Here is a 144,179-nt window from a genome sequence, read left to right on the forward strand (position 1 = left end):
GTGGATAAAGCTAAAGTTGATGCAATTAACAAAAATGCCATGTCCTAAGGACATCAAAGGTGTTCATAGTTTCCTTGGTCATGCTGGTTTCCATAGGAGGTTTATTAAAGACTTCTCTAAAATTTCTAGGCCTCTTACAAATCTTTTACAAAAGGATATCCCATTTGTTTTTTATGATGATTGTGTAGAAGCCTTGGAAACACTTAAGAAAGCCTTAATTTCTGCACCTATTGTACAACCACCTGATTGGAACTTGCCTTTTGAAATTATGTGTGATGCTAGTGATTATGTTGTTGGTGCTATTCTAGGACAAAGAGTTGATAAGAAATTGAATGTTATCCACTATGCTAGCAAAACTCTAGACAGTGCCCAAAGAAATTATGCTACTACTGAGAAATAATTTTTAGTAGTTGTGTTTGCTTGTGACAAATTCAGATCCTACATTGTTGATTCGAAAGTAATTGTTCACACCGATTATGCTGCTATAAAATATCCTATGGAAAAGAAACATGCTAAACCTAGACTAATTAGGTGGGTTCTCTTGCTACAAGAATTTGACTTTCATATTACTGATAGGAAGGGAGCTGAGAACCCCGTAGTTGATAACTCGTCTAGGTTAGAAAATATTCTTGATGACCCACTACCTATTGATGATAGCTTTCTTGATGAACAACTAGTTGTAATAAATGCTTCTTATAATACTCCTTGGTATGATGACTACGCTAATTACATTGTTGCTAAATTTATACAACCTAGTTTCACATACCAAAAATAGAAAAAAATATTCTATGATTTAAGACATTACTTCTGGGATGACCCACATCTTTATAAAGAAGGAGTAGATGGTATTGTCAGACGTTGTGTACCTGAGCATGAACAGGAACAAATCCTACGAAAATGTCACTCCGAAGCCTATGGAGGACATCACACGGGAGATAGAACTGCTCACAAGGTATTACAATCCGATTTTTATTGGCCTACTCTTTTCAAGGATGCCCGTAAATTTGTCTTGTCTTGTGATGAATGCCAAAGAATAGGTAATATCAATAAGCGTCAAGAAATACCTATGAATTATTCACTTGTTATTGAACCATTTGATGTTTAGGGTTTTGATTATATGGTACCTTTTCCTTCCTCTAATGGGTATACACATATTTTGGTTGATATTGATTATGTCACTAAATGGGTAGAAGCTATTCTAACTAGTAGTGCTGATCATAACACCTCCATTAAAATGCTTAAAGAAGTTATTTTCCCAAGGTTTGGAGTCCCTAGATATTTAATGACTGGTGGTGGTTCACACTTTAGTCATGGTGATTTCCGTAAAATGCTTGCTAAATATGATGTTAACCATATAATTGCATTGCCCTATCATCCTCAATCTAGTGGTTTCCTCAGGTTGTTTTGATGAGGTGAGGGACGAGTGTGGCTGGTTTGAAGATGACAGGTTTTAAAAAAATTGGAGCTGTTTCTTTTACATTTTGTAGCGTGCCACGGCATCCGGTGCACCTAAGCGTCTGAAAAAAAATTGAGTTTGGGTCGGTGGCACACCCAACGGCAAGATGCCTGTGCATTGCAGGGAACATCAAGATGCATTTTTTTACAAAACACCTGTTGTGATTGACCCTTGTAGGAGTAATCCCATGTGTAAAAACTAATGACATCTCAAGAATTTTATCAGAAAATGGTATCTTTGGAACAAGTTTTCTCTACTACTGCTCCTTGCAGTGAGCGGTATGCAATGCATGTGTCAGCATACGTAACATCTTGTCCATGGAAGTTGAACCACAACGACCATCACGTTTCTACCATTGCCACACGTGATTCCCACGACGCCGCTCCAACCCACGGCACGACGTCCCCCGACGTGCGCTTCATCCCTCTTGGCCCCACCGCTCCTTTGCCTTTGTGCGCATGACATGCAGGCCAGCTGAACTGTGGCGACCATCAAGTTTCTACCATAGCCACACCCGATTGGACGCGGGTTGCCTGCTCCACTCATGTGCTCCGGTCCGTACTCCCGCACCATCGAAGTTTCGTCCAGCGGCTGTGACACATTTCGTCCCGAGCATCAATCCTCAGCTAGAGTACTTCTGTATTACATGTAGTACCTGTCGGTGTGGCCATCTACGCCTCGTAATGCCCCGACGCCCAGCTGTGGCACCCTCGCCATGACCATGCCACCACCGGCCGGTTCATCTCGAACGAGTGAGTCGCGAACCACGCCACCACATGTGGGCCAACCACATTTAAGGTCCACATGTCATTAACTCATAGGCCGGTGCACTAACCACTTAAGCTCGGTCCTGTGGGCCCCGAGAGCGAAATGTAACTCCTATGGCAGGCCATGTGGTGCTCCCGCAGTACGAACTCGTGCCAAACCCGGAATTTGCTTCTTGCTACTACCAATGTGTCGGCCCATGCGTTGCAATGGATCCAAAGTATATCTATTTAGTGGAGTGCACTCTAAACACATTATCTATTTATTTTTCTCTAGCCTTTCCTAGCCAGGCAACCAAGCCACATAAGCTTCATGGGTGCTCCCACATCATATTATTCATACTACATTGACTGAAAAAAGATAAATAACCCAAAACAAGATCTTCCCATTTTTTGTTCCTACGATGTTGTGCCGTGCATGTACCTAGTTGTATAGTGGTAGTACAAACTTCGTACTAGTAGGAGTAGTAGTATGGAATGCTCCTACTCTATCAACGAGCCCCATCCGACACCAAATTTCTTGGCTTTCGTGCTACAGCTAGATCTTCCCCTCCTCGTTTCTGTTTTCCAACGCGGCGGGCGGGGTGCGGTTTGCCAATACTCGGTTCGCTCAACTGCGGTCCCACATGAAAGTGAAAATTCTAGGCAAGACGCCTTCCCTAGCTATGTGGCGTGCCGGACGGGCCGTGGAGTACTCCCGATTCCCGGGCGTGTGGGGGTGCGACACAAACACGGCATGCCTTTTCCTTTTACTAGCAATGTGCCCGTGCGTTGCAACAGATCCAAAGTAGTAGAATCATAGTACTTGTTCACAAACTTGAAAAAAAACACTTTTGTTTTGATATACATATATACCATTAAAAATATATTACGTTTCACTCAAAATATTTTAGCTCAGGCTGTTTTGATGAGGTGACACTGGTACACGTCGGTGCTATACAAACAGTTTTAACCCCTTTTCGTGATGGTGTTCGGAACCATCACCTAGTGAGTGTGGGCGATAGGAGGGTCCTTCCCACACGACCCAAAAACCATCGGGGATATGCCCTCGTGGCACACACGCTCAGCAAAATCAGGTCGTGTGCGACCGACAAGCACTCCAATATAGAAATACGTACAGTAGTGCTAAAAATATACAATTATACATGCGAAATCATTTCCGGTTGTAAGTACATCCCACACAGTCAGTCACCGCTAAACGTTTCCGTTCGTATATACATCCCACACAGTCACTCCAAGGAAAACGTTTGCGCAAGGTGGCATAACGCAACAGTTTTCAAGAGAATGTCGTGTGTGATTGTTCATTGATCCAACACGGTTTATTCCTAGAAACTGTGTGCGCTGCCTGAGGTCATCGCCCATGGTGTTTTCTCAATGACCATTTGCAATAGGAAAACCCAATTAGCAAGCTAATTAGCCAATTAGCGGGCTAATTGCCCTATTATTAATAATCCATTTACTAATCTAATTGACATTCATATTAAGCACATAATATATTCCATTTCCATATTAGGGAAGCTGGATTTCATAATTGAAATACATAGGAGTACAACATGATATGGCTTCAGCACTCAACTACCCCATACACAACTGCACCAGCAACAAGTTTCACATTCATCATCTAGAACCTTTCAAAATTAGCATCATAGACGGTACATAGAGAGATGCATCTCATCTGGAAAACTTCTGAAGCGGAAGGCGAATATTGAGCCTTCATTCATGTTGAAGGTCTTTGCAACTTTAGGCCAGTGCCTGTGGATGATTGACCGTCCATCCTTCGACCTCTTCAGGAACACTTCAATATTGAACCATGGGTGTTGTATGAAAACTTTCCTCGCCTCCTGAGCACAGAGGTGGTTTGATATGTAATCATCAGTCAACCCTAAAAACAAGGATGTGCATAAATATCTTCTCTATATTGGAAATGGGGCAAAGGAATAAAAAAGGCAAGGTATAATAGTTAGTACCATTTTGTAAACCTCAGTGCTTCCCATTGTTTCCCTACAACACATATAAGGCAGTTAGTCATCAGTTTAAGTAAGGGTTCACATGCTATCAGTAAAATATGTTGATCATAAATAAGCACTTTGCAGATTCATCAGATTAATTCAAGCCACATGGAAAACCCATTTATCCAAACCAAGCATGATTAAGAACTAGGAAATATAGCACTTGTATATGTTTCTCATGTATTAAGTGTAGCCAAATTCGATTTATTCCTCACATGGTATACAATAACAGAATGCAGCCACAACAATTGAACATCGCATTGCAGAATTGAACCAAGTAGTTAACTAAACACCACAACAAATGAACCAAATGTTAAATGAGCACCACATTGCACAATATAAAACTCCTAATAGAAGATCAATCAGTTAACCAAACCAAGCATGCTTAACAACTTGGAAATATACCAATTGTATTTGTTTCTCATGTATTTAGTACAGCCAAATTCGATTTATTTCTCACATGGTATACAATAACAGAATGCAGCCACAACAATTGAACATCACATTGCATAATTGAACCAAGTAGTTAACTAAACACCACAACAAATGAACCAAACATTAACTGAGCACCACATTGCACAATATAACATAGTCCTAATAGAATATCAGACAGTTAACCAAACATTAACTAAGCACCACATTGCACAATATAACATAGTCCTAATAGAATATCAGACAGTTAACCAAACTAAGCATGCTTAACAACTTGGAAATATTGTACCCTGAAGAATTGAACATCACATTTGCAGAATTAAACCAAGCAGTTAACTGAACACCACATTGCATGACATATAGAACATATACACTATAGCATAAGATTGCATGGTAAAAGTAGATAGCACAATTCACTAGAATTTGTTAAGGAAAGGCAGTAGCTAGCAAACTGCCCATAGGTCCTTATAGTGAGCTAATAAGACAAGCTACTCCTCATTGTTGGAGATATCAATGACGATTGGCTCCTTGGACATGGAAGAGGGCAAGGCCTCCGCATCGTGGGTGCCCTCGTTGTAGTGGTGAGTTGCCTAAGCCGCTCCGGGCACCAACCTACTGGCTCTCGAGATGAGGTAAGCACGTGCACGTTGAGAAAACACCTCGTAGTCTTCGTCGAAGGCACCAACGGTGGCCTCGCTAAAACGCCATGAACTATCATTTAAAGCAGCCAACCATGTCATGGCGTCGGCGCGCAAGGTGTCAACAGTGGCCTCGACGGCGAGGTGCTCCTCCAAGATCCGGGGGTCGGCACGAATGGTAGCCATTGTGACCTCATCCGCGCGTGCGGCCGCGATTTGCTTCTCCACTGCCAAATGCTCCTTGAGATCCTGGCTATATGGCTTAGGCCGGCGCTTATTTGGTGGAGGGGTCGGTGATTTGGGTGGAAGGTGTCACGCTCACGCCGGCAGTTGGGGCATGTGGGATGTGGAAGGAGGAGGAGGATGGGGGTCGGGTGTGGATTACCTGCCTGGATAGGCGAGGCCGAGCAGCGTGAAGGAGGGCCGGAGGGGAGGAGGTGGCGCTGCAAGCAAGGAGTGAAGGTTTCAAATTGGAAAGGAAGGTGGAAGCATGGGAAATGTGGCTTTTGGTAAGGGGGAGGGGCGGGGAGGTAGATATTTCTGCGAAAGCCGAAAATTTGGAATCACTTCAGCGAAAAAACTGGCGCGCAAAGTGTCATCAGAAATGGTCCCTTATTCAGAGTGGGCTGTGGACTGTAGCTGTCGCACCTTCTCGCGTAAGCCGTATGCGTACTATACTCCGATGGTGCTCCAAGATATTTTCTGCTGCATCTCACACAGTTGCTTATAATAAACTGTGTGGGATCTACTTGATTTTTTGTCTTGATTTGAATTACATAATGGGGTCATAGTGGCCATGTATGGTGTTTGAACCACTAGACCTTAGATCTGCAATGAACATGCAACTATATGTGTGTCATAAAAGAATTGGAATTATTCAGGGTTCGTTTGGACATTTTTATGCATTAAGTGAGTTTTCAATGCATTTATGAGCTAATTCAAATTTGAACTACATGCACATGCGCTAGTGGATATAAATTGGTTGAAAAATAAGATCTTTGTCCTTGGGTGCATGCTTAGGTCCCATGCAAGAAATGTGAATGAATGTCAAACACCCCGCCATCGTCACTCGGCCGCAAACATTGATATACCTGGTTTTTAAATTCTAGTAAATCCAAAACTCGTAAGAAAATCATGAAACTTGGCATGCTATCATGGAGCGGCATCAACATGCCGTGGTAAATTCTTTGTCCCATTTGAGGCAGGTTTGGGTATATGCTTCTCACAAACCAGAGCTTCTCACAATAACAATGATGGTTTTCGTAGGGAATGCCCCACCTTTGGGACGAAATGATATCCATTGCCTCTTATTGCTTTGAAAAATCTTCTCATGTCAACATAGAACAACATGAGTGTTGTGTTACTTTTTATGATTTTTCGGGGTTCGTTTGGACATTTTTAGGCATCAAGTAAGTTTTCAATGCAATTATGTGCATAATTCAACTTTGAAGTACATGCACATGCTCCAGTGCATATAAATTTGTTGAAAAATAAGATCTTTGTCCTTGGGTGCATGCTTAGGTCCCATGCAAGAAATGTGAATGAATGTCAAACACCCTGTCACCGTTACTCGGCCGCAAACATTGAGATACCTGGTTTTTAAATTCTAGTAAATCCAAAACTTGTCTGAAATTCATGAAACTTGGCATGCTATCATGGAGCGGCATCAACATGTCGTGGTAAATTTTTGTCCCATTTGGGGAAGGTTTGGGTATATGCATCTCACAAACCAGAGCTTCTCACAATAAGCATGATGGTTTCGGTAGGGAACGCCCCACCTTTGGGGACGAAACGATATCCATTGCCTCTTATTGCTTTCAATTTTTTTTCTCGTGTCAACATAGAACAAAAGGAGTGTTGTGTTATTTTTTTGTGATTTTTCGGGGTTCGTTTGGACATTTTTATGCATTTAGTGAGTTTTCAATGCATTTATGTGCATAATTAAAGTTTGAACTACATGCACATGCTCTAGTGCATATAAATTGGTTGAAAAATCAAATCTTTGTCCTTGGGTGCATGCCTAGGTCCCATGCAAGAAATGTGAATGAATGTCAAACACCCTGCGACCGTCACTCGGTCGGAAACATTGAGATACCTGGTTTTTAAATTCTAGTAAATCCAGAACTCGTCTGAAATTCATGAAACTTGGCATGCTATCATGGAGCAGCATCAACATGCCATGGTAAATTTTTTGTCCCATTTGGGGCAGGTTTGGGTATATGCTTTTCACAAACCAGAGGTTCTCACAACAAGCATGATGGTTTCGGTAGGGAACTCCCCACCTTTGTGGACGAAACTATATCCATTGCCTCCTATTGCTTTCAAAATTTTCTCATGTCAAAATAGAACAATAGTAGTGTTGTTTTTTTTGTGATTTTCTGGGGTTCATTTGGACATTTTTATGCATTAAGTGAGTTTTCAACGCATTTATGTGCATAATTAAAATTTGAACTACATGCACTTGCTCCAGTGCATATATACTGGTTAAAAGAATCAAATCTTTGCCCTTGGGTGCATGCTTAGGTCCCATGCAAGAAATGGGAATGAATGTCAAACACCCTGCCACTGTCACTCGGCCGCAAACATTGAGATACCTAGTTTTTAAATTCTAGTAAATCCAAAACTCGTCTGAAATTCATGAAACTTGGAATGCTATCATGGAGCGGCATCAACATGTTGTGGTAAATTTTTTGTCCCATTTGTGGCAGGTTTGGGTATATGCTTCTCACAAACCAGAGCTTCTCACAACAAGCATGATGGTTTCGGTAGGGAACGCCCCACCTTTGGGGACAAAACGATATCCATTGCCTCTTATTGCTTTCAAAAATTTTCTCGTGTCAACATAGAACAACAGGAGTGTTGTGTTATTTTTTGTGATTTTTCGGAGTTCGTTTGGACATTTTACGCATTAAGTGAGTTTTCAATGCATTTATGTGCATAATTCAAATTTGAACTACATGCACATGCTCTAGTGCATATAAATTGGTTTAAAAATCAAATCTTTATCCTTGGGTGCATGCTTAGGTACCATGCAAGAAATGGGAATGAAAATCAAATACCCTGCCACCGTCACTCGGCCGAAAACATTGAGATACCAGGTTTTTAAATTCTAGTAAATCTAAAGCTAATCTGAAATTCATGAAACTTGGCATGCTACCATGGAGTGGCACCCGACATGCTCTGGTATTTTTTGTGTCCATTTTGAGGGAAGGCGCACTTGAATAACAACCAACAAAGGCATTTTGAAAAAATAGCTGCCTCTTTAATATCTTAAACATTTGTATAATTCAAACCGTGTGCGTTATGTTAACCATTCACGTGACGCCACGTGTCTTGGTTTTAATGGCTCTTGATCGCAATCGTTTTAAATAGAACACCCTTATGCAAAGTGGGAGTAGGATTTGTGCATATCGTGAACACAAACAGTTCTTTTGGATGACCCGTGTGAACCACTTACAAAAATTTTGGTAAGATTTGCATCTATCATATTGGGTATATTGCCATTTTTTAAACTAGAAAGATTGACATTTGTTGATCTAGTAACATTGCCATTTTCCAACCTTGTAACACTGCGATTTGTCAAAATATGAAGCTAAAAATAACTAGCAGTATCTACTTTTTGCAAATAAAATTCAGTAATTAAGAATATATGGAGGCGAGGAGGCGTGTTCAGTCGGGCGTGCAGCGAGCGGCGCAATACTATTCAATTTGATAGCGGGCGGCGCAGTTCCCGATACAACTTTAGTGCAGACGAGGGAGAGGGTAGCGGTTCCTGAAATGTTGAACGGCCAATGATGCATCCTCCTTCAATTAGCATCGTGTGAATGCATGAGCGAAGTAATGTGAGGAGGACCGGGAAAAGAGGCAGCATGATGTGAATGCAACGCAGTTTGCACTCATATAAAGGCGGCCCTCCATTCCAATGCATCTACCACATCGTACGCACCTAAGCATTTGCCTAAGCACCTACACTAATAAGCGCAAAAGTGCTCACTCAAGACCCATGGTGGCGATGCGCGCGAGTGGCCAGCGGCTGTGCCAGATGGTCCACGACGCCGGCCTGCGGCATGGTACCGTGGATCGTCTCCACAATGTTGGTGACCGGCTGGTGGATGGCCGCTGTCGACGCCAACCATGAATCTCAGTACGACTAGCTGATCGTTTGCACCACCAACAGGTTCACCGTCGTCAAGAAGCTCGCGAACGACATCGCCGTACTCCTCCAGCCCGCGCGCCCAGGCTCCTCATTGCCTACCACCCTAATCGGCCTCCATGGTCTGAACCTCTTTCAAGCACTGGTGGCCCTGCGACTGCCTACCGACGCCACGAAGAATGTCCACCTGGAGGCCGCGCTCGCCGTGAGGCGCCTCGCCTTGCAAGAAACCGTCGACCTACACATCCATGTGTACGAGCGAATCATGTACATAGGTATCTACAAGGCCAGTAAGGACGCTACGATGTTGGCCTTCTTCAACCGGCTGGAAGCCTTGGATGCCATTGCTGAGAAGCACCTTGACCTCGCCATAAAAGTCGCCGCTCCTTAGCCACCGGTCGGTGACCCGACGAACTGAGTTGAGGAGGATGAGGTCGTACGTTGCTGGATGCATCTTTCTTCTTGCCTCCTGTAACCACCACTACGATCACATCATCGTGGCCTTAATTCTTATTGTGCTATTGCATTCTCGTTCTAGTCAATACAGACATGTGAGATCCCTTTGCTTAATTATATGCATCACTGTAACTAGTACTCTATCCATCAATTCATAAGTTGTGCTGCAAGTATTTGGGGCCGGCGCACGATCAACGCACGTTCGTGTACATGCGGTTGCGCCGGGCGCGGCGCGACGATGCAGTTACCCGCTGCAAAAACTGCCATCCGGGGGATGTGGCATTGACCATTGGGCGGCAATAGTCGGTCATCAGGGTGCCCAATAAAGGATGCAAAGAGGGATCCTATAGCAGCAAGGACCAGCTTCCCTACCGATAGCTCATCTAACAGAACTCCCAAGTTAAGTGTGCTGAGGCTAGATTAGCCATCAGATGGGTGACCGGATGGGAGGAACTCCCAAGTTAAGTGTGCTGAGCCTAGAGTAGTGATCAATTGGGTGACTGATAACCCACAAGTATAGGGGATCGCAACAGCTTTTGAGGGTAGAGTATTCAACCCAAATTTATTGATTCGACACAAGGGGAGCCAAAGAATATTCTCAAGTATTAGCAGCTGAGTTGTCAATTCAACCACACCTGGAAACTTAGTATCTGCAGCAAAGTGTTTAGTAGGAAAGTAGCGGCAACAAAAGTAAAGACAACAGAAGTAATATTTTTGGTATTTTGTAGTGATTGTAATAGTAGCAGCGGGAAAGTAAATAAGCGTAAACCAGTATATGGAAAACTTGTAGGCACCGGATCAGTGATGGATAATTATGCCGGATGCGGTTCATCATGTATCAGTCATAACATAGGGTGACACAGAACTAGCTCCAATTCGTTAATGTAATATAGGCATGTATTCCGTATATAGTCATACGTGCTTATGGAAAAGAACTTGCATGACATCTTTTTGTCGAACCCTCCTGTGGCAGTGGGGTCCTATTGGAAACTTAGGGATATTAAGGCCTCCTTTTAATAGAGAACCGGAACAAAGCACTAGCACATAGTGTATACAGGAACTCCTCAAACTATGGTCATCACCGGGAGTGGTCCCGATTATTGTCACTTCGGGGTTGCCGGATCATAACACATAGTAGGCTTGCGAGATAGGATCAAGAACTCACATATATTCATGAAAACATAATAGGTTCAGATCTGAAATCATGGCACTCGGCCCCTAGTGACAAGCATTAAGCATAGCAAAGTCATAGCAACATCAATCTCAGAACATAATGGATACTAGGGATCAAACCCTAACAAAACTAACTCGATTACATGATAAATCTCATCCAACCCATCACCATCCAGCAAGCCTATGATGGAATTACTCACGCACGGCGGTGAGCATCATGAAATTGGTGATGGAGGATGGTTGATGATGACGACGGCGACGAATCCCCCTCTCCGGAGCCTCGAACGGACTCCAGATCAGCCCTCCCGAGAGGTTTTAGGGCTTGGTGGCGGCTCCGTATCGTAAAACGCGATGATTTGTTCTCTCTGATTTTTTTCTCTCCGAAAGCGAATATATAGAGTTGGAGTTGGCGTCGGAGGGTTTCCAGGGGGCCCATGAGGTAGGGGGGCGCGCCCTGGGGGGGGGGGAGGGGGCGCCCCCCACCCTCGTGAGAAGGGTGTGGGCCCCCTGGTCTTCATCTTTGGTGAGGATTTTTTTATTGTTTTTTCTAAGATGTTCCGTGGAGTTTCAGGTCATTCCGAGAATATTTGTTTTCTGCACATAAAACAACACCATGGCAATTCTGCTAAAAACAACGTCAGTCCAGGTTAGTTCCATTCAAATCATACAAGTTAGAGTCCAAAACAAGGGCAAAAGTGTTTGGAAAAGTAGATACAATGGGGACGTATCAACTCCCCCAAGCTTAAACCCTTGCTTGTCCTCAAGCAATTCAGTTGACAAACTGAAAGAAAGAAAGAAAAACTTTTACAAACTCTGTTTGCTCTTGTTGTTGTAACTATGTCAAGCCAACATTCAAGTTTTCAGCATAGATCATAACTAACCACATTTGCAATAATTCTCAGGTCTCATAATTACTCATATCAATAGCATAATCAACTAGCAAGCCATAATAGTAAATCTCGGATGACAACACTTTCTCAAAACAATCATAATATGATATAACAAGATGGTATCTCGCTAGCCCTTTCTGAGACCGCAAAACATAAATGCAGAGCACCTTTAAAGATCAAGGACTGACTAGACATTGTAATTCATGGTAAAAGAGATCCAATCATAGTCACACCCAACATAAATTAATAGTGATGAATGCAAATGACAGCTGTGCTCTCCAGCTAGTGCTTTTTAATAAGAGGGTGATGACTCAACATAAAAGTAAATGGATAGGCCCTTCGCAGAGGGAAGCAGGGATTTGTAGAGGTGCTAGAGCTCGGTTTTGAAATAGAGATAAATTGTATTTTGAGCGGTATACTTTCATTGTTAACGTAGCAACTAAGAGATGGCGATATCTTCCATGCTAAACACATTATAGGCGGTTCCCAAACAGAATGGTAAAGTTTATACTCCCCCTCCACCAAAAAGCATCAATCCATGGCTTGCTCGAAACAACGAGTGCCTCCAACATACATCAGGTCCCAGGGGGAGTTTTGTTTGCAATTAATTTTGATTTAGTTTGCATAAAGCATGGGACTGGGCATCCCAGTGACCAGCCATTTTCTCGTGAGTGAGGAGCGGAGTCCACTCCTCTTGAGAATAACCCACCTAAAACGGAAGATAAGGTCATCCTTGGTTGATACATGAGCTATTCGAGCATACAAAGCAGAATGTTTGTTTGAAGGTTTAGAGTTTGGCACATACAAATTTACTTGGAACGGCAGGTAGATACCGCATATAGGAAGGTATAGTGGACTCATCTGGAATACCTTTGGGGTTTAAGGGATTGGATGCACAAGAAGTATTCCCGCTTAGTACAAGTGAAGGCTAGCAAAAGACTAGGAAGCGACCAACTAGAGAGCGACAACAGCCATGTACATGCATTAAAATTAATAAACATTGGATGCAAGCATGAGTAGGATATAATCCATCATGAACATAAATATCGTGAAGGCTATGTTGATTTGTTTCAGCTACATGCGTGAACATGTGCCAAGTCAAGTCACTTAAATCATTCAAAGGAGGATACCACCCCATCATACCACATCATAACCATCTCAATAGCATGTTGGCACACAAGGTAAATCATTATAACTCATAGCTAATCAAGCATGGTACAAGCAACTACGATCTCTAATTGTCATTGCAAACATGTTTATTCATAATAAGCTGAATCAAGAATGAGGGACTCATCATATTTACAAAGACAAAAGAGGTCGAGTTCATACCAGCTTTTCTCATCTCAGTCAGTCCATCATATATCATCATAATTGCCTTTCACTTGCACGACCGAACGGTGTGAATAATAATAAGAGTGTACGTGCATTGGACTAAGCTGGAATCTGCGAGCATTAAATAAACAGGAGAAGACAAGGCAATATGGGCTCCGGGTTAAATCATCAATAATGCATATAAGAGCCACTTCAACAATTTAATCATGGTCTTCTCCTACTGACCCCCAAAGAAAAGAAAAGAAATAAAACTATTTACACGGGAAAGCTCCCAACAAGCAAAAGAAGAACGAAAAATATTTTTGGGTTTTCTTTTTAATTATTACTACTACAGCAGAAAAATAGACTACTACTAATTTTTTGGTTTTTCTTAAGGTTTAACAAACACACAAGAGGAAAGCATAAAAAGGAAAAATAAACTAGCATGGATGATAAAATGAAAAAGTATGAGCACCGACATCTAGCAATGAGTGTGTGTGAACATAAATGTAATGTCGGTGGAAATACGTACTCCCCCAAGCTTAGGCTTTTGGCCTAAGTTGGTCTATGGCCATGGCTGGCCTGGCTGATATCCATAATAATAGTTGGGGTCGTACTGCGATGAGGAAGAGTTGGGATCATACTGTTGTGCAGCGTTTATCGCCTGCTGAGCTGCAGCGTGGAGTCGAGCTGCCTCAGCTCTCCTCTCGTACTCTTCTGCCCCCTCTCTGGTAATAACATATCTTCTTTTTGTCTGTGAATCAAAGAAGGCAGGAGCAGGGAGAGTAATACGGAAAACACGTCGTTTATCAAAAATTAAACGATATAAGAGAGGTGATTCAGGCCTCTCGACAAACTGGTGCAAAGCCATAGAGTTATAATCTAAATATGCAGGAGGCAACTCCGTATCACCCTCACGAATGTCTATTTCAAGAAAATGAGCTAAGCGGGTTGCATAGATTCCTCCAAAGGAATCTCCATTATGTCTATTATGATGCAACCTACGAGCTACAATGGCTCCCATATGATAAGATTGGTCTCCTAACACAGCACTCCTAAGAATGCCAAGATCAGGGACACTCATGTGACATGCTTCATCCTTAGCATTTATGCATCTACCGATGAAGAGAGCAAAATAATGTATAGCAGGAAAGTGAATGCTCCCTATGGTAGCCTGCGTTATATCTCTAGATTCCCCCATAGTTATACTAGCAAGAAAGTTTCTAAATTCAGATTTAGGGAGATCCCTAACACTACCCCATGATGAAAGTTTGCAAGCAGAAGTGAAATCCTCTAAGTCCATGGTATAAGATTTGTCATAGAGATCAAACATGATTGAAGGATAATTACGCGAAGATGAATACTCAAACCTCCTCAAAAATGAACTTGTGAGATCATGATACTGGGGGCATTTGTTAACCTCAAAATCCTCAAGACCGGCATTGCGCAAATATGCTTTGAATTCTTCTTTAATTCCCACACGGTCCATAAAATTTTCTGACGACCATTTGCAAGGCCGTATTGGAGCGTCTCTTGGTGGATCCTCGTCAGCATCGCGCATAGCAATCCTGGGTCCTTGCTTCTTAGAGGAACCACCTTGAACATCTTCCTAAGCATATTGTTTTTTTCTGAAAAATTCTGAAATTTTTAGTAACTTCAAACAAAAGTGAACCAGCTTCAATAATATTGATAGCAACTACTCCTACAAGTGCCTAGAGCCTATATCAAGCATTAGAACTACTTGGAACCATATAAATTTGACATGCAAGCTCAAGAACATGGTCACCTATGCAACACAAATTTGCAAAGAATAAATCACTAGAACAAAAACTAATTGGACCAATGGAGGAGTCACATACCAAGGAACAATCTCCCCAAGCAGTTTTGCGAGAGGTGCTTTGAGCAAGGAGATCGAAAATCACAGCAAAAGTGGCTGGAACTCGTGCTTGAGTTGGTTTTTCGGGTTTGTGTGAGACAGAGGAAGAAGATGGGTGCTGGGATAAGTGGAGGAGGGCCACCATGGGCCCACGAGGCAGGGGGCGCGCCCTAGAGGGGGGGGGGGCGCCCACCACCCTCGTGACCAGGTGGCAGCTCCTCTCGCGGTAATTTTTGCACAATAAATCATCAAATATTCCCGAAAAAATCGTATTAAATTTGCATGTCATTCTGAGGACTTTTATTTTTGGGATATTTTTATTTTGCACGGATAAGCCAGGAAACAGACAGAAAAATACTATTTTTACTTTATTTCTACTAATTAACAGAAAATAAAGAGAGGGTACAGAAGTTTGTGCTTCTAGTTTCATCCATCTCATGCTCATCAAAAAGAATCCACTAACAAGGTTGATCAAGTCTTGTTAACAAACTCATTTCGATAATCATGAAACCGGAGAAATTTCGAATAACACTAAGTTACCTCAACGGGGATATGCACATCCCCAATAATAAGTATATCATATTTCTTCTTGACAGTAGGAAGAGGAAATTCAAAACCTCCAATTATAATCGATGGAATTTTTCCAATGGAGTTGATACTATGAACTTGAGGTTATTTCCTCGGAAAGTGTACCGTATGCTCATTACCATTAACATGAAAAGTGACATTGCCTTTGTTGCAATCAATAACAGCCCATGTAGTATTAAGAAAAGGTCTTCCAAGAATAATAGACATACTATCATCCTCGGGAATATCAAGTATAACAAAGTCCATTAAAATAGTAACGTTTGCAACCACAACAGGCACATCCTCACAAATACCGACAGGTATAGCAGTTGATTTATCAGCCATTTGCAAAGATATTTTGGTAGGTGTCAGCTTATCCAAGATCACATAAAGCAGTTTTAATATAATTTCTTTTGATGGAGCAAGGTATAGTAGGTACTCCGGGATCTCCATGTTTGTTCGGTATTCCACCCTTAGAAGTATAATTAGCAAGCATGGTGGAAAGCTCAGCTTCCGGTATCTTTCTTTTATTAGTAATGATTTCCTTCATATATTGAGCATAAGGATTTGTTTTGAGCACATCAGTTAATCGCATACGCAAAAAGATAGGCCTAATCATTTCAGCAAAGCGCTCAAAATCCTCATCATCCTTTTTCTTGGATGGTTTTGGAGGAAAAGGCATGGGTTTCTGAACCCAAGGTTCCCTTTCTTTACCATGTTTCCTAGCAACAAAATCTTTCTTATCATAACGTTGATTCTTTGATTGTGGGTTATCAAGATCAATAGCAGGTTCAATTTCTACAGCATTATCATTACTAGGTTGAGCATCATCATGAACATCATCATTAATATTTTCATTAGGTTCATGTTCATTACCAGATTGTGTTTCAGCATCAGACATAGATATATCATTTGGATTATCAGGTTGTTCAACAATAGGTTCACTAGAAGTTTGAACAGTTCTATCATTTTTCTTTTTCTTCTTTTTAGAAGAACTAGGAACATCAATATTATTTCTTTGAGAATCTTGCTCGATTCTCTTGGCCTTCAAGATACAAAGGTTCCTGAGTCATTCTACCAGTTCTAGTAGCCACTCTAACAGCATAATCATTTTTCTTACTATTCATTTCATCAAGCACTTCTTTTTGAGCTTTAAGCACTTGTTCTACTTGCGTGGTAACCATAGAAGCATGTTTGCTAACAAGTTTAAGTTCACCTTTAATATTAGCCATATAATCACCCAAGCGTCTAATCATATAAGCATTTTCTTTTAATTGTCTACCAAAGTAAGCATTGAAGTCGTCTTGCTTAAACATAAAGTTATCAAACTCATCCAAGCACTGACTAGCAATTTTAGTAAGAGGAACTTCAGATTTATCATATCTATAGAGAGAATTTACCTTTACTACCTATGTCGGGATATCGGGGTCAGGAGGTTCTTCAATAAATAAAGAATTGAGATCATAAGTTTCTTCAACAGGCGGTATATTAAGACTATGTATTTCTTCAATAGGAGGTAAATTCTTAACGTCTTCAGCTTTCATACCTTTCTCTTTCATAGATTTCTTTGCCTCTTGCATATCTTCGGGACTGAGAAATAGAACACCTCTCTTCTTCGGAGTTGGTTTAGGAATAGACTCAGTAATTGGAGCAGGAGCTGGCTCAGGAGGTGCCCAATTATTTTCATTTGTCAACATATTATTCAATAGAATTTTAGCTTCATCCGGTGTTCTTTCCCTGAAAATAGAACCAGCACAACTATCCAGATAATCTCTGGAAGCATCGGTTAGTCCATTATAAAAGATATCAAGTATTTCAGGTTTCTTAAGAGGATGATCAGGCAAAGCATTAAGTAACTTGAGAAGCCTCCCCCAAGCTTGTGGGAGACTCTCTTCTTTAATTTGCACAATTTGTATATTTCCCTCAAAGCAGCTTGTTTCTTATAAGCAGGGAAATATTTAGCAGAGAAGTAATAAATATATCCTGGGGACTACGCACACAACTAGGATCAAGAGAATTAAACCATATCTTAGCATCCCTTTAATGAGAACGGAAATATTTTGAGTATATAAAAGTAACACGATCTCTCATCATTAGTAAACAGGGCAGCTATATCATTTAACTTAGTAAGATGTGCCACAACAGTTTCAGATTCATAGCCATAAAACGGATCAGATTCAACCAAAGTAATTCTATCAGGATCAACAGAGAATTCATAATCCTTATCAGGAACACAAATAGGTGAAGTAGCAAAAGCAGGGTCGGGTTTCATTTTATCTCTAAGTGATTCTTTGTTCCATTTAATTAATAACCTCTTAAGCTCATATCTATCTTTGCAAGCTAAAATAGCGGCAGAAGATTCCATATCAAAAAGACAGGCCTCAGGAATAACATGCATATTTTCATCATCACTATCATCATTGTATTCAGATTCAATAATTTCTTTTTCTCTAGCCCTAGCAATTTGTTCATCAAGAAATTCACCAAGGGGCACAGTAATATCAGGCACAGAAGCAGTTTCATCATAAGTATCATGCATAGAAGAAGTGGCATCATCAACAACATGCGACATATCAGAACGAATAGCAGAAGCAGGTGTAGGTGTCGCTAGCTTACTGATAACAGAAGGTGAATCAAGTGCAGAGCTAGATGGCAGTTCCTTACCTCCCCTCGTAGTTGAGGGATAGATCTTGGTTTTTGGATCTCTTAATTTCTTCATAGTGTCCAGCAGATATAAATCCCAAGTGACTCAAAGAATAGAGCTATGCTCCCCGGCAACGGCGCCAGAAATTAGTCTTGATAACCGACAAGTATAGGGGATCGCAACAGCTTTCGAGGGTAGAGTATTCAACCCAAATTTATTGATTCGACACAAGGGGAGCCAAAGAATATTCTCAAGTATTAGCAGCTGAGTTGTCAATTCAACCACACCTAGAAACTTAGTATCAGCAGCAAAGTGTTTAGTAGCAAAGTAATATGATAATGGTGGTAGCGGCAACAAAAGTAAAGACATCAGAAGTAATATTTTTGGTATTTTGTAGTGATTGTAACAGTAGCAGCGGGAAAGTAAATAAGCGTAAACCAGTATATGGAAAACTCGTAGGCACCGGATCAGTGATGGATAATTATGCCGGATGCGGTTCATCATGTATCAGTCATAACATAGGGTGACACAGAACTAGCTCCAATTCGTTAATGTAATGTAGGCATGTATTCCATTTATAGTCATACGTGCTTATGGAAAAGAACTTGCATGACATCTTTTGTCCTACCCTCCCGTGGCAGCGGGGTCCTATTGAAAACTTAGGGATATTAAGGCCTCCTTTTAATAGAGAACCGGAACAAAGCATTAGCACATAGTGAATACATGAACTCCTCAAACTATGGTCATCACCGGGAGTGGTCTCGATTATTGTCACTCCGGGGTTGCCGGATCATAACACATAGTAGGTGACTATAGACTTGCAAGATAGGATCAAGAACTCACATATATTCATGAAAACATAATAGGTTCAGATCTGAAATCATGGCACTCGGGCCCTAGTGACAAGCATTAAGCATAACAAAGTCATAGCAACATCAATCTCAGAACATAATGGATACTAGGGATCAAACCCTAACAAAACTAACTCGATTACATGATAAATATCATCCAACCCATCACCGTCCAGCAAGCCTACGATGGAATTACTCACGCACGGCGGTGAGCATCATGAAATTGTTGATGGAGGATGGTTGATGATGACGACAGCGACGAATCCCCCTCTCCGGAGCCCGGAACGGACTCCAGATCAGCCCTCCCGAGAGGTTTTAGGGCTTGGCGGCGGCTCCGTATCGTAAAACGCGATGATTTCTTCTCTTTGATTTTTCTCTCTCCGAAAGCGAATATATAGAGTTGGAGTCGACGTCGGAGGGTTTCCAGGGGGCCCACGAGGTAGGGGGGCGCGCCCTAGGGGGGGGGCCACCCTCGTGAGAAGGGTGTGGCCCCCCTGGTCTTCATCTTTGGCGAGGATTTTTTATTGTTTTTTCTAAGATGTTCCGTGGAGTTTCAGGTCATTCTGAGAATATTTGTTTTCTGCACATAAAACAACACCATGGCAATTCTGCTGAAAACAGTGTCAGTCCGGGTTAGTTCCATTCAAATCATACAAGTTAGAGTCCAAAACAAGGGCAAAAGTGTTTGGAAAAGTAGATACGACGGAGACGTATCAGTGACCGGATGGGAGTGGCCTCGATGTTAAATTAGTTGATGTGATGGGTCACTGTAAACGTTTAATTGTGTTGAATGTATATAGTGCTGCATCATATTAGTTGAATTAACCTCGAGGTCCTTGTTTTGCAATTTTTTACATATTTTGTTTTCTGTACACATGTTGATTGGCTTGAAGAAGGTCTATCTCGTTACTTTTTGATAATTGTTTTTGAACACATGTTGATTGGCTTGAATGAAGGTCTATCCCGTTACTTTATGACATGTTTCCAAAACATGGACCTCAAGGCTAATTCAACTAATAGGATGGAGCATTATATACATTCAACGCAATTAAATGTTTTCCAAAAAAGTGATATGATTTATGAGAAACTTATAAGTCATGTATGTCAAATTAACCTCTGTGCACTTGTTCTTGAATTAACCTCAGGGCCTTTTTGCCGCGTACCACACGCATCTTGTTAAGTTGAACCGTTTATGTTCTCTTTCCTAATAAAAAATAGTTCATTCGACTGAACCGTATGCCATATATCACACACACCTTGATGTGGCTGACCGTTTCTGTTGCTTTCCCTAATAGCAAACAGTTCATCGGAGCGAACCGTATGCCGTATATCGCACACACATTGATATGGCTGCGCGTTTCTATTGTTCTGTCTAATCACAAACAGTTCGTGTGGATCAACCATATGCCCTACTTCGCACACGCAACTAAAATCTGAACCATGTTTGATGCATCCGTCATCGCAAACGATTTGCACCTTTTTACGGTTTTACACCACCGTTTGCGATTATGGCATCACACACAGTTTCGTTGAAGGGTCTCTGATCGTAGTGTCGCATTAGCAGCATCCTGCAGTAGTGTGAGGGAGGGATGTGGTTGCTTTCAAGATAATAAGGGATTTTCTACAAATTGGAGCAGAGAAGTGGGCTATTGTTGCAAAAATGCCACAACTTACCTCACAACCGTTAGATGCAGATCTAATGGTCAGAAACGACGGATGGCACACACACCACCATCACCAACTAAGTCTTTTATAGGAGTAGGAGTAGAGAAACATGTATAAATTGTAACATTTGGTTCTGCTCCTTGGCACGATCGATAGATAGAAATAACGATTGGAAATGCTAGGGAGGGGCTTTTTCCGCCAGATAAGCAGGGTAGTAGCTAGGTTGGCGCATCGTCGGTTTGGTCACATGTGGTCTGACATGTTCTAGTGTTTCTAGCAAGATGTCCGTGCGTTGCACGAAGTTGATGAAAAAGGTAAGCACAACTTATAAATTGACGGATGTAGTACTAGTTACAGTGATGCATATAATTAAGCAAAGGGATCGCACATGTATGTATTGACTGGAACGAGAATGCAATAGCACAATAAGAATTAAGGCCATGATGATGGGATCGTAGTGGTGGTTACATGAGGTAAGAAGAAAGATGCATCCATCAACGTACGACCTACTCCTCCTCAACTCAGTGCGCCGGGCCACCGACTAGCGGCTAAGGAGCAGCCACTTTGTGGCGAGGTCAAGGTGCTTCTTAGCAAAGGCATCCAAGGCTTCCAGCCGGTTGAGGAAGGCCAACTTCATAGCGTCCTCACTAGCCTTGTAGATACCTATGTACACGATTTGCTCGTACATGTGGATGTGTAGGTCAATGAATTCTTGCAAGGCGAGGCACCTCGCGGCGAGCGCGACCTCCATGTGGACATTCTTCTTGGCGTCGGTGGAAGTCACAGGGCCACTAGTGCTTGAAACAGGTTCCGTCCATCGAGGCCGATTAGGGTGGCAGGCAATGAGGAGCCTGGGTGCGCGGGCTGGAGGAGTACGGCGATGTCGTCCGCGAGCTTCTTGACGACGGTGAACTTGTTGGTGGTGGCAACGTTCATCTGGTCCAACTGAGAGTCGTAGCTGGCATCAACGATGGCCATCCACCAGCCGCTCGCCAACACCGTTTGGAGACGATCCTCGGCGCCATGTCGCAGGACGGCGTCACAGACCATCGAGCACAACCGCCGGCCGCTCGCACGCATCGCTGCCATGGGTCTGGAGTGAGCACTTTTGCGCTTACTATAGGTACTTAGGCAAATGCTTAGGTGCGTACTAATAACCCACAAGTATAGAGGATCGCAACAGTATTCGAGGGTAGAGTATTCAACCCAAATTTACTGATTCGACTCAAGGGGAGCCAAAGAATATTCTCAAGTATTAATAGTTGAGTTGTCAATTCAACCGCACCTGAAAGACTTAATATCTGCAGCAAAGTATTTAGTAGCAAAGTAATATGATAGTAATGGTAACAATGGCTGTCGGTGTCAAAACCGGCGGATCTCGGGTAGGGGGTCCTGAACTATGTGTCTAAGGCGGATGGTAACAGGAAGCAGGGGACACGATGTTTTACCCAGGTTCGGGCCCTCTTGATGGAGTTAAAACCCTATGTCCTGCTTGATTTATTCTTGATGATATGAGTATTACAAGAGTTGATCTACCATGAGATCGGAGTGGCTAAACCCTAGAAGCTAGCCTATGGTATGATTGTATGTTGTCCTATGGACTAAAACCCTCCGGTTTATATAGACACTGGAGGGGGCTAGGGTTACACAAGGTCGGTTACAAAGGAAGAGATATACATATCCGTATTGCCAAGCTTGCCTTCCACGCCAAGTAGAGTCCCATCCGGACACGGGACGAAGTCTTCAATCTGGTATCTTCATAGTCCAACAGTCCGGCCAAAGGATATACTCCGGATATCCGAAGACCCCCTAATCCAGGACTCCTTCAGTAGCCCCTGAACCAGGCTTCAATGATGATGAGTCCGGCACGCAATGTTGTCTTCGACATTACAAGGCGGGTTCCTCCTCCGAATACACCACAGGAGAATTTGAATACAAGGATAGTGTCCGACCCTACAAAATAAGTTCCACGTACCACCGTAGAGAGAATAATATTTCCATAAATCCGATCTGCTGACAGGTTTTGGCAGCATGACATTATGCCATGGCCCGGTAATTATTCGAACCATTTTTCCTTAACCAGCCCCGCACATAACGCGAGGCAATTTCTTTACACGTCTTGTCAAATCAGAGATCGTGTTCCCCATATTATGAGATTCTCATTAATACGGACGTGGGTAACCCATCCGTGCCTAGGACTCCTAGATTTTAGGCAAGTCCCAAACGGCCACGAGAAGGACGCTTGATATTCACCCTCTTTATAAAGGGGCAAGGCTTTTACTTTTTCCCTCCCGTGCTCAATCGAATCCTTCCTCTGCCTCGAGTTCTAACACCAAAAGCCCAGGTCAGGTGCTTCGGATCTTCAGTCATGTACGGATCCAGCCTTCAAGGCCGATGGATACCTTCCTCCGTCACGGAGGAGGACATCAAGAAGTTGAGGGAAGCCAGATATCTGACCACTGAAATATCGCATAGGCTGCCCGCCCGAGGTCAGGTCGTCCCTACTCCCGAACCCAACGAGAGCGTTGTGTTCATCTCCCACTTCCTCCGAGGACTAGGCCTTGCTCTGGATCCCTTCGTCATGGGTCTTATGTTCTATTACGGGCTGGATTTTCATGATCTGGCCCCGGACTCCCTTCTTCACATCTCGTCATTTATTGTCGTTTGTGAGGCCTTCCTCCGCATTACTCCTCACTTCGGCTTGTGGCTCAAGACCTTCGATGTGAAGCCGAAGATGGTCGAGGGATAGTATGCAGCATGCGGAGGCGCTTTAATAAGCAAAATTGCTGATGCTCCATGGCCAAAGGGTTCCTTTCCAGAGGCATTCGGATTATGGCAACGGGAGTGGTTCTATGTCACAGCTCCGCGAAGTGCCAAGTGGGTGGCTGCCCCCACCTTTCGCTCGGGCCCTCCACCACAACTGATGTCATGGATCAGCAGGGGACTGAGCTGGGGTCTAGCCAAGGACGTGCCCATATTGCAGAGCCGCATCCGGGATCTCTTCGAGGGAGACTGTAGTTTGGTTATGGTAATGCAAGTCATGCTGGTTCGTCGAGTCCAGCCTTGCAAACGCCGGCCCCTCCGCCTATGGGAATTCAACCTAGAAGGACCGCGCGCCATTCAGAATTTCCTCGGCCTAACGCACGAGGACTTCGGACCTCCAATAGTGTCCGGATACTACCGAGGACGTGGGCCTGAGCAGCAATCGCACCGCGGCCCAAGTAAGTAATCCCATGGCCGAACACATTGTCCTTTTTATTTATCATGACATCATTCTGAAGAATCGGTCTTTGACCAGGACTGGATAACAAAGGCGAAGATGATCCGGTGTTCGGCCCCCCTTCCTGAAGGCTTGGACAATCCGGTGCTGGAAAAGATGCTGGAGCTAGCACCTTGCCTGGTGCCCACAAAGGAAGATGAAGGGGGGGGGGATAAAGAGGGCAAAAGAGGGCCTCCACCGCTACCCATTCCAACCGAGGGAATGAGCGCCTCCGTGAAGGAGGATAACCCAGGGGAAGAATCTGACATTCGCTCGCCCCGGGGAAGGAAGAGGACTACCTCCGAAGATCCGGAAACCAAGGTTTCCAAGCGAGAGAAGAAATCTCTACCAGATGGCCCCGCCTCGGAGGGTGCTTTAGCCGTACAAGGCCTGCGTGGGGATCAGCCCTCTAACGAGCTGTAAGTAATCAAAAAGTACTTAATAGTGAAGATATCCTACCTTACTTCTGAGGAAAATAACCGAAGCATTTATCTTGCAGTTCGGATCTTAGCCCTTCTCAGCTGAGCTCGTCTTCAGGGGATCTTCTTCCGGAGATGATGGAGAGCGAAATGCCTCCCCCGGACTCCCCAGCTCAAGAAGCGGGCGACCTTGAAGTGTCGTCACAGAGAGTTTCTCCTGATCCGGTTAGGCCAGAAGGTAATCCTATGGCCACCCGAAGTCCCCAATATCTGGCTCTTGAAGAGAGCAATCAAAAGAGTTCGACACCATCTGGTATGCGGTCGGATGTACGGAGGGATCTGCTGGAGAGGGCGGTTATCTCAGAAGAGCACCGCACCTTGATGGGTACGGTGATTGAAAGGATTTCGTCCGCCGAAAGCGGGTTGCATGAAGCCTTTATGAGTCTACTAACGGGTTTTGAGGTATGTGAAATGATGTATATTTTTTTTTTGAAAGTACCGCACATTTGTAGATGTGCCCTGTGTAGATAGTAGCCCCTGAGACTCTGGTTGTCGCTGAAAACGGCGGCAAACAGAGGATCATAGTCCCAGTCATAACCAGACTGCCTTTACGTGTAGGTGGTGGAGGCTCCAGTGGCTAGCCGGACTGATAGGGTTGCCGAACTAAAGCAGCAACTGGATGCGGCCGATGCCGACATTGTTCTTGTTAACAAACGGCTTGACGAGGCGCAGGGTAGGTGAATTTTCTGGTGAACTCACATAGCAAGAGCAGCATGATGCCAGTATCTTTAATATGTTGTGACTGCAGATGGGGCTGCCACCGTGGAGACCCTTTGGGCGGAGCTTGCCCTAGCCAAGGAGCAAGTGAGGAGTAGTAATGCGGCTGCTTTAAAGGCGGCCGAAGAGTTAAGAGCCGAAAAGGTCGCGCATTGCGAGAGCAAAGAGAAAATGGCCGAGATGGCTGTAGAGTTAAAAGAAACCGCCAACCGTTGCTAGCTTCTTGAAGAGGAAAACCTGGCGAAGGCGATGGACCTGGAAAAGGCCACAACGGCGACCAAAGACACCCGCTCTGCGATGAGAGCGAAGAAGGAGGAGTTGCGTCAAGCTGGGGATATCGCGGCTGGGAAACTCTTCCTACTGCGGAGAAAGTTTGGAGATTCTTAGTATGCCCCTCTGGACCGGCTATGGAGTTCGGCGGACGCATATATGGACTTGGCGGCGAGTGCTGTCGATGCGGCCGAACACTTCCGAGATCAAACAAATCGTGAAGTGGACAAGCTATTCTGGTCACAATTTAATGTTCCAGAGCGTCCGCTTCCATTGGCTGATCGGCTTGCCGAATGGGCCAAACTGAATTGGATCACCTGTGGCCGGAAAGGCCAAAGCCAAACAACTATTTTAGTTTAGTGCAGCAGTTCCTTGGTGCGGTGCCGCGCATTAATGCGATGAAGAGGTCAGCGTGCATAGAAGGCTCGCGGATGGCCCTTGCCCGTGTCAAAACATACTGGGCGGAGATGGATGTCACCGCTGTCGCGGCGCAGGGTTCGGCCATAGGCCGAGTGGCTGCCGAGCACTATTTTGAAGAAGTTCTTGAAGGCGCTCATTCGATAGAGGCCCAGTGCTCGAGGAATATTATGTTTGAATGACATGTATTCCCATTGTAAAAACAATGCTTTATTAAGTTTATCAAGGCTGTATTTATACTTTTGCCCGAAAGTATTATGATGCCTCCTGTGCGGCTGTTTATGTATATATGTATATAACCTGAAAGATTGCAGTCGTCGGCTTCAGCCCCCACGCATATAATGCGGGGGTGTTCGCAGAAGACACATTTTCACACTTAACCCAATGTCTTGGTCCATTAAGGAGGTGATAGCGCAGCGAACGAGGCGACCGGACTATAATGCTTTAACACTTTCACTTAGCCAGAGGAGTTTGACAGTGGGGCTACTATATAGCCCCTGGTGGCTCCGCACTCATCCGAATTCGGGGTGCATACATGCCTGGTCGGGAAGCGGCCCTTCGTTAAGGTGGAGGAATCTTAAAGATTCCGATAGGTCATCGAGTGGTTGACCAGCCTCACGCTATATCATGACAGTCAGTTTTCGGCTTTCTCTACTGAGGTGCTCGTCCGGATGAACCAGGGCACAATCACAGTAGTTCTCCTGGTGCCGCCTTAGCCGATAGAGCGGAACGTAAGGCAGCAAAACACAGGAGCCGGGCAAACCCAACATTTGACCAAAGACATGATTAGGAGCTGATGCATATAAGGCCAAACTCGCGACGCCGAACACTCCCTAAGGTATTCGGTCTTTATGGTGTAAACCGGGCCTAAACAGTGCCCTTTGTAATAAGCCCCTAGTGTCCAGGTATGTGCATCACTCTGACGTGGCCACATGCCAAGACGCCAGCATCCTTCTCAATTGTACTGAGAATCCGAGGGATGTGAAGAGACAGTAAAAAAGGTTTACGCAGGGTCTTAATCTAAAAAGAATCCTTGGAACGGGTCCCTGCTGCACGTCTGCGCCTGTGTCTCCATTGTGCCGTATTCTGGACGGGTGTAGCACGATGGTCATCTGAAAAAGAGAGGAACTTTAATTTAAAAAGTTGCCGTGCAAAAGGTAAATTATACTAAATAAACAATATATAGTTCAGAATGAGTAAGATTGAGCCGAATTGCCCCTTGTTTGCGCACGTTGAGCCCCTTGTATTGTACTAGGGGTATGGCCATCAAACTTGTATTAATTACGTATAGCTGCGCTGGACTCGTCTAACCGCGTCCGTGGTTTTAACGACCTGTCAAATGCTTTAGTTGGTGAGGCCGTTTAGTGTGCAGCTGCCAAGGCGGCCGTGCTGTCTTCGGCGCGCAAGGAGCACTTAATATTTCCACTGACTATAATGATGCCGTGTGGACCGGGCATCTTAAGCACGAGGGAAGTGTAATGCGGAATTGCATTAAAGCAAGCGAAGCTTCGCGTCCGAGTAGTGCTTGATAGCCACATTGGAACGGAGCAATTTGGAAGGTTAAATTTTTGCTACAGAAGTTATCGGGGAAGCCGAACATAACCTCTAGTAACAGGGAGCCCGTGCAATGAGTCTCTGGGCCTGGCGTTACTCCTTTAAAGGAAGTATTGCTATGGCTAATTTTTGCTGGGTCTATCCCCATCTTGCGTACTGTGTCCTGATATATCAAGTTTAAACTGCTGCTGCCGTCCATCAGAACTTGTGTGAAGTGATGTCCATCAATTATTGGGTCTAATACCAAGGCAGCCCATCCTGCCCACCGGACACTTGCTGAGTAATCCCGATGATCAAAAGTGATCGGTTGGGACGACCAGTGGCAGAACTCCGCGGAGATAGGCCCTGGGGCATATTTATCTAGGGGTGCCGATTGTTTCTCCCCTTTATCACATGTAACACGTTTACTGTTTTGACTTCTGGTGGGAATTTCTTCTGTTCCCCAGTGCTTTGCTTGCAAGGTTCGTCCTCGTCTTCGCTTGGTGACTCATGACCCTTGTGTTCGGCGTTGAGCTTGCCGGACTGCTTGAAGAGCCAACATTCTCTGTGGGTATGATTGGCAGGTTTACCGGGGGTGTTATGGATCTGACATGTTTAGTCCAGAATTTTGTTTGGGCTGGACAGTTCGCCTCTATTGCCTTTGGAGGGCGACTTTTGCTAACCCGGCCGAGAGCTTCTGAATCCGGCCTTTACCACCGTGCTCTTCGGGCTGTCTTCTTTATTCCGGCGCTTATTTTTGCTGCGTCGTGATTTCCCGTTTCCATCCCGGACTTCGGATGTACTTGGGTCGCTGGTGCTGCATCGAGCTAACCAGCTGTCCTCGCCTGCGCAAAAGCGGGTCATGAGGCTTGTTAATGCTGCCATTGTTCTTGGCTTTTCTTGGCCGAGGTGTCTGGCAAGCCATTCGTCGCGAACTCTATGATTGAAAGCTGCTAAGGCTTCAGCGTCCGGACAGTCGACTATTTGGTTCTTTTTAGTAAGAAACCTGTTCCAAAGCTTTCGGGCTGACTCTCCGGGCTGTTGGGTTATATGACTCAAATCGTCTGCATCCGGTGGTCGGACATAAGTCCCTTGAAAATTTGCCCGAAAAGCGTCTTCAAGATCTTCCCAGCTTCCAATGGAGTTTCTGGGGAGGCTTTTAAGCCAGTGCCGAGCTGGCCCTTTGAGCTTGAGGGGTAAGTATTTGATGGCGTGGAGATCGTCTCCTCTAGCCATATGGATATGGAGGATGTAGTCCTCAATCCAGACCCCAGGGTCTGTTCTTCCGTCGTACGCCTCTATGTTTACGGGTTTGAATCCCTCTGGAAATTCATGGTCCAGCACCTCGTCGGTCAAACATAGGGGGTGTGCGGCACCCCTGTATTTGGGTGTGCCGTGGTGTTCGGATGTTTGTTGTGTTGCAGTGTATGTTGGAGCGCGCTTGCATGGTCCATAGATGGATCTGGTTGCGCCGTCCTTTTGATGCAAGCCCTTACGCGGATCGCGTAATGGTTTATGTGCGACGTCATTTTCCACTTTATGTTGGCTATGAGGTCGTCTATCCGACCGGATGGCCATTTTATTTTGTAATTGCGGGGGATCTAAGGCCTCCTCAGCGAATTCGGGTAGTAACTTTCGCTTCGGATAGCTCTTGGTGTGGCGATTACTGCCGTACTTCGCTGCAGTGTCGAGTACTTCACTCCATCTGATTTTGAGTGTGTCTTGTGCAGCCCTGAGCCTTTGCTTCTGCTTTTTCAAACTCCTCGCAGTGGCAACCAACCTTTGATGTGCATTCTATTGCTCCGGGTGCCTGTCCGGTGTGATGTTGTCCTGACTGTTATCTTCGACGGGGTTGGGTGATGGTTCGCCCTGCTCTATCACTGGGTCTATATGATTGTTGTTTCTCCCGAGGCGGGATTTAGAGCAGCGTTTACGCCGCCGCTTTGACTGCTTCTCGAGGTAACAACCCTTCACTGCGTCCTTCCATTCCTCGTCGTCTTTTTCTTTGGGTGTGTCCACCATGTATACATCATATGATGAAGTGGGCGTCTAGTGCCCTGTGGGCAGTGGTTCCTGTTCGTCTCCTGCACCGTCGTCCATACCGTCGATGTCTTCGGAGTCGAGGTCCGGCATGTCGGTTAAGTCGTCGACAGTGGCTATTAAGTGGGTGGTGGGTGGGCGGTGAGCTTCTTCGTCATCCGCATCCCGATCCTGCCGAACGTAGTTCGGCCAGGATTCTCCTGACAAGGAGAGAGACCTTAATGAGTTCAGTATGTCGCCAAGGGGCGAGTGCTGAAAGATATCCGCGGAGGTAAACTCCATGGTCGGCACCGAGCCGGATTCGATAGGCACGGGCGCAGGCGGTTCGGAGTCCGTGGCCAGAGAAGGATCTGGTAGTTCGGCAACACGGCTCTCGTGGAAGGTAAGGTCGACCCTCGGCTCGATCGCCGCTGAGAGTACGGCCTCCATGGCGGGGTCTATCCACCCGTCCATGGATGGCGTGATTAGCTCCGAATTGAGGGTCGGAGCGGTCGCCGGTGCGATATCCTGAGCACTGTTCGACGGTAGAGCTAAATCATGCTCATCGAGACTGTGCAGCGCACTTGGTAGGGGCTCGAATCCGTCGAAGATCAAGTCTCCGCGGATATCGGCCGTGTAGTTTAGGCTTCCAAGCCTGACCTGGTGGCCAGGGACGTAACTTTCGATCTGCTCTAGATGGCCAAGTGAGTTGGCCCGCAGTGCGAAGCCGCCGAATACGAAGATCTGTCCGAGGAGAAAAGCCTCACCCCGGCCCGCATCACTATCGATGGTTAAAGGAGCCATCAAGCCTAATGGCGATGACATAGAGGAACTCTCAATGAAAGCACCAATGTCGGTGTCAAAACCGGCGGATCTCGGGTAGAGGGCCCGAACCTGGGTAAAACATCGTGTCCCCAACTTCCTGTTACCATCTTCCTTAGACGCATAGTTCGGGACCCCCTACCCGAGAACCGCCGGTTTTGACACCGACAGTGGCAAAAGTAACGGTAGCAGTTTTGGTTTTATAGTGATTGTAACAGTAGCAACAGAAAAGTAAATAAGTGAAGAACACTATATGAAAAGCTCGTAGGCATTGGATCGGTGATGGAGAATTACGTTAGATGCAATTCCTCATGTAAAAGTTATAACCTAGGGTGACACAGAACTAGCTCTAGGTCATCAATGTAATGTAGGCATGTCTTCCGAATATAGTCATATGTGCTTAAGGAAAAGAACTTGCATCACATCTTTTGTCCTACCCTCCCGTGGCAGCGGGATCCTAATGGAAACTAAGGGATATTAAGGCCTCCTTTTAATAGAGTACCGGACCAAAGCATTAGCACTTAGTGAATACATGAACTCCTCAAACTACGGTCATCACCGGTAAGTATCCCGATTCTTGTCACTTCAGGGTTAACGGATCATAACATATAATAGGTGACTATAGACTTGCAAGATAGGATCAAGAACTCAAATATATTCATGAAAACATAATAGGTTTAGATCTGAAATCATGGCACTCGGTCCCTAGTGACAAGCATTAAGCATAGCAAAATCATAGCAACATCAATCTCAAAACATAGTGGATACTAGGGATCAAACCCTAACAAAACTAACTCGATTACATGGTAAATCTCATCCAACCCATCACCGTCTAGCAAGCCTACGATGGAATTACTCACGCATGACGGGGAGCATCATGAAATTGGTGATGGAGGAAGGTTGATGATGACGATGGCGACGGATTCCCCTCTCCGGAGCCCCGAACGGACTCCAGATCAGCCCTCCCGAGAGATTTTAGGGCTTGGCGGCGGCTCCGTATCGTAAAATGTGATGAATCCTTCTCTCTGATTTTTTTCTCCCCGAACACGAATATATGGAGTTGGATTTGAGGTCGGTGGAGCACCAGGGTGCCCATGAGGCAGGGGGCGCGCCTAGGGGGGTAGGTGCGCCCCCACCCTCGTGGATAGGGTGTGGGCCCCCTGGCCTTGATTCTTTCACCAGTATTTTTAATATATTCCAAAAATAATCTCCGTTGATTTTCAGGTCATTCCGAGAACTTTTATTTCTGCACAAATATAACACAATGGCAATTCTGCTGAAAATAGCGTCAGTCCGGGTTAGTTCCATTCAAATCATGCAAGTTAGAGTGCAAAACAACGGCAAAAGTGTTTGGAAAAGTAGATACGACGGAGACGTATCAACTCCCCCAAGCTTAAAACTTTGCTTGTCCTCAAGCAATTCAGTTGATAAACTGAAAGTGATAAAGAAAAACTTTTACAAACTTTGTTTGCTCTTGTTGTTGCAAATATGTAAAGCCAACATTCAAGTTTTCAGCAAAGATTATGAACTAACCATATTCACAATAACATTTAGGTCTCACATTTACTCACATCAATGGCATAATCAACTAGCGAGCAATAATAATAAATCTCGGATGAAAACACTTTCTCAAAACAATCATAATATGATATAACAAGATGGTATCGCGCTAGCCCTTTCTGAGACTGCAAAACATAAATGCAGAGCACCTCTGAAGATTAAGGACTGACTAGAAATTGTAATTCATGGTAAAAGAGATCTAGTCATAGTCATACTTAATATAAATTAATAGTAATGAATGCAAATGATAGGGGTGCTCTCCAACTGGTGCTTTTTAATAATAGATGATGACTCAGCATAGAAGTAAATAGATAGGTCCTTCGCAGAGGGAAGCAGGGATTTGTAGAGGTGCCAGAGCTCGGTTTTGAAATAGAGATAAATAATATTTTGAGCGGTATACTTTCATTGTCAACATAACAACTGAGAGATTTCGATATCTTCCATGCTAATAACATTATAGGCGGTTCCCAAGAAGAATGGTAAAGTTTATACTCCCCCACCACCAACAAGCATCAATCCATGGCTTGCCTGAAACGACGGGTGCCTCCAACTAACAACAATCCTGGGGGAGTTTTGTTTGCAATTAATTTGATTTGATTTGCTTAAAGCATGAGACTGGGCATCCCGGTGACCAGCCATTTTCTCGTGAGTGAGGAGCAGAGTCCACTCCTCTTGAGAATAACCCGCCTAGCATGGAAGATACAGAAAACCCTAGTTGATACATGAGCTATTCGAGAATAGAAAACATAATTTCATTTGAAGGTTTAGAGTTTGGCACATACAAATTTACTTGGAAAGATAGGTAGATACCGCATATAGGTAAGTATGGTGGACTCATATGGAATAACTTTGGGACTTATGGAAGTGGATGCACAAGCAGTATTCCCACTTAGTACAAGTGAAGGCTAGAAAGAAACTGGGAAGTGACCAGCTAGAGAGCGACAACAGTCATGAACATGCATTAAAATTAATCAACGTTGAGTGCAAGCATGAGTTGGATACAATTCACCATGAAAGTAAATATCATGGAGGCTATGTTGATTTTGTTTCAACTACATGCGTGAACATGTGCCAAGTCAAGCCACTCAAATCATTCAAAGGAGGATACCACCCTATCATACCACATCACAACCATTTTAATAGCATGTTGGAACGCAAGGTAAACCATTATAAACTCCTAGCTAATTAAGCATGGCATAAGCAACTATAATCTCTAATTTTAATTGCAAACATGTTTCTTTCATAATAGGCTGAATCAGGAATGATGAACTAATCATATTTACAAAAACAAGAGAGGTCGAGTTCATACCAGTTTCTCTCATATCAATCAGTCCATCATATATCGTCATTATTGCCTTTCACTTGCACGACCGAACGGTGTGAATAATAATAATAGTGCATGTGCATTGGACTAAGCTGGAATCTACAAGCATTCAATATACAGGAGAAGACAAGGTAATATGGCTCTTGGTTAAATTAACGATAATGCATATGAGAGCCATTTAACATTTTCATCATGGTCTTCTCCTCTCAACCCCCAAAGAACAAGAAAATAAATAAAACTATTTACACGGGAAAGCTCCCAACAAGTAAAAGAAGAACGAGAAATCTTTTTGGGTTTTCTTTTAATTACTACTACAGGCATGGAAAGTAAACTAGCTAAAAGCTACAACTAATTTTTTGGTTTTTCTTAAGGTTATTTAAACACACAAGAAGAAGGCGAGAAAAAGGAAAATAAACTAGCATGGATAATACAATGAAAAAGTATGAGTACCGACAATTAGAATGAGTGTGTGAAAATAAATGTAATGTCGGTAAGAAATACGTACTCCCCCAAGATTAGGCTTTTGGCCTAAGTTGGTCTATGCCCATGGATCAAAGTTGTAGCTGGGGTCATACTGAGGAGGATCCTCCGGGTGCCACTGGTTGGCGATGTCCCCCGATCCCACTGATAAACAGACTGCCGGTGAGGATTAGGTTGTGGCTCCGGCTCTAGCTCTGGAGCTGGTGTCTGGCCCCGGTATGCATGGATGGCCTCCGGCAAAACGAGATACTTGCCTGAAAATATGTTAAACAAAGAGGGAGCAGGCAAGGTAATAAACTCACAATAATTTTTGTGAAATATCAATTTATATTTGAGTGTCTTCTTCTTATCCTTAACAATAAACTCATGTGCTACCATACTCTTATAATCTAGAAAAATAGGGGGTAACAACTTTTCCTCTTTCCCATAATGCCTAATAGGTACGTTAAAGTGTGCAGCAAGGCGCGAGGCGAAGATGCCTCCTAAGATGGGACCCTTCATGCGGTTCAGATTTAACCACTTGGCAACAATTGCGCCTAAACTAAAAGTGTTATCATGAAACAATACATGGCATAGAATAACAATACCAGGGGCACTAAGGTTCCCATAGTTTCCACGACCAATTAAGAATCTACTAGCAAATATTGAGAAGTAACGTAGAACAGGAAAATGTATGCTAGTAATTCTTGCATCGGAAACCTTTCTCGTTTCCCCTACAGCAATCATGTCAATAAGTCCCTCCACATCATTACGATGTGGTTCCTCTAGGCTGCCCTCAAAGGGTATCAAGCAGACCCGATAGAAATCAAATAATGCCATCTCCTTATGCTCATCATATAAATAAAATTCCACTGAAGGTGGTGATCTCCTAGCATGGAAATGAAAATTTTGCATGAAAATATTTGTGAGGAGAAGATACTGTTCATGTTGGTCATGGAGGAAACCGGTGGGGCCTGCATTCTCAGCCAAGTGATAATAGTCTTCATAAATCCCAGCTTCTCTTAAGAACTCATCACAAGGCCATTCAAACGGCCGAACCTCTGCGGTGCGAGGAAGATTATATTTGGGTCTCTTATCTTCTTCACTTTGCTTATCCTTAGAACTCCGGCTCGAAGAGCCCCTCAATAATCTCTTCATCATTTTCTGAAATTTTCTGAAATTTTTAGTAACTCAAAATAAAAGTGAACCAAACTCAACAATATTGATAGCAACTACTCCTACAAGTGCCTAGAGGCAATATCATGCATTAAAACTACTTGGGACCATATAAATTTGACATGCAAGCTCAAGAATAGGGTCACGTAGGTAGCCAAAATTTGCAATGAATAAAGCACTAGAACAAAAACTAATTGGACCATTAGAGGAGTCACATACCGAAGAACAATCCCCCAAAGCAGTTTCGTGAATGGAGCTTTGAGCAAGGAGATCGAAAATGGCAGCAAGATGAACTAGAACTCATGCTTGAGCTGGTTGGTGATTTTTTTTGGGAGGAAGAAGGAGTGTGTGGTGGCTGGAATAAGTGGAGGGGGGCCACCAGGGGCCCACGAGGCAGGGGGCGCCTAGGGGGGTAGGCGCGCCCTCCACCCTCGTGGATAGGTGGCAGCTCCCCCTGCTGTGTTCTCAGTGCCCAAAATTCTTAAATATTCTAGAAAAAATCATATTTCATTTTCGGGGCATTTGGAGAACTTTTATTTTTGCGGTATTTTTTTATTGCATGGATAATTCAGGAAACAGACATAAAATACTATTTTTTGCTTTATTAATCTAAATAATAGAAAGTAAAAAGAGGGTACAAAGAGTTGTATTTTCTAAATTCATCCATCTCATGTTCATCAAAATGAATCCATTAACAAGGTTGATCAAGTCTTGTTAGCAAACTCTTTCTGAATAACATGAAACCAGAGAATTTTCTAATAACACTATGTTACCTCAACAGGGATATGCATGTCCCCAACAATAAGAATATCATATTTCTTCTTGACAGTAGGAAGAGGAAATTCAAAACTTCCAATAGTAATTGTTGAAAATTTTCCAATAAAATTGATACTGTGGACTTGAGGTTGTTTCCTCGGAAAGTGTACCGTATGCTCATTACCATTAACATGAAAAGTGACATTGCCTTTGTTGCAGTCAATAACAGCCCCTGCAGTATTCAAAAAGGGTCTTCCAAGAATAATAGACATACTATCGTCCTCGGGAATATCAAGAATAACAAAGTCCGTTAAAATAGTAACATTTGCAACCACAACAGGCACATCCTCACAAATACCGACAGGTATAGCAGTTGATTTATCAGCCATTTGCGAAGATATTTCAGTAGGTGCCAACTTATTCAAGTCAAGTCTACGATATAAAGAGAGAGGCATAACACTAACACCAGCTCCAAGATCACATAAAGCATTTCTAACATAGTTTCTTTTAGTGGAGCATGGTATAGTTGGTACGCCGGGATCTCCTAGTTTCTTAGGTATTCCACCTTTAAAAGTATAATTAACAAGCATGGTGGAAATTTCAGCTTTCTGTATCTTTCTCTTATTAGTAACAATATCTTTCATGTACTTAGCATAAGGATTCATTTTAAGCATATCAGTCAAACGCGTACGCAAAATGATAGGTCTAATCATTTCAGCAAAGCGCTCAAAATCCTCATCATCCTTTTTCTTGGATGGTTTAGGAGGAAATGGCATGGGTTTCTGAACCCATGGTTCTCTTTCTTTACCGTGCTTCCTAGCAACGAAGTCTCTCTTATCATAACGTTGATTCTTTGATTGTGGGTTATCAAGATCAACAACAGGTTCAATTTCTAAATCATTATTATTGCTAGGTTGAGCATCAACATGAACATCATCATTAACATTATCACTAGGTTCATGTTCATTACCAGATTGTGTCTCAGCATCAGAAATAGAAATATCATTGGGATTCTAAGGTGTGTCAATAGCAAGTTCACTAGAAGCAGGCAAAGTCCTATCATTTTTCTTTTTCTTCCTCTTAGAAGGAGTAGGTGCATCTACATTAGTTCTCTGAGAATCTTGCTCAATTCTCTTAGGATGGCCCCCATGATACAATGGTTCCTGAGTCATTTTGCCTCCTCTAGTCATAACTCTAACAACATTATCATTCTTCTTATTATTTAATTCATTGAGCAAATCATTCTGAGCTTTAAGTACTTGTTCTACTTGAGTGGTAACCATGGAAGCATGTTTACTGATGAGTTTAAGTTCACCTTTAACTCTAGACATATAATCACTCAAGTGTTCAATCATATAAGCATTACGTTTCAATTGTCTACCAATATAAGAATTGAAATTTTCTTGTTTAACAATAAAATTATCAAACTCATCTAAGCATTGTCTAGCAGACTTATAACAAGGGATATCACCTTCATCAAACCTATAGAGAGAATTTACCTTTACTACCTATGTCAGGTTATCAAGACCATGTATTTCTTCAACAGGCGACAAATTAAGACCATGTATTTCTTCAATAGGTGGTAAATTCTTAACATCTTCAGCTTTAATACCTTTTTCTTTCATAGATTTCTTTGGCTCTTGCATATCTTCAGGACTGAGAAATAGAATACCCCTTTTTTCGGAGTTGGCTTAGGAGTTGGTTCAGGAAGTTTCCAATTATTTTCATTAGTCAACATATTATTCAACAACAATTCAGCTTGATCAACTGTTCTTTCCTTGAAAACACATCCAGTACAACTATCCAGGTGGTCACTGGAAGCATCGGTTAGTCCATTATAAAAGATATCAAGTATTTCATTTTTCTTAAGAGGATGATCAGGCAAAGCATTAAGTAATCGGAGAAGCCTCCCCCAAGCTTGTGGGAGACTCTCTTCTTCAATTTGCACAAAATTATATATTTCTCTCAACGCAGCTTGTTTCTTATGAGCATGGAAATATTTAGCAGAGAAGTAATAAATCATATCCTGGGGACTACGCACACAACCAGGATCAAGAGAATTAAACCATGTTTTAGCATCACCCTTTAATGAGAACGGAAATAATTTAAGGATATAATAATAGCGAGTTTTCTCATCATTAGTGAATAGGGTGGCTATATCATTCAATTTAGTAAGATGTGCCACAATAGTTTCAGATTCATAGCCATAGAAAGGATCAGACTCAACCAAAGTAATTAACTCAGGATTGACAGAGAAATCATAATCCTTATCAGTAATAAAGATAGGTGAAGTAGCAAAAGCATGGTCATATTTCATTCTAGCATTCAAAGATTTTTCTTTCAGCTTAGCTAATAATTTCTTAAGATCATTCCTATCATTTCAAGAAAGAAAGTCTCTAGAAGTTTCTTCATCCATAACATAACCCTCAGGCACAACAGGCTATTCATATCTACAGCAAAGTATTTAGTAGCAAAGTAATATGATAGTAATGGTAACAGTGGAAAAAGTAACTGTAGCAGTTTTGGTTTTATAGTGATTGTAACAGTAGCAACGGAAAAGTAAATAAGTGAAGAACATTATATGAAAAGCTCGTAGGCATTGGATCGGTGATGGAGAATTATGTCGGATGCAATTCCTCATGTAAAAGTTATAACCTAGGGTGACACAGAACTAGATCCAGTTCATCAATGTAATGTAGGCATGTATTCCGGATATAGTCATACGTGCTTATGGAAAAGAACTTGCATGACATCTTTTGTCCTACCCTCCCGTGGCAGCGGAGTCCTAATGGAAACTAAGGGATATTAAGGCCTCCTTTTAATAGAGTACCAGACCAAAGCATTAGCACTTAGTGAATACATGAACTCCTCAAACTACGGTCATCACCGGTAAGTATCCCGATTATTGTCACTTCGGGGTTAACGGATCATAACACATAATAGGTGACTATAGACTTGCAAGATAGGATCAAGAACTCAAATATATTCATGAAAACATAATAGGTTCAGATATGAAATCATGGCACTCGGGCCCTAGTGACAAGCATTAAGCATAGCAAAGTCATAGCAACATCAATCTCAGAATATAGTGGATACTAGGGATCAAACCCTAACAAAACTAACTCGATTACATGGTAAATCTCATCCAACCCATCACCGTCCAACAAGCCTACGATGGAATTACTCACGCACGGTGGTGAACATCATGAAATTGGTGATGGAGGAAGGTTGATGATGACGATGGCATCGGATTCCCCTCTCCGGAGCCCCGAACGGACTCGAGATCAGCCCTCCCGAGAGAGTTTAGGGCTTGGCGGCGGCTCCATATCGTAAAACATGATGAATCCTTCTCTCTGATTTTTTTCTCCCCGAACATGAATATATGGAGTTGGAGTTGAGGTTAGTGGAGCACTAGGGGGCCACGAGGCAGGGGGGCGCCCCCCCACCCTCGTGGACAGGGTGTGGGCCCCCTGGCCTTGATTCTTTCGCAAGTATTTTTTATATATTCCAAAAATAATCTCCGTTGATTTTCAGGTCATTCCGAGAACTTTTATTTTTGCACAAAAATAACACCATGGCAATTCTGCTGAAAACAACGTCAGTCCGGGTTAGTTACATTCAAATCATGCAAGTTAGAGTCCAAAACAAGGGCAAAAGTGTTTGGAAAAGTAGATACGATGGAGACGTATCACGTACAATGTGGTAGATGCATTGGAATGGAAGGGCACCTTTATATGAGTGCATACCGCGTTTGCATTCACATCGTGCTACCTCTTTTTCCGGTCCTCCTCCCATTACTTCCCTCATGCATTCACGATGCTAATTGAAGGAGGATGCATCATTGGCCATTCAACATTTTGTGAACCGCTACTCTCTCCTCTGTAACATCCCAAATTTTCAATTTGGAATGTTATACACTAGATCATCATGCATAGCATATTTTCTTGCATTTTGGTCGATCCTAGAAATTTCACGCAACTCAAGGACCCTCGGAGAGAGTTGGAGATTTCATTATTTTCATATTTGAGTTTTCTCAAATTTTGAAAAGAGGATCATTTGATTTATTTTATTTCATCTTCAATTATTTTTACAATATCAAAAAAAATGATGAGAGAGGGAATAATATGACTTTCCCAAATTTAGGAAAAATGAAGATTTAATAAATAGATCAATTTTGGTTTTGCCGGAGTTTTGTTTGCGTTTTATTTGGATAGGAAAAAAATGCGCGTTTTCAAAAAATTGCATTCTAGGTCCGGAGTAAAGTTCATTTTGTTCGGCTCATTTTTAGGAGTCGGGGAAAATTTACTTTAGGTTTTTCGGAGTTCGTTTAGATAGTTTTTCTTTTGTTTTTCTGCGCGCGAAACCGAAAAAAAAATCTTGCAGCGCCCTGGGCCAAGGCCCAGCTAGCAGCCGGTCAGCCAGGCCATCGCTAGCGCCGCGCGCGCCAGGCGCCAGGAGGCCGCCGCCGCTGCCTCTTTTGGAGTCCTAGTAGGACTTTAGTCCTACTCCGTTTCCTCTTTTTCTTTCCTATTCCTATTCTATTTCTTGTCCCCTACCCCAAGAAACCCCCTCCCCTCACCTATATAAATACCAACACCCCCACCAAAACATCAAATCAAAACCCCAAGCCCCTCTCCTCCTTAGCCGCGCCTCACCCCGCGCCCCTCACCCGCCGCCGCCGCCCTATAGCCGCGCCGCCCCGCGCCTAAGCCGCCGCCGCCGCCCCTCACCCACGCCGCCGCCCTTGTGCATCGCCGCTGCCGCCCAACGCCGCCGTTCGCCGGAGCCCCTCGCCAAGGTTGCCCCACGCCGCGTCTCTTTTTCTTCCCTAGTCCGGTTTTTCCTAAAAGAACCGTTCCGTTTTCTCTCCGATTCTTTTCTTTTTCTTCCGGTTTTTGTTTCGGTTTTCTTCCGAAACCCTAGATCGGTTTTCCGTTTCTTTTTCGGTTTCTTTTCCGAAAACCCTAGATCGGTTTTCATTCTTCTTTCGGACCGTTCGTCTCAACGAACGTGATCACCGATTATTCCCTGGTTAACGACGCCCGTTCATTTAATCGTTCTTCTTTTCTTTTCGTCGGATTTATTCCGCGATCGTGATCTCAGATCCGATCTTCGTTCTAGTCTTTCTTCTCGCTCGTTTATCGGAATCAGGTGATTCAAGCGCCTGGAGTTTCATTTCGAAACCGCCGTTCCGTCTAATCAACTTAAACAAGTTTTTGCCCCGGTAAAATTTGACCTAGTTTCAACTTGCTAGAACCGAGTTGTTTTCTTCCGCCGTTTGTTTTCCGTTTTTTTGTTCGGTTCGTTCTTTCTTTGCAACCAGAGTTCTTAAGTTGAACTTTCTAGTTCGTTCTCTTGTTCGAGTTTTACCTGTGCATTAGATGAGTACTTATTGTGTGCTTGTTGTTTGTCTGCGATAGATCACCCGGATTGCGCCGCTTGTTACTTCGAAACCCTAGGTCTCACGGATCATCAGCAAGGCAAGTAACACTTTGATCATACCTTTTCTACAACCCAGTTTTATTGCATTAGATAAATCCTCACACATTGCATGATTAGGATCTAATTAAACTGTTGGATGGGAAGTAGATGAGGTAGTACCTATCACCTGTATTATTATGAAACCTTTGGGAGTTACTTCTACGTTTGCTTATTATGCCATGCTATGCTAGTAGACGTGGATTGGGTGAGTGATATCCATGACAGATGTGAGTTGATAATTTTAATGGTTTATCTAAGGTGGCAACTTAAACACACATCTGGGTGGATTGAGGCACCTGATGTCTATCAGGACTTGCCTGTTTTATTTTGGACTGCCACCCAGGCTCAAAGGGATCATAAGATCATTCATGCTAGAAACTTCCGTGTGCAGCCACATGCTACTATGGGCTCTGGCATAGTTGACTAAGTTGTGCGAACTCTTACAAGGTGGACTAGCAGATGTAGGGGTTTTAGGTGGTACGGTCTACCCCACATGTAAGGTGCTAGCGCTTCTGGAAAAACTATGTCTCGGTCATCCGTTTCTCAAACACCATGTAGTGCGAGAAAACAAACGGAGGCAATCGAGTCATGTGGGGAAAAGTGCGCAAACCTCTGCAGAGTGTACAAACTAATCATGATTAGCCGTGTCCCCGGTTATGGACAACTTGAGTATCTAGTACTTGAATATCATGTGAATCTCATCATGTTACTTCTAATTAATGTTGTTGGGTTTTAATTGTTCACTTAATATGGATCGGAATGCTGTCAACCATTCTCGATGTTTAACAACGACCATGATAGTTAAATAAATTTATTCCTTTGCAGTAGGGAAAAACTGGCTTTACACAAAACTGTAACCATAGAGCTTTCCACCAGCCATATATGCATATAATATAGCTGTTTCATTCCATTACTCTCTATGTGTTACATTGCCAGCATATTCCATGTGCTGACCAGTTTTCGGGCTGCAACTTCTCATGTTGTAGACTTTTCAGACGACGAGTAAGGTGCTTTTTAGGTCGTGGTTCTATACTCAGTGATGCCGTTGGAGTTGATGGACCCACTTATCTTCCGAGTCTTCCGCTGTTATCGTTATTAGATGGCCTTAAGCCATATTTATTGTAATAAGTTCTCTTTGAGACAACGATGTAATAAGTGTGTGATTGCCACTCTGCTATAAATCCTTCGATGTACTGTGTGGTGTCAGCATTACTGATCCAGGGATGACACCTGAGCACAGAGCACTTGATCCATTCGGGTCGGGTCGCTACAGAGATGGTATCAGAGCACACGCTGACTGTAGGACACGACCACTAAGTTAAAGCCATAGATCACCATTCTCTTCTCATTTTCTAAATCCTCATCTTTTCTACTCTTTTAGGATGACGAACGCGAAGGTTAAGTACGCCCAACCGGATGAAGGCACACCATTTGGATTTCACCTGAAGGAAGTCACCAAGTACCTGAACATTGGATTACCAAGCTTCACGGGAACCTTCAACGCCACTCTGCCTGAAGAGGAGCGCTGGAAGATTCGAGCTCACGTTCCGGGAAGGACATTCGCACCAATCACAAAGCCCATAGATAGTGTTTTCTATGCACCAACCTGGAGTCTAGGAAGGAGCATGGCAGCTCATATCACCATAGGACGCATTGGAGAAGTTTACCAAGAAGACCTCAAGGACACTATCTACCAGATTTGTGGACGCCGAGATGAACAATGGGAGTTAGTCAGCACCAAGAAGGATAGATCCATTGCATCTTTCATCCAGGAGTTAAACCAGCACATTCGACGCCACGAGAACCAGATGTGCAATGATATGATAGAGTTGAAGAATGCAAAGGCAAGGATCATCGAGCTAGAAGGAGAACTGAAGTCTACATGTAAGGACTACATGGGCGAGATCATAGCTCTAGCGAGGCACAATGGCGATCTTAAGCAGGAGATTGAAGAACTCAAGAGGAAGTTAGCATCCACGGAGGAAGACGAGTATGTTGCATGTCCGGACAACTACATCATCATCGATGACACCGATTCGGATCCAAGTGAACCCAACTTTGAAGACGAAGCTGGAGCAGATATTATGGAGTCTTCCACCGGTTCAAATTTCTAGATGATCACCAGATAGTAGTAGCATCCCCCCCTGTACACATTATAGTTCGAGCACTTTTGCGATAGTTTTAGACCGATTGTAAGCCCTTGTTTGATTGAATGAAGTGATTTTGTGTGCATTTGCTCATGTGAGTTGGGGTAGTGTTTTCCCTTTAGACCTCACTCTATTCTTAAATCTCGTCTCTTCTAAACCCTCAGATGCCTCCAACCCAAGCTCTTAGGACACCAATGCTAGTAAGCTCGCCAGGAGCAGAGTACATGGCCAGACAAGGATGTTTCCAAGTGCCATTAAGTATAGGAAGGCATGTTTTCCCAACAGATTTAATTATTCTGGAATCTCAAGGATTGGATGTGATATTAGGCATGGATTGGTTGTTGATGTATGGAGGAAACATCGATTGCGCCAGTAAGACAATTTTGCTTACCACACCAGAAGGAAGAAGGATCAAGTATGTATCCCGGCATGTGCCAAACAGGACACAAGTGAACTGCTTAACAGGAGTTGTGCAAGAGGAAGTACCAGTGGTGAAGGATTTTCCTGATGTATTTCCTGAGGAATTACCAGGCATGCCACCGGATAGAGACATTGAGTTTTTGATTGAGTTATTGCCAGGTACAGGCCCAATATCGAAGCGACCATACCGTATGCCAGCAAAGGATTTGGTGGAAATTAAGAATCAGATTAAGGAGTTATTGGATAAAGGTTACATTCGCCCAAGTTCTTTGCCTTGGGGATCACCCGTACTTCTAGTGGAAAAAAAGGATGGATCATTAAGGATGGTTGTAGATTATCGGGGATTGAATGAAGTAACCATCAAAAATAAGTACCCACTGCCAATGATCAATGATCTGTTTGATCGATTGCAAGGAGCTAAAGTGTTTTCCAAGATCGATTTGCGAACAGGGTACCATCAATTGAAGATTCGAGAGCAGGACATACCTAAGACAGCGTTCACCACCAGATATGGACTGTATGAGTATACCGTTATGTCATTTGGATTGACTAACGCACCTGCCTATTTTATGAACCTGATGAACAAAGTGTTTATGGAGTTTTTGGATAAGTTCATCGTAGTGTTCATTGATGACATCCTGGTTTATTCAAAGGATGAGGAGGAGCATAAGGAACATTTGCGTTTAGTTTTGGAGAAACTAAGGGAACATCAGTTATATGCCAAATTCAGCAAATGTGAGTTTTGGTTGAAGGAAGTTGGATTCCTCGGACACGTTATATCTGGAGAAGGTATAGCAGTTGACCCCACAAAGGTTGAGACCGTAACCGAATGGGAAGCACCAACAACAGTTGGAGAGATCCAGAGTTTTCTTGGACTCGCAGGATACTACCGGAGGTTTATTGAGAACTTCTCAAAGATTGTGAAGCCTATGACGGAGTTGCTGAAGAAGGATACTAAGTTCAAATGGACCGAGGATTGTGAGGCAAGTTTCCAGGAATTGAAGAAACGTTTGGTTACCTCAGCAGTATTGATTTTGCCAGATCAGACCAAGGATTATGAGGTGTATTGCGACGCTTCACGTCGAGGACTTGGAGCAGTGCTTATGCAGGAAGGGAGAGTTGTTTCGTATGCTTCACGACAACTGAAGCCTCATGAGTTGAATTATGCCACACATGATTTGGAGTTAGCAGCCGTAGTGCATGCATTGAAAACGTGGAGACATTTCCTCATTGGAAATCATTGTGAGGTGTACACGGATCACAAGAGTTTGAAGTACATTTTCACGCAGAAGGAGTTGAACCTCAGACAAAGGAGATGGTTGGAGCTCATCAAGGATTATGACATGAGATTGCATTACCATCCCGGAAAAGCTAATGTAGTAGCTGACGCATTGAGCCGTAAGAGCCATGTCAAACCCTAGTGACGGGGAAAATACCCAAGGAGTTAGCAGAAAACCTTCGTGAGCTATGTTTGGAAATAGTTCCGAGAGGCTATGTAGCAGCATTGGAGATTCAGTCAACATTGATGGATAAAATTAGAGAAGCTCAGAAATCTGACAAGGAGATTGCTTCTATAAAAGAGAAATTGAGCGAAGAAAAAGCAAAGGGATTTCGTGAGGATGAGCACGATACCCTATGGTTTGAGGACCGTGTTTATGTGCCAATGACCCGGAGATCAGGAAGTTGATTTTGCAAGAGGCACATGATTCACCGTATTCGATTCACCCAGGGAATACCAAGATGTATTTGGATTTGAAGGAAACATTCTGGTGGACCGGAATGAAGAAGGATATTGCAGCATATGTAGCAGTTTGTGACGTATGTCAGAGAGTAAAGGCAGAGCATCAGAAGCCAGCAGGATTGTTACAACCATTGCCGATACCCGAATGGAAGTGGGATAAGATAGGCATGGATTTTATCACAGGACTACCCAGGACGAAAGCAGGCTATGACTCGATATGGGTAGTAGTTGATCGTTTGACGAAGGTAGCACATTTTATTCCAGTTAAGACCACTTACACCAGTGCTAAGTTGGCGAAGATATACATGACTAGGATCATTTGTTTGCATGGAGTTCCGAGGAGTATCGTATCAGATAGAGGAACCCAATTTACCTCAAAGTTTTGGAATCAGTTGCATGAAACTTTAGGAACCAGACTAGAGTTCAGCACAGCTTTTCACCCGCAGACAGATGGACAGACCGAGAGAGTCAATCAGATTTTGGAAGATATGCTGAGAGCTTGTGCACTAGATTATGGATCTAGTTGGGACGATAACTTGCCGTATGCGGAGTTTTCTTATAACAACAGTTACCAAACCAGTTTGAAGATGGCACCTTTCGAAGCTTTATACGGAAGGAGGTGCAGGACACCGTTGTCATGGGACGAAGTTGGAGACCGTCAATTCTTTGGACCAGATTTGATTAAGGAGTCTGAACGGAAAGTTAAGTTGATTCGCGATAGGCTCAAGGTAGCCCAGTCCAGGCAGAAGAGCTACGCAGATTCTAAACGCAAGGAGACAGTTTACGAAACCGGAGACAGAGTTTATCTCCGAGTATCCCCACTTCGAGGAGTTAAGCGCTTTGGAGTTAAGGGAAAGTTAGCACCGCGTTTCGTTGGACCGTATAAGATCTTGCAACGTATGGGAGAAGTCGCTTATAAGTTGGAATTACCAGAGGGACTGTCAGGAGTTCATGATGTATTCCATGTTTCTCAGCTGAAGAAATGTCATGCCGAGATGGAGGAGGTACCGCTAAGAGATACCGTGCCACTCGAAGCGATTCAGTTGAAGGACGACTTAACGTATGAGGAGAAGCCAGTCAAGATTCTCGATTATGCCAGCAGAGTTACCCGCAGCAAGGTTATCAAGTTTTGCAAAGTTCAGTGGAACCACCACTCAGAGGATGAAGCCACCTGGGAAAGAGAAGAAGATTTGCTCAAGGACCACCCTCACCTATTTTCTAGCCAACCCGAATCTCGAGGGCGAGATTCATCTTAAGGGGGGTAGGTTTGTAACATCCCAAATTTTCAATTTGGAATGTTATACACTAGATCATCATGCATAGCATATTTTCTTGCATTTTGGTCGATCCTAGAAATTTCACGCAACTCAAGGACCCTCGGAGAGAGTTGGAGATTTCGTTATTTTCATATTTGAGTTTTCTCAAATTTTGAAAAGATGATCATTTGATTTATTTTATTTCATCTTCAATTATTTTTCCAATATCAAAAAAAATATGATGAGAGAGGGAATAATATTACTATTCCCAAATTTAGGAAAAATGAAGATTTAATAAATAGATCAATTTTGGTTTTGCCGGAGTTTTGTTTGCGTTTTATTTGGATAGGAACAAATGCGCGTTTTCAAAAAATTGCATTCTAGGTCCGGAGTAAAGTTCATTTTGTTCGGCTCATTTTTAGGAGTCGGGGAAAATTTACTTTAGATTTTTCGGAGTTCGTTTAGATTTTTTTCTTTTGTTTTTCTGCGCGCGAAACCGAAAAAAAAATCTTGCAGCGCCCTGGGCCAAGGCCCAGCCAGCAGCTGGCCGGCCAGGCCATCGCTAGCGCCGCGCGGGCCAGGCGCCAGGAGGCCGCCGCCGCTGCCTCTTTTGGAGTCCTAGTAGGACTTTAGTCCTACTCCGTTTCCTCTTTTTCTTTCCTATTCCTACTCTATTTCTTGTCCCCTACCCCAAGAAACCCCCTCCCCTCACCTATATAAATACCAACACCCCCCTCCAAAACATCAAATCAAAACCCCAAGCCCCTCTCCTCCTTAGTTGCGCCTCACCCCGCGCCCCTCACCTGCCGCCGCTGCCCTATAGCCGCGCCGCCCCGCGCCTAAGCCACCGCCGCCGCCCCTCATCCACGCCGCCGCCCTTGTGCATCGCCGCCGCCGCCCAACGCCGCCGTTCGCCGGAGCCCCTCGCCAAGGTTGCCCCGCGCCGCGTCTCTTTTTCTTCCTCGGTCCGGTTTTTCCTAAAAGAACCGTTCCGTTTTCTCTCCAATTCTTTTCTTTTTCTTCCGGTTTTTGTTTCGGTTTTCTTCCGAAACCCTAGATCGGTTTTCCGTTTTTTTCGGTTTCTTTTCCGAAAACCCTAGATCGGTTTTCGTTCTTCTTTCGGACCGTTCGTCTTAACGAACGTGATCACCGATTATTCCCCGGTTAACGATGCCCGTTCGTTTAATCGTTCTTCTTTTCTTTTCGTCGGATTTATTCCGCGATCGTGATCTCAGATCCGATCTTCATTCTAGTCTTTCTTCTCGCTCGTTTATCGGAATCAGGTGATTCAAGCGCCTGGAGTTTCGTTTTGAAACCGCTGTTCCGTCTAATCAACTTAAACAAGTTTTTGCCCCGGTAAAATTTGACCTAGTTTCAACTTGCTAGAACCGAGTTGTTTTCTTCCGCCGTTTGTTTTCCGTTTCTTTGTTCGGTTCGTTCTTTCTTTGCAACCGGAGTTCTTAAGTTGAACTTTCTAGTTCGTTCTCTTGTTTGAGTTTTACCCGTGCATTAGATGAGTACTTATTGTATGCTTGTTTTTTGTTTGTGTTAGATCACCCGGATTGCGCCGCTTGTTACTTCGAAACCCTAGGTCTCGCGGATCATCAGCAAGGCAAGTAACACTTTGATCATACCTTTTCTACAACCCAGTTTTATTGCATTAGATAAATCCTCACACATTGCATGATTAGGATCTAATTAAACTGTGGGATGGGAAGTAGATGAGGTAGTACCTATCACCTGTATTATTATGAAACCTTTGGGAGTTACTTCTACGTTTGCTTATTATGCCATGCTATGCTAGTAGACGTGGATTGGGTGAGTGATATCCATGACAGATGTGAGTTGATAATTTTAATGGTTTATCTAAGGTGGCAACTTAAACACACATCTGGGTGGATTGAGGCACCTGATGTCTATCAGGACTTGCCTGTTTTATTTTGGACCGCCACCCAGGCTCAAAGGGATCATAAGATCATTCATGCTAGAAACTTCCGTGTGCAGCCACATGCTACTATGGGCTCTGGCATAGTTGACTAAGTTGTGCGAACTCTTATGGGGTGGACTAGCAGATGTAGGGGTTGTAGGTGGTACGGTCTACCCCACATGTAAGGTGCTAGCGCTTCTGAAAGACTATGTCTCGGTCATCCGTTTCTCAAACACCATGTAGTGCGAGAAAATAAACGGAGGCGATCGAGTCATGTGGGGAAAAGTGCGCAAACCTCTGCAGAGTGTACAAACTAATCATGATTAGCCGTGTCCCCGGTTATGGACAACTTGAGTATCTAGTACTTGAATATCATGTGAATCTCATCATGTTACTTCTAATTAATGTTGTTTTGTTTTAATTGTTCACTTAATTGGGATCGGAATGCTGTCAACCATTCTCGATGTTTAACAACCACCATGATAGTTAAATAAATTTATTCCTTTGTAGTAGGGAAAAACTGGCTTTACGCAAAACTGTAACCATAGAGCTTTCCACCAGCCATATATGCATATAGTATAGTTGTTTCATTCCATTACTCTCTATGTGTTACATTGCCAGCATATTCCATGTGCTGACCATTTTTTGGGCTGCAACTTCTCATGTTGCAGACTTTTCAGACGACGAGTAAGGTGCTTTTAGGTCGTGGTTCTATACTCAGTGATGCCGTTGGAGTTGATGGACCCACTTATCTTCCGAGTCTTCCGCTGTTATCGTTATTAGATGGCCTTAAGCCATATTTATTGTAATAAGTTCTCTTTGAGACAACGATGTAATAAGTGTGTGATTGCCACTCTGCTATAAATCCTTCGATGTACTGTGTGGTGTCAGCATTACTGATCCAGGGATGACAGCTGAGCACAGAGCACTTGATCCATTCTGGTTGGGTCGCTACATCCTCATTTGCATTCAAGCCGTATCCGGAACTACGCTGCCCGCTGTCAAATCGAATAGTACTGTGTTGCCCGCTATACGTCCGACTGAACACACCTCCTCGCCTCCATCAAACGCCTCCGTTAAACCCGCATGCAAAACGAGAAACCTACTCTGGCCACAAGACCGTTCACGAGTGGGCTAGAATTAAACACAACGCCAGTCGAGCTCCTCCTGTCTACCCCCCCAGTTTAAATGAGGCCAGACGCCATCCAAGCTCCTACTGTCCGCCATCTATTTAAACGAGGCTAGACAAACTATGGGCAAGAATTGCACCCCTCCACCGCTCCACCATCTCCTCCTTCTCCATTTTCTCCACTCTTCCGATGGCTTTCGAGGAGCCGTTCTCCGACATACTACCCGGCTGGGTGGACCGTTGAGCCCTCCGGATATGGGCGAGACCGCTCGGTGCTTCACCAACCTCGCTTGGCCTGACGGAGCCAGTTGCCACCCCAAGCCAGCACGTGGTTTAGCAACTCGCCGCTCCAGTTCAGCTCGATGAGGAGTGGCGAGTTGCTCTATGCTGGCATGGCGGCGAGCATGGCGGCACGGGTGTCGTCGCTACCGCATCGTTCCACACTACCAGTGTCTACGGTGGCCGCGCCTCCCGTGTCTGTGGGCTGATGTCTACTACACAACCTTCTTCTTGTAGATGTTGTTGGGCCTCCAAGTGCAGAGGTTTGTAGGACAGTACCAAATTTCCCTCAAGTGGATGACCTAAGGTTTATCAATCCGTAGGAGGCAGAGGATGAAGATGGTCCCTCTCAAGCAACCCTGCAACCAAATAACAAAGAGTCTCTTGTGTCCCCAACACACCCAATACAATGGTAAATTGTATAGGTGCACTAGTTCGGTGAAGAGATGGTGATACAAGTGGTATATGGATAGTAGATAATGGTTTTTGTAATCTGAAAATATAAAAACAGCAAGGTAACTAATGATAAAAGTGAGCACAAATGGTATTGCAATGTGTTGAAACAAGGCCTAGGGTTCATACTTTCACTCGCTTCAAGTTCTCTCAACAATAATAACATAATTGGATCACATAACTATCCCTCAACATGCAACAAAGAGTCACTCCAAAGTCACTAACAGCGAAGAACAAACGAAGAGATTATTGTAGGGTACGAAACCACCTCAAAGTTATTCTTTCGGATCGATCTATTCAAGAGTTCGTACTAGAATAACACCTTAAGACACAAATCAACCAAAACCCTAATGTCACCTAGATACTCCAATGTCACCTCAAGTATCCGTGGGTATGATTATACGATATGCATCACACAATCTCAGATTCTTCTATTCAACCAGCACATAGAACCTCAAAGAGTGCCCCAAAGTTTCTACCGGAGAGTCAAGACGAAAACGTGTGCCAACCCCTATGCATAGATTCCCAAGGTCATGGAACCCGCAAGTTGATCACCAAAACATACATCAAGTGAATAAATAGAATACCCCATTGTCACCACGGGTATCCCACGCAAGACATACATCAAGTGTTCTCAAATCCTTAAAGACTCAATCCGATAAGATAACTTCAAAGGGAAAACTCAATCCATTACAAGAGAGTAGAGGGGGAGAAACATCATAAGATCCAACTATAATCGCAAAGCTCACGATACATCAAGATCGTATCACCTCAAGAACACGAGAGAGAGATCAAACACATAGCTACTGGTACATACCCCCAGCCCCGAGGGAGAACTACTCCCTCGTCATGGAGAGCACCAGGATGATGAAGATGGCCACCGGAGAGGGTTTGCACCCTCCGGCAGGGTGCCGGAACGGGTCTAGATTGGTTTTCGATTGCTACGGAGGCTTCTGGCGGCAGAACTCACGATCTATTGTGCTCTCCGAAGTTTTTAGGGTATATGGGTATATATGGGAGGAAGAAGTACGTCGATGGACCTCCGGGCTGTCCACGAGGCAGGGGGCGCGCACCCTCGTGGGCAGCCCAGGACTCTCCTGGTCCATCTCCGATATTCCGTGGGCATCTTCTGGTCCAAAAATAAGTTCCGTGAAGTTTGAGGTCAATTGGACTCTGTTTGATTTTCCTTTTCTGCGATACTCTAAAACAAGGAAAAAACAAAAACTGGCACTGGGCTCTAGGTTAATAGGTTAGTCCCAAAAATCATATAAAATAGCATATAAATGCATATAAAACATCCAAGGTTGATAATATAATAGCATGGAACAATAAAAAATTATAGTTACGTTGGAGACGTATCAGCATCCCCAAGCTTAATTCCTGCTCGTCCTCGAGTAGGTAAATGATAAAAACAGAATTTTGGATGTGGAATGCTAACTAACATATTTATCCATGTAGTTCTCTTTATTGTGGCAAGAATAGTCAGATCCATAAGATTCAAGACAAAATTTTAATATTGACATAAAAATAATAATACTTCAAGCATACTAACCAAGTAATCATGTCTTCTCAAAATAACATGGCCAAAGAAAGCTATCCCTACAAAATCATATAGTCTGGCTATGCTCTATCTTCACCACACAAAATATTTAAATCATGCACAACCCCTATGACAAGCCAAGCAATTGTTTCATACTTTTGATGTTCTCAAACTTTTTCAATCTTCATGCAATACATGAGCGTGAGCCATGGACATAGCACTAAAGGTGGAATCGAATGGTGGTTGTGGAGAAGACAAAAAGGAGAAGATAGTCTCACATCAACTAGGCGTATCAACGGGCTATGGAGATGCTCATCAATAGATATCAATGTGAGTGAGTAGGGATTGCCATGCAACATATGCACTAGAGCTATAAGTGTATGAAAGCTCAACAAAAGAAACTAGTGGGTGTGCATCCAACTCGCTTGCTCACGAAGACCTAGGGCATTTTGAGGAAGCCCATCATTGGAATATACAAGCCAAGTTCTATAATGAAATATTCCCACTAGTATATGAAAGTGACAACATAGGAGACTCTCTATCATGAGGATCATGGTGCTACTTTGAAGCACAAGTGTGGTAAAAGGATAGTAGCATTGCCCCTTCTCTGTTTTTCTCTCATTTTTTTATTTGGGCCTTCTCTCTTTTTTATGGCCTCTTTTTTTATTTGGGCTTCTTTGGCCTCTTTTTATTTATTTTTTATTTTTCATGCGGAGTCTCATCCCGACTTGTGGGGGAATCATAGTCTCCATCATCCTTTCCTCACTGGGACAATGCTCTAATAATGATGATCATCACACTTTTATTTACTTACAACTCAAGAATTACAACTTGATACTTAGAACGAGATATGACCTATATGAATGCCTCCGGCGGTGTACCGGGATGTGCAATGACTCATGAGTGACATGTATGAAAGAATTATGAACGGTGGCTTTGCCACAAATACGATGTCAACTACATGATCATGCAAAGCAATATGAAAATGATGGAGCGTGTCATAATAACAGAACGGTGGAAAGTTGCATGGAAATATATCTCGTAATGGCTATGGAAATGCCATAATAGGTAGGTATGGTGGCTGTTTTGAGGAAGGTATATGGTGGGTGTATGATACCAACGAAAAGTGCGCGGTATTAGAGAGGCTAGCAATGGTGGAAGGGTGAGAGTGCATATAATCCATGGACTCAATGATATGTCCATTTTGCATCATGCTTTTATATCGATATTTATTGCATTATGGGCTGTTATTTTACTTTATGTCACAATACTTATGGCTATTCTCTCTTATTTTACAAGGTTTACATGAAGAGGGAGAATGCCGGCAGCTGGAATTCTGGGCGGGAAAAGGAGCAAATATTAGAGACCTATTCTGCGCAACTCCAAAAGTCCTGAAACTCCACAGAACGTCTTAAAATAAATAAAGAAAAATCCTCGCCAAAGATGAAGGACAGGGGGCCCACATAACTTTGGTCATTGTTGCAATTAATAGGAAGTAATAAGGAAAGAGAGGTTTTCACATATAGATATATTATCATTTACATCTTTTATGATTGGGAGCACTCATTAAAATATGACATGTTAAAGAGTAGATGTTGGACAAGGAAGACAACGTAATGAGTTATGTCTTTCTTATATCTGAGATAAAGTATGATGTCATGGATCCTCTAACTTGTTGAGCTTGCCTTTCCCCCTCATGCTAGCCAAATTCTCAGCACCAAGTAGAAATACTACTTGTGCTTCCAAAATCCCTAAACCAGTTTTGCCCTGAGAGTCCACCATATCTACCTATGGATTGAGTAAGATACTTCAAGTAAGTTGTCATCGGTGCAAAGCAATAAAAATTGCTCTAAATATGTATGATTGATTGGTGTGGGGGAAATAAGCTTTATACGATCTTGTGATGTGGAAGTAATAAAAGCGACAGACTGCATAATAAAGGTTCATATCACAAGGGGCAATATAAAGTGACGTTCTTTCGCATTGAGATTTTATGCATCCAACCATAAAAGAGCATGGCAACCTCTGCTTCCCTCTGCGAAGGGCCTATCCTTTATTATTATCTTCTACCTTATGCAAGAGTCATGGTGATCTTCACCTTTTCTTTTTCATTTTATCCTTTGGCAAGCTCAGCATGTTGGAAAGAACATGATATATATATCTAATTGGATGTAGGGGAGCATGAACCATTATTGTTGATATTACCCTTGAGGTAAAAGGTTGTGGGGCAAAACTATAAGCCCCTATCTTTCTCTGTGTCCGATTAAAACTCTATAACCACAAGTATTGCGTGAGTGTTAGCAATTATGGAGGACTAAATGATAGTTGAGTATGTGGACTTTCTTTTTAGCTCTGACATAGACTCTTTCCGATGTTATGATAAATTACAATTGCTTCAATGACTGAGATTATAGATTGTCGGAGCCCAATAAGGTTTATGATTTATATTTTTGCATTGTGAATAGATCATCACTTGAACATAAGTAATCATATGACAATATCTATATATGTTGCTGTTATGAGAATAATCATGATGCCTTCATGTCCGTATTTTTTTATCGACGCCTCTACCTCTAAACATGAGGACATATTTATTGTTATCGGCTTTTCGCTTGAGGACAAGCGAGCTCTAAGCTTGGGGGAGTTGATACGTCCATTTTGCATCATGCTTTTATATCGATATTTATTGCATTATGGGCTGTCATTTCAATTTATGTCACAATACTTATGGCTATTCTCTCTTATTTTACAAGGTTTACATGAAGAGGGAGAATGAACACATCTGGAATTCTGGGCTGGAAAAGGAGCAAATATTAGAGACCTATTCTGCGCAACTCCAAAACTCCTGAAACTCCACGGAACGTCTTAAAATAAATAAAGAAAAATCCTCGCCAAAGATGAAGGCCAGGGGGCCCACACCCTGCTCACGAGGGTGGGGGGCGTGCCCCCCTAGGGCATGCCCCCTACCTCATGGGCCCCCTGGTGGTTCTCTGACATCCATCTTCTCCTATATGAAGTCTTTCGATGAGAAAAAAAATAGAGAGGAGCTTTTCGGGACGAGACTCCGCCGCCAAGAGGCGGAAGCTTGGCGGATCCAATCTAGAGCTCCGGCAGAGCTGTTCTGCCGGGGATACTTCCCTCCGGGAGGGGGAAATCATCACCATCGTCATCACCAATGCTCCTCTCATCGGGAGAGGGCAATCTCCATCAACATCTTCACCAGCACCATCTCATCTCCAAACCCTAGTTCATCTCTTGTATCCAATTCTTGTTTCAAAGTCCGGGATTGGTGCTAGTAGGTTGCTAGTAGTGTTGATTACTCCTTGTAGTTGATGCTAGTTGGTTTATTTGGTGGAAGATCATATGTTCAGATCCTATATGCATATTATTACCTCTCTGATTATGAACATGAATATGCTTTGTGAGTAATTATGTTTGTTCCTGAGGACAAGGGAGAAGTCTTGCTATTAGTAGTCATGTGAATTTGGTATTCGTTTGATATTTTGATAAGATGTATGTTGTCTAGCCTCTAGTGGTGTTATGTGAACGTCGACTACATAACACTTCACCATTATTTGGGCCTAGAGGAAGGCATTGGGAAGTAATAAGTAGATGATGGGTTGCTAGAGTGACAGAAGCTTAAACCCTAGTTTACGCGTTGCTTCGTAAGGGGCTAATTTGGATCCACATGTTTCATGCTATGGTTAGGTTTACCTTAATACTTTTTTTGTAGTTGCGGATGCTTGCAATAGAGGTTAATCATAAGTGGGATGCTTGTTCAAGTAAGAACAACACCCAAGCACCGGTCCACCCACATATCAAATTATCAAAGTATCGAACACGAATCATATGAACGTGATGAAAACTAGCTTGACGATATTCCCATGTGTCCTCGGGAGCGCTTTTCCTACTATAAGAGTTTGTTCTGGCTTGTCCTTTGCTAGAAAAAGGATTGGGCCACCTTGCTGCACTATATTTACTTTTGTTACTTGTTGCTCGTTACAATTTATCTTATCACAAAACTATCTGTTACCACTTATTTCAGTACTTGCAGAGAATACCTTGCTGAAAACCGCTTATCATTTCCTTCTACTCCTCGTTGGGTTCGACACTCTTACTTATCGAAAGGACTATGATAGATCCCCTATTCTTGTGGGTCATCACTCAACATTAGTCATAAAGAACTCACATACTTATTGCAAAAATCTATTAGTTATCGAAACAAAGTACTACACGCATGCTCTTAGGGGGATATATTGGTAGGAAAAGACCATCGCTTGTCCCCGACCGCCACTCATAAGGAAGACAATCAATAAATAAATCATGCTCTGACTTCATCACATAATGGTTCACCATACGTGCATGCTACGGGAATCACAAACTTTAACACAAGTATCTCTCAAATTCAGAACTACTCAACTAGCATGACTCTAATATCACCATCTTCATATCTCAAAACAATTATCAAGTATCAAACTTCTCATAGTATTCAATACTCTATATGAAAGTTTTTATTATATCCCTCTTGGACGCCCATCATATTAGGACTAAATTCATAACCAAAGCAAATTAACATGCTGTTTAGGACTCTAGAAATAATATAAGTGAAGGATGAGAGTTCATCTATTTCTATAAAATAAAACCACCACCGTGCTCTAAAAAGATATAAGTGAAGCACTAGAGCAAATGACAAACTACTCCAAAAGATATAAGTGAAGATCAATGAGTAGTTGAATAATTATGCAACTATGTGAAGACTCTCTAACATTTAACAATTTAAGATCTTGGTATTTTATTCAAACATCAAGCAAAACTAAATAAAATAAAATGACGCTCCAAGCAAAACACATATCATGTGGTAAATAAAAATATAGCTCCAAGTAAAGTTACCGATGAACGAAGACGAAAGAGGGGATGCCTTCCGTGGCATCCCCAAGCTTAGGCTTTTGGTTGTCCTTGAATATTACCTTGGGGTGCCTTGTGCATCCCCAAGCTTAGGCTCTTTCCACTCCTTATTCCATAGTCCATCGAATCTTCACCCAAAACTTGAAAACTTCACAACACAAAACTTAAAAGAAAACTCTCGTAAGATCCGTTAGTATAAGAAAGCAAATCACCATCATAAGGTACTGTAATGAACTAATTCTAAATTCATATTGGTGTAATATATACTGTATTCCAACTTCTCTATGGTTCATACCCTCCGATACTACTCATAGATTCATCAAAATAAGCAAACAAGACGATGAAAACAGAATCTGTCAAAAATAGAACAGTCTGTAGTAATCTGTAGGTTTTGACCACTTCTGGAACTCATAAAATTCTCAAATAAATTTCTGGACATGAGGAATTTATCTATTAGTCATCTGCAAAAAGTAATTAACTAAATATCACTTTCCAAATAAAAATGGCAGCAATTCTCGTGAGCACTAAAGTTTCTATTTTTTTACAACATGATCGCAAAGACTTTCCCCAAGTCTTCCCAAAGGTTCTATTTGGCACAAACACTAATTAAAAGCATAAAACTAGATATAAATAGAGGCTAGATGAATTATTTATTACTAAACAGGAAAAAAAGCAAGGGACAAAAATAAAATTGGGTTGCCTCCCAACAAGCGCTATCGTTTAATGCCCCTAGCTCGGCATGATGATTTCAACGATGCTGACATAAAAGATAAGAATTGTGACATAAAGAGAGCGTCATGAAGAATATGACTAGCACATTTAAGTCTAACCCACTTCCTATGCATAGGGATTTTGTGTGCAAACAACTTGTGGGAACAAGAATCAACTTGCATAGGAAGGCAAAACAAGTATAACTTCAACACTTTAAGCACATAGAGAGGAAACTTGATATTATTGCAATTCCTACAAGCATATATTCCTCCCTCATAATAATTTTCAGTAGCATCATGAATGAATTGAACAATATAACCAGCACCTAAATCATTCTTTTCATGATCTACAAGCATAGAAATTTTATTACTGTCCACATAAGCAAAATTCTTCTCGTTCCGAATAATGGGAGTAAACTCAACAAAATAATTATCATGTGAGGCATAATCCAATTGAAAACTAAAATCATGATGACAAGTTTCATGGATACCATTATTCTTTATAGCATACAAGTCATCACAATAATCATCATAGATAGCAACTTTGTTCTCATAATCAATTGGAACCTCTTCCGAAATAGTGGATTCATCACAAAATAACGTCATGACCTCTCCAAATCCACTTTCATCAATATAATCATCATAAATAGAAGGCATGCTTTCATCATAATAAATTTGCTCATCAAAACTTGGGGGACAAAAAATATCATCTTCATCAAACATAGCTTCCCCAAGCTTGTGGCTTTGCATATCATTAGCATCATGGATATTCAAGGAATTCATACTAACAACATTGCAATCATGCTCATAATTCAAATATTTAGTGCCAAACATTTTAATGCATTTTCTTCTAACACTTTGGCACAATTTTCCTTTCCATCATACTCACGAAAGATATTAAAAAGATGAAGCGTATGAGGTAAACTCAATTCCATATTTTTTGTAGTTTTCTTTTATAAATTAAATTAGTGCTAAAACAAGAAACAAAAAGATTCGATTGAAAGTTCTAAAGATATACCTTCAAGCACTCACCTCCCCGGCAACGGCGCCAGAAAAGAGCTTAGTTGACGGGGTGTTAGTGCCGCTTACCTAGCCTCCCGGCAACAGTGCTAGAAAAGAGCTTGATGTCTACTACACAACCTTCTTCTTGTAGACGTTGTTGGGCCTCCAAGTGCAGAGGTTTGTAGGACAGTAGCAAATTTCCCTCAAGTGGATGACCTAAGGTTTATCAATCTGTAGGAGGCGTAGGATGAAGATGGTCTCTCTCAAGCAACCCTACAACCAAATAACAAAGAGTCTCCTGTGTCCCCAACACACCCAATACAATGGTAAGTTGTCTAGGTGCACTAGTTCGGCGAAGATATGGTGATACAAGTGGTATATGGATTGTAGATAATGGTTTTTGTAATCTGAAAATATAAAAACAGCAAGGTAACTAATGATAAAAGTGAGCACAAACGGTATTGCAATGCGTTGAAACAAGGCCTAGGGTTCATACTTTCACTAGTGCAAGTTCTCTCAACAATAATAACATAATTGGATCACATAACTATGCCTCAACATGCAACAAAGAGTCACTCCAAAGTCACTAATAGTGGAGAACAAGCAAAGAGATTATTGTAGGGTACGAAACCACCTCAAAGTTATTCTTTCGGATCGATCTATTCAAGAGTTCGTACTAGAATAACACCTTAAGACACAAATCAACCAAAACCCTAATGTCACCTAGATACTCCAATGTCACCTCAAGTATCCGCGGGTATGATTAGACGATATGCATCACACAATTTCAGATTCATCTATTCAACCAACACATAGAACCTCAAAGAGTTCCCCAAAGTTTCTACCAAAGAGTCAAGACGAAAACATGTGCCAACCCCTATGCATAGATTCCCAAGGTTACGGAACCCGCAAGTTGATCACCAAAACATACATCAAGTGGATCAATAGAATGCTCCATTGTCACCACGGGTATCCCACGCAAGACATACATCAAGTGTTCTCAAATCCTTAAAGACTCAATCCGATAAGATAACTTCAAAGGGAAAACTCAATCCATTACAAGAGAGTAGAGGGGGAGAAACATCATCAGATCCAACTATAATAGCAAAGCTCACGATACATCAAGACCGTATCACCTCAAGAACATGAGAGAGAGAGATCAAACACATAGCTACTGGTACATACCCCCAGCCCCGAGGGAGAACTACTCCCTCCTCGTCATGGAGAGCACCAGAATGATGAAGATGGCCACCGGAGAGGGATTGCCCCCTTCGGCAGGGTGCCGGAATGGGTCTAGATTGGTTTTTGGTGGCTACAGAGGCTTCTGGTGGCGGAACTCCCGATCTATTGTGCTCCCCGAAGTTTTTAGGGTATATGGGTATATATGGGAGGAAGAAGTACGTCGGTGGACCTCCGGGCTGTCCACGAGGCACGGGGGCGCACCCAGGGGGGTTGGGCGCGCCCCCCACCCTCGTGGGCAGCCCGGGACTCTCCCGGTCCATCTCCGATACTCCGTGGGCTTCTTCTGGTCCAAAGATAAGTTCCGTGAAGTTCCAGGTCAATTGGACTCCGTTTGATTTTCCTTTTCTGTGGTACTCTAAAACAAGGAAAAAACGGAAACTGGAACTGGGCTCTAGGTTAATAGGTTAGTCCCAAAAATCATTAAAAATACCATATAAATGCATATAAAACATCCAAGGTTGATAATATAATAGCATGGAACAATAAAAAATTATAGATACGTTGGAGACGTATCATGGGCGCGCCTCCCGTGCTTGCGGCAACACCATGAAGGAAGAGACAAAAGCCGGGTGGATGGAGAGCGAGGAGTCAGAGGCCAACTTCTCTGTGTCTGCCGCCATCATCGAGGATAAGTAGACCACGGGAGGCTGCCGCCACTTGGGTCCCATGAAGGCCACCACCGAGGCGACGACTGCATATTCAGGTGGTTTCTTTGCTGCTTCGTCTCTTCCGAGGACCTTCGTCGACCCCGTAAGTGTCTGCCAGACATGAGGAAGACAAAGGGATCCGCAGGCGGCCATTTAGATTAGGTATTGTATTAATTATACCACGAGAGCCGGATTAGCACCGCTTAGTTCATGTAAATGTAATGAAATCCATAATGTTTATATGAAGATCTGGCTTTTTTATACGAAATCCTTCATGCTTATATATATATATATGAAATCAGCCCGTGTTTGCATGAATTTCCTCTGGTTGGTTAGAGTTGTGAAAATGTATGCTGCTAGCGTTTGATGTCGTCCTCTGTGGAAGGAAGCGGGAGGAAATTTGCCGACTGCCGTTGGAGATGCTCTTATGGTGGAAATAATAGAGTCACATCCAATCCATTTGAGTTAATTGCGTGTATGATTCTCCCTCTATAAAAAGTTAATTGCATGTACCGTGTACATGTAACTTGCAGGATGGCTACAGCTTCGTACAAAAAGTTAAAAAGAAACAAGTCCATCCTTAATCTTATATTCTAATTACTCTATGGGTTCCACTGTTAGTACAGTAGCGAAAGAAGTGTATATTAAATAGTATATAATATAAAAAATCTAAAGTTAAAGACAAAATTCAAACTCAGGTCATCGCGTTGCGAGCATCCGACGCTAACCAGTCTAGCACATTTTTGTTGTGGACCATGCTAGAGATATATCTCCTTGTCTACTCTTATACTCCCTCCATTCCTAAATATTTGTCTTTTTCATATTTCAAATGGACTACCACATATGGATGTATATGTAGACATATTTTGGAGTGTAGATTCAGTCATTTTGCTCCGTATGTAGTCACTTGTTGAAATCTCTAAAAAGAGAAATATTTAGGAACGGAGGGAGTAGAAAACAAAGTTGGTGATGATGGTGTGTGTGCCATCCTGCAATATAAGCCATCGGATTTATATCTAACAGATAGGAAGGAAAGTATGGCAATTTTGCAAAAAGATACCCACAACGCTCTCCATGTTTGCAAATAAGGCCTTCCCTCGTTAATCCTTTTCTCTCACTAGATAAACTACTCATACAAATGCATCTTGATGTTCGGTGCAACGTAAGGGCATCTAGCTAGTTTCTTTTAAAATAATTACTGCGATAATTGGGTTGAAGTGTTATATTTTATATCTGCTCCGGATGATTTCAGATTCACTAGTAGTAACAAAGATAAGGTTGCCTTGTTAATTAACAGAAAACAAGGTGAAAACTATCACATGAGGTCGGTAAAAATGAGGCACACTGGGTTCAGCATCATCGCCACTACATTTGTGCACGTGAGAAGTCTACATATCGAGAGGGCTACGGAGAGAAAGACGTATCGAGTGTGTCTGAGCGAGGCACAGAGACACAATGTTTGAGATAGAAACCAATTGATAGATTAAGATCACATCGAGTTGTCACCCTTCTGCTGTCATTGTTGTGGGGTGGGGAGGGGGAGGGAGAGAAAGACATATCGAGGGTGTGCGCGGTAGGCAGAGAGGCACAACTAGCGAGTGTGTGTGTTTGAGAGACACTTGTGCGCGTCGGTGCTAAACAAATGGTTTTTAACCCCTTTCCGTGACGGCAGTTGGAACCACCGCTAAGTGAGTGTGTGCGATAGGGTGTCCTTTCCACACGACCCAGAAATCGGCGAGGATAGGCCTTCCTGGGACCCAAGGTGGGGCCATGTGCGACCGGGCAAGGCATCGAAACCCAATCATTTCCGTAGGTATGTACACCCCACACGGTGAATCCCATAAATCATTTCCGTAGGTATGTACATCCCACACGGTGAATCCCAGAAAATCATTTCCGTTCGTATGTATATCACACACGGTCAATTCAAGGAATACGTTTATGTTCTTATGTACATCCCACACAGTCAATCCAGGGAAAACGTTTCCGTTCGAACGTAAATCCCACACAGTTTTATGTGTAGGCTCGTGTGTGAAAGGTGTAACTACCACACACGGTCTTCCTTGGTTAACTGTTTGCTTTTATCAACTATATCACACACAATTTGATGAAGAAAACTGTGTGGCATTGGGCTATCCGTCGCAAGTGCTTTTACTGCTAGAACCGTCTGCAAAGGTCCATGACACATTTAGCAGGTTTATTAGTTTACAATTAATAATTCCAGTATTACGCAAATTCACATTTCATATCGAACAACTGTTTTCCAATTTCATATCAGGCACATAAATATATTATAACATCACAGTACGATAGCTACATGAAAACAACACAGTACAACATATAGCTAGTTCAACTTCATAAGAACAATATATTCATTTCCCTAATCGAGATCATCCAGGCTCATCTTATCCACCTCTGCTTTCAGTTTAGTAAGAACCCATGTTGCACGGGCCAACTGAGAAAGTGCCTCCTCCTTCGCCAACACCATCTTAGCTAAGTCTGATTTAAAAAAATCTGAGCTCATTCTCCACCTTCAACTTTTACCCCGCATCTTGAAATATGCTTCAGCATTGACAAGACTTTCTGTAAGCCTACGTGTGTTCACTTCCTCATACATGCTCCAGAGCTTCATTAGGCACATCTTCAAAGACTCTGGCCACTCTTGATCAACCCACTCCAAGTAAGAACACTTCCATTCATCCTATAATATTTAAAACTAGATCAGAAATGGGTTTATAGCAACACAAAAAATCACCAATGCTTATTTCGAAAAACTGAAGAAACATGTTAATTATGACATATCTTCTCAAAAATATCAACGTGCAAATGAAATAACTGGTACTAAGACAACAACCAAATTCTGGAACATTCGAAGCTATAATTAACTACAACGACGCTACAAGTTCTTACTCATGTACAATAAATAACAAATTGAACATTTTATGAGGAAGGTAAATATAACTACAACAACATAGCGACAATGTTTGGATGATTGCAAATTGATAGTAACATGTGTGTACATGCTCAAATTTAGTAACATAGAACTAATAGCACTAAGGCCGTCCACTATGTATGCCAAAACTGGTGTAAAGACAACTGTTTCTATATCTCGCACCGGTGCCCTGAACTGGTGAGCCGATGCAGCGGAAAAAAATCAGGGACCCGGAGTCCGGAGCATGTAGTTGTTCTGATGCCCAGTTTCGTGCCATAAAGATTTAGTATTTTACTGCTTAGCTGCTCGGATGTGTGGACCAAAGTTGGCTGCACAAACTGCTGAAGCAGTGCCAAATAATTTTCTAATGGCATCGCTGATGAGATGGCAACAATTTAAGATACTAGGTACAAACTATGACACTGTCTTAGGATGTGTTTGGTTGAAGGTGTGGTATGAATGGGTTGGGACCGTGACAATGTCTGAATCACATTTAACAAATGATTTGTAACAACGGAAGAGGGTCAAACCTTCTCTGCACATGCCAGAAACTTCCTCTCGGTGTCCACAGAATCAAACACAAGTAGCTTCATGCATGGAGATTGATGTTGACAACGAGCAGATAGATCTTCAGCCACCCCGCTCCATTCGTTGCCACTGATGGTCTTAGGGAGCTACAAGAGGAAGAAACGACTCAAATCGACCTCTGGGTAAAAATCCTTCATTCCAAGTCATAGCCCGAGAGAGAGAGAGAGAGAGAGAGGGAAGAGAGGCATACCCCGGTGGTGAAGGAGTAGTCACCGGAGGAGGAACCGCTAGAGATGTCTTTGAAGAAGACCATGGCGACCCCGGCGGTAGGATGCGAGACGGCGAGAGCTAGGAAGCGGATATAGCTTAGCAAGGAAGGAAGGAAGGAGGAAATAGGGGAAATGTGACTTGTGGTCGGGGAGAAAAGGGGGTGGGGAAGGGGGGAAAGGGGGGCGGGGGTAGATATTTTGGCGGTAGGCCAAAATTTTGGAAATGTGGAGGGAAACTTTGTGTGGCACCCTGGCTCAGAGCGACCGGTTTACCCTGCTTTGCCAGCCCAGCGACCATGTATTCTGGCAACACACAACATCTTGGTACAGAAAAACAATCGCTTTATTGATGCTAGTGGCTCAGAGTTTATATTACAATAGATGTCAAGGCCGAGCAACACGCACGGTGCGGCTGAACAATATGTACATTATTTTGTGAACATAAAGGGGCCTTGATCATAACAACTACGTGGCACCGGAACAACGTCATAGCGGAAAATCCATATCACAGGGACACCGATGTGGACACGATCTAGACTCGAGCAGTGCTCCTTTCCAAATGCGACTTTCCTGAAATCTGGCATGACACGCCAGGTCAGTACATTGAATGTACTTGCAAGCTCACAACACGCATAATCATAATGACAAACAATATCATGATATTTAACCAATTAATAATGCTGTGCTAGTGCTCCTGGGATAAACATCCCTCGGTATCGACTTACCAATCATGATTGTTCTCGGATCACAAACAAACCACCATCGCGGTCTTAACTAAAGTAACCCGTGATCCTTACGGCGATCACCACCAAAGTAACTCGTGATCCTTACGGCGATCACCACCAAACCACAATCGTGGTCTTGAACATCTCGATGGCCTTTCAGCCATCATCTTCAGTGCAATGATCATAACTTAGTGTGCATGTTTATTAAACGTTGACTCATGGTGGGACCTACTATGAGTTGTCCGTAACCGTGGACTCGACTATCGATAGATTATACACTCTGCAGAGGTAGCACACTGTACCCACACCTCGGAACCCATGGCCTCGCACTCCCACACGGCATTCCGACGAAACCCTTCCATTGCCATGACACTCTCCCGGCCACTCCGACCCAATCCCCAATGGGCTAGTCCTGGGTGGCCCCGTGTCTACCAAAGACACATCGACCACCGTCGTGGCCAAAACTTCCCTCACGGGGACCGGTACCAAAAATCTAAAATAGGGGCACACAAGGTTATGCTTGCTTACCGTGCTAGGGTAACCACGCCCATAACCTTCCCTAGTTGGAGGCACCGACCAGAGGCATGTCAGTGGACCAAATCAAGGCCTTCCCACAAAGGCAAATGTGGTTGCACTGGGAAAATCTCGATTCAGCGGCACCATGACCCACTCAACGATATATTTAGGTTGAGTTATATTCAGGTTCAACTTAAAAGGAGAATGACCGGTGTCATAGCATGCCATGAAATGCAATACTACACATGCATCACATAATACGAAAATGACTGATGTCAACCATATTCACACTAAACATAAGCATCAACAACTTATATTACTTTCCTGGTCTTACTTTAACCATATATTTTGCAGCAAGCCATATTATTTTCTCATGCAAGAAAATACTCCGATTAATTCCTCACATGCATAGCAAAGTTTCTACGATCATCATCGCAAGCAAATCCTAATTTCTTTACCAATCAAGTTAGGTACAAACATTCTGTAAATTAGGTAAATTGTCTAAGCAAGGACTTAACAGGATATTTTCTAGCAAATTTAACCATTTTTATTTATGTAAAAAATAACTTCAATCCATTATCCACATGCATAACAACTCATTTTATCATTACCACAATTATATCTTAGCTTCTTTACCAACTAAGCTAGTTTCAAGGTTCTGTAAATCAAGCATAATACCAACACACAATTAACAGAATATAAATAACATAATAGTTATTTAAATGCATGGATTAATCCTATCATTCAAGTAAGAAAATCATCAATATTGAAAATGGAACCACGACAATGTTGTTGTGGCTTGCCTTAGTGCAGATGAGGTTCACAAGCCTTCTGGTGATCCTCAAGACAAGCCTCACCCTCTGAAAATAATTTTAAACACAAGAAGAAAATATCAAGAACTCTTCTAAAAATCACTAGAAATTCTAAACAGCTCAAAAAAATCTCATTTTTGGTGAGCTGTTAGATTTCTTTGCAAAGAACAATATGCAAAAAGAATCAATTCATTTGGACTTATGGTTGAAAAGTTATGGCTGTTTGAAGCTCTCTGGAATTGAATTAAGTTTGAATTTAAATAAACAGACTAGGGGGTGACGTCGAAGGCGTAAAGCCTCAGGGCGCCACCACTCGAACCACTTCGTGCGCGTACAGAGTGGCTGACTAGCGGGCCCCGCTAGTCAGGTGAGAAGGAGGGGAAGAAGGAAACAGAGGGACTCGTAGCTCCGCCGGAGCTCTCGCCGACGACGAGGACTCCTTGGCCAAAACGAGAGGGAGGGATGAAGAGAGGGGACGGTGGCGCACCTGCCCGTACCCATAGCGTGGCTAGGGGTGGTCGGACGGTGTCGAAGTCAACCTCGCAAGCGGAGGCAGAACGCGGTGGTCGCCGGAGATGAAGAAGACGGTGAGCAGAGGCAACTCTAGGGGCTCCAGGTGGATGGGATGGCTTCACCGGAGAGAGGCGGAGGCCCTGGAAGTGTTGCCCTGGCCTGGGATGGGCTGGAGCTATCGCGGCGACCAGAGGAGATCGCCGGCAAGCTCGAGCACAAGGACGGCAGCCCGTGGCCTACCCGGCTGGGCTATGGCTTCCTACTCGCTTGTGGGTTGTGTGGGAATGGTGGATGGTGCTCAAGGAGGCTGGGGGCAACTCCATTTATAGGCAAGCAGAGAGGGGGGTTCGGGCTCCACCGATGGACACTTGTCCACGGCGCCCGGCGACGAGCGGCGTCAGTCAGAGGGGGAGAAGGCGACGCAGCTCACGCGGGAACTGTGGGCGAGCGGGGACGAGCACATGAGCGAGGGAATGACGACAAGCACAGTGCGCACCATACTGCTGGGTTGGTCGGACCGCGCCCGTGCTCTCTACGGCGAGCTCCAGCGTCAGCGAGCGCCAGGGAGGAGTTAAGGACACTGAGACGAAGATGGTGGCGAAGTTTGGCGCGCTACGACAGGTCGGGGAAGCGAGCACGCGCGAACAGAGCGTTCGGCGGCACTCAGAGCGCGTTGACACGCATGGCAGCACCCCTGGACGAACGCGGTCACCGCATGGACTATGACATCAGGCCGAGCTAAGCCTAAACTTCATGTCTGGCGTGTTGTTCGTGGTAGATTGAGAGGTTACCACACTTTGGTTTGGATCCAGGTGCAGTAGAGAAGTTTTTACATGCCAGGTAAGTTTCTGGTCAGTAACTTTGAGAGGTTCCCGAGGTCAAATGGCTGGGATTTGGAGGCTGTTCTTTGGAGGTTATCCATGAGTTACTAAGTGAAGATGCACAAGAAAAACTAGGCACAATGGAGCAAGTAAAATGGTAGTTGCTGTAGAAACCACCATTTCTGTCCAGAACAGAAAATATTTTTTGTAGCAAAAATATTCCAAAAAGTGAGGAAATATTTTTGCTCAGGAAGGTGCTCTAGGGTTCAAAGAATATTTGTGAATTATCTCATATTTTTCTGAGCCATAAAAATTAGGGTTGCTTTGGAGCATAGTGATCTAGCTAGGGTTTTTGAGAGAGAAATGAATATTTTTCATTTAAGAAAAATATTCCAAAGATTATTTTGGGGTGGATCAGAAGGGGAATGATGATAAGGGAGGAAAATGAAGCACTTGGGTGAAAGCCAAGGGTACCCAAGTGTTTAAGTCCATATGAAAAGATTCAAAAACTCCAAGTTTCAAATTGAATCCAAAAGAAAATCAAGCAAATGAGAGAGGGCAAAACCAGGCTGTCACAAACCTCCCCCACTTAGAATGAATCTCGTCCTCAGGATTCAGTTTCTTGGGAAAACCACTCTGGATAATGAGTCCTTAGGAATTCTTCCCGCTCCCAAGTTGATTCTGACTCTGTGTGATGCTCCCACTGAACTTTATAAAATTTTCTTACTTTACTGCGAGTGACCCTTTCCATCTGATCCAAAATTTTGAACGGTCTCTCTTCATAAGTTAAATCATTTGCCAATTCTACCTCAGCCATAGCGTTCCTTTTCTCAGGCAGCGATATGCATCGTCTCAATTGTGAAACATGAAACATGTTGTGCACGTGTGCCAATTTAGCGGGTAGTTCCAATTGATATGCAATAGTACCCACTCGAGACATAACCGGGAATGGACCAATAAATCTGGGTGCCAACTTTCCACGGGTCTGAAATCTCTTGACTCCTTTCATAGGAGTGACTCGGAGGTATACGTGATCTCCGGGTTCAAAACTGACTTGCCGGTGCTTTGCATCATAATAACTTTTATGTCGAGATTTGGCCAATTGCAATCTGTCTCTGATTTCCTTAACTTGTTTCTCAGCTTCCATCATGAGATCTGTTCCAAAGATACGGCTATCTCCAGTCTGAGACCAATTTAAAGGAGTGCGGCACTTACAGCCATACAGAGCTTCATATGGTGACATCTTTAGACTGGTCTGGAAGCTGTTGTTATAGGAAAACTTGGCATATGGCAAGCAGTCTCCCATTTAGGTCCTTGAGCTAAAGCACAGGCTCGCAACATATCTTCGAGTATTTGATTTACCCGCTCTGTCTGTCCATCGGTCTGAGGATGATAAGCAGTACCATATTTCAGCGCTGTCCCCAAGGCTTGATGGAGACGGGACCAAAAAGCGGAGGTGAACAGGGAACCTCGGCCGGAAGTGATAGTTTGGGGTACTCCATGCAGACTGACGATTTTGGATACATACAACTATGCAAGTTGATCTGCTCGATATCTGGTGCTGATCGGAATGAAGTGAGCAACCTTGGTTAAGGTGTCCACTATGACCCAGATTGCATCATTTCCTCACTGAGTCTTAGGCAATCCCGTAATAAAATCCATACAAACATCATCCCATGTCCATTGCGAAACCGGCAGCGGTTGGAGGAGTCCGGCTGGCTTCTGATGCTCTGCCTTTACCTTGTTGCATATGTCGCAACATGCCTCAAAATAGGCAATATGTTTCTTCAGGCCCTCCCACCGAAATATTTGTCTAAGGTCCCCATACATTTTTGTACCTCCCGGGTGAATGGAATATGAGGATTCGTGTGCTTCTGACATGATTTTCTTTGTTAAGTCCAGCTGATTGGGTATACAAATCCATCCACGGAATCGGAGGGTGCTGAATTTGTCCTTGGAGAAATTTTGGGTCTGCACTGCCATCGGGCTCTTGGCACGCTTCTGTAGTTTGATGTCAGCTGTCTGGCCCTTGCGGATCTCTTCCTCAAGTGTGGGGGTAACTTCCAAAGTATTAGCGAGGCCAGCATCCACTATGACCAGGTTGAACTGAGCGATCTCCTCTTGGAGTTTGAGAGGCAAGGATTTCAATATGGCATTTAAGCTGACAGGCTTTTGACTAAGGGCATCGGCAACCACGTTGGCTTTACCCGGGTGATAATTTATTCCAAGATCATAATCCTTGACCAACTCTAGCCATCTTCGTTGACGGAGATTTAAATATGGCTAAGTAAATATGTATTTAAGGCTCTTGTGATCAGTAAAAATTTGGCACCTTTTTCCAATGAGGTAGTGTCTCCAAATATTTAGTGCATGAACCACCGCAGCCAATTCCAAATCATGAGTAGGACAATTTCCCTCATGAGGTCGTAGCTGTCGCGATGCATATGCTACTACCTTGCTGTCTTGCATAAATACGCAACCAAGGCCTTGCCTGGAGGCATCACAATACACATCAAAGCTACGATAAATGTCTGGGAGAGTCAACACATGTGCGGTTGTCAGCCGTATATTTAGCTCATTGAAACTTTTCTCACAGTCCTCCGTCCATTCAAACTTATTATCCTTTTTGAGTAGCTACGTCATGGGTTTAGCAATGTTGGAAAACCCTTCTATGAAACGACGGTAATATCCAGCTAATCCGAGAAAACTCTGGATCTGTGTCACTGTCATAGGTGGCAGCCAGTCGAGCACATCCTTTACTTTGCTCGGGTCCACGGCTATACCTTCGGCGGATAGTACATGTCCGAGAAACCCAACTTGCTTGAGCCAAAACTCACATTTACTGAATTTGGCGTAAAGCTGATGGTCGCGGAGTCGTTGTAGCACTGCTCGAAGGTGATCCTTGTGCTCGTCTTCACCCTTGGAGTAAATGAGGATGCCATCGATGAAGACTACCATGAATTTGTCGAGGAAGTCCATGAATACTTTGTTCATCATATGCATGAAGAAAAGCAGGGGCATTGGTGAGACCAAAGGACATCACGGTATTCATAAAGACGGTACCGAGTAGTGAATGCGGTCTTAGGAATATCTTCCTTTTTAATCTTGAGCTGATGCTATCCGGTCCGTAAATCGATCTTAGAGAATACTTTAGCCCCACTGAGATGATCAAACAAATCATCAATCCTTGGCAGTGGGTATTTATTTTTGATGGTGACCTCATTCAGCTGGCGGTAATCTACGCACATGCGGAGACTGCCATCCTTTTTGTCCACAAAAATAGCGGGTGATCCCCATGGTGAAGAGATGGGACGCATATATCCTTTTTGGAGCAGTTCATCAAGCTGTTCCATTAGCTCCACTAATTCTGATGAGGGCATTCGGTAATACTTCTTGCATAACGGTGCAGTTCCGGGCACAAGATCTATTACAAATTCCAGTTCTCGGTCCGGTGGCATGCCTGGCAGTTCTTCTGGAAATACATGAGGGTAGTCGCTGACCACAGGAATTAGTTCCAACTCAGCCACAGTGGTGAAAACCAATTCTTGCTTGGGTATTTTCTTGCGAGCATAGAATTTGGTAGTCTGCCCGTTCATACTGGTCTAAGTGACTTCTCGTGTTGTGCAGTTTATACAAACTTGATATTGGGTCAACCAATTCATACCCAATATAATATCCAACTTTTTAGACTCAATAATTATCAGAGAGGTTGGAAAGTAGACCGTTGATATTGATTTCCAGATCGCGGCAGACCATGTTGCTCTTGATTAGAGATCCTGGGGTTTGTACCAGCATAATTTTGCCCAAAAGTGTACAAGGAAATTTGTTTTGGGCAGCAAAACTCCGAGAAATAAAAGAATGGGAAGCCCGAGAGTCAAATAAAATTTTGGCAGGTATGTCATTAACAGAAAACATACCAATGACGACTTTGGGGTTTTCTTGTGCTTCGTCGGCTAAGAGGTGATGCACGTACCCAATAATGTTTTGCTGGGTCGAGCATGACTCTATAAAGTTGACTTGTGGTCTGAATGGGGCATTCACCTTGTTGTTCTTGGGGCACTGTTTGGCATAATGCCCATTCTGCCCACAATTGAAGCACGAAATATTGCGCTGACGCTCCTCACGTATTGGGTTGGTCACGACATTCTTAACTTGAGTGGTGGTCTTGTTAACATTCTTTTGCCAATTGGGCTTGTATTGCACCTGAGTCTGTTGCCAGGTTCGAGCGTTTTGCACTGGTTGCCCATCCTTCTTTGGCTCAAACTTACGCTTGTTGTTGTTGTTGTTGGCAGGCCTATTATCTGATACAAGCTTGTGCTCCCGTTCAGCAATGAAAGCCTTGTTCACCAGAGTTTGGAAATCTGAGAAATCAAACATACTGAGAGTACACCAGAGTTGCGGATTTAAGCCTCCATGAAATCTGTCAATCTTCCTTTCCTCGGTGGCCGCGTCATAAAGGGAGTAACGGGCCAGATGATTAATTTTTTGCAAATATCCCCCCACAGACTGGTTTCCTTGGACGAGTGCAAGAAATTCACGCTGCTGAACCTTCATAACTCCAGTAGGGATATGGTAATTCCGGAACTGATCCTTAAATTTTTCCCAGGTGATTTCTTCATTAGCAGGTCTCGGAGTAATGGGCCACGGGTAGGCCAACCCGAGTCCCAGAACCTTTCAAGACATCGGGGCAGGCTGCGCCCCTCAAGACCCCAGGACAAAGAGCCGCCTCCTGAGGAGTCGACGGCAGGGCGGCCGACTGCCTGCTCATGGCCGAGTCCCCGGGACGACTTCCAAAGAAGACAGCTTTGGGGAGTCGGCTACGACTCCAACAAACCCCATGACCTCATCAAAGGGGACGAGGCAGGGGCGTGGCTGCAGTGAAGCCCACCCCCGACCCTCACCAAGGGCAAGCATGGCCACATCACGCCGTACCCCGGAAGATCTCAGTGCGGCGTGGCACTGTTGCCATGCCGGTCCTGACATCAGCGCCGCAGGGCCGAATCCTGCACCCACGACGGCTTGTCTGTACGGCCTGGAGGCAGCAGGCCCCACCAGTCAGTGAGATCTCGGGGGACGGCAGGAGAACCACCAGTCGGACTCGTCGGGAGTCGGCCCGGGGGAGTCGGCCGAGCCCTCCCCCGGGGCCCATGCGCCATTAATCAAGACGTGATGGGGAGTGGCAACAGTGATCGCCCGCCAGGCGGTGGGGCTGTTGCCATGACCTCATGATCAAGCCCGCGTCATCAGAAGCACGGCTACAGTAATCAGCAGCCGGCAAGACCCGCCCGCGGCGGACGCGGCCTGTCGGCTCCGTACCAGGCCAGTCGGCGGGCCCCAGCAGTCGGCAGAGAAGACGAAGGCCAAAGGCACTGACGGCTGGGCCCGCGTCCAGCCGGATTACCATTGTACCCCTCGGGGGTAGGCCTATATAAACCCCCCAGGGCACCCATGCAAAGGGTGGGAACCCATTAGCTCTAGACCAGAAAACAGCCTTGCCCTCTCCTACCACCAGAAAACAGCTCAAGGAGCAACCATGTAAACACTTTGCCATAGTGATCATGCGGAGACCCCGCAGAGCAGCAGTAGGGGTATTATCTCCCCGGAGAGCCCCGAAGCTGGGTAAGATTCACCGGCGTGCATGTCTCCGCCTCATCCCGTTTCCAGGCACCGGCGACGTTCTACTCGCCCCCACCATGATAAGCCATCCATTGGCATATGTCGCACCAAACCCCCGACATTTGGCGCCCACCGTGGGGCATGGTGCACCGCCATCCGGAGATCTACTCTGGACGGGAACCCTTTTCCTCCCTGGCGAGCGTAGCCAGCCAGGCATGCCAGACAGAGTTTGCGCCGACGCGCTAAGCGGCGTCGAGATCGCCTGCGTGGTCAGCTCCTTGGCTGAACTTGTCCGCGAGGTCCGCCTCTCCGACGAACCTGCATCCAACGCAGGCACGGGCGGCCCCGAGAACCTCCTCGCGGGCCTCCTCGATCAACTGCACGTTTCCGACGAGCCTGCCGTAGACTTGGAGTCCGTAGGCTCCACCGACCCGATGTTGGTTGACTCCGACACCGCGTCGCTCGACGCGTTCCCCACCAATGTGGTGGTCTACGACGAACCTCTCCCCCACGCAGAGAGCAACGGAAGCACCGTCACCGAGGTGCTAGTCATCAGTCATGATGAGCTCCCCGATGGAGGAGCGCACGACCCGCTCGGCGCGGCGCTGCAAGACCTAACTGCGCCCATTCCGGAAGATGCTGACGCAGAGACGTTGGAGGCGTGCCGCCTTCAGCTCGTTGAAGGCGCGAAGAAGCTGGCCAGCATGAGGCGCTTGTCAGAAGCCTACCAGCGGGAGATGGATCGCGCCATCGGCGGCTCGCCGGCCCCGGTGGGGCCCAGCCGCCTTGGCGCGGTCCGATAGCGCGGCGTAGCCATCGCCAACCTGTTTGGGGCAAGCTGCCCTGTGTACGCTACACCAGCGGAGAACATCCGAGCCGCCCAGGCAGCGGCGGACGAGCTGGACAATTTCGAGGGCGAAGAACGCCGCCTTATGATGGAGCGAGTCCAACGGCTTCTCAACGCGGCCACCGTGCAGAATGAGGCCGGCTGCCGCGCGGAGGCGCCTCAACGGCCCGTCGACGACCTTCACCGAGATCAAGGCGCGACGTCTCGGACGCCGACTGGCGGCGCCCGAGGAAGAAGAGACATGGAGCCGACTGTCAGCCATAGTCGGACTCGCATTACCATAGAGCGCGACCGAGACGGCCGCCCAAGAGCAGTGGAACGACGGGACGACTGTCCGCCTCCCCCTCCCCGCAAGGAGAGGCGAGTCTCCCCGCCGCCTGTTGACCATCCGACTCTCGGTGACCTCCTTGGCCGCCGAGAGGGAGTTGGAGAGAACGACGCCCGCCACCGGATCGACCGACTCCACCGATCCTTAGCGCTGGAAGAAGAAGACAAGTTGGGTCCACCTTGTTTCGGGCCCCGCATTCGGGACGAAACTTTCCCAGAGGGTTCACGCTCCCAAGAGACATGCCCAAGTATACCGGCTCCGTGAAGCTGGAAGACTGGCTAGTCGACTACTCCACGGCTGTCAGCATAGCAAATGGCAACAAGCGTGTCGCCGTAAAGTACGTTCCGCTCATGCTCTAGGGCATGACCCGGACATGGCTGAACAGCCTAAAGCCCCGCAGCATCAACAGCTGGGTCGACTTCACCGAAGCGTTCGTCCGCAACTTCACCAGCACGTACAAGCGTCCTCCCAAGCCTCGTCAGCTCTCCTTGTGCGTGCAAGGCCCCAACGAGTCGACTCGCGATTACCTCACGCGTAGGGCCGAGCTCCGGAACTCCTGTGAGGGCGTGCACGAGGTGCAGGCCATCGAGTACTTCAAGGCCGGGTGCAGAGAAGGCATCCTCCTCAAGCACAAGCTCCTTTGCAACAAGGCAGAAACCCTCGACGAGCTGCTGATCATAGCGGACAAGTACACCACAGCCGATTCCTCCATGAAGGCAGAAATTCAAATCAGCACAACTCGCAAAGTGGCTCCTCAAGCTCCAAGAACTCCGGCGGCAGATGCCGGCCGGCGACAACAGTAGGGAGACAACAAGCGCAAGGCCCCGCAGCCGGCTTCCAGCAGCTAGCAGGTCACGACCGTTGAAGCCCAGCAGCCAGATGAGCAGCCCCCGCCCAAGCGACAGAAAGGCGGCAAGCCAAACTGGTTGCCTGCCTTCTCCTATGAGCAGACCTTGGATGGACCTTGCAAGTTCCACAGCGGCGCAAAGTCGTCGAATCACACCACCCGGAAGTGCCACTGGCTCACCAGGATCGCTAAGGGAGACGGCCTCGTGCCTCCCCCGCCTTCTGGGCAGCCGCCTCCGCCTCCGCCCCAGCAGCTAGCTATCAGGCCCGTCGGCGCGGTACAAGACGAATACCCTGAAGAGTATGGAGCCTATGTGGTGTTCACCAGTGTGGCTGATGATCGACGCAGCAGGCGGCTGCAGTGACAAGAGGTGAACGCAGTAGCGTCGGAGACGCCAGAGTTCATGCACTGGTCTGAGAAGCCCATCAGCTGGAGCAGGGCTGACCACCCAGAAGTGATGTCGAGTCCGGGCTCCTATGCATTGGTCCTGGACGCCACCTTTGCTACGGACAGACGAGCCACGCGTTTCTCGCGAGTTCTGATAGACGGGGGCAGCAACATCAATATCCTGTACAAGGACACCATGGAGAAGTTAGGAATCAAGCAAATACAGCTTCAGAATAGCCGAACTATGTTCCACGGCATTGTTCCTGGGCTTTCCTGCTCGCCAATCGGCAAGATCCTGATGGACGTCCTCTTTGGGGACAAAGATCACTTCCGTAGAGATCCCGTTTGGTTTGAGGTGGTGGATCTTGAGAGCCCATACCATGCGCTGCTTGGCCGACTTGCCTTGGCCAAGTTCATGGCGGTCCCTCAAGATGAAGATGCCCAGTTCCAGGGGAATTCTGACTGTGGCTGGCGACTACCGAAAGTCGTCTGCTTGCGTAGCAGAGAGCAGTCGGCTGGCCGAGTCCCTGGTAATCGCGGCTGAGAAGCGGCTCCTTGAGCGAGTTGTGGCGATGGCCGGCAAGCAGCCTGAGGTGTCGCCCAACCCAAAAGAGTCGGAGGCTGAGGGTTCGTTCAAGCCGGCCAAAGAGACAAAGAAGATACCCTTGGACCCGGAGCACCCAGAGAGGTACGCCGTCGTAGGTGCAAACCTCGACAGCAAATAGGAAGGCGAGCTCGTCGATTTCCTTCGTGAGAATCGGGACATCTTCGCATGGTCCCCCAAAGACATGCCAGGTGTACCGACAGAATTCGCCGAGCACAAGTTACATGTCCGATCTGATGCAAAGCCAGCCAGACAGCCCCTGCGCCGCTTATCAGAAGAGAAGAGAAGAGTTGTCGGAGAAGAGATAGCCCGACTCCTAGCAGCCGGCTTCATTATGGAAGTGTTCTTTCCAGAATGGCTAGCAAATCCGGTCCTAGTACTAAAGAAGAACAAGCAGTGACGAATGTGTATTGACTACACGAGCCTCAACAAGGCTGCCCCAAGGACCCATTTGCTTTACCAAGAATCGATCAGGTGATAGACTCCACAGCCGGATGCGAGCTGTTGAGTTTTTTGGATGCATACTCAGGATATCACTAGATCAACATAAACCCGGCTGACAGACTAAAAACTGCTTTCATCACACCGTTTGGAGCCTTCTGCTACCTCACCATGATGTTTGGCTTAAGGAACACCGGCGCCACCTTTCAGCATTGCATGCAGAAGTGCCTCCTCAAGCAGCTCGGCAGGAACACCCACGTTTACATGGACGACGTGGTGGTGAAGACGGAAAAGCGTGGAACACTACTGGAAGACCTCAAGAAGACTTTTGAGAACCTGCGCCGGTTCCAGATCAAACTCAACCCCGAGAAGTGCGTCTTCGGAGTACCAGCCGGCCAGCTCCTAGGTTTCCTGGTCTTTGTACGCGGCATAGAATGCAACCCAATAAAAATCAAGGCCATTGAGAGAATGGAGGTACCCAGCGGACTGCTGGATGTGTAGAAGTTCACCTGCTGCTTAGCATCCATCAGCCGATTCATTAGTCGGCTGGGCGAGAAAGCTCTCCCCTTATACCAACTCATGAAGAAGACCACTTTTTTCGAGTGGAACCATAAGGCGGACGAAGCTTTTCACCAGTTGAAGAAGATGCTGACTACTCCACCCGTCCTGGCGGCTCCGACTCCCAAGGAACCTATGCTCCTGTACATCGCCGCCACCAGCCGAGTAGTCAGCATGGTCATTGTAGTGGAGCGCAAGGAGGAAGGCAAGGTGCTACCTGTCCAGAGACCGGTATATTACCTGAGCGAGGTACTGTCGACCTCCAAGCAGAACTACCCCCACTACCAGAAGATGTGCTATGGCGTACACTTTGCTGCCAAGAAATTGAAGCCTTACTTTCAAGAGCATCCAATCACGGTGGTCTGCACAGCCCCACTTGCCGAGATCATCGGTAGCCGAGATGCTTCTGGTCGAGTGGCCAAGTGGGCCAAGTGGGCCATAGAGCTGGCTCCGTACACCATCCACTACCAGCCCCGCACCGCTATCAAGTCACAAGCACTGGCTGACTTCCTCGTCGACTGGGCCGAGACCCAGTACCTACCTCCAGCACCTGATTCCACCCATTGGCGGATGCATTTCAACGGCTCCAAGATGTGCACTGGCTTGGGAGCCGGCATCGTCCTCACCTCTCCCAAAGGCGACAAGCTCCAATATGCACTGCAAATCCACTTTGCCGCCTCCAATAACGTCGCCGAGTACGAGGCGCTCATTCACGGGCTCCGACTTGCCAAAGAGCTTGGCATCCGCCGGATCTTGTGTTATGGCGACTCGGACTTAGTGGTCCAGCAATCATCTGGCGACTGGGACGCGAAAGATGCAAACATGGTGAGCTGCCGTTTCCTCGTGCAGCAACTCAGCGGGTATTTCGAAGGGTGCGAGTTCCTCCATGTGCTGAGAAATGACAACAACCAAGCACATGCATTGGCACGAATCGGCTCTACCCACCAAGCAATACCATTTGGTGTCGCCCTTCAACGCCTCCTTAAGCCGTTTGTCAAGCCTTCACCAGAATCAGACTCCATTTTTGTGCCGGCTCCTCCCGAAGACGTCGGATCTGACTCCAGAGCTCCGGCAGTCGGAACGAGGATTTTGGCGGAAGACCCCAAAGCTGCCACAGCCAAACCCGGCCCGGGGACTACGATGGCGGACTCGAAGACTCCAGAACCCGGCCCAAGGACCGCACCAGTCGGCCTGGGGACTTCATCAACCCAGCAAGCGACTGTTGACTCCAACCCGCCACCTCCCAGCCCAACCGCCCTCGTCCAAGTCGCAGTTCTGGCAGTCGAAGAAATAGCAGCACCCTCATGGGCCCAGCCCATCCTCAAATTCCTGGTGAACAAAGAGCTACCGACTGATGAAACTTCAGCTCGGCAAATACAACGCCGGGCGGCAGCCTACACCATAGTCAACAGAGAGCTGGTCAGGCGCAGCGTCGCTGGTGTCTACCAGCACTGCGTAGAGCCAGAGCAAGGCCAAGCAATTCTCAAAGACATCCATCAAGGCGAGTGCGTCCACCATGCGGCTTCAAGAGCACTCGTCGCCAAAGCCTTTCGATCAAGTATCATTTTATTGATGTGAAGTCTCTTCATTCCTTTTTCCGCCAATGTTCTTATCCAGTGATTCTCATGAAGATCCTAATGGAGCTTCAAGCTCATCATTCTTCGTTCTTTTCCTTCTCTGGTGGTTTCAAGTCAAGCTTTGTTGATCATCCTTTCCTCGTTTCAATACCTTCTCATGCCGGTGCACCTCATTATCATCCACTTCTCGCTATTAAATTCTTCCGGAGTGCTCAAGATATCTTGAAGATTCATGTGTTCACTCTGCTTTCATTCAAGCTTTTTTTTCGAGGATGTTATCTCATTCAAGCCTTTTAATTCAACCGGTGCAATCTATCTTTTCAAGTAATCGTTTAACGGTGTATCTTTTGAGTGGGCCCTAACCCACATGTCTTTTCCCATGATCTTACCTGACTCTTCTTATTTTCCCGAAGCTATGCTCAAATTTCTTTTTGAAGTTTGACGTAAGAATGATCTATCATCAGTCAAGTGCTTTTCTCCAAGATCGGTTAAATTCTTTCATCGTTGGCTCAACCTCTTCGCTTTTGATTCTTCCAGAGTGTCTAAATAATTCGTGGTGGTACTTCTCATCGTCATTCTCAGAATTTGAAGACCGAAGAAGAGTTTTACCTCCATATCTTATCCGTTCTCTCAGAGATTCGTGGTTCTAGTTCGAGGCCATCCTCTCATAATTGTTTTCGATCATCAAATTTTTTTCACCCATCCGGTGTAATTCAGGAGTCTTTTTCAATTTGATTCTCTGGAGGCCATCATCTCATAATTAGTCATTCTCAGCTTTCCGCTCTCATTCTCTAAATCTTACTGGTGCATCATTCATATTTCTCTAATCGGTTCGTGTTCTATTCGTTTCACTTGTATCTAAATTCTCTCAAACATCTTCGTTGTTTTGCTAATTCTTCCCGGTGCTTCGATATCTTTCCTTTGATCGTTCCCAATTCTTACGGTGGTTCGTTCAAGAGTTCTCTTCCTTGGTTATCATATCATTTTTTTTCGTTGATCCCAAATCCTTCTGGTGGTTCGTTAAAGACCTTCCCAAGTTTGCGCTATATCTCTCTTAATCCTTTCTACGAGAATAAGTAGTGTGCCGAATCCATTGATTGTCATCAATTTAAATTGGTGAAGGATAAGCATAATGTAATTCTTATTCTTGTTTCATCGACTAAATTCAATTCCTTATTCCGGAGCCTCATCAAAATTCTCGGTTTCAATTGTTTCATCTTCTCTTCCCGCAATTCCAAGCTCTCTCAATTACATCACCACGGAGATTCATCTAAATCATTGCAAGGCTTCAACCTTATTCTTTTCATCCTCCATTTCGTTTGATCATTCTTTTATTACCGGAGTTCCTCATGGTGGTTCATCAAGGATTCTTTTCATTCTTCAATTGTTTTTCAAGATATCTCTCGAAGCGATGATCCGCCAAAATATACTTCAAGCATTCTTCATTTTGCAATCCGGAGTGCAATTCCTTTCTTCTGCATCATTGGAGGTGGTATTACGTCATTCTTGATAATTTGAGTTCATGTCTCATGATTCACATGTTGTTAAGAATGAGGTATTTAAAACCCATCAATCGCGTCATGGGAGTTATCTTGGGTTATAGTTCACCTAAAGCCTTCCCTAAGGATTGTTGCTATTATGGTGCTCATAAATGACTCAAGTTTATTTATCCTCCCGGTGAAATAGCTTCTCGTCTCCTTGTAATATAAATCCAATCAAATCTTTTCCGTGAGTGCCAGGTTGTCACCTCATAATTTGAGATGTACTCCATAAGACCATATCAAGCTTATTCTTTTCGTTATTGGCTTTCCAATAACTCCATTCGAACCTTCTCCTAAGGATGCCTTCTCAAGCTCTTTTGTGGCAGAAGTTGGCATTTTCTTCTCAATTCTTCTATTTCAATTATCTATCTTCTATTCTTCCGTTCCGGAGGCATTGTGATGTTGCTCTCCTCAGCCCATCTTCTCGGATTGTCAGGACCATGTTTTGATCATGCTTATCTTTTTAACCGGAGTATTGTGTCCCTTTGCTCAAGCTCTTTCATTTTATCAAGTTTTTCATCTCTTTTAAACTAGAGTGCTGTCCGAGATCTTTCTTACCCATTGTGCCATTCTTTCAATAGTTCCGAGGCAGTGTATTGTTGTTTTCACCAAGTATCCCCTAATCTTGCCAAATTCATGTTCAGTTCCTTCCATTTTCACTCAAAGTGCTGCCCAAATTATACCATTCTTTTCCCCTCTATCTTGTTTTAACCGGAGTGTCATACGAATTTGTTCTTCCTTGTTCCTCTTCCCTACAGGAGTGCTTTCAACTTTGTTCTACTTCGTTGCATTCTTACTTTCAAGTTGTTCAACTTTTGAAGGTTCTTTGGTTTCACTCTCTTGTCAAAGGAGCAACTTAGTTTTACCTCTTCTCTTCCTCTTCTTTTCCCTCCGGTGCCATCCTAGATCTCGGGACGAGATCCTCTCGTAGTGGTGGAGTGTTGTAACGCCCCAAGACCGGAGCTGCAGATGCCTTCCAGGGTTTCCGGGTTTCGTTGTGTGTTTTGTTTCGTCTGTTGCATTCATCTTTGCATCGTGTGCATTGCATCATGTCATCATGCCATCATGTCATTTCTTTTCTTAACTCAACTAAATAAACCGTATGGATCTTCGATCCATTTAAACCGAGGGAATTCACATGGTGATTCTCTTTACAACATATCCTCTCGATATTTAGAGAGCTATAGTAATTATTCCATTTATTTGGAATTAACCATAACACACTTGCAAATATCCCATGCCTTTATTATCTCAATTCTTGGTCTCCAAACTTTGCCCATAAATTCTTTCGTCATTTTCCGGAGCTCCAACAAAAATCCGAACATTTTTTGGACCTTCCTAACCCTCACTTCCTTTTCACACCATTTGATTTTAAATCTAATGAGTTTGAATTTAAAACTTTAAAAATGCCCACTCCATTTTTCTTGGAACATGCGCATTTTTTGCTAGTCCGGGAATATTATCCACATGCCCAAATTCTTACTCTAACCTTCTCTTCTCTCTTTTCCTTTCTTTTTTCTGTTATTTAAAAGAAAGGAAATAGCAGAGAGAGGAGAGAGACCAGCAGGCCGGCCTCTAGGGTCCATCCCTAGGCCAACCAGCCGCCGGCCTCCCTAGGTCAACTCCTGGGCCGGCTCCAAGGCCAAAGCCCGCCTAAGCATCCTAACCCTAGCCCGCACCATCGCTCCGCCTCACTCTCCCCTCGTTCGTCTTGTCCCTCCCGAGCGCTGTCACGCAGGGAGAGGGCAGCGCCAACCCCTCTCCCGATCCACCTCTCTCCCCCCCGTTTCCCTCGCGCCTCTTGATGCCGTCTAGGCCAGGGCTCCCTCGCCACCGGAGCAGAGCTGCTCCTCATGCCAGGAGCCCTGCGCGCCCGACGCTGCCCCTGCCGGCGACCTTCTCCATGGCGCCACCGCCGGCGAGCCCTGCCAGTTCCTTCGGGCTCACCGCCCTCTCCTTCACCTCCTCGCGCCCGCGCCTCCTCCTCCCTCTGTTCGGCTTCAAGCTCGCCGCCTCCCTGCCACGGCGTCCGTGTTGTATCGTCGCGCCAGCGACCACGACCAACATCGTGCCTCTGCCGTCGCCGTACCACGTTCCTGCTCCGACGCCATCTGCCTCCCCCTCGCTGTTTCGCCAGCCATGGCCGCCTTTGCACCCGCACGTCGCCCTTGGCAAGCTCTCCCGCCCTTCTCCTTTTTCGGGTTCGTTTCCAGCGCCGCTCGACCCTGCTCCGCTTCCTGCACGTGACCCTGCGGCCTCGAGCTCCTGTGGTCTTCTGTGTTGGGGTTTGCTCCCGAGCTCCACCGTCAAACCCCGCTCCTGCCTCCATCGAAGGTCGACACGTCAAGCTCGACCCTGAATAGGGAATAACGCCAAGTACCAGGATGACGGGGACCGTCAAGTTCGTCCACCGCCGTCAAGTGAACGAGACTGGCAAGTTCGAAGACCCCAAGTACCTCTTCGAAATGACCGAGTACCACTACCGTCGACACTCGAAGACCTTGTGGACGTCAAGTTCCGTGTCGTTGACCCTGAACCTCTATGAAAACGTGTACGACTACTTCCGTGGCCGAAGACCCGTGTACAACTACCATCGCCGAAGACGTCAAGTGAACGTCTACCCACATCGTGTATTTGACCAAGTTCGATGACGACCTCCGAGAAACTCGGATTCACCAAGTTCCACTACCGTCGCCTTCGGAAACCTCAGATGCGACAAGTACCTCTTTAAAACGAACGTGTTCCACTACCGGCGAGTACCAATTGTACCACTACTTCTTCTACCATCGCGGAACGACTACTTCCCTCGACGAACTCAAACCGTCACGTTTGCACGCTTTGTAGGTATAACCCGAGACGACGCCCGTGAACGAATGTTGTGTGATGTATGAGATGCTTGTGTTTGCACCGTGTCCTAATTGTCACTCGTTTCCATGCCACTAACCCGTGGGAACCCGGTAGTCGGGAGCACCCCACCATCTCTAGCATGTTTCGCACATCCGCACGCTTCCTTTTGCACCGGTATCTCCATGAGCTACCGGAACCGATATGTTGCCGTGGCATCATTTTCAGATTCGTTGCCGTGGCACCCCTTTATTCCACCACGGTGACAAATGCTTCATAACATGCTCATGTCAACATTTTCATAAAATTGCTTAAAAACTTGCATATGTCATTCGCATCATAATAACAACATTTAAAATGGTTATATTTGTTGTTTCCATCAATTTGCTAAATGCATATGGGGATTTACCGGATTTGTTGTTTGTTATATCCAGCCCCATTTAAATTGTTTAGATGGTATAGTTTTGTTATGTTTCACCTCTTGCCATGCTAACAACATTTAATATTGTTGGGTACATAAATGAGGTTCGAACTAAATAATTGATGTGGTGTTCCGTCAATATGCAACCCGTTGCATATTGTGCTCCACTTAATTTGTAGGATTGCTTGTGCACTTTGCCATGCCATGCCTCATTAAACTGGACATGCATCATACTTGGTTGTGCATCATGCTATGTTGATGTGGTGGTTGTTTACTATGTTGTGTGTTTCTTTCCGGTGTTGCTTCGTCGGGTTGGTTCCGGTAACGTCGCGTTTGTGAGGAACCGTTCGACTATGTCCGTTTGTCTTCTTCATGGACTCGTTCTTCTTCCTTGCGGGATTTCGGCAAGATGATCATACCCTCGAAATCACTTCTATCTTTGCTTGCTAGATGCTCGCTCTTTTGCTATGCCTATGCTGCGATACCTACCACGTGCTTATCATGCCTCCCATATTGCTGAACCAAGCCTCTAACCCACCTTGTCCTAGCAAACCATTGATTGGCTATGTTACCGCTTCGCTCAGCCCCTCTTATAGCGTTGTTAGTTCCAGGTGAAGATTGAAGTTTGTTCCTTGTTGGAACATGGAGATGTTGTTCCTTGTTGGAACATGTTTACTTGTTGGGATATCACTATATATCTTATTTAATTAATGCATCTATATACTTGGTAAAGGGTGGAAGGCTCGGCCTTATGCCTGGTGTTTTTTTCCACTCTTGCCGCCCTAGTTTCCGTCATATCGGTGTTATGTTCCCGGATTTTGCGTTCCTTACGCGGTTGGGTAATAATGGGAACCCCTTGACAGTTCGCCTTGAATTAAAACTTCTCCAGCGATGCCCAACATTGGTTTTACCATTCGCCACCTAGCCTTTTCTTTCCCTTGGGTCGGCCAGCCCAAGGGTCATCTTTATTTTACCCCCCCACCCCCGGGCCAGTGCTCCTCTGAGTGTTGGTCCAAACTAGAGTCCTGTGCAGCACCCCCTCGGGGAAACTCGAGGTTTGGTTTTAGTTGTATGGAGCGCTCATCTGAGTGTGCCCTGAGAAAGAGATATGTGCAGCTCCTATCGGGATTTGTCGGCACATTCGGGCGGTGTTGCTGGTTTAGTTTTACCCTGTCGAAATGTCTTGTTGTACCGGGATACCGAGTCTGATCGGAACGTCTCGGGAGGAGGTCTATTCCTTCGTTGACCGTGAGAGCTTGTCATGGGCTAAGTTGGGACACCCCTGCAGGGATTTGAACTTTTGAAAGTCGTGCCCGCGGTTATGGGCAGATGGGAATTTGTTAATGTCCAGTTGTAGAAAACCTAAAGTCGACCTTAATTAAAATGAATCAACCGCGTGTGTAACCGTGATGGTCTCTTTCCGGCGGAGTCCGAGAAGCGAACACGGTTGTTGGAGTTATGCTTGACGTAGGTCGCTATAGGATCACTTCGTGATCATACTTTTATCGACCGTGCTTTGCCTTCTCTTCTCGCTCTCATTTGCGTATGTTAGCCACCATATATGCTAGTTGCTTGCTGCAGCTCCACCTCATACCTTTACCTTACCCATAAGCTTAAATAGTCTTGATCGCGACGGTGCGAGATTGCTGAGTCCCCGTGGCTCACAGATACTTCCAAAACCAGCTTGCAGGTGCCGATGAGTCCGTGCAGATGACGCAACCAAGTTCAGGAGGAGCTCGATGAAGATCTTGTCCTTTGTGTGGTTTCGTTCTAGCTGATCAGTAGTGGAGCCTAGTTGGGGTTGATTGGGGACCTTTGTCGCATTTGGGGTTCTTCTTTTATTTTGGTTCCTTAGTCGGACCATGAGTGTATTTGGATGTTGTAATTGTTTATTCATGCTTTGTGTGAAGTGGCGATTGTAAGCCAACTATGTATCTTTTCCCCTATTGTATTACATGTGTTGTTTGTGAAGATTACCTCACTTGCGACATTGCTTTCAATGCAGTTATGCCTCTAAGTCGTGCTTCGACACATGGGAGATATAGCCGCATCGAGGGCGTTACATAACTCTTGATCCTTACGGCGATCACCACCAAACCACCATTGTGGTCTTGAACATCTCGATGGCCTTTCAGCCATCATCTTCAGTGCAATGATCATAACTTAGTGTGCATGTTTATTAAACATTGACTCATGGTGGGACCTACTATGAGTTGTCCGTAACCATGGACTCGGCTATCGATAGATTATACACTCTGCAAAGGTAGCACATTGTACCCACACCTCGGAACCCATGGCCTCGTACTCCCATTTGGGTGGACCAACGACATTCCGACGAAACCCTTCCATTGCCATGACACTCTACCGGCCACTCCGACCCAATCCCCAATGGGCTAGTCCTGGGTGGCCCCATGTCTACCAAAGACACACCGACCACCGTCGTGGCCAAAACTTCCCTCATGGGGACCGGTACCAAAAATCTCAAACAGGGGCACACAAGGTTATGCCTGCTTACCGGGCCAGGGTAAGCACGCCCATAACCTTCCCTAGTTGGAGGCACCGACCAGAGGCATGTCAATGGACCAAATCAAGGCCTTCCCACAAAGGCAAATGTGGTTGCACAGGGAAAATCTTGATTCATTGGCACCATGACCCACTCAACGATATATTTAGGTTGAGTTATATTCAGGTTCAACTTAAAAGGAGAATGACCGGTGTCATAGCATGCCATGAAATGCAATAATACACATGCATCACATAATACGAAAATGACTGATGTCAACCATATTCACACTAAACATAAACATCAACAACTTATATTACTTTCCTGGTCTTACTTTAACCATATATTTTGCAGCAAGCCATATTATTTTCTCATGTAAGAAAATACTCCGATTAATTCCGCACATGCATAGCAAAGTTTCTACTATCATCATCGCAAGCAAATCCTAATTTCTTTACCAATCAAGTTAGGTTCAAACATTCTGTAAATTAAGTAAATTGGCTAAGCAAGCACTTAACATGATATGTTCTAGCAAATTTAACCATTTTTATTTATGTAAAAAAATAACTTTAAGCTATTATCCACATGCATAAGAACTCATTTTATCATTACCACAATTATATCTTAGCTTCTTTACCAACTAAGCTAGCTTCAAGGTTCTGTAAATCAAGCATAATACCAACACAAAATTAATAGAATATAAATAACATAATAGTTATTTAAATCCATGGATTAATCCTATCATTCAAGTAAGAAAATCATCAATATTGAAAATGGCACCATGAAAATGTTGTTGTGGCTTGCCTTAGTGCAGATGAGGTTCACAAGCCTTCTGGTGATCCTCAAGACAAGCCTCACCCTCTGAAAATAATTTTAAACACAAGAAGAAAATATCAACAACTCTTCTAAAAATCACCAGAAATTCTAAACATCTCAGAAAAATCTCATTTTTGGTGAGGAGTTAGATTTCTTTGCAAAAGACAATATGCAAAAAGAATCAATTCATTTGGACTTATGGTTGAAAAGTTATGGCTGTTTGAAGCTCTCTGGAATTGAATTAAGTTTGAATTTAAATAAACAGACTAGGGGGGTGACGTCGAAGGTGTAAAGCCTCAGGGCGCCACCACTCGTACTGCTTCGTGCGCGTACAGAGTGGCTGACTAGCGGGCCCCGCTAGTCAGGTGAGAAGGAGGGGAAGAAGGAAATAGAGGGAGTCGCAGCTCCGCCGGAGCTCTCGCCGGCGACAAGGACTCCTTGGCCAAAATGAGAGGTGAGGGAGTCCTGGATTAGGGGGTCTCCGGACAGCCGGACTATATCCTTTGTCCGGACTATTGGACTATGAAGATACAAGATTAAAGACTTCATCCCGTGTCCGGATGGGACTTCCCTTGGCATGGAAGGCAATCTTGGCAATACAGATATGTAGATCTCCTCCCTTGTAACCGACTCTGTGTAACCCTAGCCCCCTCCAGTGTCTATATAAACCAGAGGGTTTAGTCCGTAGGACAACAGACAATCATACCATAGGCTAGCTTCTAGGGTTTAGCCTCTATGATCTCGTGGTAGATCAACTCTTGTAATACTTATATCATCAAGAACAATCAAGCAGGACGTAGGGTATTACCTCCATCAAGAGGGCCCGAACCTAGGCAAACATCGTGTCCCCTGCCTCCTATTACCATCCGCCTTAGACACACAGTTCGGGACCCCCTACCCGAGATCCGCCAGTTTTGATACCAACAAGAGGGAGGGATGAAGAGAGGGGATGGTGGCGCACCTGAACGTACCCGTAGCGTGGCTAGAGGTGGTCGGACGGCGTGAGAATCAACCTCGCAAGCGGAGGCAGAACGCGGTGGTCGCCGGAAATGAAGAAGACGGCGAGCAGATGCAACTCCAGGGGCTCTAGGTGGATGAGATGGTTTCACCGGAGAGAGGCGGAGGCCCTGGAAGTGTTGCCCTGGCCTGGGATGGGCTGGAGCTACTGCGGTGACCAGAGGGGATCGTCGGCGAGCTCGAGATCGCGGACGGCGGCCCATGGCCTGCCCGGCCAGGCTACGGCTTCCTACTCACTTGTGGGTTCTGTGGTAGTGGTGGATGGTGCTCAAGGAGGCTGGGGGCGGCTCCATTTATCAACGAGCGCAGAGGTTACTTGCTCCATTGTGCCTGGTTTTTCTTATGCATCTTCACCTTAGTAACTCATGGCTTAGGAAGGTGCTCTAGGGTTCAAATAATATTTGTGAATTATCTCATATTTTTCTGAGCCATAAAAATTAGGGTTGCTTTGGAGCATAGTGATCTAGCTAGGGTTTTTGAGAGAGAAATGAATATTTTTCATTTAAGAAAAATATTCTAAAGATTATTTTGGGGTGGATGTCAGGACCCCGACTCAATGTCACATCGATCTAGCATGTAACACCTCATATCACTTTGTGGCCTCACGCACGGTATTCCCACAAGTGTCGCCTTACCTTGGCCCGGGACCGTTTGCGCCTTTTGGCACACGTATATGACGGTGTCGCTAGCATCCATATGATAAGGAGCCCGGGCTGACATGGCTAGTCGTAAACCCAAAGTGGCACAGACTTACAGGGACAGGCATCCATGACCCAGCATCGAACGTGTCGGTCATCAGCGAGTGAATCCAGGCTGTAGCACTGGGCTAGCAGGACTCCGGTGAACCGGGCTGTAGCGGGCTAACAGGACTCCGGTATTCATCGCGTGACATTTCCCCGAAGGGACAGACACAGGAACGAAGAAGGACACATGCCGGCCAGCCTAAGTGTTCCGGAGCAGTAGCGAGCTACCATGGCTCGGTGGAAACACTAGGAGACATTTCCCGGTAAGAGAGGCTACTAAAGATAAACAACTAGATGGTCAGATCCCACACATACCAAGCATTTCAATAGCATACACACAATATGCTCGATATGTGCAAATACAACATGGCATCACAACATGACTCTACGACTCAAGTAATTTATTCAATAGGCTCCGAGGAGCGAGATATTACAAACATGGGTCTCATGACCCAACAATCAGAGCATACAAGTCAAAGCACAAGCGGAAGCTATCATGTCTGAGTACAGACATCTATAAATGAAAAAGGCTGAGAAGCCTGACTATCTACCAGATCCTGCCGAGGGCACAAGATCGTAGCTGAGGTAACAAGCTAAACGTCGAAGTCCACGCGAAACTACTAGTGAGACCGAAGTCTCTCTGCAAAAACATAAAATAGGCAAACGTGAGTACAAATGTACCCAGCAAGACTTACATCAGAACTATCTACATATGCATCATTATCAACAAAGGGGATGGTGGGGTTTAACTGCAGCAAGCCAGCTTTGACTCGGTGGCTATCCTAAACTACGACTGCAAGTAACTCTTTTGAGGTGGCGCACACGAGTCCACATATTCACCATATCAATACACCACTATGGAACCGCTCCCGTCTCCCTACGAGAACGCCATCCATAGCACTCACGCTTATCTTGCGTATTTTAGAGTATCCACTTTCACTTGTCTATGAACTGATATAAGCAACCCAGAAGTCCTTTACCGCGGACACGGCTATTCGAATAGATGATGTTAACCCTGCAGGGGTGTACTTCTTCATACATGTTTCCACCACTTAGCGTCTGCACACGACATGTGCTCGGCAGACTTCAAGCGAAAGCCGACGTGGGTGTAGACCACGACCTACCTAAACACCTAAGTCTCTAGTCCAGGTTTATCGCCTATTCGGGTTCCATCCATGAGGAGATCCGGCCGGAGTTTCGCTCACAGCCCCAAACGATGTGAACAGGGTTCCGTGACACCAAACGGGCGCCCGGTATACCCGGCCACGTGCCTACCGCATCACAGCCCACCCCTACGGTCAGCGCTGTCCACGGCCTCCAGCATACTACAAACACCAGAAACTACTTGCAACTCCTGGACAGAGGACAAGGGTGAATAAGAAGTCGAGCGGGGTCATATTTCAGGGCCCAATGTATGGTAGTAGCTGAATCATGGATCACAAACACAGAACTCAGTTCCTGAGGACGGCTTCAATGAGACAACCCACCATGTACTCCTACATGGCCTCTCACCGACACCTTTTACCAAATCGTGTTCACACACTTAGCTCACACACAGTAGGACATGTTCACCCGCCTCTGATTCATCCCCGATGAATCAGACCTGACTCAACTCTAAGCAGTAGCAGGCATGACAAACAAGCATGAATGAGTAGGCACATCAGGGCTCAAACAACTCCTACTCATGCTAGTGGGGTTCATCTATTTACTGTGGCAATGACAGGTCATGCAAAGGATGAAGGGGTTCAGCTACCGCAGCAAGTAACAAATATGTCGTTGTTGTCCTAATGCAGTAAAAGAGAGCAGGAGCGAGAGAGTGGGATTTTATCGGAATGAACAAGGGGGTTTTGCTTGCCTGGCACTTCTGAAGATAACATTGAGTCTTCATCAGTGTCAACGATCACATCATCGGTATCACGTCTATCGAGAGGGGACAAATACCGGCAACACAGAAAGGAACACAATCAATGCAATGCACAATATGATGCATGCTCATGACATGGCAAAATGGATGTGTTTTGAGCTAATGCAACTAGCAACAGATTAAATGAAGTTGGTTTGAATATAAGATTCAAATTCAAACTCCATATGTGATTATTCAAATGCCATTTAATTGATTTGTGCTAAACAGCAGCTATAAGTTGTTCTAACATGCATGAAAATGGTACAGATGGATTCCTTGAATTTTTCTGATAATTTTTCATATATAATTTATTTAATTTGGAGTTACGGTTAATTTTCTATGATTTTTTGAAGTTTTAGGCATTTTCTGGAATTTCCTGAATATTTAGAATTAAAATAATTCCAGAAAATGAATTATGGCGTCAGCACCACGTCACTGTGACGTCAGCAGTCAACTGGGCTGGCTCGGTCAAACCTGACGTGTGGGGGCCACACGTCAGTGACACAGTGCAGGCTGGAGTTACAGACATGTGGGGCCGGTCAAAGGCCACGTCAGCGAGGTCAACGCCGACGCGTGGGGCCACTGCAATTAGATTAAACTTAATCTATTTTAGTTAGCCGGTTAGTTAGGCCGTGGGGCCCGGCTGTCAGTGGCTCTGGGGGTTAGTTAGTGGGGTCATTAGCGCTAATGACGACGCCACGTCAGATACGCCGGCGATGAGTCGCCGGTGACCACAGAACACGGCGGGGCACGCCGGACTTGCGCTAGAGGCGTCAGTTTGGCGCGCTGAGGGCACCAGGGGATGGCCCTTGCTCCCGCGCATCCAGAGGACCGAGTGGGAGGTCGTGGGGTCGACGGAGCTCGTCGGAACGGAGCTCGCGGCGGCGCCGGAGTTCGGACCTCGGCGAAAACGGCGTTGTGGAGCACGGGCGAGTGAGGTAAGGCACTGCGCAGCCTCCTGGAGTCACCACGAGCTCGGTGAGATGCACGGGCGCGACCCGTTCGAGCTCAGGCCACGGCGGCGACATGGTCAGCGGCGGCCGGAGTTCGGCCGCGACGGGGCTATGGCCTAGAGCTCGCAAACGCGAGGGGAGAGAGAGGGGTTCTGCACGGAGGCTCACCGCGGAGCTGTAGGGGGGGTCAGTGGGCTCGGGGGCGCGCCGGAGTGGCCGAATTCGACGGAGACGGCACCGGGGCCGAAGCTCGGAGATGATGACGATGGCGGCTGCTCGGGGCCCTTCCGGTCACGTGGCTCGGTGAGGGGGTTGGCGACGAGGTGCAGGAGCTCGGGAGCACGCCGGAGAGGGGAGGGGGTGGCCGTGGTCATGGCTACGGCGAGCGGCGCTCCCAGGTGCGTTCGGTGACGAGAGGGAGGGAGAACAGAGGAGGAGGAGGGGGTCCAGAGAGAGAGAGACGGTCGAGGGGGGTCGAGGCCGTCTCCGTGGCGTCGCGAGGGGGTCGGGGAGGCTGCCACGGCGAAGCAGGAGGTGGCCGGCGCTCTTCGGGCGCGCGCCACGCCTCGCCTCTGCCTACTGGCAGAGGAAGAAGAGGACAAGGGGGGGGGGAAGGAGGTGGGCTGGGCCACGCAGGTGGGCTGCACAGGGGAGGCTGGGCCAGCACAGGTGAGCGCCAGGTACTTCTTCTCTTTTCTTTTTATTTACTGTTTTCTATTTTTGTTCTGTTTGTTTTGAATTTGGTTTTGAAACCAATTCAATCTATTTTGCTTCTGACAATATTTTTAGGAGCTAAAAGAATTAAAACAATGCTCCACAAAATATTTCAGAATTATTGGACCTATATTTATTTAATAGTAGATATAAATCCAATTCAAATAATTATTGATTTAATTCAAATGCCCAAATTAAATGTTTCTGAGACACCAAAAATATTGGTTTGGATTTTACCTCTTGCCAATATTTCCAGAGGATAACAGGAACATTTTCTTGGACACATTTGAGAAGATTTAATTGTTGGTTATTTTTAGAGGTTTCTGAGGCTTTGAAAATTCCTCAATTCAAATTTCATTTGAATTTAAACATGATGCAGCAAGAGGTCTAGCCTAGTGCATTACCAGAAGCTAGGGATGTGACAACTCACCCCCACTAAACAAGAATCTCGTCTCGAGATTCAAGCGTAGGGTAAGGTGAAGGGGAAACGCAACTAGTATAACCTTCACGATCCAGTTGCACTTCAAATGGACGTTGATTCGTTCACCACCATTGTCTCGAAGTCTTGCTCTGAGAACTCCAACTAACATGACAATGAGAGGAAAAGAGAGACCCTGAAAGAATGGTTCTTCTTGAAGATCGAACAACTCACGGAATGAGACATAGAACCATCTTTCGGGTTGAGACACGAGATACACATCAATAGGGGTGGAAGAAACGGATGACGAAGGTTCACTAGGTAGACAATAATTTCATACCTAAGAAGGTGGTAAACGATTGTCAACGTAGCGAGGAGTTGAGTTGCCATGATACCATAACGATACACCTTAGGGAAGGTGACTTGTAGAGATATCCCCTTAAGTGGCAAAAAGAATTACTTTTGATTCAGAGATCATTGAAACTCTTTAAACCAGCCTAAGGCAATTCTCGAGCGATCGTTTGGAGGGGGTCGGTAGAATGGCATACTCGGACTTGGATGATGTGGATTACCTTGTTGAAGACAACGTAATGGATGAATTTGCTTATCACCGGAAATGGAAGAGACCCATGGTAGAATGGCACATTGGCGGTGCAGGCTAGGAACAGAATGCAAACGCTGGGAATGATTCTGGTAACTGGGGAAGAACCCAACAATAGGGAGTGAATTCACTGTTTGAAGAGGTCATAGCATTGCCGAGGAAACTGAGAGTAATCCCAGTTAGAGCCGATGATAACACGTAACGCTTGTGCGTGCTCTCAAGAACTTGAGCATTTCCATATTCATCAAGGTTTTACCAACATCCGTGTCAAGGGTCCGGCAACACAACTTGCTACCATGATGAATGATGATGGAGGATGTAGATGCAAAGAAAGAAAACACCTTCTCAGATTTCATCTTAGCGAGGCCAAGGAAACAAAATCTGGATGATCGACCGAGAAACATTTAGCACGCCGCTTCTAATGTTCTCCTTGATGTGCTAGTGTAACCCATTCATAGAAATGGTCTGGTATCTAGGACATCAAGTAAAAGGTCGGACTTCGGGAACACAAAAATCCATAGGGGCAACTAGGGAGTAAATCCTACGAAATCCCTATGGGGGGGGTGGCCAACTTCCTCAGACAAGATACTATAATAATAGGTCTACCGGATGGGTGTGTTGGCCACGACATCCACCTTACCGGTTATCGAGAGACCAATATTATAGTTCTTAGGGAAATGTTCCAACCATCATATCTGCCTGAGATTCAGATCTGGTTGGTGTCAGGATATCCCAGACTCATCAAGTCTAGAAAGAAAAATGAAAGTTTGCAACACAATCGACGAGATGACGTTGCGAGATTCTCGGGAAATGAACTACGATAGTAAGCTCCAAAACATGAGCTGGTTCTGCTACAAACATGTGAACACGTTGTCCCGGACGAGCATGGCCACGTAGCAGTCTTATAATTAGACACTACCGAGTTCAGGTGGAGAACCATCATCGAGGATATCGAAGTCTTTACGCAAGTCCATGGATTAGATCCCAAGCATAGACTTCTTTTCCTTGAACAAGTCAATCAGTGGCTTAGTGTGCTAGGGACACGTATAGAATGAAGGTTGCAAGTCTCCAGACTACAGAATACTTCGCACGTGTGCATGACTGATTTGGGATGATTCCAACGGAAACAAAACAATCTTTCTCAAATTCACGGCGGCAACTTTCACCAAATGCACGTGTATAAGAGGAAGTCACTCCTTTCATCAAACAAATACTTCATGAGTTAGCATGAAGAAATGCTTTCAAAAGTTTCCAACACTAGCTTAATGTTCAACGAAATCATGGAGGAGATAAGGATGTTGTCAATGGGCTCAACAACAATTCATCCGGGTTTCCTTTTAAAAGGAATTCCATAGTTAAGTGAACACGGTGATAGCATTGGTCAGACCAAAGATGTAATGGTGTATGCTCGAGGGATCAACCACGAATAAGACAACGTTACGAGCATCGTTGGTACTGATTTGATTTGACGATAGCCCACACTCAAATCAAAGGATTAATAAGACAATAGGTCCAACAACTGATCACAAGGACCAATCGATGAAGATATCATCTTTCTTCAGCACACCCTACACAAGAATATCCCTTTGGAACGAACTAAGTCAGGCAAGCTTTTATCTTCCAACTCTCCAAGTTGTTGTCTAGCTTAACCAACTAGCTCAGGGATATCCAACACAGATTCTTGGAGAAGGGTGGTTCACAAGAAACCAACTTGATCACGAGCTCAACACAACGGTCAGGTGACAACCTGGTAATACTTCCGAGAAGATCTTCGGAAAATCACGAAGCACCGATATGTTGCTAGGCTCGAGAACAATCTTGCTTTTCAGGGCAAGACGATATGATCAAATAAGCAAGGATTGGCACTATCCTAACTCACTGATCGGAGAGTGCACCAGAAATAAGGACTAGGTAGCACAATCAACCTTAGGGTGACGATTCAATAATCAACACGCTAAGAATGAGGTTATCGTCCATTTAACTACCAAGCAATGGAGTTGCTAGCAGTATTGATTTCACACATCATGATTCATTTGTCGGCACTCCGGCTGCAACAACACGGAACCGAGGAATGAAAAAGGATGGCGGGAAGTATCACTATGTCAAGAATTCACAAAAGGTGGTGCAATTCTCATGAAATTCCTGTCATAAAGAAGGTAATACCTCAGGGTAGAGCAGACCAGAAGCTGGATTGTAACTTGATCTGCGGAACACAACTACTTTGACCCAATCCTAAATATGGATGAGGTACTGGAGTTCGTTTCTCCTATTCATTCTGAAATAGAATGGCTTGGCGGACCACAAGGGTAATAGGCATCGACGAACGAATGCACGCATACTCTTGACTATCAATTGATAGACGAGGGTCAGAAGACAACTAAAGAGGGACAACTCAAAGGAACATACGATTTTCTGAGTTATGGATGCATAGATTAGTATGTCGAGCGAGATCAACATTTCTTCCGGATAACCCATGCAGAAAAGTAGAACTGGCAGAGCCATAACATATAATGGAGAACTCATCAAGAGCACTCTGGTTGTGATCGTTCAGTTCAACGAGGAACTTCTGCCATAAGTAGTTCATGGTATTTGGAAGAAGGATGTACCACGAACCTCGAGGACTATCGCAAAGGTTACTAATATCCTAAAGGAACTAGCAAACCCTATCAACATGAAGTAAGTAGAGTGAATCTCGGGTTCAAAACCCAAGGAGTAGAATACCTACTACTAAGTAGCATCACGGGATGCTTTCGAGAATGATGGCCAGAATCTTCACACTGGGAACACAAATCATGGCTAAATTACTAGATGATCCCCTGAAACACCTAGGGTCATAATAATTATTCCAACATATATGTCGAGGTAATAATTACCTCAACACACCGATTAGTGTGGTTAATCTGGCCCAAAGGAACATCGAAGCGGGAGGAACGAATTTGCAAATGCATCAGACTACTTAGAAACCTGGGATGACTCGGACAACATAACGGCTGTAAATGCTCAGAAAAGATTTGAGACATTCACAAAAATGGTGGCATAACCACTCAGAAGCACAATATCAAGGTTTCGAGATCAACAATTAACACACAGAAGTAGTAGGAACTGAAACGAGGCTTAAGTCCAACAATCGTATAAGTCTACAGATTAGTAACACGTGATCCTAATAGAAAGAAGAGATAGCCTAGTTCTTAATCCCCGTAGAAGAGAAGATGATGACTCAGATCAGAAGGCATGAGGTATAAGGAGTAAAAAGAGCCTTACGTTCCATCCCACAATCAATTCCCTTATATAACTAAAGAATTTCTAGACTCAACTTCGACCAGTTTGGCTTGGTAATCCTACAGGCAGTCAAGCTCTGATACCAGCGCTGTCAGGACCCCGACTCAATGTCACATCGATCTAGCATGTAACACCTCATATCACTTTGTGGCCTCACGCACGGTATTCCCACAGGTGTCGCCTTACCTTGGCCCGGGACCGTTTGCGCCTTTTGGCACACGTATATGACGGTGTCGCTAGCATCCATATGATAAGGAGCCCGGGCTGACATGGCTAGTCGTAAACCCAAAGTGGCACAGACTTACAGGGACAGGCATCCATGACCCAGCATCGAACGTGTCGGTCATCAGCGAGTGAATCCAGGCTGTAGCACTAGGCTAGCAGGACTCCGGTGAACCGGGCTGTAGCGGGCTAACAGGACTCCGGTATTCATCGCGTGACATTTCCCCGAAGGGACAGACACAGGAACGAAGAAGGACACATGCCGGCCAGCCTAAGTGTTCCGGAGCAGTAGCGAGCTACCATGGCTCGGTGGAAACACTAGGAGACATTTCCCGGTAAGAGAGGCTACTAAAGATAAACAACTAGATGGTCAGATCCCACACATACCAAGCATTTCAATAGCATACACACAATATGCTCGATATGTGCAAATACAACATGGCATCACAACATGACTCTACGACTCAAGTAATTTATTCAAATAGGCTCCGAGGAGCGAGATGTTACAATCATGGGTCTCATGACCCAACAATCAGAGCATACAAGTCAAAGCACATGCGGAAGCTTAACATGTCTGAGTACAGACAACTATAAATGAAAAAGGCTGAGAAGCCTGACTATCTACCAGATACTGCCGAGGGCACAAGATCGTAGCTGAGGTAACAAGCTAAACGTCGAAGTCCACGCGAAACTACTAGCGAGACCGAAGTCTCTCTGCAAAAACATAAATAGGCAAACGTGAGTACAAATGTACCCAGCAAGACTTACATCAGAACTATCTACATATGCATCATTATCAACAAAGGGGATGGTGGGGTTTAACTGCAGCAAGCCAGCTTTGACTCGGTGGCTATCCTAAACTACGACTGCAATGTAACTCTTTTGAGGTGGCGCACACGAGTCCACATATTCACCATATCAATACACCACTATGGAACCGCTCCCGTCTCCCTACGAGAACGCCATCCATAGCACTCACGCTTATCTTGCGTATTTTAGAGTATCCACTTTCACTTGTCTATGAACTGATATAAGCAACCCAGAAGTCCTTTACCGCAGACACGGCTATTCGAATAGATGATGTTAACCCTGCAGGGGTGTACTTCTTCATACATGTTTCCACCACTTAGCGTCTGCACACGACATGTGCTCGGCAGACTTCAAGCGAAAGCCGACGTGGGTGTAGACCACGACCTACCTAAACACCTAAGTCTCTAGTCCAGGTTTATCGCCTATTCGGGTTCCATCCATGAGGAGATCCGGCCGGAGTTTCGCTCACAGCCCCAAACGATGTGAACAGGGTTCCGTGACACCAAACGGGCGCCCGGTATACCCGGCCACGTGCCTACCGCATCACAGCCCACCCCTACGGTCAGCGCTGTCCACGGCCTCCAGCATACTACAAACACCAGAAACTACTTGCAACTCCTGGACAGAGGACAAGGGTGAATAAGAAGTCGAGCGGGGTCATATTTCAGGGCCCAATGTATGGTAGTAGCTGAATCATGGATCACAAACACAGAACTCAGTTCCTGAGGACGGCTTCAATGAGACAACCCACCATGTACTCCTACATGGCCTCTCACCGACACCTTTTACCAAATCGTGTTCACACACTTAGCTCACACACAGTAGGACATGTTCACCCGCCTCTGATTCATCCCCGATGAATCAGACCTGACTCAACTCTAAGCAGTAGTAGGCATGACAAACAAGCATGAATGAGTAGGCACATCAGGGCTCAAACAACTCCTACTCATGCTAGTGGGTTCATCTATTTACTGTGGCAATGACAGGTCATGCAAAGGATGAAGGGGTTCAGCTACCGCAGCAAGTAACAAATATGTCGTTGTTGTCCTAATGCAGTAAAAGAGAGCAGGAGCGAGAGAGTGGGATTTTATCGGAATGAACAAGGGGGTTTTGCTTGCCTGGCACTTCTGAAGATAACATTGAGTCTTCATCAGTGTCAACGATCACATCATCGGTATCACGTCTATCGAGAGGGGACAAATACCGGCAACACAGAAAGGAACACAATCAATGCAATGCACAATATGATGCATGCTCATGACATGGCAATATGGATGTGTTTTGAGCTAATGCAACTAGCAACAGATTAAATGAAGTTGGTTTGAATATAAGATTCAAATTTAAACCCCATATGTGATTATTCAAATGCCATTTAATTGATTTGTGCTAAACAGCAGCTATAAGTTGTTCTAACATGCATGAAAATGGTACAGATGGATTCCTTGAATTTTTTTGATAATTTTTCATATATAATTTATTTAATTTGGAGTTACGGTTAATTTTCTATGATTTTTTTGAAGTTTTAGGCATTTTCTGGAATTTCCTGAATATTTAGAATTAAAATAATTCCAGAAAATGAATTATGGCGTCAGCACCACGTCACTGTGACGTCAGCAGTCAATTGGGCTGGCTCGGTCAAACCTGACGTGTGGGGGCCACACATCAGTGACACAGTGCTGGCTGGAGTCACAGACATGTGGGGCCGGTCAAAGGCCACGTCAGCGAGGTCAACGCCGACGCGTGGGGCCACTACAATTAGATTAAACTTAATCTATTTTAGTTAGCCGGTTAGTTAGGCCGTGGGGCCCGGCTGTCAATGGCTCTGGGGGTTAGTTAGTGGGGTCATTAGCGCTAATGACGACGCCACGTCAGATACGCCGGCGATGAGTCGCCGGTGACCACAGAACACGGCGGGGCACGCCGGACTTGCGATAGAGGCGTCAGTTTGGCGCGCTGAGGGCACCAGGGGATGGCCCTTGCTCCCGCGCATCCAGAGGACCGAGTGGGAGGTCGTGGGGTCGACGGAGCTCGTCGGAACGGAGCTCGCGGCGGCGCCGGAGTTCGGACCTCGGCGAAAACGGCGTTGTGGAGCACGGGCGAGTGAGGTAAGGCACTGCGCAGCCTCCTGGAGTCACCACGAGCTCGGTGAGATGCACGGGCGTGACCCGTTCGAGCTCAGGCCACGGCGGCGACATGGTCAGCGGCGGCCGGAGTTCGGCCGCGACGGGGCTATGGCCTAGAGCTCGCAAACGCGAGGGGAGAGAGAGGGGTTCTGCACGGAGGCTCACCGCGGAGCTGTAGGGGGGGTCAGTGGGCTCGGGGGCGCGCCGGAGTGGCCGAATTCGACGGAGACGGCACCGGGGCCGAAGCTCGGAGATGATGACGATGGCGGCTGCTCGGGGCCCTTCCGGTCACGTGGCTCGGTGAGGGGGTTGGCGACGAGGTGCAGGAGCTCGGGAGCACGCCGGAGAGGGGAGGGGGTGGCCATGGTCATGGCTACGGCGAGCGGCGCTCCCAGGTGCGTTCGGTGACGAGAGGGAGGGAGAACAGAGGAGGAGGAGGGGGTCCAGAGAGAGAGAGACGGTCGAGGGGGGTCGAGGCCGTCTCCGTGGCGTCGCGAGGGGGTCGGGGAGGCTGCCACGGCGAAGCAGGAGGTGGCCGGCGCTCTTCGGGCGCGCGCCACGCCTCGCCTCTGCCTACTGGCAGAGGAAGAAGAGGACAAGGGGGGGGAAGGAGGTGGGCTGGGCCACGCAGGTGGGCTGCACAGGGGAGGCTGGGCCAGCACAGGTGAGCGCCAGGTACTTCTTCTCTTTTCTTTTTATTTACTGTTTTCTATTTTTGTTCTGTTTGTTTTGAATTTGGTTTTGAAACCAATTCAATCTATTTTGCTTCTGACAATATTTTTAGGAGCTAAAAGAATTAAAACAATGCTCCACAAAATATTTCAGAATTATTGGACCTATATTTATTTAATAGTAGATATAAATCCAATTCAAATAATTATTGATTTAATTCAAATGCCCAAATTAAATGTTTCTGAGACACCAAAAATATTGGTTTGGATTTTACCTCTTGCCAATATTTCCAGAGGATAACAGGAACATTTTCTTGGACACATTTGAGAAGATTTAATTGTTGGTTATTTTTAGAGGTTTCTGAGGCTTTGAAAATTCCTCAATTCAAATTTCATTTGAATTTAAACATGATGCAGCAAGAGGTCTAGCCTAGTGCATTACCAGAAGCTAGGGATGTGACAGTGGATCAGAAGGGGAATGATGATAAGGGAGGGAAATGAAGCACTTGGGTGAAAGCCAAGGGTACCCAAGTGTTTAAGTCCATATGAAAAGATTCAAAAACTCCAAGTTTCAAATTGAATCCAAAAGAAAATCAAGCAAATGAGAGAGGGCAAAAACCAGGCTGTCACACTTTGTGTGTGGTGCCGCCGGACCATTCACTTTGAATGATTGTGCGCATCGCAAATGATTCTTCTACTTTACGCGCATGGGATGAGTTTGATAATTCAAATTTAGGTGGAAATTTCCCCGGGTACGTTATTGCATAATTTAACATCGCTTGCTAATTTGGGCACACAAAAGAGCGTATAGCAAACAGACCACACTTACAGAATCGAGCAATTTTAGTAATTACATAGAGCCAATTGACCAAAACATTGCTCTAACAAAAGACCAGCATTGAAAACAAAGCCTAAGTATGCATAATTAAAAATCCGCCGCCGTGCCGGCCTATGCATCGCCGGTGTGAGATGAGACGTCGATGACTTGTCCTGGCAACATGCCGCCGTTGGTGGACTCCGCTTCCCCCCTGCTGAAGTCGACCGCGCCCTCGTCCTCGTCCTCATCTCGGCACCGCCCTCAAGGTTGTAGTACTCGTAGTAGTGGCTGCGCCAGAGCTCGCATTGGTACTCCACCGCCGATTCCTCGACGGACAGACTCTTCTCTACCTCGACCTCGGCCATGCGCAACTCCTCCTCCCGGCGCTCCTCGATCTCCGCCGCCTCCTGCATCTCCAGGTCCTGCTTGGCGACCTCATGAGGAAGTAGGTGCTCCATGGCCACCGCCGCCTTTTCGGATGTGGGTTGCATGCTGGAGTCCGAGGTGGCCTAGAATATCTTGGCGTGTGCATCCCCGATCTTGGCGTGGATGGCCTCGACCCGGGCCAGGGCGACATCAGCGGCACGGACGGCAACTCAAGCGCTCTCGGTGTTTACAGCCACCGTCGCAGCAGCTGCTGCAGCCGTCTCGGCTGCTGCAGCTGCCCTGTCGGCTGCTGCAGACGCCCTCTCGGCAGAAGCGGCCACGCTCAATGCAGATGCGGCAGCACTCTCGGCGCAGGCGGCGGTGCTCGGGGGGGGGGGGGGACGCGGCCATTATACGTGCCTTCACGAAGCGTTTCCACGACATCATCTTTGCAAGAAGGGGGTGCGGGAATGGGGATCGGTATTTGTAGATTCGGAGGTTGCCGGCACTAGAGCAGACGAGCCGGCGAAGCTTAAGGAGGGAGACTTAAATAGACCCAGATATTTTCATCACAAACAGTTCCTAGAAATCAATTGTGTGTAATGTTGTAGATATTTTTTATTAGCCGTGAAAGACGAATTTGGAATAAAGTGCCAACGGATGGTGTTTTAAATGAACGAGAAATTTTGTAGTACTAATACAACTGTCATGTCAAATTTTGGAAAATTTCAGGGGTTATTTGACCTTCTAAGACATTTAAGTGATTTTCTAGCCATTTAATGACCGTAATTGAAATCCGAACTACATGTACATGCAACAGCTAACCATAACGGTTTGAAAACTCATATTTCATGTACTTGTGTGCGATCTAATTCCATGTTCAGTAAATTGGAAGGAATTTTCAAACATATTGGTCTAACGGCTATGACACAATTAAGCATGGAGTGACATGCCATTTCAATTACAAAAAAATGAAAAAAAATCAGAAACACATGAAACCTTGGTTGATGTAATTTCATGTCACCAGGATGATGTGGGTAAAAAATTGGCATGTTTGACCAAAGTTTGGACACACACCCCTCACAAATCAGAGCAACTCACTAGAAGGCTCGTGGTTCCGAGAGTGAACAATGCATGTTTGATGACGAACGGGAGATAGCTTCCTTTTACGGCCTTCAAATTTTTTTCTACGTCTAACATGCACTACTACAACCGTAATGTGATTTTTTTTGAAAATTCTAGGGGTCATTTGACCTTTTAAAGACATTTAAGTGATTTTCTAGCCATTTAATGACCGTCATTCAAATTTGAACTACATCTACATGCAACGCATAACCAAAACGGTTTGAAAAATCATATTTGTGTACTTGTGTGCGAGTTAATTCCATGTATAGTAAACTAGGAGGAATTTTCAAACAGATTTGTATCAAGACATGGACACATATGCACGAATACGTATGCATGGCATTTTAATTCCGAAAATATCAAAAACACATGAAACCTTGGTTGATGTAATGTCATGCCACGAAGATGATGTGGTAAAAAAATTGGCATGTTTGACGAAAGTTTGGACACACACCCCTCACAAACCGGAGCAACTCGCTAGAAGGTTCGCGGTTCCGAGAGGGAACAATGCATGTCTGATGACGAACGGGAGATGGCTTCCTCTTATAGCCTTCAAATTTTTTCTACGTCTAACATGCACTACTACAACTGTAATGTGAAGTTTTGGAAAATTCTAGGGGTCATTTGACCTTTTAAAGACATTTAAGTGATTTTATAACCATTTAATGACCGTAATTCAAATTTGAACTACATCTACATGCAATGCCTAACCAAAACGGTTTGAAAACTCATATTTTTGTGTACTTGTGTGCGAGTGAATTCCATGTGCAGTAAATTCGAAGGAATTTTCAAACATATTGGTGTCAAGGCATGGGCACATGCATGGAGTGCATGCCATGGCATTTAATTCCAAAAAATTAAAAAATGATCAGAAAAACATGAAACCTTGCTTGATTTAATGTCATGCCACCAAGATGATGTGGTAAAAAATTGGCATGTTTGACGAAAGTTTGGACACACACCTGATACGTCTCCAACGTATCTATAATTTTTTATTGCTCCATGCTATATTATATTCTGTTTCGAATGATTAATGGGATTTATTTTACACTTTTATATTTGGTTTGGGACTAACCTAATAACCCGAGGCCCAGCCCAAATTGCTGTTTCTTGCCTATTTCAGTGTTTCGCAGAAAAAGAATATCAAACGGAGTCCAAACGGAATGAAACCTTCGGGAGCATGATTTTTGGAAGAAATGTGATCCAGGGGACTTGGAGTGGACACCAAGCAAGCAACGAGGCGGACACGAGGTAGGGGGCCCGCCCACCCCCTGGGCGTGCCCTCCACCCTTGTGGGCCCCTCATGGCTCCATCGACCTACTTCTTCCTCCTATATATACCTACGTACCCCGAAAACATCCAGGAGCACCACAAAAATCTAATTCCACCACCGCAACCTTCTATACCCGTGAGATCCCATCTCGGGGCCTTTTCCAGTGCTCCGCTAGAGGGGGCATTGATCACGGAGGGCTTCTGCATCAACACCATAGCCCCTCTAATGATGTGTGTGTAGTGTACCTCAGACCTTCGGGTCCATAGTTATTAGCTAGATGGCTTCTTCTCTCTTTGGATCTCAATACAAAGTTCTTCTCGATTCACCACATGACATGTGTTTTGCTTGGAGCATCTTGTACGGTTTGAGTCTTTGCTTTTTATAGTACCACAATCATCCATGCTGTACACACCTTTTGAGAGAGACACACATGAATCGGAATTTATTAGAATACTCTATATGTGCTTCACTTATATCTTTTGAGCTATATAGTTTTTTCTCTAGTGCTTCACTTATATCTTTTAGAGCACGGTGGTGGATTTATTTTATAGAAATTTATCTCTCATGCTTCACTTATATTATTTTGAGAGTCCTTAGAGTAGCTTGGTAATTTTCTTATAATAAAAATAATAGAAAACTTTCATATAAGTGCATTGAATACTAAGAGAAGTTTGATACTTGATGATTGTTTTGAGATATGGAGATAGTGATATTAAAGTTGTGCTAGTTGAGTAGTGGTGAATTTGAGAAATACTTGTGTTGAAGTTTGCAAGTCCCGTAGCATGCACGTATGGTAAACATTGTGTAAGAAATTTCAAACATGAGGTGTTATTTGATTGTCCTCCTTATGAGTGGCGGTCAGGGACGAGCGATGGTGTTTTCCTACCAATCTATCCCCCTAGGAGCATGCGTGTAGTACTTGGTTTTTGATGACTTGTAGATTTTTGCAATAAGTATGTGAGTTCTTTATGACTAATGTTGAGTATGTGGGTTCTTTATGACTAATGTTGAGTCCATGGATTATACGCACTCTCACCCTTCCATCATTGCTAGCCTCTTCGGTACCGTGCATTGCCCTTTCTCACCTTGAGAGTTGGTGCAAATTTCACCGGTGCATCCAAACCCCGTCATATGATACGCTCTATCACACATAAACCTCCTTATATCTTCCTCAAAACAGCCACCATACCTACATATTATGGCATTTCCATAGCCATTCCGAGATATATTGCCATGCAACTTTCCACTGTTCCGTTTATTATGACACGCATCATCATTGTCATATTGCCTTGCATGATCATGTAGTTGACATCGTATTTGTGGCAAAGCCACCATTCATAATTCTTTCATACATGTCACTCATGAGTCATTGCACATCCCAGTACACCGCCGGAGGCATTCCTATAGAGTCATATCTTGTTCTAGTATCGAGTTGTAATCATTGAGTTGTAAATAAGTAGAAGTGTGATGATCATCATTAATAGTGCATTGTCCCAATAAAAAAAGAGAGAAATGCCAAAGAAAAAAAAGAAGAAGGCCAAAAAGAAAAAAATATATTAATAAATAAAAAGGGGCAATGTTACTATCCTTTTTCCATACTTGTGCTTCAAAGTAGCACCATGATCTTTGGGATTGAGAGTCTCTTGTTTTGTCATTTTCATATACCAGTGGGAATTTTTCATTATAGAACTTGGCTTGTATATTCCAACAATGGGCCTCCTCAAGTGCCCTAGGTCTTCGTGAGCAAGCAAGTTGGATGCACACCCACTTAGTTTCCTTTGTTGAGATTTCATACATTTATAGCTCTAGTGCATCCGTTGCCTAGCAATCCCTACTCCTTGCATTGATATCAATTGATGGGCATCTCCCTAGCCCATTGATTAGCTGCATCAATGTGAGACTTTCTCCTTTTTTGTGTTCTCCACATAAACCCCTTCATTATATTCTATTCCACCCATAGTGCTATGTCCATGGCTCACGCTCATGTATTGCGTGAAAGTTGAAAAAGTTTGAGATTACTAAAGTATGAAACAATTGCTTGGCTTGTCATCGGGGTTGTGCATGATGAGAGCATTCTTGTGTGACGAAAATGGAGCATGACCAAACTATATGATTTTGTAGGGATGAACTTTATTTAGCCATGTTATTTTGAGAAGACATGATTGCTTAGTTAGTATGTTTGAAGTATTATTATTTTTATGTCAATATTAAACTTTTATCTTGAATCTTTCGGATCTAAACATTCATGCCACAATAAAGAAAATTACATTAAGAAATATGTTAGGAATCATTCCTCATAAAAAAATGTTTTTATCATTTACCTACTCGAGGACGAGCAGGAATTAAGCTTGGGGATGCTTGATACGTCTGCAATGTATCTATAATTTTTGATTGCTCCATGCTATATTATATTCTGTTTTGGATGATTAATGGGCTTTATTTTACACTTTTATATTATTTTTGGGACTATCCTATTAACAGGAGGCCCAATCCAAATTTCTATTTTTTGTCTATTTTAGTGTTTCGTAGAAAAAGAATATCAAATGGATTCCAAACGGAATGAAACCTTCGGGAGCATGATTTCTGGAACGAACGTGATCCAGGGGACTTGGAGTGGACGTCAAGCAAGCAACGAGGCGGCCACGAGGAAGGGGGGCGTGCCCTCCACCCTCGTGGGCCCCTCGTGGCTCCACCGACCTACTTCTTCCTCCTATATATATACCTATGTACCCTGAAAACATCCAGGAGCACCATGAAAACCTAATTCCACCGCCGCAACCTTCTGTACCCATGAGATCCCATCTTGGGGCCTTTTCCGGCTTTCCCCGGTGGGGGCATTGATCATGGAGGGCTTCTACATCAACACCATAGCCCCTCCGATGATGTGTGAGTAGTTTACCTCAGACCTTCGGGTCCATATTTATTAGCTAGATGGCTTCTTCTCTCTCTTTGGATCTCAATACAAAGTTCTCCTTGATTCTCTTGGAGATCTATTCGATGTAATCTTCTTTTGCGGTGTGTTTGTCAAGATCCGATGAATTGTGGGTTTATGATCCAGATTATCTATGAACAATATTTGAATCTTCTCTGAATTATTTTATGTATGATTGGTTATCTTTGCAAGTCTCTTCGAATTATCAGTTTGGTTTGGCCTACTAGATTGATCTTTCTTGCAATGGGAGAAGTGCTTAGCTTTGGGTTCAATCTTGCGGTGCTCGATCCTAGTGACAGTAGGGGAAACTACACGTATTGTATTGTTGCCATCGAGGATAAAAAGATGGGGTTTATATCATATTGCATGAGTTTATCCCTCTACATCATGTCATCTTGCTTAAGGTATTACTCTGTTCTTTTGAACTTAATACTCTAGATGCATGCTGGATAGCGGTCGATGTGTGGAGTAATAGTAGTAGATGCAGAATCGTTTCGGTCTACTTGTTACGGACGTGATGCCTATATACATGATCATGCCTAGATATTATCATAACTATGCTCAATTCTATCAATTGCTCGACAGTAATTCGTTCACCCACCTTAATACTTATGCTGTCTTGAGAGAAGCCAGTAGTGAAACCTATGGCCCCCGGGTCTATCTTCCATCATATTAATCTTTCTTCAACTAGCTATATCTTGCACCGTTTATTTTGCAATCTTTACTTTCAATCTATATCATAAAAATATCAAAAATATTACCTTATTATTATTATCTCTATCAGATCTCACTCTTGCAAGTGGCCATGAAGGGATTGACAACCCCTTTATCGCGTTGGTTGCGAGGTTCTTATTTGTTTGTGTAGGTACGAGGTGACTCGCGCGTGGTCTCCTACTGGATTGATACCTTGGTTCTCAAAAACCGAGGGAAATACTTACGCTGCTTTGCTGCATCACCCTTTCCTCTTCAAGGGAAAACCAACGCATCCTCAAGAGGTAGCAACACCCCTCACAAACCGGAGAAACTCACTAGAAGGTTCGTGGTTCCGATAGGGAACAATGCATGTTTGCTGACGGACGGGAGATAGCTTCCTCTTACGGCCTTCGAATTTTTTCCTACGTTTAACATGCACTAATACAACTGACATGTGAAAATTTGGAAATTTTCAGGGGTCATTTGACCTTTTAAAGACATTTAAGTGATTTTCTAACCATTTAGTGACCGTAATTCAAATTTGAACTGCATCTACATGCAACACCTAACCAAAACGGTTTGAAAAATCATATTTTTGTGTACTTGTGTGTGAGTTAAAAAATCATCAGACAACGTAAATATCTGGTGTTCAAAAAAGAAAATGCAAAATCTGGCAAGACAACCACCCCCACACGATTGGCACTCAATCTCGCGGCTCGAGGTTTGGTAGGTGAATGGCAGGGATCATTAATCAGACACGGTTCTGCATTGGGAACCGTTAGCTATTATGTTCACACATGGATTTTGCTGCGGGAATCGTGTGTAATTCAAACTACACTACTCATAAATTCCGGCAATCGACGTGTGTACTGTCCTTGTCGATCTATATTCCGACCGCCAATCAATACTACCTTGCTCATGTCGCCCCGCCTGCATTCTCATCTACATCTTCCCCTCGCTCGCCCTCTATCTCTCTCTCAAATCTCTGCCATGGCGCCGCCGGTCTGCCCATGCACCGACGAGGAGTCGCCGCCCCCCAAGGACGCTTACTCGATTAGCAGTGACGAGGACCCCTACGCGCCTCCTGATGAGGTTGCGCCGGACCCCCGAACTTTGGATTGGTTTTGGGCCAGTACAATCTTTGTCTATGGAAGTCGCTGCCGCCGGCTGAGAAAGCCAGGCAAGTGGCGTTCAAGAAGGAGATGGCGGAGGAGGAAGCTAGGTACCAAGCGGCCTATGAAGCCCGTGATGCCACCTGGAAAAAGGAGGTGGCGGAGCTTTGGGGGCGGGCGCGTCGTCGTGCCGAGGAGGTGTACGAAGACGGGTACTTCGCGAGGAAGGACATAGGCGCTGGGCGCCTCCTCGCTGCATGGAGGTGGGCTGATAAGCTCCAGCTTGCCACCGACGAGGAGCTCCGGTGGGCGCCCAACGAAATGGCAAGATCGGCCGCGTGTGTCCACCAACAAGAGGTAGATCGGTATGTGAAGCGCTGTGAGGCGGAGGAGTCGGAGTACTGCCTCCGCACTGGGAAGACGCCGCGCACCAGGGAGCCGCTGGCGAGGGGCTGCCGGGATACTGGCCCCAGGAGGGATTATTAGTTTTAGTATTGATTGTTTTCAATTTTATGCATTGTACCTAGTAGTTAAGTATCATCACGTATATGTGATGATATTATATATATATTGATTGTTTTCAATTTTATGCATTGTACCTAGTAGTTAAGTATCATCACGTATATGTGATGATATTATATATATATATATATATATATATATATATTCTATGATGATCTAATGAACAATTAATATATATATATATATATTATGAATTCCATTTTCTATCTCTTTTTGTATACTAATTTGAATCAAGCTGTTATTATCCACATATACAGAATGGAAAGCGTATATACACACATTGAAACAGAACATATAGGAATGGAAAACAGAGTACACACATTGAAACAGAGCAATAAACATAGCAATACTATGATAGCTGTGAATACATAGCTATCGACGTCGAAACGACTTTCTGAAATAAAACGCGTCCATGAGACCATGACCAGCAACCCTTGCCTAGGGTAGCTCTTGGCTCCGCCTAAACTCGTGCAGGCATTCGTCCAAGCGGTCGACACGCTCGCGGTACATCTAGAGCGCGATCTCGAGCTCCAAGTTGGCTATTTCATCGGAGATCACCAGCTCGAGGATGCGACGGCCATGTTCCTCTACTCCGCCCAGGTGGACACTTGGGCCAAGGAGGCGGTCGAGCCTACAGACCAGCGCGTTGGCATCCAGCGGGCCGCGGACAAGGCAAACAGCGGCACCCACGCGAACGGCGCGGCGGGCGTCCGGTGCAAGTATGGCGCGGCCGGCCTCTGGTGCAAGTACGGCGCTGAGGGCCTCTGCCCACTCCTAGCGAGGAATGGGGGTACTGACGGGACGAGTACCCAGTTGCGACGCCGTGTCGATAGCAGGCAAGCGCCGATGGATTCGCTGTTGCTGTGCGGCGCGCCGCGCCTCTCGCTCTGTGGCGCTCCAACGGTCTCACCGTGTGGTGAGCCACATCCTATTTGTGTGGACGCGCCTAGCTTGTTCTGCGGCACGCCATCGATCATGTTGTGCGGCGAGCTACAACCTATCGGCGCTGACATGCCTATTGTGATCCGCGTCGCTCAGGCGCCATGCACCAAAGGTTTGCTCAGCCCTGGCGATGACACGCATCACGTTATCGTCCATCGTGTTGCCAGGGAGCACCTCGGCCTCGACGGGCTGTGGCGCCTGCTCATTTTCCTCGTCGACGAGGTTGATGGCAGAGGCGACGCTTTGGTGGGTTGGCATGCTTGGAAAAGGTGGATGTGCTACAGGCTGCGCTTGTCGCCTCCGTCCGTCGCGCTCCCCCTATGCGCAATATAGCAGGGTGGCGGGAAACAGGTAAGGAAATGGTAGGAAGCGGTGGCGTGTTCAGAAAATGCCATCAACTAATGGAAACTTAGCATCGGGCTAGCACAAGTTGTAGATGATGATCAGATGAACATGGACCACACTAGGGAACCCGTCGGTGATGAATTCATCAATCCCAAACGGTTGAATACTAGCAAGCGTTTGCCCACAACACATACGGCCTATTCCATCACAAATAGGTCGGATGGATGAACTGTATGCCACGTATTGCACATTGTCAAAAAGTAATGTGGTAGACCTTCTTTAATTAACATGTGTTAAAAAAATAAAAAACAAGGACCTCGAGCCTGAGCACACTTAACTTGATAGTTTACTTACATGAGCTACTGGTGGAACAGCTAGTCCTTGCTGATAGGAATGCCTCTTCACATCCTTATGGCGTATCCGGATGACCGCCCGTCCCACAATGGCCAATAGATGTTGTGTAGACAGAGCATATCACATACGTCTTATTAGAAGCAATCGTATACGTTATTATCTGTCTTCGCAAACATTTTTGATTACAGACCTGTTTGCCGCATATCACACACATCTTGTTATATTGAGACGTTTCTGTTCTCTTGCCTAATCACAAACAGTTCATCTGAGTGAGTCGTATGTTGTATATCACACACACCTTCATCTGGCCACCCATTTCTTTTTGTTGCCTAATCACAAACAGTTCATCCAAGTGAACCATATGCTGTGTATCGCACACGCCTTCATCTAGCTGCCTGTTTCTTTTGTTTCTCCTCATCGCAAACAGTTAATTGAACTGAACTGTATGCCCTTCATCGCACACACAACTAAAATCTGAACCGTGTTTGATGCGTCCTCCATCGCAAACATTTTACACATTTCTGACAGTTTTCATACATCACCGTTTGCGATTATGGCATCGCACACAGTTTCTCGAAGGGTCTCTGATTGTAGTGTCGCATTAGCAGCATCCTGCAGTAGTGAGAGAAGTAATAGAGAGATTACTATCATCGAGGGGCCACCCTACTCCTTCGGTGTCGGGTAGTGTGTGTGTGTTTGAGAGAGAAGCCAGTAGATAGATTAGTATCAAGATCTAGGTGTCACCCTACTCCTTCGGTGTCAGGAAGTGTGTGTGTGTGGGTGGGGGAGGGGCAGTGACACTTAGATATAGGGAGAAGGAGTTTGTGTGACACATATCTATATTAAAGGATAGGTAGATAGCATGTGTGCGAGCCATACTTAAAGCATCATGGAGATAAACAAATGGTGTGCACGCAAGTGCGAGAAAAAATGAAGCGAGAACAAATGAAGCGAGAAACAATGTCTACGCGTGGGCGCACGCGCGCACGCGCGTGTGTGTGTGTGTGTGAGAGAGAGAGAGAGAGAAATCTCAAAACAAAAGATGCTCTACTGGAATCCCATTGTATGTATTCATATGGTTCCGGAACTCGAGTTAACCTTAGGCATATGTGTGAGAGACATAATTATACTTTGAGGCATTAGTGGCGGTGGGTGGGCGGAATTAAAGGGGTGGGCATGTTCGACAGAGAGAGCGTGTGTGTTTCTATGTGAGAGACTTGTAGGAATGGGTAGAAAGATGAATTCTAACCTTGACGGAGGGAGAGAAATACACGAAGTGCGCGCGTGTGATTCCGATTCCCACGGAGAAATGAGACATGTATGCGTGTGAGAGAGATTGCACAATTCATTCATGTATCACTATCTAGTGATCGTGGACGTGCATCGCTTGAACATAAATCAATATCTACTTCGTATCGTGGCTAAATATACAATATCAATTCAACGCTATAAAGATTGGACACTCACAAATCACATTTTTTTTCTTTCTAAATAATCCTTTTCAATTGTGCATGCAAAAGTTATAGTGATGTTTCTTCAAACAACCAATGTAGCTATCATGTACATGCACCATTGTTAGCCTTGCATTCAAATCAATTAGTCTTGGATGATTTAAGGTTCTATTATGAAGTAATATATGTAATATTCATATATGAATTCAACGGGTAAGCAATTTATGAAATGGAGGCTATGTAATCATCTGAGGTAACACTTTTAAGTAGCGGATTACAATATCCATTTCTTTTGTGGGACTATAATATCCATTTCTTTTTGTGCGCCTCTACAATAACACGTCAATGCATTATGTTTAAAGTAAATAAATAATGGCACTAAATTATCTATTTACTCAAGAAATACATAGGCTGAGCGTTTGATCCCTTTTTGTGAACGCGCCTCTACACCCGTATGATTGGTCGCGCCCGTGTGAACGTCCAAGTTATCGGTGCATCATCCTGAGTTATTGTCTTTTTTCCTGGGGTGGACTTCACACTAGTTATTAACTGCTAACACGTGCCCCATGTACACAGTCTCGCATGACCTTCTCGCTAGCACTGTCCAAAATTAGTTGAAACTGGATACGAACGATCCCGCCGGCGTCAAAATATCCCGCCTCCTTCTAAAATTTCCGCCACCTAGTCTTTAGCATGTGAAATTCCCCTTTTGTCCTTGGTGCACGAAGAACAACAGTTACAATACCTCCCTCATCTACATAATAGGTCGGGGCTGCTTTGGTAACTTCCGGTTCCCCCACCACATGGCACCCCCATTTCCTCTCCCCCTCTCGCAAAAATGACTAACTCCACATAACCAGAGCATTTTACATCACGTAGTTCGTACTTCATTGGCCTTTCTACCCCTCCATTATTAAAACCCTAGACTGCTCATCCACCGGCTTACCAGAGCCCATTCACTGCCAGTGGCGTCCACCTCGTCGGATCTGCTTCTGCGGCCACATCTACCCCTCCCACCTCCCCTAGAAACAAGTGGAATGCTCATCCACCACTGTACCAGAACCCATTCAGTGTCAGCCTTGTCCATGGTGCCAGATCTCCATTGCCGGTACTCTCGTCAACCGCAGCGCATCTGCAGCGGCTCCTTCGTACTCCCCATCGAAGACACTTCGTCCACACCCCCGGAGCTGCCCCACCAACGCCCCCGTCGATGACCTCTGATCCTCTTCGCCGACACCATCATCAACCCTACCGGAGTAGCTTCGCCTATACCATTCTCAACCCTACCGGGGCCGCTTAGACAACTCACAAGTCCACGACCTTAGATCCTCTTCGTTACACCCTTGTCCAACCTACCGCAACAGCTTCTGAAGCCCCGTCCATGGCCGCTGATCCGCATCATCGACACCATCCTGAACCCAACCACTTGAACAGCTTCACCGATGCAATTGTCTACGGCCTCAGACCCGCTTCTCCCACACCGTAGTCCACCCTACCGGAGTCGCTCCATAAACATCCTACTCGATGGTTCTAGATCTCCTTACCGGACCCCGACAGCCAGCGCAACGTCATCACCCTTGACGTTTCTAACCCGATTCCTGCTGTCTGGCAAGATGCCAAGCACCCGCCACAACCTAGGTACTTGTCACCTTTAAACCCGTCCAGCATCACTTGCCCGATGTACTTCAAATATACTAACATGTCACTATTACATGTTATGCAGGTGGCAAAAACTACAAGGATGATGTTTCTTATGGATCTAACAACTTGGCCAACCAAGATCCTGGACTGAGGCATTGCTATGATCTTGTAAGTCTCTCTCTCTCGCTCTCTCTCTTGTATTGTTGTGTGCCTGCCAGCGTGCTTTGCTAGGATTTTTGACCAGTAATCCCTTTGTGCAGACAATGATTTCTACTACTAGCTGCTAAATTAGATATGTAGATGTCATACATGATACTATCTCCGTTCCTAAATATAAGTCTTTCTAGAGATTCCACAGTCGGTGTCAAAACCGGCAGATCTCGGGTAGTGGGTCCCGAACTGTGCGTCTAAGGATCGAAGGTAACAGGAGGCAGGGGACACAATGTTTACCCAGGTTTAGGCCCTCTTGATGGAGGTAATACCCTACTTCCTGCTTGATTGACTTTGATGAGTATAGGGGTTACAAGAGTTGATCTACCTCGAGATTGTAATGGCTAAACCCTAGATGTCCAGCATGTATGATTATGATCGCCCCTACGGACTAAACCCTCTGGTTTATATAGACATCGGAGGGGGCTAAGGTTGTACAGAGTCGGTTTACAGAGAAAGGAATCTTCATACCCGAACGACAAGCTTGCCTTCCACGCCAAGGAGAGTCCCATCTGGATACGGGGGAAGCCTTCTATCTCGTATCTTCACAACCCAACTGTCCGACCCACATTACACAGCCTGGAAAAAACGGTCCTTCGTGTAATAAGGGGCTAAAGATTTTAAAAAGTCACCGAGTGGCTGACCAGCTCCCGCTGCATCATGATTGTCAGTTTTCGGCTTTCTCTACTGAGGTGCTTGACCGGACGATCCAGAAACACAATCGCAGTAGTTCTCCCTTTACTACCCTAGCCGAAGAAGCGGAATGTAAGGTAGCAAGCACAGGAGCCGGGCAACCCAACTATTGACCAAAGACATGATTCGGAGCCGATGCATATAATGCCAAGCTCGGGACGCCGAATTGTACTATAAAGCTATTTGGGCTTTTTTTGGTGACACATGTGTGGCCTTATAGAGCCCCTAGCAGTTTGTGCCGAGGTGTGTGAGTGAAGCAACTGAGGAGACGTCGTACAGTCTATGAAATGAAGGCGATGCTGAATAAAAAATGTTTTCACTGGAATCTAATTGATACATCGAAAGGTGATCTTATAGAGAGCACCATAATGACCAAGGCAATTTTATATGCCAGGGGTCTAAGAAGAAGGGTAAAAGCTCGATACAGGTTCTTGAATAAAGTTTTTGTCTACAGAATCCTTTGGACCTCCTGCCGCACGTCTGCGCCGCTTTCTCCTTAGAGAGAGAGAGATTCCTTGAGAGGAATGGTTTTCGGCTATTTGTACGAAACCGGGCTCGAAAAGAGTCCTTATAAGTCCGTAGGATGAATGGGTTTTAGTTCCCCTGTGGTAAAAGAGAGAAAAAATAATTAAGGGGAAAAAGGAAGGGAAGGCCATGTAGGGTTGAACCGTACTATGAGCCAGTCCGTATTGTGCCTCCGCTGATGCCCAAGGTATTTTGAGTGCATAATTGTGCATGCGCGGTATGAATTTCGCGGATGTGTGCAGCGATCGACGGGGGCGAAACTGCTAGTCCAGCTCCGGAACTACCGAGCTGTCGGCATGCGGAATTGACCGGTCTTGTTTAATAATGTCCTGCAGCTTGATGGCCGATGAAGTGTGCGGCTTGATAGGGCCGTTCTGTACTTCGTCCGTGATGGCCGCGGTATGCTCCTTAGTACGGAGGGAGCGTTCCGTGTTTTCATTGATTGTAATGACGCCACGTGGGTCGGGCTGTAACACCCCGAGCCCGTTGTGCCACGTGTCTTCCAGTTATTCGCTGTTGTTGCCTTGTCATTTGTTTGCGTGTAATGCATCTCATATCTTGTCATCATGTGCATCGCATTTGCATACATGTTCATCTCATGCATCCGAGCATTTTCCCCATTGTCCGTTTTGCAATCCGGCGCTCCTATGTCCTCCGGTGTCCATCTCTATCTCTTTTCGTGTGCGGGTATTAAACGTTTTCCGATTGGACCGATACTTGCCAAGTGGCCTTGGTTTACTACCGGTAGACCGCCTGTCAAGTTTCGTACCATTTGGACTTCATTTGATACTCCAACGGTTAACCGAGGAACTGAAAAGGCCTTGTGTGTGTTGCAGCCCAACACCCCTCTAAAGTGGCCCAAAACCCACCTAGACCCCCTCCATCATCCCATTCGTTCGATCATGATCGCGTGGACGAAAACCGCACCTCATTTGGACTCTCCTAGCTCCCTCTGCCTATAAATATGTGCCTCCCCCCAAAAATTCGTGGATGAACCCTAGTCTTCTTCATCCTCGCGCCGCCGGACACGTCCGCACCGAGCCGGACATGTCCACCACCGCCCCCTCGTCCAATCAGACGCCGCCACCTCTCCACCGCCGCCCTCTCTCTCCTCCACGCTACCGTGGCCCGCCCCGGGGCCAGATCTGGGCCGCCGCCCCGCGCCCACTCGCCGGCGCTCCCGCCGCTCCGGTCGCCGGCCACCGCCGCCCTCGTCGGAGTTCTGCGTCCGCCGGATCTGGGAGAGTGGATGAGATCCACCGGTCCCTCCAACCAAACACCTCCGCTCGTCCCCGCATGTCTCCGTCCCGGAACCCCGAGATCCAGTTTTTCCCGCGAGGTCGTTTTTCTCCTAAGTCCCAGTATTTTTTAGCATTTTCATCGCATCATAACTTTGCATCTATGGCTCTGTTTTGGGCGTGTAGCATATCAAATTGTTCATCTCGATGTGTACTTCATTTAATTCCATTGCACCATGTTCATTTGAGTTCATCTTGATGCCCTAAATGCTGTTGCAAGAGTGCTATGCAATGTTAGTTTCAGATTCTTATCAGGATTTGTACATTTGTCATTTTTGCCATGATTAATGTGTGCCTCCTATGAGCTTGAGCACTACATGTGTTTTGTTATATGCCATGCCATCTTTACAAGGGTGTATTGATGTAGACACAGACCTAGGGTAGGGTAATAGGCCTGACCTATACGCCCCACCTAAAGTCTTGTCCTAAGAACTAAGAAGTTCAAGAATCAGAAGCAGAGGACCAACAAAGGTGTCGAGCGAAGTCCACTCGACCTATCAATCACTCGGAGACCTCTCTTACTCAGCTCACTCGACCACCAAACCACTCTACATATCAGAAGACCTAAAGCCACTCTGCGTAGCAACGGTCAAGCACTCATTCGCATACTTAATGCTCATTTGTAGCACTTTAATACAGGCGTTATCTGTAACGCCTCCTCTTAATGTATATTGAACCTTGCGTAACGGAGGGGAGCTAGGGTCCTGGCGTACTCTATATAAGCCACCCCATCCTCTAGGACAAGGGTTCACACACCCTATAACTCACACGTATAATCCAGTCGACCGCCTCCGGGTTCCGAGATGTAGGGTTGTTACTTCCTTCGAGAAGGGCCTGAACTCGTAAACCTTGTGTGTACAACTCCTCCATAGCTAAGATCTTGCCTCTCCATTCCTACCCCCATATTCTACTGTCAGACTTAGAACCACGACAGTTGGCGCCCACCTTGGGCCAGGTGTCTTAGCGACTTGTTGGAGAAGTTGTGATTTTTCCGATCCCCTTCATCATGGTTTCAGGCGGAGTTTTGGTGGAGGGCCGCGAGATCCGTCTCGGCGCGCTCATGTTCATCGCCGACAACTCCGCTTGGCTTCAGGAGGCTCCGCTCGACGTCGACGCGCTCCCTGTCCGCGAGGCAACACACTTTCGCGCGTGCGTCCGTAGCGTCCTCTTGCGGCAGCCGTCGATGCAGTATTGGTCGGCCCCTATGTCGTCCTCCCTCCCTGTTTCCCGCCGGCGCGAGCGCTTCGGTCGGTCGAGACTTCAGCGGTGGGTGAGACACGCAGTGGCTCGCCAGTCGGCCACCCCCCAAGTCGCGGCGATCGAGCCCGACGAATCTCTCTATGGCCTGTTTGACCTGTCGACTGGCTCCGCAGAGACTGCATCCGAGTGCGACAGCAGTGATCCAGCGGCGGAGGTTCTGATGGTCGATGAACCACGTAGTCCTCCTGGCTTTCCCCGCACCGACGGAGGCGACGGCAGAGGCGATCCGTCGCATGCCCATGAAGAGTATCTCCCCGAGCCCCTCACTTTGCTATAGAGAGAAGAACTTCGCCGCCGGAACATGGATGCGCTGCACACTCCTATCGTTGGAGAAACCCCCGAGGCCCGTGCCTTAGAGGACACGCGCTTGGACAACTTGACCGAGCGCACTCGACTGGAGAACCTCCAGCGAGTACTTGACGAGCGTATGTGACAACGGATTCCAACATGCAGTCGACGTCAGCTCTTTCCGCCACCGACTCAGGTATATCGAACTCCGATTCCGAATTTAGCAGCTGCAGCCCATATAGCAGAGTCGATTCAGCCTTGTCAGTCAGAGGCTGGAAGAGGCTTGTTACAGATCAGAGCATTACTCCGAGCGGCAGGAGATCAGAATTCAGCTATATCATAGTCGCGAAATAGGATCCACAGCAGATCCGTCGCGGTAGATACAGTCTAGTCGGCCCACAGCCCAAGATCGCCCCCGAGGCGTGAGGGACATGGGGACCAGCTTGATCAGAACAGGAACCGTGAGTAGTATGATCACCGACTCGATCGAGATGATCGACGTCGAGTGCTCACCCCTCCCCCAAGGAGTGGATCGTACGTGCCTCGACAGCAGGATGAGACGCCCTCACAGTGTTGGGCGAAGGATTCCAGTCGGCCCCAGGGAACCAGGCTTTGATGCGAGATCCATTCTCGTTTAGGGTTTGGTCGATAGGAACAGAGCCCACCGAGAAGGTCATGACAGAGACGTACCCACCAGCAGCAGAGTACACGTCTCAGGACCGGAGTGCTTCAGCAAAGCCATCTGGGCCGCGGTGATTCCTCCCAACTTCAGGTTGGCGACTGGAGTCAGCAAGTTCACTGGTGATTCCAAGCCTGATACTTGGCTTGAGGACTACCGAGTGGCTGTTCAGATTGGTGGCGGTAATGATGAAGTGGCAATGAAACACCTACCTCTTATGTTGGAAGGTTCGGCTAGAGCATGGCTGAATCAGTTAGCACCCAGCAGCATTTACACTTGGGAAGATCTTGCCCAAGTGTTTGTCAGAACATTTGAAGGAACTTGCAAGCGACCAGCAGGGTTGACAGAGCTGCAGTCTTGCGTGCAGAAGCCGAATGAAACTTTGAGGGCCTACATCCAGAGATGGATCACATTGCATCACACAGTAGAGAACATATCTGATCACCAAGCAGTCTGTGCCTTCAAGGAAGGCGTTAAGTACAGAGAACTGAACCTGAAATTCGGTCGAACCGGAGACATGTCTCTAAGTCGAATGATGGAGATTGCCACCAAGTATGCCAATGGTGAAGAAGAGGATCGGCTCCGGAGTGGCAAGCACAAGTCAGTCGCCCACGAAACCGGAGGAGGGAACTCCAGTCGGAAGCAGAAGCGGAAAGCCGAGCCAGCTACTCCTGGAGAAGCCTTGGCCGTGACTCAAGGAAAGTTCAAGGGGAAGCCCAAAGGGCCTTGGAACCCCAAGAAGGTGAAAGACCAAGACGGAAATGATGTGTTGGATCTGCCATGTCACATTCACACAAAGAAAGATGAAGAGGGTAAACTCATTTATCCGAAACATACCACTCGATAGTGTCGGCTCTTGATCCAGCAGTTCCAAGGGAAACAACCCAAAGATAAGGAAAAGGAGTCGGACAAAGTTGAGGACAAGGAAGATAGTGATGATGGGTACCCCCAGGTCAATTCTACCCTGATGATTTTTGCTGATGTTGAAAGCAAAAGTCGATTGAAAGTTATCAACCGAGAAGTGAATATGGTCGCTCCGGCGACACCCAGTTATTTGAAATGGTCTCAGACTGCCATCACATTCGACCAGTCTGATCACCCGACGCACATAGCCACCCCCGGGAGGCAAGCTTTGGTGGTCGACCCAATTGTTGAAGGCACTCGACTGACCAAAGTTTTAATGGATGGAGGCAGTGGCCTGAATATATTGTATGCAGAGACGTTGAAAGGGATGGGCATTCCGATGTCTAGACTCAGTACCAGCAACATGAGTTTCCATGGAGTCATTCTTGGAAACAAGGCTGAGTCACTCGGCCAAATTGCTCTTGATGTGGTTTTCGGTGATTCCAAAAATTACCGCAAAGAAAAGTTGACATTTGAAGTTGTGGATTTCCAGAGCGCTTATCATGCTATTCTGGGAAGGCCAGCTTATGCACGATTCATGGCTCGACCATGTTATGTGTACCTCAAATTGAAGATGCCTGGTCCCAGAGGTGTGATCACTATTACTGGCAATCGGAAGAAGGCGGAAGAGTGCTTTCAGAAAGGCTCAAAGATCGTCGATGCTCAGATGGCAGTGGTAGAGCTGCAGGAATACCAGAAAACTGCAGACCCGAGTGATTTGTTGCGAGCCAAGAAGCCCACTACGGAATCAGCGTTTCAGTCGTCCGATGAGACAAAGCCGATTCACATTCACCCGACCGACCCCAGTGCTGCTCCGACTCATATCTCTGCGACACTCGACTCCAAATAGGAAGAAGCGCTCATCCAGTTCCTCCGTGAGAACTGGGACATCTTCGCATGGAAGCCTTCTGACATGTCGGGTGTTCCCAGGGGGCTGGCTGAGCACCGTCTACGAGTCGACTCAAAAGTGAAACCTGTCAAAGAACATCTTCGACGGTCCGCCATCCAGAAGAGAAAGGCCATTGGCGAGGAGGTGGATCGGCTCTTAGTAGCAGAGTTTATCCGAGAGATTTACCACTCTGAGTGGCTCACCAATGTTGTCATGGTCCCCAAGAAGGACAAGTCACTTCGCATGTGCATTGACTTCAAACATATCAATCGGGCCTGCCCGAAAGATCATTTTCCTCTCCCCGCATCGACCAGATAGTCGACTTGACTGCGGGATGTGAGTGCCTGTATTTTTTAGACGCCTATCGCGGTTACCATCAGATCCATTTGTATGGTCCTGACGAGATCAAAACAGCTTTCATCACTTCATTCGGGTGCTTCTGTTATGTTACCATGCCATTCGGCCTCAAAAATGCCGGAGCCACGTTCATGAGGATGATTCAGAAGTGTTTGCTCACTCAAATCAGTCGGAATGTGGAAGCATACATGGATGATATTGTGGTCAAGTCACGGAAAGGTTCCGACCTGCTGACTGACCTTGCTGAGACATTTGCCAACCTCAGGAGGTATGATATCAAGCTTAACCCATCAAAGTGCACATTCGGAGTTCCTGGCGGAAAGTTACTCGGTTTTCTCGTTTCCGAACGAGGAATCGACGCCAACCCAGAAAAAGTTGGTACTATACTCCGAATGAAGCGCCCTGTGCGCGTGCACGATGTCCAGAAGCTTACTGGTTGCTTGGCCGCTTTAAGTCGATTCATTTCTCGTCTCGGTGAAAAGGCATTGCCTCTTTACCGACTGATGAAGAAGTCAGACAAGTTCGAGTGGACTCCTGAAGCTGATGCAGCGTTTGCAGAGCTAAAAGCCCTGCTCTCCACCCAGCCGGTGCTTGCTGCCCCAATCAGCAAAGAGCCTTTGCTGCTTTACATTGCAGCCACGGGACAAGTCGTCAGTTCAGTACTTACGGTCGAGCGGGAAGAAGAAGGAAAAACCTTTAAAGTTCAGCGCCCAGTATATTATGTTTCTGAAGTTTTGACCCCATCAAAGCAAAGATATCCTCATTATCAGAAGCTTGTATATGGGATTTATATGACCACGAAGAAGGTTGCACATTACTTCTCTGACCATTCCATTACAGTCGTCAGCGACGCTCCATTGTCAGAGATTCTGCACAACAGAGATGCAACTGGTCGAGTGGCAAAATGGGCGATTGAACTCCTTCCCCTAGATATCAAGTTTGAGGCAAAGAAAGCTATCAAGTCCCAAGCAATAGCAGATTTCGTCGCCGAGTGGATTGAACAGCAACTGCCGACTCAAGTTCACTCGGAGCACTGGACCATGTTCTTCGACGGTTCTAAGATGCTGAATGGTTCCGGTGCTGGGGTAGTATTGGTTTCCCCCCGAGGAGATAAGCTCAGATATGTTCTCCAAATCCACTTTGATTCCTCCAATAACGAAGCAGAATATGAAGCACTTTTGTATGGGTTGCGCATGGCCATTTCACTCGGCGTCCGTCGCCTCATGGTCTATGGCGACTCAGATTTGGTGGTTAATCAAGTGATGAAGGAGTGGGACGTCAGAAGTCCAGCCATGACTGGTTATTGCAATGCAGTGAGAAAGCTAGAGAAGAAATTCGAGGGGTTAGAGCTGCATCATATACCCCGACTGAAAAATCAAGCAGCTGATGATTTGGCAAAAATAGGTTCCAAGAGAGAAGCCATTCCCAGCAATGTGTTTCTGGAACACATCCACACACCATCAGTTCAAGAGGATCCTTTCACCGAAGAAGCCCCGCAGCCAAAAAGTGCCACGGATCCGACTGAAGTTGAGGTTCCAGCGGTGGTCGACCTGATCATGGAAGTTTTGGTCATCACTCCCAACTGGACGGTGCCATACATCGCGTACATCCTAAGGAAAGAACTCCCAGAGAATGAAGAAGAGGCTCGACAGATCGTCCGTCGATCTAAGGCCTTTACTGTGATAAAGGGACAGTTGTACAGGGAAAGCACGACTGGAGTCGGGCAAAAATGTATAACACCAGAAGAAGGTCAAATAATTCTTGATGATATCCACTCGGGGACCTGTGGCCATCATGCGTCCTCTCGGACCATCGTGGCTAAAGCATACCGAGCGGGATTTTACTGGCCAAAAGCAAATGAAATGGCAAAGGAGATAGTCGACAAATGTGAAGGATGTCAGTTCTATTCCAATATGTCGCACAAACCCGCCTCACCCTTGAAGACCATTCCACTCGTCTGGCCCTTCGCTGTTTGGGGATTGGATATGGTTGGACCGCTGAGAACTAGCAGGAGCGGCTTCACCCATGTGCTGGTGGCAGTCGACAAATTCACTAAATGGATTGAAGCTAAACCTATCAAGAATCTTGATGCCTGCACTGCAATCAGCTTTATCAGAGAGTTGATATTCAGATATGGAGTTCCGCATAGCATCATCACTGACAATGGGTCAAACTTCGATTCCGACAAGTTCAGAGCTTTTTGCGCCTCTCAAGGCACACGAGTCGACTACGCGTCAGTCGCTCACCCCAGTCGAATGGACAAGCAGAAAGAGCAAATGGTCTAATTATCAAAGGACTAAAACCCCGACTGATGCATGATCTCAAGCATGCAGCAGGCGCATGGGTCGACGAGCTTCCGTCAGTTCTTTGGGGATTGAGGACCACCCCTAATCGGTCGACTGGACGAACTCCATTCTTTCTGGTCTATGGAGCTGAAGCAGTTTTGCCGAGTGACTTGCTTCACAATGCACCTCGAGTCGAACTCTACTCTGAGGATGAAGCAGAACAAGCCCGACAGGATGCAGTCTACCTCCTAGAAGAGGAAAGAGAGATGGCCATGATCCGATCGACCATCTATCAGCAGGACTTGCGTCGATTCCATGCCAGAAATGTGAAGAGTCAAGCCTTCCAAGAAGGAGACTTGGTCCTCCGAGTGGATCAACAGAAACCACATAAGCTCGCTCCTACTTGGGAAGGTCCTTTCATCGTCACCAGAGTTCTCCACAATGGAGCATACTGTCTTTACAATGTCGATCGCCAGATTGATGAGCCATGAGCTTGGAATGCGGAGCTGCTCCGCCCCTTTTATACTTAAGTACTCACTCAAATGAGATGTAATAAGAGATACCTCTGTAGTTTATTTATCAAAAGAGAAAAGTGTTATAATTTTCCCAATGATTGTTGTTGCTTTTGTTTACGTGAGAAATCCCCCAGTGGGTGGCTTAGCCATGAATCCGTTTCGCCTAAGTTTGTCAAAATCCTACAGAGTGGTGAGCAAGCCTCTCACTCAGGGGCTTAGCTGCAAATCCGTTTCGCCTAAGTTTGAAAACTCCTACCGAGTGGTGAGCCATCCTCCCACTCGGGGGCTTAGCTGCAGTCCAAGTACTCGCCTAAGTTTTAAAAATCCTACCGAGTGGTGAGCCAGCCTCCCACTCGGGGGCTTAGCTGCAGTCCAAGTACTCGCCTAAGTTTTAAAAATCCTACCGAGTGGTGAGCCAGCCTCCCACTCGGAGGCTTAGCTGCAGTCCAAGTACTCGCCTAAGTTTTAAAAATCCTACCGAGTGGTGAGCCAGCCTCCCACTCGGGGGCTTAGCTGCAGTCCAAGTACTCGCCTAAGTTTTAAAAATCCTACCGAGTGGTGAGCGATCCTCCCACTCGGGGGCTTAGCTGCAGTCCAAGTACTCGCCTAAGTTTTAAAAATCCTACCGAGTGGTGAGCCAGCCTCCCACTCGGGGGCTTAGCTGCAGTCCAAGTACTCGCCTAAGTTTTAAAAATCCTACCGAGTGGTGAGCCAGCCTCCCACTCGGAGGCTTAGCTGCAGTCCAAGTACTCGCCTAAGTTTTAAAAATCCTACCGAGTGGTGAGCCAGCCTCCCACTCGGAGGCTTAGCTGTAGTCCAAGTACTCGCCTAAGTTCTAAAAATCCTACCGAGTGGTGAGCGATCCTCCCACTCGGAGGCTTAGCTGCAGTCCAAGTACTCGCCTTTGTTTTAGAAATCCCACCAAGTGGTGAGCGATCCTCCCACTCAGAGGCTTAGCTGCAGTCCAAGTACTCGCCTAAGATTTAAAAATCCTACCGAGTGGTGAGCGATCCTCCCTCTCGGAGGCTTAGCTGCAGTACAAGTACTCGCCTAAGTTTTAAAAATCCTACCGAGTGGTGAGCGATCCTCCCACTCGGAGGCTTAGCTGTAGTCCAAGTACTCACCTAAGTTTTAAAAATCCTACCGAGTGGTGAGCGATCCTCCCACTCAGAGGCTTAGCTGCAGTCCAAGTACTTGCCTAAGTTTAAAAATCCTACCGAGTGGCGAGCGATCCTCCCACTCAGAGGCTTAGCTGCTGTACAAGTACTCGCCTAAGTTTTAAAAATCCTACCGAGTGGTGAGCGATCCTCCCACTCGGGGGCTTAGCTGTAGTCCAAGCACAAAGAGTATTCCGAGTAAAAAACAAATTCAAGTCGAAAGCAAACACCAGCATATTCATAAATAAACCAAGTTTGGATAAACCCCAAGGTTCCATATGGCAGATCAAAAGTATTCGAGCATCAAGCCCGAAGAAGTTTAACGGTTACACAATCACTCGGCATTCCGAGGCAAATAAAAGTGGAGCATAATGTTTTTCGGTCACGCATCAGGAGAAGGACTGGCTGGGTCGTAGAAACTGTCGAGGTCAATGTTGTCTGCAATGCGAGTGGCGCCATCAAGGAATGTGTCCATGAAAGACTGGAACGTGTGCTTCCTCGTGTTAGCAACCTTGAGCTCCGCCAGCTTGTCTTCTTTGACATCCTTGCAGTGCACTCGAACCAGAGATAGAGCGATGTTAGCACCACAGCGAGCAGATGACTTCTTCCATTCTCGCACGCGATCAGGGATTTGATTCAGTCGAGCCATCAAAGACTCGAGATCTTGAGACAGATCTGCCTGAGGCCAAAGAACAACATCAACCCGAGTCATTGCAGCTTTCAAGTGTGCCAGATAAGCAACCGCGTTGTCCATGCGAGACTCCAACCACGGCACGTTCATTGCAACATCATCTTTGACTGGACAGTTGATGGGATCGAGACCCGTCTCGACCCGCCCGGTTTCTGCTTCAAAATCTTGGCAAAGTTCTGCATGATCGAGTGAATTATGAGTCGAGGGCACCATTAGACTTGTCAGTCGACAGAAATAAGACAAATTAGTCAATACCTTCAAGTTTCAAGAGTAGCTTCGCAGCAAGTTGGCCCAGATAAGACTCTAGCTCGCCATTGTTGGCCTTGAGGCTTCCAAGTTCGTCGGTCAACTTCTCTTTGTTCTTCTTCAGTCGCTCGACCTCCTGATTGGTGTCAGATACAGCAGTCTTCATCTTGGAGTTTTCTTCTTCTAACTTGCCGACTGAAGCAAGCTTCTTGTCAGCAAGCGATGTCTTCTCGCGCGCCTCCTTCTGTGCTGCGGCGAGATCTAGATCCTTCTTCTCCAAAGCTTCCTTCATTTTCTCTAAAGAAATAACATTCCTCAGACGAGCTTGGAGTTGGCGGTTTTCACTACATACATCTGCTCGAGTGAAGCCACTCGGTTCAAAGATGGAAAGGAAAAGTGCTAGTGTTGGGATATGAAGCGGTCGATTGGTTACCTCCCATGGCAGCTACTTCATCACGAGCGATCTTGAGGTTCTTCTTGGCCAGTTCCAGATCAAGGTTGAGGCTGATTTGTTGTTTGTTCATGTCAGAAAGTTGAGCCCCAAGATCACAAGATTTCTGCAGTCACAGCCATATCAGTCGACAGAGATAAAAAGAGATAATTATTCTAAGACTACCGCCGAATCAAACACTCAACGATAGTCTCGGGGACTACACCCAGTGGGTGCACTTAGCGTGCCCCCACTGATTTTCAGACCACAGTCGACGGTCGACTGGCTTTCAAGAAAAAGACAGATCCAAATTCTCAGATCACATTCGACTGCCCGCAGTCAACTACGGTCTCAGGGACTACAGCCAGTGGGTGCACTTAGCATGCCCACACTAGTGCAAAGAATCAGTTCGAACTGACACAAAGAGATATACTATTTCTGAACAGCCACACTCCAGTGGGTGATCAGACAAGAAAAATGGTCGATCGAAAAATCAACTAACCTGGACATTGGCTTGCATGGCAGCTCTGGTGTTGAAGGCCACTTGACTGGCCTCATGCACCACCTTCAGCTGCCCCATCACAAGGTTCAATTGAAGAAGAGCTTCTCTGGCAGTAGCCGGTGGGTCGTCCGGAGTTTGATATGCAGTAAAAAGTGACGGAGGTAGAGAAATCGAAGCAGCCGCCAGATCTGAAGCATGGAGTGACGTCGGCGCAGCATGAGCCTGAGCAGTTGATCTCGAGGGACAATCAATCGACAGAGGAACAGGGAAGGTGACGTTGGTTCGAGCCGGGTCTGTCGATCACTCGACCGTCGCCCCAAGCGTCTCAGTCGACCGAAGAACTTGGGCTTCGGACACCTTCTTGCTCGTCTCCTTGTCCTTCCTCCTCCTTCCTCTCAGCGGTACTTCCTCTTCATCGTCTGGGAGCACAACAATGTCTCATGGGGCTGCAATAAATAGAGAGAGTCATAAAGACAACTGACCAACATTCCAGTCGACCAGACAAACTTCGAGTCGGGCAAACTTACTGGCTTTGGAGGTGACAGCGTCATCAGCTTCCTCATCGGCAGGGGTCTTGTCAACATCCATATCAGTCGCAGTCGAGGTCAGGCTATACAGGTTCATCATCCACTCGGTCAGAACAAGAAAACCGATCGGAACGAGAAAATATGAGAAGAACATTTACCCAGAGGCAACAGGGACGTCCATCTTGATCCTGGGCAAGGTCTTCCGAGCCTTCGAAGGATTAGCTTTGGGCTGCTTGGGGACCGTCTCAGTCAGCTCTGGAGTCGGAGACCGAGCGCGCTTGTGGGGTGTAGCACTCAACGCCACAGCTTTGCCGCGTCTGTTCACGGGGTCGTGCCGCTGCTTGGATCGATGTTCAAAGCGAGGCGGCGAGTCGACCACCTCCTCATCGTCAGACTCGTCACTCTCATCATCTTCACCATCAGCTGGGGACTCCCACTCGCCGCTCTCCTCGGCGCTGTCCCCGCCCTCTTGGTCTTGCTCCAGGGCTTGTTCACCATTGGGCATCGAATACATCTCCGTGTAAATCTGCAAAACCAGAAACCGATCATAAGTCCGTCGGAAACTCAATCAGTCGGAAATATGTTCAAAATTCAGTTATGATGACCAGACCTTGTCTGGCAGGTTGCTGTCGCTGAAAGGGTCGACTCTCCTGGCACCCCTGGGGTTGTCTTTGTTCCCGGTAATGCTCATCAGCCAATCGGCCACGGTTTTGGCCTCCACTTCCTCCGGATGAACCGGAGCAGTGTCGCCAGCCCCGGAGTACATCCACATAGAATGATCGCGAGCTTGGAGGGGTTGGATCCGCCGACTGAGGAACACTTTGAGCAGGTCCATACCAGTGACGCCCTGATTGATTAGTTGGACTACTCTCTCAACTAGCATGCCTGTCTCTGCCTTCTCAGCAGCGGTCACTTGCAAGGAAGATGGAGTTTGGACACGGTCAAAAGAAAAAGGGGGAAGTCCGGTCGACTGGCCTGGGGTCGCGATATCCTGGCAGTAGAACCAGGTCGACTGCCAGCCCCTGACCGATTCAGGAAGAGTCATCGGAGGAAAAGAGCTCCTCTTCCTCTTGTGAATGCCCAGGCCCCCGCACATCTGGATAACATGGGTTTTCTCGTCTTTCGAGTTCGCTTTCTTCACGGTTTGGGATCGGATGGTAAAGATGTGTTTGAAGAGGCCCCAGTGCGGTCGACACCCCAAAAAATTCTCACACATAGAGACGAACGCAGCAAGGTACGTGATGGTATTGGGAGTAAAGTGATGGAGTTGGGCACCGAAAAAGTTTAAGAAGCCCCGAAAGAAAGGATGTGGTGGAAGCGAGAAACCACGGTCGACATGGGTGGCGAGCAAGACACACTCACCCGGTTGCGGCTGCGGCTCCGATTCCCCCTTCGGCAGGCGCGCGGACTCATGGACGATCAGCCCTAACTCGGCCAAATCATCCAAGTCCTCTTGCCGGAGCGAAGATCGGATCCAGTCTCCCTGGATCCAACCTGACGGCAGCCCCGAGCGCGATGAAGACCCCTGATTCATCTTCTTGTTCTTCGCCGCCCCCGTCGCCCTCTTCGCACGCTCTAACGCCGCCGTTTTGTCCTTCCCCATGGCGGCAGAACAGCGGTGTCGAGAGTGGTCGTGCTAGGCGAGGTGGAGATGCGAGAGGAAGAAGAAGGGGAATGAGCACGCACAGTGTGAATGCCTCGGCTTCGCCGCTTTTAAAGGCCTACTTCCGAGTGGCTGACGCGTGGGCCCGATCAGTCCTATCAAATCCCTCAACAGTTGCACACGTGATACGTGGCGAAAAAGGTGGCGCGGAAATCGAAACGTCTGATTTATCTACTCCACTTACCGCGGGACGCTCCGCCTGGCGCGCTTCCACCTAAATTTCGAATCTCGTGAGATCCGGGATCCTCTGTAACCGATCTCACCAAAGATTCCAATCAGAGATATCACTCGACAGATGTCACTGAAAAACCAGTCGGTGATTTTTGAATCGATCAAGGCGACTGAAACGAAGTCGAAAGTTTCAGCAGCTGACCTCCACTCGGAGAAGAAGACAAGGCAGATCAAGGGCGAGAACCAGGTCAACTACCATCCTTCTTTTTCACTCAAACCTCGATCCATTCGGGGGCTAATGATGTAGACACAGACCTAGAGTAGGGTAATAGGCCTGACCTATACGCCCCACCTAAAGTCTTGTCCTAAGAACTAAGAAGTTCAAGAATCAGAAGCAGAGGACCAGCAAAGGTGTCGAGCGAAGTCCACTCGACCTATCAATCACTCGGAGACCTCTCTTACTCAGGTCACTCGACCACCAAACCACTCGACATATCAGAAGACCTAAAGCCACTCTACGCAGCAATGGTCAAGCATTCATTCGCATACTTAATGCTCATTTGTAGCACTTTAATACATGTGTTATCTGTAACGCCTCCTCTTAATGCATATTGAACCTTGCATAACGGAGGGGAGCTGGGGTCCTTGCGTACTCTATATAAGCCACCCCCTCCTCTGGGACAAGGGTTCGCAACCCCTGTAACTCACACACGTATAATCCAGTCGACCGCCTCCGGGCTCCGAGACATAGGGCTGTTACTTCCTCCGAGAAGGGCCTGAACTCGTAAACCTTGTGTGTACAACTCCTCCATAGCTAAGATCTTGCCTCTCCATTCCTACCCCCATATTCTACTGTCAGACTTAGAACCACGACATGTATGCCATGTATTTTTGTGATCTCTGTGGTGACTAGCACAAGCATGCAAAGTATCTCTCGTGATGTTGCTGATTTCAAGGACTTAGAAATCTTCTAAGTATTTGCCCTGTTAATATTTTTATGCCATGTATTCATGTTGCTACAGAGTGATCCATGCCTCTTTTGAGCATGTTAAGTAAGGATGTTTTGGAAATATTGTTATGACATATCCATCCATTTCTTTGTTTGCAATTATGGAGTAACCTAGCATGACTCAATCTTGCTCTACTTTTGCTATAAAATGTTCCTGGCAGAATGTTTACATGTTAAGCATTTTTGCCGAGGTTGTTGTAGTTGATCCATGCTTGCTATGTTGTTGCTCTTGCAATGTTTAGCTTCTATGCCATGTCTACTTGCTGGGTGTATGTTTAGTTTGTCATGCAATGCTTTGTGGTGAGTGCATGGAGCTCGTAAACATGCCTATGTGAATTTGTTTTGCCATGTTCCAGTTTTCTGCTAAGTCTGAATCTGTTAACGAAACTTGCTATGTTTACATGGGTGCCATTGTATTTTCTGATCCCTTTTGGCTTATAGTCAGTAAGGGACTTTTGTTATATGCTTTGAGTAGTTTCATGCTACGCCTTGCTTTGCCATGATCCTGTAGCATGTTGTTATCTTGCTCTAAACATTGCTTCCTGATGTTAAATTCCTGGCTTGTTGTTATTTTCACTAAGTCTGTAACCTGATATCTTTTGCACTTTTGCCATGCTTGTTTGAACCTGCTATTGTGTGAATTAGTTGTAGCTCAGTGTTCATATTTTGTCAAGCATCTTGAGTGGATCACTTCCATGTGCTTTGTTGTTATGTTAGAGTGCAGTAGCTTGTTGTTCTTGATGCATTTAGAGGGCCTCGTGCTCTTAATCGCAGCTTTGTGCCATTATTGTTTTGCTTGCCATTTGCAAACCGTGCATCCGATTCCGGTGATCTTTATATCGATTTCGACCAAAATCAACTCATCTTTCCAGCGGCACTCTTAGTTTGCCAAGTTGAGGCCTGTTTCAATCTTTCCCTTCCGAATCACGCATATGCATTGCATATCACCTCCCGATATCATACCATGTTTTGCATCATGTTGCTTGCGCATTGCATTGTGATTGATTGTTGGCTCTTTTGCTTGTGTTCTTGCCTTGGGTAGAGCCGGGTGACGAGTTCATGATCGAGGAACCCATTGAGTTCGTTTACAAGGATCAAGCTTTCGTCTTCTCGAAGAACTTTGCAGGCAAGATGACCATACCCACGAAATCACTTCTATCTTTGCTTGCTAGTTGCTCGCTCTTTTGCTATGCGTATGCTGCGATACCTACCACTTGCTATATCATGCCTCCCATATTGCCATGTCAAGCCTCTAACCCACCTTGTCCTAGCAAACCATTGTTTGGCTATGTTACCGCTTTGCTGAGCCCCTCTTATAGCGTTGCTAGTTGCAGGTGAAGATGAAGATTGGAGTTTGTTCCGTGTTGGAACATGATTTTGTTGGGATATCACAATATCTCTTATTTATATTAATGCACCTATATACTTGGTAAAGGGTGGAAGGCTCGGCCTTATGCCTGGTGTTTTGTTCCACTCTTGCCGCCCTAGTTTCTGTCATACCGGTGTTAGGTTCCTTGATTTGGCGTTTCTTACGCGGTTGGGTGATAATGGGAACCCCTTGACAGTTCGCCTTGAATAAAACTCCTCCAGCAAGGCCTAACCTTGGTTTTACCTTTTGCCACCTAGCCTTTTTTTCCTTTTGCCTTCCTTACGCGGCTGGTTTTACTCGTAGGATGTATCATCCGGTGTTGCCCTTAGAACGAGATATGTGCAGCTCCTATCGGGATTGTTGGCGCATCGGGCGGTTTTGCTGGTCTTGTTTTACCCTATCGAAATGTCTTGTATACGGGATTCCGAGTCTGATCGGGTCTTCCCACTAGAAGGAATATCCTTCGTTGACCGTGCAAGCTTGTGACGGGCTAAGTTGGGACACCCCTGCAGGGATTTGAACTTTCGAAAGCTGTGCCCGCGGTTATGGGCAGATGGGAATTTGTTAATGTCTGGTTGTAGAGAACTTGACACTTGACTTAACTAAAATACATCAACTGCGTGTGTAGCCGTGATGGTCTCTTTTCGGCGGAGTCCGGGAAGAGAACACGGTCTCGTGTTATACTTGAACGTAGGTTGTTCTAGGATCACTTCTTGATCATACATTCTTGAACATGCTTTGCCTTCTCTTCTCGCTCTCATTTGCGTATGTTAGCCACCATATATGCTAGTGCTTGCTGCAACTCCACCTCATACCTTTTACCTACCTATAAGCTTAAATAGTCTTGATCGCGAGGGTGTGAGATTGCTGAGTCCCCGTGACTCACAGATTACTTCCAAAACCAGATGCAGGGACCGATGATACCATTCCAGGAGATTCGACTGAGCTCAAGTGGGAGTTCGATGAGGACTCAGGACAATACTACGTTTCTTTTCCAGACGATCAGTAGTGGAGCCCAGTTGGGGCACTTGGGGACATTATGCATTTGGGGTTGTCTTTATTTTGGTTCCGTGGTCGGACCTTGATTGTATTTGGATGATTGTAATGCTATAATTATGTATTGTGTGAAGTGGAGATTGTAAGCCAACTATGTACCTCTTTCTTATTCAGTACATGGGATGTGTAAAGATGACCCTTCTTGCGACATGCCTACAATGCGGTTATGCCTCTAAGTCGTGCTCCAACACATGGGGGATATAGCCGCATCGTGGGTGTTACACGTGCATCTTGAGCTTTAAATAAGCATAGTGCGGGACCGCATTAAAACGGACAAAAGAGGTTCGTCGGAGTAGTGTGTGGAATCCACTACGGAAGGGGACGATATCGAAGATCAAGTCTTCACTTCGGAAGTTGTCTAGCGAACCAAAGATGACTTCCAATGATATTGAGCCCGTGCAGCGGGCCTCTACACTAGGTATTACTCCTTTAAAGGTAGTTTTAGTGGGCTTGATTCTTGACGGATCAATGCCCATTTTGCGGACAGTGTCCTGAGAGAACAGGTTGAGACTGTTGCCGCCGTCCATGAGGACTCGCAGAAGGTGGAATCCGTCGATGATTGGATCGAGGACTGATACATCTCCAACGTATCTATAATTTTTTATTGCTCCATGCTATATTATCTACCGTTTTGGACATTATTGGGCTTTATTATCCACTTTTATATTATTTTTGGGACTAACCTATTAACCGGAGACCCAGCCCAGAATTGCTGTTTTTTGCCTATTTTAGGGTTTCGAAGAAAAGAAATATCAAACGGAGTCCAAATAGAATGAAACCTTCGGGAACTTGATTTTCTCAACAAATATGATCCGGGAGACTTGGACCCTACGTCAAGAAAGAAACGAGGAGGCCATGAGGTAGGGGGCGCGCCTGCCTACCCTAGGCGCGCCCTCCACCCTCGTGGGACCCCTGTTGCTCCACCGACATACTTCTTCCTCCTATATATACCCACGTACCCCCAAATGATTAGATAGGGAGCCAAAACCTAATTCCAATGCCGCAACTTTCTGTATCCACGAGATCCCATCATGGGGCCTATTCCGGAGCTCCACCGGAGGGGGCATCGATCACGGAGGGCTTCTACATCAACACCATAGCCCCTCCGATGAAGTGTGAGTAGTTTACTTCAGACCTACGGGTCCATAGTTAGTAGCTTGATGGCTTCTTCTCTCTTTTTGGATCTCAATACAAAGTTCTCTCCCTCTCTTGTGGAGATCTATTCGATGTAATCTTCTTTTTGCGGTGTGTCTGTTGAGCCCGATGAATTTTGGGTTTATGATCAAGTCTATCTATGAATAATATTTGAATCTTCTCTGAATTCTTTTATGTATGATTGGTTATCTTTGCAAGTCTCTTCGAATTATCAGTTTGGTTTGGCATACTAGATTGATCTTTCTTGCAATGGAAGAAGTGCTTAGCTTTGGGTTCAATCTTGCGGTGTCCTTTCCCGGTGACAGTAAGGGCAGCAAGGCACATATTGTATTGTTGCCATCGAGGATAACAACATGGGGTTTTCTTCATGTTGCATGAGTCTATCCCTCTACATCATGTCATCTTGCTTAAGGCGTTACTCTGTTTTTAACTTAATACTCTAGATGCATGCTGGATAGCGGTCGATAAGTGGAGTAATAGTAGTAGATGCAGGCAGGAGTCGGTCTACTTGTCTCGGACGTGATGCCTATATACATGATCATACCTAGATAGTCTCATAACTATGCTTAATTCTGTCAATTGCTCAAGAATAATTTGTTCACCCACCGTAGAATACTTATGCTCTCGAGAGAAGCCACAAGTGAAACCTATGGCCCCGGGTCTATCTTCATCATATTAATCTATCAATACTTAGTTATTTCCTTTTGCCTTTATTTTACTTTGCATCTTTATCATAAAAATCCCGAATATATTATCTTATCATATCTATCAGATCTCACTCTCGTAAGTGGCCCTATAGGGATTGACAACCCCTATTTGCGTTGGTTGCAAGGATTTATATGTTTTGTGCAGGTGCGAGGGACTCACGTGTAGCCTCCTACTGGATTGATACCTTGGTTCTCAAAAACTGAGGGAAATACTTATGCTACTTTGCTGCATCATCCCTTCCTCTTCGGGGAAAACCAACACAGTGCTAACAGAGGTAGCAAGAAGGATTTCTGGCGCCGTTGCCGGGGAGGTCTACGCAAAAGTCAACATACCAAGTACCCATCACATACCCTTATCTTCTGCATTACATTATTTGCCATTTGCCTCTCGTGTTCCTCTCCCCCCAATTCACCCTTGCCATTTTATTCGCCCTCTCTCTCTATCCTCCCTCTCTATTTGCCTCTTTTTACCCGTTTGCTTGTGTGTTAGTTTGCTTGCTTGTCGTTATGGCTAGTCCCTTTTCTTCTCCGTTATCTCCCGAGAACGAAATCCTAAATTTTAAGCAAAGGGAGGGTGAAAATCTAAAAGATGCTTGGTATAGAATTTTCAATGCTCAAAATAAATCTACTAGGAAGCAATCTACTACCATTATCCTTCGCAATTTTTATGTAGGCATTACTCCTTGGCACCTTGTGTTCTTGATACTTTACCGGAGGGAACTTTTTGGGTAGCCATACTTTTGACTCTTATAATGCTATGTTATATTTATTTGGCACACCCCCTCTCTTGGTTAATGGAACTATTTTAACTTTGGAGCACATAATGCAAAGGCTTGAGATTATTGAAAATACGGTTGCTACCATAGAGTTAATTGAAAATTTGGATAAAAAGATCCACAGCCAAATCTCTCAATATGGATCTAAAGTAGGAGTTACTTTGAAAGATATTAAAGAAAAGGAACCCATAGTTAATGAGAAAATAAATCATGATTCTGTTAGGATCGATAAACTTGAGAATATTATTACCAACTTGAGAACCGCCTTTTCTTCCGTAAAGAATACTCCGAGTTCTTCCACTAAAGTTGCCAAACTTATGTACTTTCCTAAAAATAAGGGTGAATCATCTAGTAAGGAAAATGCGGATCTCAAATCTATAAGTGTTCATCCCAATCTTTTTGCTATCATTAAAGAACCATTTGTTACAAATGAATTTTTTGATCTTGTGCCTAAAAGTTTGATAATTAATAAAAATAAAGAAATTACTAAAGATGGTAGATGCCTCATTGAAGAATTGCCTACCAAAGATGGCAATACCTAGATCTATTCATTGCCTTTTATGCCTAGCTAGGGGCGTTAAACGATAGCCGCTTGTTGGGAGGCAACCCAATTTTATTTTTATTCCTTGCTTTTTGCTCCTGTTTAGTAATAAATAATTTATCTAGCCTCTGTTTGGTTGTGTTTTTTGTGTTTAATTAGTGTTTGTGCCAAGTAGAACCGTTGGGAAGACTTGGGGAAAGTCTTGTTAATCTTGCTGTAAAAAACAGAAACTTTAGCGCTCACGAGAACTGCTGCCATTTTTATTGGGAAAGTGCTATTTAGTTAATTATTTTTGCAGATGATTAATAGATAACTTCCTCATGTCCAGCAATTTATTTTAGAATTTTTGGGGTTCCAGATCTTGCTCTAGCTACAGATTACTACAGACTGTTCTGTTTTTGACAGATTCTGTTTTTCGTGTGTTGTTTGCTTATTTTGATGAATCTATGGCTAGTAAAATAGTTTATAAACCATAGAGAAGTTGTAATACAGTAGGTTTAACACCAATATAAATAAATAATGAGTTAATTACAGTACCTTGAAGTGGTCTTTTGTTTTCTTTCGCTAACGGAGCTCACGAGATTTTCTACTTTGAGTTTTGTGTTGTGAAGTTTTCAAGTTTTGGGTAAAGATTTGATGAATTATGGAACAAGGAGTGGAAAGAGCCTAAGCTTGGGGATGCCCATGGCACCCCAAGATAATCTAAGGACACCTAAAAGCCAAAGCTTTGGGATGCCCCGGAAGGCATCCCCTCTTTCGTCTACTTCTATCGGTAACTTTACTTGGAGCTATATTTTTATTCACCACATGATATGTGTTTTGCTTGGAGCATCTTGTATGATTTGAGTCTTTTATTTTTAGTTTACCATAATCATCCTTTCTGTACACACCTTTTGAGAGAGCCATATATGATTTGGAATTTGTTAGAATACTTTATGTGCTTCGCTTATATCATTTGAGTTATATAGTTTTGCTCTAGTACTTCACTTATATTTTTTAGAGCACGGTGGTGGAATTGTTTTATAGAAACTATTGATATCTCATGCTTCACTTAGATTATTTTGAGAGTCTTAATAGCATGGTAATTTGCTTAAAATCTTAATAAGCTTGGTATGCTAGATTAATAATAAAACTTTCTTATGAGTGTGTTGAATACTTTGATAAGTTCGATACATGATAATTGTTTTGTGATATGGAGATGGTGATATTAAAGTCATGCTAGTTGAGTAGTTGTGAATTTTAGGAATACTTGTGTTGAAGCTTGTGATTCCCGTAGCATGCACGTATGGTGAACCGTTATCTGATGAAGTCGGAGCATGATTTATTTATTGATTGTCTTCCTTATGAGTGGCGGTCGGGGACGAGCGATGGTCTTTTCCTACCAATCTATCCCCCTAGGAGCATGCGCGTAATACTTTGCTATGATAACTTGTAGAGTTTTGCAATAAGTATATGAGTTCTTCATGACTAATGTTGAGTCCATGGATTATACACACTCTCACCCTTCCACCTTTGCTAGCCTCTCTAATATCGCGCACCTTTCGCCGGTATTATACACCCACCATATACCTTCCTCAAAACAGCCACCATACCTACCTATTATGGCATTTCCACAGCCATCCTGAGATATATTGCCATGCAACTTTCGACCGTTTTGTTTATGACACACTCCATCATTGTCATATTGCTTAGCATGATCATGTAGTGGGCATAGTATTTTTGGCAAAGCCACCGTTCATAATTCTTTCATACTTGTCACTCATGAATCATTGCATATCCCGGTACACCGCCAGAGGCATTCATATAGTCATATCTTGTTCTAAGTATCGAGTTTTAATTGTTGAGTTGTAAGAAAAATAAAAGTGTGATGATCATCATTATTAGAACATTGTCCCAGTGAGGGAAGGATGATGGAGACTATGATTCCCCCACAAGTCGGGATGAGACTCCGGACGAAAAATAAAAAAGGCCATAAAAAGAGAAAACACCCAAATGAAAAAAATTAAAGAAAAAAAGAAAAAGAGAGAAAAAGAGAGAAGGGACAATGTTACTATCCTTTTACCACACTTGTGCTTCACAGTAGCACCATGATCTTCATAGTAGAGAGTCTCTCATGTTATCAATTTCATATACTAGTGGGAATTTTTCATTATAGAACTTGGCTTGTATATTCCAATGATGGGCTTCCTCAAATTGCCCTAGGTCTTCATGAGCAAGCAAGTTGGATGCACACCCACTTAGTTTCTTTTTTGAGATTTCATATACTTACAGCTCTAGTGCATCCGTTCCATGGCAATCCCTACTCACTCACATTGATATCTATTGATGGGCATCTCCATAGCCCGTTAATACACCTAGTTGATGTGAGACTATCTTCTCCCTTTTTGTCTTCTCCACAACCACCACTCTATTCCACCCATAGTGCTATATCCATGGCTCACGCTCATGTATTGAGTGAAAATTGAAAAAGTTTTGAGAATGTCAAAAGTATGAAACAATTGCTTGGCTTGTCATCGGGGTTGTGCATGATTTAAAAATTTTGTGTGGTGAAGATAGAGCATAGCAAGACTATATGATTTTGTAGGGATAACTTTCTTTAGCCATGTTATTTTGAGAAGACATCATTGCTTTGTTAGTATGCTTGAAGTATTATTATTTTCTATGTCAATGCAAACTTTTGTCTTGAATCTTTCGGATCAGAATATTCATACCACAATTAAGGAGAATTACATTAAAATTATGCCAAGTAGCACTCCGCATCAAAAATTTTGTTTTTATCATTTACCTACTCGAGGACGAGCAGGAATTAAGCTTGGGGATGCTTGATACGTCTCCAACGTATCTATAATTTTTGATTGCTCCATGCTATATTATCTACTGTTTTGGACATTATTGGGCTTTATTATCCACTTTTATGTTATTTTTGGGACTAACCTATTAACCGGAGACCTAGCCCAAAATTGCTGTTTTTTTGCCTGTTTTAGGGTTTCGAAGAAAAGGAATATCAAACGGAGTCCAAACGGAATGAAACCTTAGGGAACATGATTTTCTCAACAAATATGACCCGGGAGACTTAGACCCTATGTCAAGAAAGAAACGAGGAGGCTACGAGGTAGGGGGCGCGCCCGCCTACCCTAGGCACACCCTCCACCCTCATGGGCCCCCGTTGCTCCACCGACGTACTTCTTCCTCCTATATATACCCACGTACCCCCAAAGATCAGATACAGAGCCAAAAACCTAATTCCACCGCCGCAACTTTCTGTGTCCATGAGATCCCATCTAGGGGCCTGTTCCAAAGCTCCGCCGGAGGGGGCATCAATCACGGAGGGCTTCTACATCAACACCATAGCCCCTCCAATGAAGTGTGAGTAGTTTACTTCAGACCTACGGGTCCATAGTTAGTAGCTTGATGGCTTCATCTCTCTTTTTGGATCTCAATACAAAGTTCTCCCCATCCCTTATGGAGATCTATTCGATGTAATCTTCTTTTTGTGGTGTGTTTGTTGAGACCGATGAATTGTGGGTTTATGATCAAGTCTATCTATGAATAATATTTGAATCTTCTCTGAATTATTTTATGTGTGATTGGTTATCTTTGCAAGTCCCTTCGAATTATTAGTTTGGTTTGTCCTACTAGATCGATCTTTCTTGCAATGGGAGAAGTGCTTAGCTTTGGGTTCAATCTTGCGGTGTCGTTTCCCGGTGACAGTAAGGGCAGCAAGTCACGTATTGTATTGTTGCCATCGAGGATAACAAGATGGGGTTTTCTTCATATTGCATGAGTCTATCCCTCTACATCATGTCATCTTGCTTAAGGCGTTACTCTGTTTTTAACTTAATACTCTAGATGCATGCTGGATAGCGGTTGATGAGTGGAGTAATAGTAGTAGATGCAGGCAGGCGTCGGTCTAATTGTCTTGGACGTGATGCCTATATACATGATCATACCTAGATATTCTCATAACTATGCTCAGTTCTGTCAATTGCTCAACATTAATTTGTTCACCCACCGTAGAATACTTATGCTCTCGAGAGAAGCCACAAGTGAAACCTATGGCCCCCGGGTCTATCTTCATCATATTAATCTATCAATACTTAGTTATTTCCTTTTGCCGTTATTTTACTTTGCATCTTTATCATAAAAATACCAAAAATATTATCTTATCATATCTATCAGATCTCACTCTCGTAAGTGGCCCCATAGGGATTGACAACCCCTATTTGCGTTGGTTGCGAGGATTTATTTGTTTTGTGCAGGTGCGAGGGACTCGCGCGTAGCCTCCTACTAGATTGATACCTTGGTTCTCAAAAACTGAGGGAAATACTTACGCTACTTTGCTGCATCATCCCTTCCTCTTCGGGGAAAACCAACGCAGTGCTAAAAGAGGTAGCAAGGACCAAAGCTGCCGAACCTCCATGACGGATACTGGTTGGGTGGTCCTTTCGATCGAAGGTGATTGGACAAGCCGACCATGGGTTGAATTTTGGGGCGACGGGCTCGACGGTGTAGACATCCCTTAATACGCGCTTACACTCCTGCTTGGGAATATGTGTGGCATATATCATATTCACCATTTTTACCTCGGAAAAACTGCAATGACGTGATCTTCAACGAATCTTTATCTCAATGTCTTTCTGAAAATCGAGGCGTCCATCTAGCTGGATAACTATCATTCAGCCTCCTCTTTTTTGCACCTGCCTATTTTCCTGTTACCTTATAAATAGGACCATAACATCGCCTTCAGTTTTCTCCTCCTTTCTTCTTCCTTGCAACACACCAACCCGCTCGAGCCTCGCCGCCGTCGACCTCCGTCTCTAGCCTCAACTCTGGCCGCTGCATCGCCCTGAATAGACCAGAAAACAGCGGCGCCACTTTGCTGCCCTAACAACCTCGGTAAGCTCTATTCCCTCATCATAGATCTATCAGTAGGGTTCTGTCGATGTTCATCGGTGTTCGCGAGTGTTCGTCACTGCCCTTCTTTTCCTTTGTTCTATATCCATAGGTTAGATACAAAAGCTATAGGAATCTTGCGCAGCCGCAGTTTCAGCACTTGTTTTAATACTAGAACATATCCCCACCGTGACAGATTGCTTGTAGGGCTCCTTTGCTCTTCCTGTGTTACTTTTGCAGATGAATTTATCTCCCTTTTTTGAACAATGGCAGATCCAAATTTATAACCTCAACCTGTGGAACTTGTTTGTCCTGACACTTTGCAAATTATAGCCTTGGTAGATCTTGAATGCCTCTAATCATGGCGGCTTCTACCTCCGGTTTACTTGTTATTTTATATACCATTAGCCCCTACTTAAGCCGCCATCCTGACCATGCACTGTACTTGCAACTTTAACAATCATCTTGGGCCGACAAACTCTTTCCTGTCTTTCTGGATATCCTTTCACCATGCCACCCAAAACAATCAGAACTTGTAACTGGGTTCCCTCCATTGTCACCGAGGGTACTTTGAGAGACTTTGTCACCGTTGGATACTTACCAGAAAAGAGTGTCATGTCTTACCACGCTCCTGACCCGGCTGAAGAAAGACCTCAGCCGAAGGACAGTGAAATTATTGTCTTCACCGACCACATGTACCGGGGCTTCTCGCCGCCCGGCTCAAAATTCTTTAGAGATGTTCTACATTTTTTCAAACTCCATCCGCAAGATATCGGACCAAATTCCATATCAAACATTTGCAACTTCCAAGATTTCTGTGAGGTTTATCGGCAAGAAGAAACTTCTATTGAGTTCTTCAGAGAATATTTCTACTTGAACCGCCAGAACGAATATACCAACGGTCCCAGCTTGGAACTTGGCGGAATTTCAATTCAATGCAGATGCCATTTCCCCTCAAGCAGCTCTGCCAAGCCATCCTAAAGACTAGAACCAAACTTGGTTCTATTGCAAGGATATCTCTGAGGGAGTCCTGGACTAAGGGGTCCTCGGGCGTCCGGCCTGTTAGCCATGGGTCGGACTGATGGGCTGTGAAGATACGAAGACCGAAGACTGCACCCGTGTCCGGATGGGACTCTCCTTGGCGTGGAAGGCAAGCTTGGTGACGAAATATGTAGATTCCTTTCTTTGTAACCGACCTTGTGTAACCCTAGATCCTCCTGGTGTCTATATAAACCGGAGGACTTAGTCCGGAGAGGACAGACTCATTACCATAGTCATACATGCTAGACTTCTAGGGTTTAGCTATTACGATCTCGTGGTAGATCAACTCTTGTAATACTCATATTCATCAAGATCAATCAAGCAGGAAGTAGGGTATTACCTCCATAGAGAGGGCCCAAACCTGGGTAAACATCGTGTCCCCAGTCTCTTGGTACCATCGACCTTAGACGTATAGTTCGGGACCCCCTACCCGATATCCGCCGGTTTTGACACCGACATTGGTGCTTTCATTGGGAGTTCCACTTTGCCATCCCCAAAAGGTTTCAATGGCCCCTTCAATCGTCAACAATGACACTGTCCGAGGAGAAACCATTCTCCCCGGACAGATCTTCGTATTCGGTGGCTTCGCACTGCGGGCCAACTCATTTGGCCACCTGGAGCAGATCGATAGCTACGCCTGAGGGAGTCCTGGATTAGGGGGTCTCCGGACAACCGGACTATATCCTTTAGCCGGACTGTTGGACTATGAAGATACAAGATTGAAGACTTCGTCTCGTGTCCGGATGGGACTCTACTTGGCATGCAAGGCAAGCTAGGCAATACATATATGGATATTTCCTCCTTTGTAACCGACCTTGTGTAACCCTAACCCCCTCCAGTGTCTATATAAACCGAAGGGTTTTAGTCTGTAGGACAACAATCACAACATACAATCATACCATAGGCTAGCTTCTAGGGTTTAACCTCTCTGATCTCATGGTAGATCTACTCTTGTACTAACCATATAATCAATATTAATCAAGCAGGATGTAGGGTTTTACCTCCATCAAGAGGGCCCGAACCTGGGTAAAACATCGTGTCCCCTGCCTCCTGTTACCATCCGGCCTAGACGCATAGTTCGGGACCCCCTACCCGAGATCCGCCGGTTTTGACACCGACATTGGTGATTTCATTGAGAGTTCCTCTGTGTCGTCGCCGTTAGGCTTGATGGCTCCTACTATCTGGACAGATCTTCGTATTCGGCGGCTTTGCACTGCGGTCTAATTCTCTTGGCCATCTGGAGCAGATTGAAAGCTACGCCCCTAGCCATCAGGTCAGATTTGGAAGTTTGAACTACACGACCGACATCCGCTGAGACTTGATCTTCGACGGATTCGAGCCACCGCCGGGCGCGCCGCACTGTCGTGATGTGTATGACCTAGCTCTGCCGCCGAACAGTACCCCAGAGGCCGTGCCCGCATCAGCTCCAACCCTTAGTTCGGAGCCAACTGTGCCAATCGAGGACGGGTGGTTAGACACCGCCTCAGGGGCTGCAGTCTCAACGGCGATCGAGCCGAACACCAGCATAATCCTCTGTGCAGCCCGTGACCCCAAGGTGCCGGAATCTTTTTCTGACGCCGAACCGCCCGCGCCCCTGCCAATCGAATCCGATTGGGCGCCGATCATGGAATTCACCGCCGCGGATATCTTTCAGCACTCGCCGTTCGACGACATTCTGAATTCACTAAGGTCTCTCTCTTTGTCAAGAGAGCCCTGGCCGGATTATGGCCAACAGGATTGGGATGCGGACGACGAAGAAATTCAAACTCACTTCGTAGCCACTATCGATGATTTAACCGTCATGCTCGACTTCGACTCCGAAGACATCGGCGGTATGGACGACGATGTAGGAGACGAACATGAACCAGCATCTATAAGGCACTGGAAAGCCACCTCGTCATATGACATATACATGGTGGATACACCCAAAGAAGGCAATGGCGACAAGATAGCGGAGGATGACCCCTCCAAGAAGCAACCCAAACGCTGACGTCAGCCGCGCCGCTCTAGGTCCCGCCAAAGCAAAAGTGGTGATACCGGCACAAGAAATAATAACACTCCGGATAGTGCCGAAGAAAACAACAAACCCCTCCAACAAGATTTAGAGCAGGAGGATGGAGGAGCCAGCTCTCCTAAGAGAGCGGCAGACGAAGAGGAGGAGGATGACAATTACATCCCCCCCTCCGAAGATGAGGCAAGCCTCGGCGATGATGAGTTCGCTGTCCTAGAGGATCCCGTCGAACAAGAGCGCTTCAAGCGCCGGCTTATGGCCACGGCAAATAGCCTAAAGAAAAAGCAGCAGCAGCTTCAAGCTG

Source organism: Triticum aestivum, chromosome 3A (assembly GCF_018294505.1).
Source record: "Triticum aestivum cultivar Chinese Spring chromosome 3A, IWGSC CS RefSeq v2.1, whole genome shotgun sequence".
In the NCBI taxonomy this organism is placed as follows: domain Eukaryota; kingdom Viridiplantae; phylum Streptophyta; class Magnoliopsida; order Poales; family Poaceae; genus Triticum; species Triticum aestivum.